Source organism: Bufo gargarizans, chromosome 11, assembly GCF_014858855.1.
Source record: "Bufo gargarizans isolate SCDJY-AF-19 chromosome 11, ASM1485885v1, whole genome shotgun sequence".
Classification (NCBI taxonomy): domain Eukaryota; kingdom Metazoa; phylum Chordata; class Amphibia; order Anura; family Bufonidae; genus Bufo; species Bufo gargarizans.
This window is the reverse complement of record NC_058090.1, coordinates 82,922,319-83,066,497: the sequence shown is the minus strand read 5'-3', so window position 1 is coordinate 83,066,497 and position 144,179 is coordinate 82,922,319. Positions and strand designations below refer to the sequence as shown.

At 44.5% G+C, this 144,179-nt stretch overlaps 3 protein-coding genes and 1 long non-coding RNA gene across 6 annotated transcripts; all 4 read right to left on the bottom strand.

Moving 5' to 3' along the window:
• Positions 1–19,471: 19,471 nt before the first annotated feature.
• LOC122921964 (jeltraxin-like) lies at positions 19,472–22,316 on the bottom strand. The gene is made up of 3 exons (XM_044272322.1): positions 22,282–22,316; positions 21,730–21,788; positions 19,472–20,256 (listed from the first exon to the last, which is right to left on the bottom strand). The coding sequence occupies exons 2-3, from the start codon at positions 21,782–21,784 to the stop codon at positions 19,655–19,657; spliced, it is 657 nt and encodes a 218-aa protein (XP_044128257.1). The 5' UTR covers positions 21,785–21,788; positions 22,282–22,316; the 3' UTR covers positions 19,472–19,654.
• Positions 22,317–23,572: 1,256 nt separating this feature from the next.
• On the bottom strand, positions 23,573–28,120 carry LOC122921965. Its single transcript, XR_006387077.1, has 3 exons — positions 28,035–28,120; positions 25,049–25,085; positions 23,573–23,952 (listed from the first exon to the last, which is right to left on the bottom strand). It is a non-coding gene; the product is annotated as an uncharacterized LOC122921965 (long non-coding RNA).
• A 12,536-nt stretch (positions 28,121–40,656) lies between these two features.
• LOC122922014 (jeltraxin-like) lies at positions 40,657–50,665 on the bottom strand. Its single transcript, XM_044272408.1, has 3 exons — positions 50,581–50,665; positions 49,833–49,891; positions 40,657–41,430 (listed from the first exon to the last, which is right to left on the bottom strand). Exons 2-3 carry the CDS (start codon positions 49,885–49,887, stop codon positions 40,829–40,831), a joined length of 657 nt encoding a protein of 218 aa, XP_044128343.1. The 5' UTR covers positions 49,888–49,891; positions 50,581–50,665; the 3' UTR covers positions 40,657–40,828.
• A 21,424-nt stretch (positions 50,666–72,089) lies between these two features.
• Positions 72,090–106,210, bottom strand: LOC122921787 (jeltraxin-like). 3 transcript variants are annotated; one of them, XM_044272023.1, is made up of 3 exons: positions 106,190–106,210; positions 88,906–88,964; positions 72,090–72,877 (listed from the first exon to the last, which is right to left on the bottom strand). In XM_044272023.1, the coding sequence occupies exons 2-3, from the start codon at positions 88,958–88,960 to the stop codon at positions 72,276–72,278; spliced, it is 657 nt and encodes a 218-aa protein (XP_044127958.1). In that variant the 5' UTR covers positions 88,961–88,964; positions 106,190–106,210; the 3' UTR covers positions 72,090–72,275. The 3 variants fall into 3 exon arrangements, with proteins under 3 accessions (XP_044127958.1, XP_044127957.1, XP_044127956.1); XM_044272022.1 differs by lacking the exon at positions 106,190–106,210 and adding an exon at positions 97,230–97,294; XM_044272021.1 differs by lacking the exon at positions 106,190–106,210 and adding an exon at positions 89,649–89,737.
• Between the last annotated feature and the right edge of the window lie 37,969 nt (positions 106,211–144,179).

Genomic DNA, 144,179 nt, shown 5'->3' with positions numbered 1-144,179 from the left:
ACCTAGAAACAGAGGTGTACATGGAAAATTCTGGTGGGAGGTTTTACTACCTTGGACAGGTGGGCTTTGTGCTTGTTACTCCTAGGTCCTTTCTGTGAGACTATTCCTTACCTCAATTTAATTGGAAAGTATATTTTTAATTTGAAAAATACCAATTGGCTGAGTGTGAGAATGCCAGCTGGACACTACACATCAATACTGAACTTTATCTTTAGCAGTCACCTTTAACTGGTGTTTCCCATTGTCTTCCAGTGGTCAGAAATCCCCAGGACTTACAGTTTGGCCAAATTGTTTAACAACTGAACAGTGACATGACCAATAATGTGAAGCACATATCAACACTAACAGGTAACAGGAATTTAAGAAAATTGGAACTCTCCAATAAAAACAGAAAACTGACCTTAACTATCTCTGAATCACCCTCAATCTTTCCATGAACTCCAAACTAGGGATCGACCGATATTGATTTTTTAGGGCCGATACCGCTAATTTGTGAACTTTTAGGCCGATAGCCGATAATTTATACCGATATTACGGTATGTGAATTTTCATTTTTGAAAAAAATAAAAAAAATCCTGCTGAAAATGAATATGTTTATTGTTAATGTGTAGTTTTTTTTTTGTAAATCTTTCTTTTTCATTTATACTTAATATTTTGGTGGGGTTTTTTTTTTACATATTTTTTTTTTTTACTAACTTTTAGCCCCCTTAGGGACTAGAACCCTTGTCCTATTCACCCTGATAGATCTCTATCAGGGTAAATAGGAGCTCACACTGTCCCTGCTGCTCTGTGCTTTGTGCACACAGCAGCATGGAGCTTACCATGGCAGCCAGGGCTTCAATAGCATCCTGGCTGCAATGGTAACCGATCGGAGCCCCAGGCTTACACTGCTAGGGCTCCGATCGGAGGGGAGAGGGGACCCTGTGGCCACTGCCACCAATGATTAATACTGGGGGGGTGCACTGTGCCACCAATGTTGTTAATACTGGGGGGGGGGGTGGGGGGGGAAACTGCGCAATCAATGATTAATACTGGGGGACTTGGGGGTGCGCACTGCGCCCCCAATGAAGATGAATCTCTCATTTATTCATATACAGGAGGCGGGAGCTGGCTACAGAATCACATAGCCGGCTCCCGACCTCCATGAGCGGTAGCTGCGATCCGCGGCACCTGAGGGGTTAGCTACCACGGATCGCAGCTACCGCTCATAGAGGTCGGGAGCCGGCTATGTGATTCTGCAGCTCCCGCCTCCTGTATATGAATGAATGAGAGAGGTATCTTCATTGGTGGCGCAGTGGCCATAACCCCTCCCCCTCTTCTTCTCCTCCTTCCTCTCATTGGTGGCAGCAGCACAGGGGGGAGGAGACACTGCTTCCTTTTCCCCTGTGCTGCTGAGGGAACACGGAGAGCGCTGTCTGCAGCGCGATCTGTGTTCCCAATAAGTTATCGGAACATTGCCAAAATAAATGCAGATACCGATAACAGTCAAAATCCTCAATATCGTCCGATAATATCGGTAAAACCGATAATCGGTCGATCACTGATCATCACTGTTCTATTGGTATTCCTATTGAAAACTCTACTCTGCAATATGGGCCCTAACACAATCAACTAGAACCCTCAGATAGGAAGCCTGAGCAGAGCTGAAATGGAAGCGGAGTTGGACTGGAAACCTAAAGCCCTGGAAAGAAAAACTAAAAGTATCCCCATGTTGTAGATGGGTCCAAATTGACATAAGGCAGGGGCAACACAAGTTGGCGGGTCCAGCAATACAATATTGTGGCACAAAATACCACAAGATAATGCAAAAGCAGGACAAAATAACTCCCCAGAAGCTGCCCCTCTGTAGTGGCCAGTCCCAGATGTCTCATTCTATCCTCCTGCTCCAATTGCCATAGGATGGCAATACAGTCAAATTTGAAAGTCAGGAAGGGAGGAGCACCGGTGGCCGTGAGGAGGGCCCATATGGTCACCTGGACACTGGCCCACCGAGAAGTTTCCCTATAGGTCTATGGTCAGTCCAGCAGAGTAGAAGCAGGGCAAGACAGAGTCAGGCAGGGAGAAAACAAGTAACCAATTACTTGACTTAGAAGAAAGGGCTAGACCGGAATGGCCACAAGCACAACTGCACTGCAACTGCAAGAAGCAATCTAGGCAAGGAACAAAATAATAAAAATATACAAAGATTGCTGGATTTAAACACATACAGCGCAACCCACTGCAGATACCAGAAATATTTAAAGAGAGGCTAATCAATCAGGGACTCCTTCTCCAAACACTTCAAAGCTGAAGCAGGGAGATCGTCCAAGCCACAATAAGATGTCAGACAGTTACATGGCAAGTGCCCCACACAATCTAATAGACAGGAGAAGACGAAACAGCAGGAAAGTTCCTGCTGATCACAATACCCAGGGTTTGCTTCAGGTTTTTTGGAACTTTGAAAGACAGAGTCACCTTTTAGGTCCATATGCATAGCACAAAAATGTAATAACATGATCAAAAATCCATGGTGAATCATTGGTGATTCAATATCAAAATCTGCACATGTTACATATGAACGTTGTTGTGGATTGCGCTGTAGACTCCCTACAGATTTCACCATATACTTTGAAGGGGTAAAATCTATGCCATTGTCATCTTTTACCTCCCCACATGTAACATGTCAATTTTATGTTTTTATGTTAACATTGTAGGTCTTGTAGTTGTGTGTCAACCTATGATTTTGTAGCCACCATTTTGCCATACACAGAAGGATGCATTACATTTTTATTAACTTTTACTGTAATTTTAATTATGGCCCAAAAATATGCAAGCACACTTTTTTACGTTTACTGGTCACCTTAAATAATATAATCTCTATTGTATGGGTTGTTATGGTGAGGATACCAAATATCACTATGTTATTTACTCTTTTGTGATGTTCATTTAATAAAGTTCATTAGAAATGTGTTTATTGCAATTTGTACAGTTTTAATCACATGAGATTTAACATAAAATAGTGTAACCTAAATTTTTTAGCATTTTTCTTACCTATAATAGTCTAGCATATAGAGAGCTATATTTATATACTAATGCATTATGGCTATGAATTCTTTAGTCAGAGAAAATCCTCGAATAGTCAACAGTGCATCCTATGGCTCTGTCACGCCGCCCCGGAAGGAGAGAGGGAGAGCGTGCACCCACTAGTCTGCCTACTTGCACTTACCCGTCCTAGGCGACGGAGCGCAACTGGGCGGCGATCCCTAACTTGAGTAAGTGCGGGAGGGACAGAGAAAAGCAGAGACAGGCAAAGGGCGGCGTGCAGCGACAGGAGCGTACAGCAGTCGAGAAGGGTTAACAAGGGAGATGCAAAGACAATACCAATAACAAGCAAAAGAGTTTGCGTCAGAGTACAAGGGAGAAGCAGGAGCGTGGTCAAATAACTAGTATCAAGAGCCTATATAAACAATATCACAGGCAACCTGTTGCCAGCAGGTTGCCTGCTTATATACTGAAGAGCTAAGGTCATGTGACATGGCCAGCGTCACATGACCTGTCCCAGGATTGATAGCTGAGTGCCGAGTGTCCGGCTTGGCGCTCAGCCCACACAGATATCCTGGCAACAGAGGACGCCGGCCGCACATAGAAGAAGCGTGCGGCCGGGCAAGGGGAAGGACGCGCGTCGCCGGCGTCCTGTGACAGGCTCACTGTTAGTGTTTCTGACTCCCCTAAAGTAGATCCAGGCACAAAAAGAGACTTAATGATAGATAAATATGAAGAGGTCAGGGATACTCTGTAAGGTTCAAGTGGAAGTTGGGAAATAATTATTCCTTTGTTGTAGATTGCGACGGTCACTGACGGTCATATATGTGGTTCATCTGAGAATTTAAGGAGTCTCTAAGTGCTGGCAACCATAGAAACTATAGTAACAGTCTTATGAACAGTCCATTTACATAACTGAAGTCATTGGCATTGGGTTTAAAATGTTCCATACACCAAGTACCCCTGTCCTTCTGGCTGGCTGCATGGCTGCCTCTGGAAGTCTGAGAAGCACTGAGGCCATTTTGGATGACAGAAGAATTAGAGGAAAATCGGAAGATCTGCAGCTAAAAAGATGGTAAAGAGGACAACAGGTTCGTTTTCATTTCATGAGGTTTTTTTTATCCAGATGGTTGCTTTAACCCATAAAGCCATGTATAGTATTAATGGGGTTATCTGGGAAAAGGTATCAGGCTTGATCATCAATGTCAGATCTTCTGGAGTCCGACACCCGGGACCCTTGCCGATCAGCTGTTAGAAGAGAATGGGAGCTCTCTGAGAGCCATGGCCTCTTCCTAGGCCAGTGACGTCACTGTACATTGGTCACATAGCCTAATTGCAACTCAGCCCCATTTAAGTTAACAAAGATGAGCTTCAATACAAAGCACAACCGCTATACGATGTGCTTGGAAAGCTGGTGGGAGCTGGCCGCAGCTGCCTTAAACATCTCAGGTTTTTAAACTTTGTTGTATCCTTCATCGGGTTGTGGTTATGCGCCTTACGAACGTCTATTGGCTGGATCACTCCACAGTGACAAGCTGAGATACGTTTTGAAACAATTCATTTGCAGTGGTGTTGGAACTTGGAGCCCAAGTGATGTGATTATGATGATCTGTCCTGGGGATAGGTCTTCATTATGTTTTCCTGGAGAACTCCTTTAACGTGGTCTTCACCTTAGACCACAATAAATAAAATGTCCTAACCGCTATAACACATTAGATCATCTGTTTATTACATAAATATTACAATTGGCTCCAATACCACCCTACTACAAAGGGTTATGACGTCATTTTGCAATACCCCATGATAGCGTACATGCAAATTATTTTTGTTGCATAATGTTATGTAATGTTCTAATGTCGTGTAATGTACCAGTGGACTCTCATTGCAGTCCTTGGTGACCATGTGGCGCCGGGGGTGGTGTGGAGTGGGCCCGGCGTGCATGCTGGTGACTGCTTTCCCTGGATATAGTGGAGGCCATTTTGGCACCGAAAATGACGGAAATTCAGGCGGATCCAGCATGTAAGTGGAACCTGCACTTTCTGAATTGTATGATAGCTGCTATGGCACATAACAGATATATTTAGTGTTAGGAACCCGTCTAACTAGAGATTGCCTTGACGGTCGGCAGACGGGCTCAAATAATTTTGTACAAAACGATTTGCCAAATATCTCTAACTTATTAGTTCAGCATTTGATATTATGATGCAATTTTGTACTTTATTTGGTTTGCAGTGAGCTGTTGCATTCCTTGTTTTGTTTAACAGTCTTGTTCTCAGCCATAGCAACGTGCCCCTGCGCTTTGGGATGTGCTGACTGACCCCCTTTTTTCTCACCAGTATATCTCTGTATGGATTAGTCGTGGTTAATGATCCTGACTCTGTTCCCGTAAGAGATGGACCTAGATCCTCCCCTAGCTTAATGAGTAGTGAGTAATCTGGGGAAGTAAAAGGAGCTACTTTTGCTCACTCCTCAGAGGACTAGACCTATATTCCAGAGAATCAATAATGGTCCATTCACACGTCCGTGGTGAATTGGGGATCCGCAATACACCCGGCGGGCACCCCCCATAGAACTGCCTATTCTTGTCCGCAATTGTGGACAAAAATAGGACATGTTCTATTTTTTTCCGGAGCTGCGGCCTGGAAGTTCGGGGCTGCGCTCCGGAAATGCGGATGCGGAGAGCACATAGTGTGCTCTCCGCATCTCTTCCGGCCCCATAGAGAATGAATGGGTCCGCACCCGTTCCCGATATTGCGGACCCGTGAATGGACCCTAAATCAGAGATCTCAGTAGCCATCTCTACTTCACAGTATTTGAGGGGATGAGAAAGGAAAGAACTAGAAGGTCCAGAATCTGCATGGCGGATCACTGGAGTCAACCAGTAAGGTATTTGTTGTTGAACCCCTTGAGTGTAGGAGGTTTTTTGTTTGTTTTTGTATTTCTGTTTTTTACTCATGGCCTTGACTTAGGGAGGAAAGACCTTTTTCAGACCCTTCACACCACCCACCATCCCCATTAACACACGTAGACCGTAATTGTTGGTGTAAAGGCCATAGCAGCCGTTTATTAAACAGCCAAAATACTCCACCATCATTTTTAAATTATACATTAATAAATACCAACCAATAAATACAAACATGTAAATACACTGTAATAATAACATTCACTTATTGGAAGGATCCTAGAAGGCAACCCTAGCAAGCTGCGATCTTCACTCCACACATCTCCATCCTTACCCTCGGCCGCACTCGCCGACCCAAGGGCACCAAATCCTCCAGAACCATATATTCCTCCACCCCTGCAGGCCTTCCAGCCCAACAGGAGCCCCCAGCTTTCAGCTTACCGAACCACATAGATGCACGTTCCAACGTGTCATGCACCTACTAAACATAGTATTGCCTTCCAGGACCCCCCTGTTAACCAGCCCCTCTGCTATGACATAAGAAACAAACATACAAATAAAGGGCGGGAGGGTGGGCAACTTCTCCGGAACTATGATGGCCTCTGGTGCCGCCCCCTTCACCACCCTGCATATAAACGGCCCGCGAAAATGCAGCACCGCCCCCCCCTGTACGTCCCCAGCATCACTCCACCCACCTACTAGATTAACCCCATCCTGGTCTTCAGCTTCCCCCCTCAGTCAGTTTTCACTGCGCTACGTCTGCGCCCCGCTCCGTTGTCCCTATGACTTAGGGAGGAAAGACCTTTATTTAGACCCTTCACACCACCCACCATCCCCATTAACACACGTAGACCGTAATTGTTGGTGTAAAGGCCATAGCAGCCGTTTATTAAACAGCCAAAATACTCCACCATCATTTTTTAATTATACATTAATAAATATCAACCAATAAATACAAACATGTAAATACACTGTAATAATAACATTCACTTATTGGAAGGATCCTAGAAGGCAACCCTAGCAAGCTGCGATCTTCACTCCACACATCTCCATCCTTACCCTCGGCCGCACTCGCCGACCCAAGGGCACCAAATCCTCCAGAACCATATATTCCTCCACCCCTGCAGGCCTTCCAGCCCAACAGGAGCCCCCAGCTTTCAGCTTACCGAACCACATAGATGCACGTTCCAACGTGTCATGCACCTACTAAACATAGTATTGCCTTCCAGGACCCCCCCTGTTAACCAGCCACAGACGCACATCGGGGACACCTCACCTATGGGCGTCCCGCCACACCCTGAATGCTGTCTCCAAACCATCCTGCAGCCCTAGAGCCCACAAATCAATGCCAATCTCATTCAAATGCACCCCGTCCGACCGAAGGAACTGAGGCGACGCCACCTCCAACTCCCTATGTCGGACCACAAAACCACCTTGCCTGCGCACAAAACGCCCCACCTCCTTATTCAACTTCGCCCTAGCCTTGTTGATCCGATCCACTGACCTCGCAAAACGCCACGAACTCCTGGCTACCACCTCCGACCACACTACCAACAAATCCGGGAATTCCGCCATCAGACGTAACAAATCCAGCTTGATGTCCCTGATCACATCCCTCGAGCGGCGAACGCCCAAGTCGTTCCCGCCCACGTGCAAAACCACAATATCCGGGCACCTATCCAATGAGACAAAAGCATGAAATTCAGGCAACACGCGGCCCCACAACATACCCCGGACCCCAATCCACCGGACCTGCAACTCATCCGGCTGGAACCCCAACTGCCGGCCACTTCTCCTCACATCCGCTCTCAACGCTCCCCAGTACACATAAGAATGGCCAAAAATCCACGCCAAACAAGAACGCGAACCTGCAAAACATGAAGGAAACGATTACCCCACATGAAGAAAACAAACATAACAACCCCAGCTCACTCCCCCCACCAACCTTACAACAAATGAGGCCGAATATATGACCGAAAACACGCAGACTCCCACCGGCCAATCCGCATGATCGCATCCTCACCCAAACCCCATCTGGCAGCCTCCGTCGCCGCACCAATGCGAAAAGAATGAGACGCAAACTCACTCGCCACCAAACCCGCCGCCGTCAAACATTTACGAAAAACCGCCACAAACTGATAACGGGACAAGGCCGAGCCATCCTGATGCACCAGCAATCCCGCCCCTCCAAGCGGTCGACGGGCCACATACTCTTCCACACAGCGAACCGGGCACACCACTGATCCAGACAAAGGTCGCAACAAAATACACACCCCCTTACCCACCTGATCCGTCTTGGACCTGCGTAACACACACCGCAAACCCTCCGCACCAAAGCTCACATCCTCCCGTAATAAACCACCTCCACGCACCCGACTGACCGCTACCAGCTCTGAAACCCGGAACGCCCCAAAGAAAGCCAAGGAAATAAACACACCTCATACCCCGACTCGCACACACACCCCACCTTATCCCATAACAACTGCAGAACCTGAAAAGACACCGGACGCCGGGATTCCTTCCTCACCACACTGCGACGATACCCTTTTAAGGCTTGCCTCACCAAAAAACTCCGAGACACATCCGCCAACCCCCGCATTCGTAACCAAAAAGCCACCGCCGCAACCCTCTTAGTAGCAACAGAAAAAGACAAACCATCGCTAAACGACTGACCTACGAAATAAACCAGCAAAGAATGGAAATCTCCAACCCCCTTACAGCCCCCTACCTGCTCAATCAAACGCTCCCAGTGCGACCACACAGCAGAATAAGCCAACCACGTACCGCTACTCACGGACCGCCGAACCAGGTCTACCGAGACCCCAAGGCCACGCTCCAGAGCCACTGAGGACACAGCAGACCGACACCTCTGCTCCCGGCACCAAACTGCGAAAACGATCCCACTGGAAATGAGAAAGAGCATCAGCAATAGAATTATCAACCCCAGGTACATGAACCGCCACAAAACACGCATTTAACTTTAAACCGTTCAAAACCAAGTGACGAAGCAACCGCACCACCGGGGGCAAATTCGCTGACTGACTATTCACCGCCTGCACCACCCCCAAATTGTCACAACAAAACCGCACCCTCTTATTTCGCAACAAATCCCCCCACAACTCAGTCGCCAAAACAATAGGGAACAACTCCAATAAGGCCAAATTCCCCAACAAACCGGCCACCCTCCATTCCACCGGCCACGCACCCGCGCTCCATTGACCCTGACAAAAAGCCCCGTAACCACAGGAACCAGACGCATCCGTAAACAACTCCAAATCCACATTACAAACGAGCGCCTCCATCCATACCGACCGACCGTTAAAGTCCCTCAAAAAACGCTCCCACACTTCCAGATCCGCACGCACCTCCGCAGACAACCGCACAAAATGAAACGGGGCCTTCACACCCGCTGTGGCCATAGCCAAACGTCTACAGAAAACCCTACCCATAGGCAAAATCCTACAGGCAAAATTTAACTTCCCCAAAACAGACTGCACCCGTCTAAGCTGCACCTTCTTCGCCATCCGCAACCAACCCACCTCACCACGCAAATCCTCCACCTTATCCAAAGGCAACCGACACTCCATGGCTACGCTATCGATCTCAATCCCCAAAAACCGCATTGTTGTAGACGGGCCCTCAGTCTTCTCCCGTGCCAAAGGCACCCCAAAACTAGCGGACACTCGCTCCATGGTGTGCAACAACACAGAACACACCCTGGACCCAGCCGGCCCTAAAAACAAAAAATCATCTAGGTAATGCAAAACAGAACTCCAACCCGCCTCCTGCCGCACAACCCATTCCAGAAAAGAACTAAACGTCTCAAACAGTGAACACGAGATAGCACATCCCATAGGCAAACAACAATCCACAAAAAACTGCCCTTCCCATTTAAAACCCAACAAACGAAAACTAGCCGGATGAATCGGCAACAAGCGAAAAGCAGCCTCAATGTCCGTCTTAGCTAACAACGCACCCCGCCCAAAAAGACGGACCCACTTCACCGCCTCATCAAAGGACGTGTACGAAACCGAGCATAACTCATCATCAATGCCGTCGTTGACCGAACACCCCGCCGGGTATGACAAATTATGAATTAACCGAAATTTGTTAGGCTCCTTCTTCGGGACCAACCCCAAAGGAGAAACCCGCAAATCCGGCAACGGACACTCGCCAAATGGGCCTGCCACCCTCCCAGCTGCCACCTCCTTCGCAATCTTTTCCGAAACCACCTCCGGCCGCATCAACGCTGACGACAAATTACGCCCAGCTATACCCGCTCCAACCGCCGAACACGGAATCCTAAAACCGTCCCTAAACCCAGCCAGCAATAAAGCCGCCGCCTCCCTATTTGGATATCTCTCTAGAAACGGCTCCATCACGTCCACCCTCACCGGGGTCACCCCTCTTCTGCGCAACCTCAAAACCCCTTCCCCGTCCCCACTTAAAACACCGCGTAAAGCTATGGGCACCTCCGCAGCCCGAGCACTCATGCTTGAAGCGACAATCGGACAGGTATTTACAGTGACCCTCGTTGAACTGCCAACAACAACCCTTTCGGACCCCCCCAGCTGACTCTGACGCCGAGGGACCCCTGGCCGCCCCACGAAAGGGCTGACTCACACCCTTTGGGGCCGTCATCAAACGCATCCACAGACCTATATCCTTATGGTCCCAACGAATACTAGGCCTGACCGCCTTCCTCTGGCGAAACTGCTCATCATACCTGAGCCACCCCACCATACGTCCGGTACGCCTCCCCAATGGCATCCATGTAGCAAAACAGAGCCGAACAGTGTTCCGGCGCCTTTTCGCCCACCACACTGGCTAGAATAGCAAACGCCTGCAGCCAATTTTGGAAAGTACGCGGGATCAACCTGTACCTCCGCTTCTCCTCCTCCTCCTTCTTACTCTCGTCCGGTTTCACCCTGTCCAATTGAAACTTATCCAACGGAAGCAGCGAGAAAATCTCCACATACTCATCCTTCCAAATTTTTTCCCTGACCTCCACCTTCAAATGGGCCCCCAACGGCCCTTCAAAGCACACATAGACTTCACCCTTGGCCGCGTCCGCTAACCTGACCTCATCTCCAGCACCCTGACCCCCACTACCTCCAGCGACTGCAACCGCCGCCGCACCCCCCCCGACTGCTGAAGGGCCCCCCACAGCAGCCGCACCACACCGCTCCGCGTCCCCAACCGCAGGCGCAGCTGCCCAAACTGCGGCCGGGGACGACTCCGCCCCGGACTTCCATTGCGATAACAAAGTCCACATACCCGCCAATAAATCTCGCGCTAAACTGTCACCCCCCGCCTGACCCCCCCCCACCCCCCCAACTGGGCCCGGACCCGACATCCTCTCACCTGGCCGTCCCTGGGACGTTCCCCCAGCAGCCGCCGCCCGCACCGTTGCACCTCTCTGCGAAGACTCCATCGCCGACAGCATCGTCCCTCCGGTCCCCGACCTCCCAAGCCTCCTGGCTGAGTTCACCATCCTCCAGCGCTTGACCCTCGACGAAACCCCCACCAACATCCCATTGGCGAGGTTGCACCGTAGCATCATCCCTGTCGACAGACCCACCTCCTGGCGGCCGTGGACCATAGGCATCATCCGCTGCAGTCCCACCAAAAACCAGCTCCACAGAAGTCCCTCCATGAGCCGCATCTGACCTCCGCACATGCCTGCAGTCCACCAGCTGCACTGACGGCGGAGCCAAGCCCGTTCCCCCAGCAAGCGCACTCCGCTGAACCTCTCTGCCCGGCACCTCAAAGGCACCAGCAGGTGGCGACATCCCAGATCCACTACGCAGCTGCGCACCTGACCCCCGCCGCTGGCCAGCAGACCGAGACCGCAGGGCCGCCCTCCTACCCCCAGTCGAGTCTCCCGCCGCCGCACCAACGCCCGCTGACCGAGCCGCCTCCAACTCCGGACTCTGCGCTGCCTCAGCACACCTCCTGCGCTCAGCCGCCGCCGCCCGATCCTCACCCAGGGTAAGTGAGACCGCACTGCAGATGCCACCGAAACCGCCAGCCACTCGAGACCCAAGGCCCTGTCCGCCCGCCCGCGCCTCACCCCGCTCCACCGCATCGCGCCGCGCACTCCTGGCCCGACCGCGCAGCCTCCCTACCTCGCCCCCTCTGCACTTCCGACGCATCTGCGCAACGCCGCGCCGAACTCCGACCGCTGCGCCGGCACACCGGACCATCAGCCGCGCCACCCGGGGCAAAGGAAGGGTTAACCGTGGGGCTCCCAAGCCGGCGCCTCGACCGGGGAGTCACCTCCGGACTCAAGCGCTCCGGAGGGACGGATCTCCTAGCCCTCACTCTGCCAGCCACCGCCACCGGAGGAACAACCGGGGCCCCCACCGCCGCTTGCAGACTACTCACGAGCCAGTCGGAGCCATGCTGCTCCGCCGCTGCACGCACCGCCGCCAACAATTCCTCAAGCGCCGACATGCCTTAACACTACGCCTACAGCTACCAACACAACCGCAACTGCTCCCAACTTCTCCGGAACTATGATGGCCTCTGGTGCCGCCCCCTTCACCACCCTGCATATAAACGGCCCGCGAAAATGCAGCACCGCCCCCCCTGTACGTCCCCAGCATCACTCCACCCACCTACTAGATTAACCCCATCCTGGTCTTCAGCTTCCCCCCTCAGTCAGTTTTCACTGCGCTACGTCTGCGCCCCGCTCCGTTGTCCCTATTCTGGAGCCATAGCTTTTTAATGTTTTCATTCATATAGCTGTATGAGGGCTTGTTTTTGGTGGGACGCATACTTTCTAATGGAACCATTGAATATTGCATATAAATTTATTCTGCTATATACACAATTCTGCTAGTTTTATGGACTTTGTTTTTATAGCGTTTCTTGTGCATTAAGAATTACCTGTTGCCTTCATTCTCTAGGACAGGGAGATTACAGCAATTCCACATTGTTTTTCTTGTGTTTTAAAGGGAACCTGTCACCTCCCAAAAACTTTTTTTCCCCCCACTTGGCTTCAAGCATGACTAGAAAATCACCCGGGCAGGGGATAAAAGAACTTTTTCTGAGCTTTTGCTTCATCTGCCTTCAGGAAGTAAACGATTGTCGGAAAAACACGGTGCTGGCTACTCTCAGGTTCTGCTGGCGGATTGGGATGGTTTTTGGAGGTGACAGGTTCCCTTTAATGTTTTTTTGCCAGGCAATCTGTAGTTTTTATTGATTCTATTTTGGGCTGTGTATGACCTTTTGATCACTTTTTATTTACATTTTTGGGGGAGGTAAAGCAATGAAAAAATGGTGAATTAGACATTTCGATTTTTTTTCCAATTCCGCTGTTCGGCCAATGGTATAAATATTTTTAGATTTGTATAGTACAGGCGTTTTTGGACACAGCGATGCCTATCATGTTTATTATTATTTTTCTTTTTTTGGGGTAAGGTGATGATTTGAATGGTTTTTTTTTTGTTTTTTTTCGTATTTAAAAACTTTTTTCTTTGTTTTAAAACTTTTTAAAAGTTCCCATAAGGAACTTGTACGTGTGATCATCAGATTATTTCTGTCATAGATGCCAATGCATTGGCATAGGAGTTTATTAGAATTTCACAATGTTCCTATGAAACCTTGCCACAGAACGTGGCTGCAGCAGCCTCAGATCATTGGGAAGGGCCAGGGCTGCCGCAGAGAATGAACTACTCCCCCAATGACTGCTGGGGGAGCCATTTCTGCACTTCCAGGTTTTCAGGCTTCAGACACTGTGGTCAAATATGACCATGGCATATGAAAAGTTAAATGTCTATGGTTGGCGTTATCTCTGATCACAGAAATTAGCTCTAAGCCTCTGCTGTTTGAAATAGCAAAAACCCGACAGACACCATATTTAAATGCACGACTTCCACTTTACATGTAGGACGGCAGTTGTCTAAGGGTTAAAGATGATGAAGACTTTACTGCAGTGAGAAGGACATTGCTAAAACAACTTTTACTCTTGGACACGGAAGAAGGGGAGGAGTACTACAATCCCAATCCTGGCCTATATCCACACATTGCTGTCTCGGAAGATTTGTACTGAGAATTGTTTGGAGCTCTTTTTAATACCATTGAATGTACTACAACTCCCATTTTGCACGTAGTAAAGACAGACATTTATCTTATACAACTTACCTGGTTACGGACTCCAGCACCACTCGTCAGCCACAGCACCCACATATGGTGCCATGCACCTGCACCAAGGGCACCCCAACTACCATCAGACAGGAGTCACAACATTAGGATTTGCCCTGAGGGCAGACAGGTTGCACCCTTCTATCACTACCCTACAATGCAGCCAGAGCCTCTACCACTCCCATTCTCCACTTCACTCTTCTGCAGCTTGTGGCAATTGTGCCCCAGAGTGGCATTACCACCTTTGCACCTCACTACTGTCTCCTATGGTTAACCTAATGTCATCTGTGTATTTATTGCATGTCAATCACAATGTGCATTTCCTATTTTGTAACTGTTCAAGTTTAATTTTCCTGGTTTACCATCAGGTGGCAGCGAAAATGGCAGAGCTATTTTACCTAGGATGGAACCCTTCTTTCCATTCTAGTTCTCTCCAAGAGAGGGAGGGACTGGTTAGTGAGGAGTCAGTCCCTGCTGGACAAGCCCTACCTGGGCCCGCTTGAGCACCTTCAGCTCAGCTGGACCTGGAGGCCAAAGCAAAGAGCCTCAAAAGCCAGGAAGAAACTTTCCCCTGGATAAAGTTAAAGACAGACCAGACTACAGAAAGTAAAGTGCAGCATAAAGAAGAAGCTGAGTTCCATAGCCAGCCTGATAGTACAGCAGAGCCAGAGAGCAACAGACATTGCAGAGAGGAGTTTGCATGCCAACGTTAATGCCAAGCCTGTAAACTGTTTGGAGGAAAGTTTGTTCAAGTAAAGCTAATATCAACTTCATCACAAGGTCTGCACTGAATTTATTCTTCATCCCCTACTATTACCCCTTTTTCCGTGGTCCTGGGAGGCCACACCTGGGGTTCCAGCATATCCAGATAGGAGCAACATGACACGTGGAACACCATTAAGGGACCTTAGGACACCCTACACCACTCTGGCATTCCTACACCTGGGTACCACTATCCACAACATCACTAAAAAGGGGCCCAGTGCCTTTGTTGCTTCACTGCAACTGTCATCACAACAAATATGTACTTTCAGAGAAACCCCCAGTAATGCGCACATAGTTTTTATCCTCCCAGGCGTTGCACATAGTCCTAGGAAATGTAGGAAAACTGCACTTGGAACTGGAGGTCAGTAGATTGTTGCACTGTGTAGCCATTAGAGTGTCAGGGTAAAGAACAAAGGGGACATGGGGCTCCTTTGTTAAGCTAATTAGTGGCAATACTGGAGATTACAACTTTTGCTAAGGAGATGCCATCAGTCTAAAAGTCCTGGAGAACATTTGCCAAAGTTCTCATACATTTCAAAACTAACATTCAAATGCATCAGACACGACTAGAGATATTCTGCTGAGTTATTTGCAAAACACGCAAATCTACATACATCTATTTCTATCTAGGTATAAATTCCACCAGACTAAGCGTGGTAATTTCCATACACTGGTGCTAGGTGTTACTTGGCACAGTTGATGTTCGGATTATAAACCAGGTGTTCTTCTCATTTTATCACTGTACTAGACCTTAGAACAGCATCACTTTCATAATGCTATGTCTTGGGTTCATTGGTGTGATGGTGGCAGCTGTGGCTTCTCTTTTTGTTGTCCCAGGACACTTAGGTATCTTAATGGTCTATATTCATGACTTCAAGAGGAACAAGGGCCTTGGCATTAAAGATCAACTTTTCTGTGGCCTCAGTATTTTGACCCCACTACATGGACTTTTTCAAGTCATGTTTTATTCTGTTATGTTTCTGGATGTGACTCTTTTTGGAAAGTTTTATGACACAATTATAATTTTTTTCAGTCAGCTCACTGCAATGTCCTGCACCCTCTGCTTCTCATCTTGGCTTAGTGTTCACTTCTGTCTGAAGATAGTGAACCTCAACGAAAGGTGGTACATCTACTTACAGAGAAGATTTCCTGAGGTATTCCCTTGGCTCCTGGTCTTTTCGGTGTTGTTATCTAGTCTATCTAGCTTTCCATTGGCATTTTACTGGTCTAAATTTTATGTTTTGGGATACATAACTACATTGTCATTCAATGTCAATGAAACAATGAGTTATTCTATCTATCCCGATCCATTGCACTTAAGTTATTGTTATGTTATGGTGTCTGTATTGTGGTTTACTCTGTTTTTCTGCTCATCATGTCCTATCATTGTTTCTCTTTACCAACATATGAAAAGGATACAAGTCTCTGCTGTAGGATCTCAAATCCATTCCCTAGAGCCTCATATTTATGTTATCAAAACCTTAACTTTGTTGATGACCTGGAATGCTTTATATTTCATTTCCTTGATAATTGTCATATTCACTGGATGCACACTAATATGGAATTTTGTTAGTCTAACAACATTTAATATTTGCTTTATATTTTCATTAGTAATATCTATAAGAGGGAACCAGAAGGTCAGAAACAAGCTGAAAGTGATCCTACTATACTGTATGCCTCAGCCTGAGGGTGTGACTTTGTGCTCTCAAATGGGAGGGATGTCAGATCCACACCTGAAAGAGCCACCTATGAAAAACATTTAATCAGATGAAACTCATTACATAACCATTGGGCAACAACCAGCCAAACAATAGTTTATCGGGTTGTTTATATAGATGATCATCCCAACACACAAATGTCAAAATTTTCACTTAGAGAATTCCTCCCAAATGCCCAACTTGGAGATGAAAGTGGTGTAAAGGAAATGATATCAATATAACCATGGATTTTGTGGGTTTGGAAATGGTCCATCTTATCTGACAATCTGCTGGTGAAGGAACGTCTTGATAGCTCTCAAGATGACTTCAAAAATTATGCGGCACATGTTTCTAGAAACTTCAAACATCATATTTCCCAAGAAGCTTGCTGTGTCTTCTTCTTCATAAACTCTGGAAGGGTCCAGCTCAGATGCAGATACAGGAAAACAATGGATGTTCTACATCTACACTTGCATTGAATGCCTTCAGCACTGGCACAATAGAAGACACCGCTCTAATCTTGAGAAAGCTATGGACCCTTGTTTATGGCACCCTTGGTCATTGTGGTGGGATCCTTCTACATACCATGAAAGGCAAATTACATCTTTATGATGTATTGCATATTTATAAAGGTACATGTGAGAGGCCAACCTAAAATGCAAAAAATTGGTATGGACACACAATCCTTAAGCCAAAAATAGTAAGAGACTCAAAAAATTAATTGTAAACGAGAAAACAGTTTTAACTACATTTTCAAATGTTAATATTAATACCTAATTACTGTTTTTATCACATTTCTTGTAATAAATTTATGTTTTCATCACATTTCTTGTAATAAATAAAATTTGGTTCACCATACTTTGTGCTCCGTTGTTTCTTTCTATTGGTATATATACCGTACACACACTGTAAAATATGTATGAACGTTCCCAGAATAATGTCTCCCGGTATGAACGTTTGTTGTAGCCGCCCACTCAAATCTTTTTTTCCATACATGTGCACCTACATGAGTCGGCCAGGTAGTCCCACAGGTCTGGGTTACAATTGGTCCGAAAAATCTAACAATATGGATCCCATTTGCTAAAGATTTTAATTGGCATTCATATGCAATGGTCATTCATAGTCTTTTCCATGAATGGTTACTGGAGAAACATGAGAAATCAGCCATTCTGACAGATTTTAATGTCACATGTGTACAGTATGGGCAGCTTTTTACTGGTGGGTGAACAAAGTATCTATACCAGGAATGCCTAACCTGCGGCCCTCCATCTGTTGTAAAACTACAACTCCCAGTATGCCTGGACAGCCTACAGATATTTGGGCATGCTGGGAGTTGTAGTTTTGCAACAGCTTGAAGGCCATAGGTTGAGCATCCCTGATCCATACTATTATAGCTGCATTAAACACATCTGAGCCATTATAGCCATATTTGCCTCTAGGCACTTGAGGTCCACTGCCTAAACTCCTCACCTGCTGCCTGCTGGACTTGACAGCAAAGACAGCATTTTTCAGTGGAGGGTAAGGGGGACAAGACAAAGTAAGTGGGAAATAGGTACACAGCTGCTCCTTTATGTTTCAGCATGTACACTGACAGAAAGTAGAACCACCCTGCAGTAGCTTTCAGCACCAAGAATGATCCAAGAATGCCTATTCCCCTGACAGGGAGGCGATGCCCTGGGGGTGTACATGTAACCTGGGTCATTCCATGTGTCTCCACGTTTTCTACAGTGGTCCTGATGTCTGTTGACATCATTACCAAACAGCTTGTTGAATAGTGCCACCATCATGAGCAGGACCATGACCAACAGGCAGAGGCATAGACCAGCAGTGGCCAGCAGCTTCCTAATGTTACTGGGTGTGGATCATATCACTGCACTGGTCCAAATATTTGACCTCACTGCTTCTGTGTCTATGGAAGAAGAGAAATTATGAGAGGAGAACCCTGATAACCGCTAACATGGGCATATCAGTCACATTATGGTGGTGGCATCTAGTCATAGTATGTTGGTGATATCCAGTCTCGGTATGGTAGTGTAATGCAGTCATACTATAGTGTTGATATCCAGTCATAGTACGTTGACCTTATCCATTCAAGGCACAGTATGGTGAAGTTATTCATTTGCAGAATTGTTCAGTTATCCAGTCATGGCATGATGTTGTTATCCATTTATGGTATAGATGGGGTATATGGACATGGTATGGTAGTCTTATCTAGTCACAGTAAGTTGGTGTTATGGTGATTTCATCTAGTAATGGTACGTTGGTTTTATAGAGTTATTGTATGGAGGTGTTATGCAGTCTTGGTATGGTGGTATTACTCATTTATGGTATGCTATTGTTATACAGTCATGGTATAGTAGTATTATCCAGTTTTGGTATGGTGGTATTACTCATTTATGGTATGCTGTTATCCAGTCAAGGTATAATAGTATTATCCGGTTTTGGTATGGTGGTATTACTCTTTTATGGTATGATGATGTTTTCCAGTCAAGGTATAGTAGTGGTATCCAGTCATGGTATGGTGGTATTACTCTGTTAGGATATGCTGATGTTATCAACTCCTTACTTTATTGCACTTTAAATGGTTAACTTGCACTGACTTATGCTGTTTAATACAGTGTAACTGCATTCTATATGTTTGTTGTGACATATATCCTGTTCATTTGCACTGTATTTGCATGGCACTGTGGAAAAGGCTAATGAATACTGAGAAACTTTTGGGACTTTCTATCTAACAATGAGAATCTAGAAATTATTACAATTCAGCGGCAACACGTGGTGGCACCTCAACGCTGTCCGGGGGACCCAGCATAGCATTGGGGGCATCTTAAACGCGGCCATGACACACATCATTGAGTGTTACTGGATTTTGCTTATGACACCCTTAGGTTTCTAGGTATCATACATAGGTTTCTTCTCAGGACAAACTTCACAGAGGTTCTGCCATTGGAAAGATATTTATTAATTTGGGAACTCATATAAAGTAATCACAGATGGAGTATACATATTAGCACTATACTAGTAGGGGGCCCATCACCTACACCTGGTAATAGAGGCAAATATTGTAGGTACACCATAGTAAATAGCATAGGATGACATTGACTTTAGTTAATCATGTGAATTAATCTTCCAAGACAAGGGCTCCCCCTTTGATCACATGAGTTCCCGTTGTCCAATTAAAAATATTTCCATGCATAGCACAATAATCATTACAAAAAGCTTTCATAGTTTTGGCGGGCAGAACATAATCCCACATATGGACATCACGCATTTCACCTACAAATGATTGCTCTGCCTGAAAACCACCTCCATAAGAGTCCTGTTCCTGCCCGAGGATGACACTTATCTCAGGTCCTATGGGAGATCCTTTCTTTGTGCTTTTTCTAGGATAACGCTTACCATTGATCCAAAGTTCAACAAGTCCTGTTTCGAAATTCCAAGCGACACAAGTGTGTTTCCAATCTAGAACCTCAGGATCCACCTTAAAATTTATTTCTTCTTGATTTATGTAAACAGAGCATGAGTTTGGAGGCTTTGGAAAAATAAGAAAAGTATTGTCCTTTCCTGAACCAGGAGCGGCAATGGAAAAAAGAGAATGGTCTCGAGTGAGGTCAGTATAGGAGCGTAGACATATGGTAAGTTGGTTTAAAGGTTGGTTGACTGTCGGCTTCAGAATCACATGGTCAGTAGCTGTTTGCTTAGGAAAACTAAGAATATTTTTACCTAGACCACAAGACAGAGAAAAAGTTGAAGTAACAACAATAATAGTTTAATGATTATTATTAGAGATGAGCGACGCTTTACCAAAATACAGAGAGAAGGTTTAAGTAACAACAATAATGGTATAATTATAATTATCCGGTATATCACAATAATAATCATATTTTTTTTAAATCATACTGCAAATTATCTTATTGATATTAGGACAGGGTGAGTCCCAGGGGTCAGTGCACCCTTTCCATATAGTGTATGGGAGAGCCACCCGACACTATACAGTATAAATTATTTTATATAATAACCCACTCGGAATCTAGTCATTTAAAGGGGTCAGTCACTTTCTGGCTACTGTTGGCCAATGTGTTTGCAAGATGTCTATATGGCACTTACTACACAAGGTATGCCCCATGGTTTGCCTAATATTTTGTGCTGTCCACATGGAGGTCTTGTCCATAAAACGGCTGCTGGTGGAGGGTTGTGTGTTCAGACAGGAAATTATCACCACTTACATAGTTTCAAGTTTAGTGCAGGTGCAAAGATTGAAAGGTAGACAATGGTTGGCAGAAAGAAACCCAAACAACCTGTTCCTCAACACTTAGTAGGAGTGGGCTGGTCCTACTTCCTACCAGAAGGGAGAGTTCCAGAGTAGACAGCAAAGGGAGAGGAAGCACATGCTAGAGCTCCTACTCCTATAGACCGCACCCAGTTCTCCTGTGAGGCCATCATTCTAAATTTATCATCAGAATCTAGAACACTGCTTCCAGAAAGCATCATTCTGCCAAGATAGCAGTGTGATCAGTGAAATTTTAGATTTACAGACACTAGTGCAAGTAAGGGACTACGGCTCAGGCACCCATCACCTAGCTAACAACCAGGCCATACAAGCAAATATAGGACACAGAACTCACTGAACAAAGTCATAATGTAGAGTACAGTGAAAAGTACAGTCCTCCACAAATCATAGAGGATTGGGCAGTACCCTGCAGGACACCTGAAGCAAGCATTAAACATAGGGGTGGATCAAAGGTGACTAGACAGGAGATGATCCAATGGATTATCCAGAACTGATTATAATTGCACCAGGAAAATGACCCTCAGTCTAGAATTTTGTATCCTTTGGTTGAGCTTGATGGACATATCCATTTTCAATTGTAATTATATAATTCATTAGTAAAACGATACTACTCATCTTTACAGAAGATGCCACCACTGTCCCATGGTGGGAAGTTCTTTATCCACATCCCCTGCCATTCCTTCATTGAGCTTGATGGATATATCTGTTTTCTATCGTAACTATGTCATTCAGGAGAGGAACTGTCCTACCCATCTTTAACGAATGACGGCACCACTATCCCATGGTGGAGTGGTTTTCAATAGGTTGAGGTGGGAATTATAGAGTGGACTAAATCGGTCTGCTCCTCTAGGCTTTCTGGACATTTCTGGGACAGGATGCTTAATTTGTATTACACATTTATTCACCTTGCAGAGCAAAACATCCGGAGAACAGCAGAAACAGAATGGAAACGTTTTTCATTTTGCTGTAGAAAAAAAACTCAGTATGAATGTTTTTGTTTTTAACATATTATTCAACTTATTGATAGGGGTATGACACATGGCACCCCCTGATGATCAACTGTTCAAGCGTAGCTCCAGTGAATGAACTATACAGCTCCATCCAGAGCTGGTCACTACAGCACTGCTCCCGTTCAAGTGATCGGTGGGGGTGCTGGGTATTGGAACCTTGTCTATGTGATATCCTGAGGATGGGCCATCGATATCTTATTGATGGGGGTCCAACACCCCTTACTTCTGCTGATCAGCTGCTCAGGTGAAAGAACTATAATGCTACACTGCTGCCACTGTTCAAGTGATCGGTGAGGGTGCTGGGTATCGGAACCTCTGTTGATGTGATATCCCAAGGATACGCCATCAATATAAAAAAAACTGGATAATCTCTTTAGGTTAATTAAACTGCAGAGTGTGAATATAACTTTATATTAAAAATATAGTTAAGACAATATCAGCAGTTACCTTGTCTCCAGTCCAGAAATTACTTTTCACAATATCTAATAACAAATTTAAAAAGAAGTAAAATTCAAAAACATTAATAGAATGGCATCATACTCTACATAATACTACTACACTATAATAATCCTCATAATTTGAGATGATCGAATCCCACGAAGTGGAATTCGATCTGAATTTCCAGATAAATTCGATTCGCCTAGAAGCAGAATTTCCTTGTACTTTGTGTTAGCGAATTGATTTAACCTGAAATAGTGTAAAAGACAAAAAAATTCATACGCCAGCCGCCATCTTGATTGAAGATCTCAGCCGAAATCCCGTACATGGTGACGTATGACGTCACCGAGCCTGCCAGCGTGATGACGCCATCTCGCAACGTGCAAGATTTCACACCAGATCTTCAAGCAAGATGGCGGCGACTGGCCCGTCGCAAGCAAATGTAAGTTTAATTTAATTTTAAATTTTTTTTATGTTAATTTTACACTGTTTTTACACAATCATGTATGAAAGCGGCATCTGAGGGGTACAATGACGGGGGCGGCGCCGTGCAGCTTCCTGTCATTGCACCCGCTACTTACAAAAAAATGTGTTTTTTTACAAAGTAATTAGTCACAAAGCTAATTTTTTTTTAAAATTCGGCAAAGCAGCCTAATCAAACTTTTCAATAATTCGCTCATCTCTACTCATAATACTCCAATATAATATTCTACATAATACTAAACAATAATAATCTGCATAATATGTCACATAATACTCTACATAATACTACACTATAATATTTCTCATAATACTCCAATATAATACACTACATGATACAACACTATAATTCTGCACTGATGGTAAGTGTGTCTTCACCTAGAAGTTATTATCAGGACAAATGTTTTACCTTCTGCTCGGTGCCACGGCTGATTCTGTGTGTTAGGCATTTGCTGTGGGTTTATATAGAGGATTGCAAATCTTCTTGAACCAGAGAACCAGGAAGTCCAGTGTTGTCATTTTATGGCATTAGTTATGAAATGCTATTCTTTTACAATGTTTATAAAAAGTATTAACCAGTCTCTTGACCTTTTTTATGTTGTATTGTGTAATAACATATACAGTATCTCACATAGTCTTGTATGTCTTATGAACAAACAAATTAGATCAAATGATTAAATGGTAAATGTACAGTTCTATGTGCCACGTATCCACTATGTGAGTGGTATATGTGTGACATGTATCCACTGTGTGAGTGGTTTCTATTTTTCATATTAAGGCATTTGACTACCTATGAAATCCTTCAAATTCCTTCTTGTAGATGGATGCAAATTATCTCTCCTCCAGGAGGTCTTTCTAAAGCCACCCATAGGTAACTACCATGTAAGACTAGCTTCACACTGGTATTTCTCAGATCTGTTGGATCTCTATTTATCTGGCATTGCCAACAAATGGCCAGTTAAATACCGCTGACGGAACAGCCTGCCCGGATCTAAGAAACTAGAAGGTCAAACACAGCAGAGCCACGTGTGTAGGACCGGAGGGCCAGGGAGGGGGGGGACGGTCTTTGAATTAACAAGGAAGAAAGAGCCTCTCGCCTAGTGGGGTTGTGCTAGATGCACAACAATTAACCGTGTGTAATTTAATAGATCCTCGCTGCTACATGTCCTCCCGTCAGTTCTGGAGGTCGCAGTATTCCAGCTGAGAAAGAAGAAGAGAAGAAGAAGAAGGGAGATACTGAGAATCATTTTCTTGAAGGAAACTTGACTTTATTGATGGGAGTACAACACGTTTCGAGGTTGGGCAGACCCCCTTCCTGTCACAACCAGACAGCTGAGAAGCTCTGACAGAAGCCTTTCAGAACCTCCTCCTTGAGCTTTCTTTGTTGTGATGTTCAGTTCCTCATCTCGTTAGCCTCTCTCAGCTGTCATGTAGTTGGACTGATTGCTTCCCTTTAAATTCCTCCCCATAATGCATTACTGGGCGGCTTATACTACTTCCTGGAGTGTGTGTGCATGCTGATCTTGTTTTCCAGTCTGCTACTAAGTTAAGTGCTGAACATTTATCTGTTATTTTCTGTTTGCTGGATCCCAGGTGACCCTGACTCCCTCCGTGTCTGGTGTAGGGAGCCGGTGGTCCTGTCCTCTCACTATTGTAGGGTGTTCAGGGGTTATATAGTCGAGGTACGTGGATATGCAACCATCCACCTCTGGGATCTTTGCATAGGCTGAGCAGCCAGGGAAAGTCTCAGGTCTTGTGCAGGGGTCCCCCTTTTGGTTCCTTAGCTTTGGATCCAGTGAGTCATATATGCATGTTGCTTTGTCTTGTTTCCTGTACACCGTCCGTGACACTTCCTCAGGTAAGTACATCAAGAAGTACTTTAGTTATTCCCTACCCTGTGGATAGTGTGCTGCTTTCGCAAGTTGAGTATATTCACTCGTAAGCCCCAAGCTCCTAAAGGCCCATCCAGCACCTACTCACATAACATAAGCTGCCACTGTCCGTCACGTTACGGCTGGGCTGACGGAAGGCCCTGTTTACGACCATGCAACCAACACAAGAAAGCACTGCGACCTGGCATATACCCATCAAACTTCTAGCACACTGAAAGCAGAGTGGCACTTCAAGGATGTGGGCATGGTTAGAGCAACACGGAGCGACTTATTAAATTTTAAGATTTAATATACACTAAAAAGTGCAGTGCTAAGTAATTTTTTTTTACAAAAGAAGATAAAACAAAGGACATACAAGCAAACTGTTACATACAATAAACGGGACAAAATAAGGAATTTCCTACCAATTTGATTGTAGAAGAGTCCTTGGTGGGAGCACACCTGGAAAAATAATCAGTTCTACATTTAGATGTATCTTTAGATGTATCTAGCTCGCAGTCCTCAGCCCCCACCTCCTAGTTATGTGACGGGGCTGTCTGATTGTATGCCCCAGGGAGAAGTTTTGTGGCATAACTCTACATTGAGCTCCAACTTCTAGTAGGTACCTCTGGGATGGATAATATGAGCAGACAGTTATCCAGCACATTATTACTATCGCTGGTATATCAAACATGGATATGACATTTTAATCCATTCTACCCATTTGGGATCTGCCCTGTTTCTTAAGGCTGGAGCTCCTGGCGCTCGTGATCTATCATTTATCCGTCTATCTGTATATTAGCTCATTTCCTTACACCTCCCTCTTTTTAGAGATGGTAAGGGAAATTGATTCACAGATAATATGCTCCCATCTTCTTGGTCTCCTCTCGATGAGCAAGCCATATTCACTCCTCTTCTTATGCTGGATGGTCATACTGCTGTAAAGGGGTTGTGATTAGTCACTATGGTGAAGCTGTGCCCATACAGGTATCGTTGCAGTTTGTGCAGAGCCAACACAATAACCAGGCACCCCTACTCTACGGTGGCATAGGCTGCCGCCCTGGGCAGTTTTCTGCTCAAATACATGACCCACTTGGGTTTACAAATCTAAGGACTTTACCCAGGCCGTAGGCACTGGTGTCAGTTTGGACCACAAACCTTCGGGTAAAATCTGAAGCTTGCAAGCCTGGCAAATTGGCTAGGGCAGTCTTCAGCTCTGAGAAGGAGCACTCACAATCTGCTGTCCAATTGAACATCTGAGGTAGCTTTTTTTTGGTTAGGTCGCTAAAAGGTTTTGCTACGGATTTATAGTTGGGTATCAATTTCCTATAGTACCAAGCAGTGCCTAAGAAAGACACCCACCTGGTGCCCTAAGTACTGCACCTCTGTCATGCCTATCTGACACTTTCCAGTCTTGATTGTCAGGGCTGCTGTTTGGAACCTCCTGAGCACCTGTGACAGAAGATGGGAATGTCATCTGGGTAAGCTACAGCAAATTCTTCAAGTCCCTCAAGCATCTAATTAACCAAGTGCTGGAAAGTGGCGGGGGCTGTACAGTCCAAAAGAGATGAGGAATGCAGATTGTTCCTGCGCCTCCTTTGATATGGGAATCTGCCAGTACCCTGACTAAAATCCATGATGGTCAGGGATTGAGCGCTAGCTATCTGATCTAGTAGCTCATCTACACGGGGCATCGGATATGCATCAGAGACAGTGATGGCATTGAGCCGCGTATAGTTCTAACAGAACTGGGTCTTCCGATCCTTCTTGGGGATCAGGACAACAGGGGAGGTCCACGCTCTCTGAGACTTCTGGATAACCCCCAGAGCTAGCATTTAATCTATTTCCCACTTGATATCCACCCGCACCTCTAAGGACACAGAGTAGGCAGATTTCCAGATAGGTGGATGATCCCTAGTGTCCACATGATGGATGGCTAGCTGGTTCCTCCTGGGCTTTTCAGTAAAGATGGCTAGGAAGGGGAGGATTAACTCATGCAGCTGGGCCCTCTGACCTTCTGAAAGGCGGGAGTTGACCTAGGCATCCTCAATAGAACCCCTCTCAAGCGCTTCAGCTACTAAATCTACAAGTTTGTCACTCTCCCCCTCCTCAGGCACACTACACATGAGCAGGGCACATGCTCCCCTATCATGATGAGTCTTCATCTTGTTGCTATGGAAGACCTTTTGCTTCACCCTCACCTGATCTATGGTGACCATGTAATTACCATAATTAAGGCGCAGGTGGACCAGATACGGACCTTCCCAAGCAGCCTGCAGCTTATTTTGTGTCATAGGGACTAGTACCCACACCTTCTGGCATACTTTATATACTTTTTCTCTGGCATTATGGTCATACCATTGCTTCTGGGTGGCTTGGGCCCATACCATGTTCCCATGTACTAGCCCAGTCAGGCCTCCTTGCATTCCTTGCATCTGTCTCTGAATCTCAGGACATAGTCCATGACAGATACACCAGATCTCACCAAATCTAGGTGCCCCTGTACACCTCCTCCCTAAAGAAGCTCAAAAGGGGAGAACCCTGTTGAGGCCTGAAGTGTTCACACAGGTCATTGGCTTTAGGGTGATAGGGAGTGGCTACCATATGTTACACCTGCATTTCCTTACAGAAGCACTGCCTCAAGGCAGACATGAATTGGGGCCCCTGATCAGTAAGCATCTTCCTGGGAAAGCCTACCCGAGAGAATATACTCAACAGGGCATCCACCACTTTATCATCCTGGAGACACTTCTTGTATGCAATCCACATCTGTCCAGGACAACGCGCCTCTTGCCCTTTACCATGCTATATGCTATATATATATATATATTTTTTTTTTATCAGTGTAATAGCTCATTTCATTACACCCTTCAGTGGGTCAGATCATGGTCTAATTAGGTGTCCTCTATGACACAGGCCCAACTCTTTTCAAACAATGTGATATCTCTGGTCTCAGAATGACATGTCTGTACATACAATCAAGATGTTATCCATTACTTTTACTAGCTTCCGCCTGTAGATAGAATCAAGATAATTACCTCTGCTAACTTCCTTCCTGATATTAGTCATACCAATGTACAATTAAAAATATGTGCCTTCCTCCCAGATGAACTTTTAACTACACATCATCTGGTCAAATTTCAAAAACAGAAAGACAAATATTTGGTTAGTTGCATTTACGAGGCTGTTCTCTTGCTTAAACGTCCTCTACTATACGTGTCTATTTGTGTTCTCTTTCATCTATTCAATTCTTCTTCCCTTCCCAGCACAGAGCAGAGTGGAGGATTGAGGAACAAGGGATCACACCTGCAAATCCCATGGGGGCAATTCCCAATGAAGGAGGGTTTGGGACCTGCCATTACAAAACAGGATAGCACTATGGCAGCACTCATGGCAACTCCCCCTACTGACCTTTGAGTAACAGTACAGCTGTGTTTAGGGCTGACCTTCCCAGGCGCTTCTCTGTCATAGTGCTGTCTTCTTCACCCATGGTCACTAAGGGACATAATTACTTAGTACCGATAATTGGGGAGTGGTACGGTATATATTAAACTAAACTTTTATTAATACATATTAAGTTAGCCAAATGTGGAATAAAAATGTAAAGAGGTTCTTAATTGGCTTGTCAATTTCAAAATTGAGGCACAGTCCCCTTCCCCCCGACATGTTTTGCATATACTGGGACAGTGATAAAGAGAAGACAGCATGATCTTTTGTAAACTTCTGTCATATCAAAGGTGGATTTCCTCAGGAGACTCATTTATGTAACATGGTGGATATATACCCAATCACATTAGGAGCTGGACCATCAGCACCAATGAGAATATGCAAGATATAGTATATATGAGGATAGCGAATGAGTGGAAACTTAGATATGCCTTTAAGTATTTCTTGGACGTATAATGCTGTGGTCAACATAGATCTTTGATCTTTTCTATTGAACCTTTGTAGAGGCTTTGGGAAGGAGGAAAGGGCTAAAACATAGCTTCGAATAACCTCATCCTGTCCTGTTTAGTTGAGTTCACTTAGAGATGAGTCTGTGAGAAGACATTACAGGCCTTACAGATTAGACTAGACCGTAAGCGTCTGGCCTGGCTCAGAAGCTTTCATTTCAGCTTGGGATCTGAAGATCTGCATCTCACTGCTAGGAGCTGCAGAAAATGTAAGATATTTATGCACTCCTGGGCTGGGAACTGCATTGTAGGGAAATTGCTATTTGAGGAATTGCATTGAGAGGAACTGATTCTAGCCTCTAGAGGACATTGGGTTTTGGGAAATATTGCTCCAGCCCAGCTGGAACATTATTGGAGAAACAGCCTTGTAAGACTTGCTGTAAAGAAACTTTGAATTAAAGAAAACATATCAGCATGAAATGCACTGGAATTTGCAGGCATCATATTATAGAGCAGGAGGAGCCGAGGACATGGATATATAGTTTTGTGGGAAAATATTCAGTAATAATTGTAAGCTATACATTTAACCCTTTCTCTGCAAAGGGCTGATCTCATACTTCTTTGCAGGGTGGCACTTCAGAGGCCAAGAAAATATCTCATACCTTCTTGCTACTGATGGCTGTATCTTAGGCTGCGTAGCACCTAGTTCCCAGCAAAGGCTTGTTTTAAAGCTCCAAGTGCAATATAGGGATTAAAATAGCTTAAAATATAGGGAGTAACATGCAATATAGGGAGTAACATAGCTTAAAATATAGGGAGTAACATGCAATATAGGGAGTAACATAGCTTAAAAAACAGTCCCAGCCAGGACTGCGTATACTGTAAAATCTTCTCTGACCCCTGATCTGATTTATAAAGGCTATACCTGCCTACATAGTGAAGCTAGTGGTGCAATCTTGGTCTACTTTTATAGCACAGACTGTCAGCTCACATTTGTGGCTGCTAGACAGCTGGAGATATGCCCTGATAAATCCCCCCTCTTCTCCTTCAGCCAGCTGAGATGTCAGCCAGCCTGAATGAGGAGAGGTGGGGCCAGTGAAGGATGTGCCATGAAGCCGCGGGAGGAGAGAATACACAGAGTCTTTCCTGTGTAACTGTACATGGCCCCAGGGGGAGGCTAACATGGATTTCTGTGCATGTTATCAATCCCCCTTTCCTTATCAGTAAGAGAGTTTGTTAAGAATTGCAAGTATTAAGACTAGAGGTGGGACGACGAATTTTGCTGGATTCGCGGACTCGAATCCTGATGTAATTTCCGAAATTTAAATCCGACGAATACTGCCGCGATGTCACGTCAGGGACGTTTCTAGGGCCGGGCGAGGGGTGCCACCTCACGGGGCGCAAGTCAAAGGGGGGCGCTGGTCACACTGGCAATGCAGGGGGGAGGCAACGGGTCAATTGCCGCCCCCCCCCCCAAGAATATAATTAGAGTCAGGGTGGAGAGCGGATCGGGGGATGAGCGCTATAGTCATCTGTATCACCGTCCTCAGGACAGCGATACAAATGGCTGTGCTGCGGCAGGGGAGGGAGAGGCGTGTACCTTCCCTGTTCCTCCGATAGGCCGGCAGCCTATTAGAGGCTGGTGCAGGCAGTGCAATGACGTCATCGCGCCGCTTGAGCCGTAAATTGCGGGACACAGGCCGGAAGAGGCCTGCATCGCATCGCCGACATGGAGGTAAGTATAAGTGTTTATACGGGACAATACTTGTGGTACATGATTGGGGGGGGGGGGGGCATGGAGAGACACATGATTGGGGGTCTGTCACGGTCATATTGGTGTTTGACCGTGACTCGGTTGCCATGCAGACTAGTTGCCAGGGGCAACGTGTAGGTTGTGGTTTGCACGTGCACTTCCCCTTTAAGGTGTGCCTCCCTGCTGTTTGGTCAGCAAGGGGTTAATCTTCTGGCTAGTGAGGATTAAGGTGTTTCCCTGGTTGGGGCAGTGGTTCTACTGCCTTTGTTGGACTAGGTACAGGGATGTCAAACTCGTGGCCCTCCAGCCGTTGCAAAACTACAACTCCCATCATGCCTGGGCATACTACAGATATCAGGGAATGGTGGGAGTTGTAGTTTTGCAACATCTGGAGGGCCATGAGTTTGACATCCATGGACTAGGACCTTGCTCCTAGCTCTATGTCATCTGAGGGCCATCCTAGTTGTCATCAATGTCATCCCGGTGTCTCCTTCCCTTCCTATCCTTATTTGTTTGGAGTGGGTTATGTTCAGGGTGTTTGTATGTCTAGTTTGGTGTTACATGTCTGGTGGTGTTTGGTGTCCAGCATGTTTGCTAGATATTCCCCTGTCTTACGTTGTATCCTCGGAAAGGGGGTTTCTGGTTCCCCGGAGGGGGGACCAATTGTCCATATGCAGCTATGTGTGTCCTGGATTCCTGTGTGGTTGTTGTATGTGCTGTGTCCTTAAATGTTGGTGTGGACAGCAGCACTTGTGCATTGTTCCAGTCAGTGTGTTATGGGTTTCGCTTACCTGCCAACTCCATATGCTGTATACGGTCTCCTTTCTTTGCAGCTTGGCCGGTGGAGACTCCTGTTCGTCCGTGTTTTGGAGGAACAGGTCGTCTTTACCCTGCTCCTAGTCAGGACCGTCTTTAATATAGATTGGACCCTGGGCAAAAATTTACTTGGGCCCCCTGGATCCCGCCTTCCCACACCTTAGCAGGCAATCACGCCTCCACCACAACACATACACAAAAAATCCACACATCTGGTAGAGTACAATGAATGACTGTAAATACTTCCAGTTCTGAAGACTCCAGCGGCTCAGGATCAGTGCTCTGGGCAGCTGGGCTCAGGCTGGAAGTGGGCACCGCTCTGCAAGAAGGAGACCAGGGCTCGGCTCACTCTAGTGTTACAGTGCACCCCAGCACCCCACAGTATGCAGTATAGCACCCTATAGTATACAGCACCACACAGTATGCAGTATAGCACCCCACACTATACAGTACCCCACAGTATATAGTAGAGCAGTATAGCAGCCCACAGTATACAACACCTCACAGTGTAGCACCTCACCGTATACAGCACCCCAAACTATACACGATACAGCCCCCCACACTATACAGTACAGCAGTATAGCACTCCACACTATGCAGCACCCACAGTAAACAGTATACAGACCCCGACAGTATACAGTACAGGGTATAGCACTCCACAATATACAGCCCCCCACACTATACAGGCCCCCACAATATACAGCCCCCCCACACAGTATACAGCCCACCACAGTATACAGCCCCCCACACTATACAGCCCCCCCACAGTATACAGCCCCCCCACAGTATACAGGCCCCCACAGTATACAGGCCCCCACACAGTATACAGCCCCCCACACAGTATACAGGCCCCCACACAGTATACAGCACCCCACTATACAGTAGTTTACAGTATATTCACATAACAGCCCCTGTCACCTTTTTCTGATGTAATCTTCACACAAAAAAGCTCCACAGTTAACTTCTGCAACACTCCTGCTAGGACCTGTGATGACCTCATAGCCATGTGACCAGTAATATTGCTAGGTTACTGGTCACATGGTGATGATGTCATTAAGGTCCTAGATCACATTCACAGCTCTAACACAGTATGATGGCTGGACTCAGTGCAGGCATGGCATGGCAGCACCCCTTGTGTAGCTGACAGCCTGACACCCGGGGCAGTGGCTGGCAGGGCTCAAGAGGCAGCTGCCTTGGGCCCCCCAGGAGCAACTGGGCCCGGGGCAGCTGCCCCTTTTGCCCCTTGGTAAAGACGGCCCTGCTCCTAGTCCAGGGATTTCCTGAGGGTTAATAGGGTTGGCTCATACGGTTAGGAGTCAGGGCCAGAATTAGGGACGCTGTAGGAGGTGACCTGCTCCCTTATTCCTCCTCCTGGCCTTGTTGCTTCCAAGTTGCCTCCTCATTGTACAGTGGAAAGTTTCCCCCACTCCCTATTGTGACAGGGGCATCTATGGGGGCACTTACTGGCACATTATTAGGGGGCATCTATTGAGGCACTTACTGGCACATTATTGGGGGGGCATCTATGGGGGCACTTACTGGCACATTATTGGGGGCATCTATGGGGCACTTACTGGCACATTATTGGGGGGCATCTATGGGGGCACTTTCTACTGGCACATTATTGGGGGGTTTCTATGGTGGCACTTACTTTCTACTGGCACATTATTGGGGGGCATCTATGGGGGCACTTTCTACTGGCACATTATTGGGGGCTTCTATGGTGGCACTTACTGGCACATTATTGGGAGGCTTCTATGGTGGCACTTACTGGCACATTATTGGGAGGCATCTATGGGGGCACCTACTGGCACATTATTGGGGGGCATCTATGGGGCACTTACTGGCACATTATTGGGGGGCATCTATGGATGGGGGCACTTACTTGCACATTATTGGGGGCATCTATGGGGGCACTTTTCACTGGCACATTATTGGGGGGCATTATGGGGGCTTCTACTGAGGCCACAAAGAAGGGGTATTTTATATGGGGGGGCTCTGCATGGTACTACTTTTTAGGGCTTTTTTTCTCAGAGAAAAGGTGGTGGAACTCACCCCCCCTCCCCTGGCCACGCCCCTACCCACCCCTAGGACCGCCCCCTAAAACCGCCCCTTTAGAGAACAGGGATGCAAGTAAAATTTGGGGGGTCACGCGCTACAGGACGGCATTGCACACCGAAGTCACTGAACTCATGCCCGCGCAGCCCACAAGTAGCGGAACAATTACAAGAGGGGTGGGGAATAGCCAAATAAAAAAAAAAATTGAACCAAAAGGTGTGCTTTTGGTGGGTTTTGAACTAATGGTGGTCTGTGGATGGCACTGTTATGGGGGCTCTGTGGATGGCACTGTTATGGGGGCTCTGTGGATGACACTGTTGTGGGGGGGGGATCTGTGGGTGACACATATATAGCACCTTATGCTATATATGTGTCATCCACAGATCCCCCCATAACAGTGTCCCTGTGAGATAATGATCCCCAATACAGGGTCTGGGGGGCGGCATCTGGTGTTGTAATGGCAGCAGGGCCCGGTGCAGTCACTGTATTCTATTACACCGGGCCCCGCTCACTGTAATATTGAGGCATTAATGTAGGCAATAGGCATTTTAAACAAGAGAAATCCTCTGCGATCCTCTCTCTCTCTGTATTCACAAACTCCCGTAGCAGGCAGGCCGGGCGGGCGGCAGCGCAACTCACTGACGTCACGCGCCTGCTCCTCCCACTTTCTGAATGAAGCAGGCGGAGCAGGCGCGTGACGTCCGTGAGTTACGCTGCCGCCCGGCCTGCCTGCTACTGAGTTTGTGAGTACGGAGAGGATCGCAGACGATTTCTCTTATTCACATATCTTAACTTAGTACTGGGTTAGTTTGCGGCGGCTGGCGGACGCCCTTGAGGGGAATGGGGCGAGTCGGAGAAAATAGGTGGCGGAACGCCGTTCCGGGGCGTTCCGCCAGAAAAAAAGGCCTGCTATTATTATCAGGGGGTATATCTGTTTCTGCAGTATAGTATTGGGGAGCACAGCGGCACAGTATTGGGGGTAGTAGGATTATTTGTCCAGAAGATGGGAGGATGATGGAAAAGTAGTAAACTAAGATTTTTTTGTCAAACTGCAGAGGCGAAAAATGGCTGAAAAATAATGGTTTGGTCTGAAGGGAGAAGATGAGGAAGAGGGAAGGAACATCTACATCAAAGAAGACGTCACTGGATGTAAGAGGTTTGTGTAAACGAACTGAAAAGAAAAGTGACCAAACTGAGATCTGTAGAGACTTTAAGGAGGACCTTTCATGGGTCCGAACATTTTAAGATAACTATCTGGCCATGGAGAGCGGCGCCCAGGGATCTCACTGCACTAAATATTATCCCTGGGTGCCGATCCGTTCGCTCGCTGTGGCCCTGTTACCTTCTCCCGCGCTCTATGGTAATTGCTACTATCGGTTCACCAGGGAGGAGTCTGCCCTGTTTTTCCCTGGACGTTCCTTCTCCCAGGCTGTAGGCTGTCCAATCGCAGTGCAGAGATCACAGCCTGGGAGAAGGAACGCCCAGTAGAGAAGCTGATGTCTCCTCCCTGTTGCGAAGTTAGCAGCAATTTCCATACAGCGCGTGGAATATACCGAGGGCCAGAGCGGGCGAACGGAGCGGCGCCCAGGGATCATAGTAAGTGCAGTGAGATCCCTGGGCGCCGCTCTACACAGCCTGATGGTTATCTTGCAATATTCGGACCCATAAAAGGTCCTCTTTAAACGTGAATTGGGGGGGGGGGGCGCTTTTGTATTGTTCCCCCTGTTGGCAAAATTCCCTAGAAACTGCCCTGCGACACGTCCCCGCGCCTCCCGAGACGCCTGCTATTTCCCTACCCGTGAACTTTCCCTAGTGAAAGCACCGCATAACAGCAGCCTGAGGAGCGCACTCACCTCGGGTCCCGGGCGGCCGTCTCTGCCGTGCCTGGGCAGCGGGTGACACTCTCTGGACTTGTTTGCACAGCTCTCCTGCCAAGTTTTCTGTGTTGACGAATACTTTGTTAAAAAAGTAAGAACTTTTTTCATATTAAATATTGAGTTTGGACCTTTACATATACATCATCTCCAAGATAAGTGGGCAAATAGTGAGTGAACTTCACTATATCTCAATAAATTTTAAAAAGTTCCTCTGATTCTCTGCCTAGGACATTGATGTGACTTTTCAAAGAAAGTTGTGTTCGAGCTTCACACAGCGCACCTGATGTTTTCAAAGCAGTGAATGGTATGCAAGTAGCGGTCTACTTGAAAGGGGTAGTACGGGGTAAAAGACAGAATATTCTTGCTTATAGTGTAGTTGGAGGTTAAACCACTACAATCAGTAGGGATATGTCATTACTAACATCGGTATACCCCTTTAACCGCCTCCGGACCGCCTAACGCAGGATCGCGGTCCGGAGGCGGCAGCTGCCGGCAGAGTCACGCGCGGATGCGCATCGTGGGCCGGCATTTGTTCGAGGGGGGTCACGTCATCAGCTTGCCAGCCAATGATCGTGGCTGGCAAGCTGATGATTTTTAAAAAATCCAATCAGAAGCCATCTAACACATCATATTAGTAAATATGTGTTAAATGGCTTCCCTGCTCCTCTGCTGGTCCTTTTGGTCGGTTGGTTCCAGCAGAGGAGCAGGCTTCACAGTGAGTAGCACCAAACACTACACTTTAGCCCCAGATCACCCCCCTGCACCCCAATTAACCCTTTGATCACCCCTGTCAATCACTAGTGAAAGGAAAAAAGTGATCAGTGTAAACTGTCACTTTTTTTTTCACTGGTATTGACCGTTAGGTTTTAGGATAGTTTAGGCCCCTTGGTTAGGTAGTTTAGCGATCGGTTAGTGCCCAGCCCACCGCACCGCAGTCCGTTATTCGCTGATCAGCTTTTGTACTTTTATAGTATCTGTAAGTGATCAAAACTGATCACGGTCAGATCTATAATTGTATTAGTGTCACTTTAGTTCGCCCTCCACCCAAAACGCAGTGTTTGCCCGATCAGGACTGATCGGTCGCCCACACGTGCGTTCACCCACGCCCGCCCCGCCGCAGTGACAAAAAATTTTTTTTTTGTTGATCACTGCACATTCACTTTACACGCGCTGCGGCAATAAAAAAATCAGTTTTGATATTTTTTATCAACCGCAGCGGCCTCCGGTACTTCGCTAGCCTCCCATTTGTAAGACAGGCTTGCTTTTTTTCTTGGGTAGTCTCAGGGAATACCCCTAAATTTAGTTGCCCAAATGTCAAACAAGGGGTATTCTTCTGAAGAGGCCTACAGGCTTCTGACCCAGTCGGATGAGGAATGGGAACCCTCATCTGATGAATCTAGCAGGTCAGAATATAAACCTGTAGAAAGCAGTGGCAGTCTGACCCAAAGTTCGGACGAGGAGGTTGAGGTCCCTGATAGCACCAGGCGTACCCGGCCCCGTGTCGCTAGACCACAGGTTGCGCAGGATCCGCTTCAAGGGCAGCAGAGTGGGGCCGGATTACGTGGTGAGGCATACACCAGCAGCCCAGCCCTCCCTGGACCTAGTACCAGCACTGCCGTACAACATGGTGAAGTGGAGAGCACCAGAAGGGCAGTTGAAGCTGGTACGGTGGCACGTGCAGTAGTTACCCCGTCGCAGCCACCGCACAGACAGGCCCGTAGACCCCCTAGAATCCCTGAGGTGCTGGCAAATCCTGATTGGCAGTCCCCAACTTCAGCCGCACCATTAGTTCCCCCTTTCACCGCCCAGTCTGGAGTTCGGGTTGAGACAGCTCAGATCGGTTTGGCCCTGGGATTTTTTGAGCTGTTCTTGACTGCGGAGCTCTTGGACATAGTAGTGGCAGAAACAAACCGGTATCCCACACAATTTATATCCGCCAACCCGGGAAGCTATTATGCCCAGCCTTTCCGGTGGAAACCAGTCCAAGTTTCCGAAATTAAAACTTTTCTGGGCCTTCTCCTCAACATGGGTCTAACCAAAAAGCATGAATTGCGGTCATATTGGTCCACGAACCCAATTCATCACATGCCCATGTTCTCTGCTACCATGTCCAGGGCACAATTTGAGGCCATCCTGCGTTTCCTGCACTTTAGCGACAACATCACCTCCCGTCCCAGAGGCCACCCAGCTTTTGACCGGCTCCACAAAATTCGGCCCCTCATAGACCACTTCAACCTGAAATTTGCAGATTTGTATACCCCAGAGCAAAACATCTGCGTAGACGAGTCCCTAATACATTTTACCGGGCGCCTTGGCTTCAAACAATACATCCCAAGCAAGCGCGCCCGGTATGGGGTCAAATTGTATAAGCTCTGTGAAAGGGCCACAGGCTAAACCCACAAATTTTGGATCTATGAGGAAAAAGATCAGACCCTGGAGCCAGTCGGTTGCCCTGACTACCTGGGGAGCAGTGGGAAGACAGTCTGGGACTTGGTGTCACCCTTATTTGGCAAGGGGTACCATCTTTATGTGGACAATTTCTACACAAGTGTGGCCCTCTTCAGGCATTTGTTTCTAGAACAGAATGGCTGCTGTGGCACCGCGCGAACTAGTTGCGCAGGCTTTCCCCAACGGCTCGTTACCACCCGTAAGGGGGGAGAGGGCTGCCTTGTGTAACGAAGAACTGCTCGCGGTGAAATGGAGAGACAAGCGTGACGTTTACATGCTCTCCTCCATTCACGCAGACACGACAATCCAAATTGAGCGAGCAACCCGTGTCATTGAAAAGCCCCTCTCAGTCCACGACTATAACCTTAACATGGGAGGGGTGGACTTCAATGACCAGATGTTGTCTCCGTATTTAGTTTCCCGCAGAACCAGACGCTGGTATAAGAAGGTGTCTGTATATTTAATTCAATTGGCTCTGTATAATAGTTTTGTTCTCTACAGTAAGGCTGGGAGAACAGGATCCTTCCTCAAATTTCAGGAAGAGATCATCGAGAACCTCCTGTACCCAGGAGGTTCCGTGGCCCCATCCACCAGTGTAGTTAGCCGTCTACACGAGCGACATTTCCCCAATGTCGTTGCCGGTACCTCAACCCAACCGTCACCCCAAAAAAGATGTCATGTCTGTAGCAGGAGTGGAATCAGGCGTGACACCCGCTATTTCTGTCCTGACTGCCCTGACCACCCTGCCCTATGCTTAGGGGAGTGTTTCCAGAAGTACCACACACAGGTACACCTAGCATAGGGATCACATCTCACCAGGACAGGCACACAGGGCTATTAGGGCCCATTCACACAGAGCTGCTGCAAAACTCTCCTTTCACCTGGAACAAAGTGCATAGCGGCCAGTTTTTTCCCTTTTTTTTTTTTTTTTTTTTACCTTCCAGGTTGACCAACCGATCGACTAGCTGCAGCACTGATGTGCATTCTGACAGAAGCATTGCGCTGCTGTCAGATTACACACAAGTCGGTGTATGCGGCGCTGCAAGACAAGATTTCTCCTCTGCAGTAAAAGATACGTTTGCCGAGGCATATGAGCTGAGGAGGTAGCGGTGTTCATATGCTTTGGCAAACACTTTGTATATAAAAAATAAATAAAAAAATCCCGGCAATGATTTATTCAGCCACATCGATTGATGTGAATGGAGAAATCTGGTTTGCCAGGGCATACGAGCTAAGTGGGTATGGATGTTGGGCGGAGCTCCTATGTCCTGGCAGACGCCTTTCCCCTCCTTTATTTTTTTTGGCAGAGATTTTTTCATCCACATTGATCGATGCGAATGAAGAAATCTGTGCCGTTCATTTTTTTCTTTCAGCCCAGAGGCTGAACGGAAAAAAAAAAATCTCATTACCTGTATGCTCAATATAAGGAGAATAGCAGAAACTCCTAATGCTGGTCATACATGTAATGATTGCGGAGACCCTCAAATGCCAGGGCAGTACAAACACCCCACAAATGACCCCATTTTGGAAAGAAGACACCCCAAGGTATTCGCTGAGGGGCATATTGAGTCCATGAAAGATTGAAATTTTTGTCCCAAGTTAGCGGAAAGTGAGACTTTGTGAGAAAAATAAAAATAAATTAATTTCTGCTAACTTATGCCCAAAAAAAAAAAATTTGATGAACTCGCCAGGCCCCTCATTGAATACCTTGGGGTGTCTTCTTTCCAAAGTGGGGTCACATGTGGGGTATTTATACTGCCCTGGCTTTTTAGGGGCCCTAAAGCCTGAGAAGAAGTCTGGGATCCAAATGTCTAAAAATGCCCTCCTAAAAGGAATTTGGGCACCTTTGCGCATCTAGGCTGCAAAAAAGTGTCACACATCTGGTATTGCCGTACTCAGGAGAAGTTGGGGAATGTGTTTTGAGGTGTCATTTTACATATACCCATGCTGGGTGAGATAAATATATTGGTCAAATGCTAACTTTGTATAAAAAAAATTGAAAATGTTGTCTTTTGCCAAGATATTTCTCTCACACAGCATGAGTATATGTAAAATGACACCCCAAAACACATTCCCCAACTTCTCCTGAGTATGGCGATACCAGATGTGTGACACTTTTTTGCAGCCTAGGTGGGCAAAGGCGCCCACATTCCAAAGAGGACCTTTCGGATTTCACCGGTCATTTTTTACAGATTTTGATTTCAAACTTCTCACGCATCTGGGCCCCTAAAATGCCAGGGCAGTATAACTACCCCACAAGTGACCCCATTTTGGAAAGAAGACACCCCAAGGTATTTTGTGATGGGCATAGTGAGTTCATGGAATTTTTTTATTTTTTGTCACAAGTTAGTGGAATATGAGACTTTGTAAGAAAAAAATAAATAAATAATTCATCATTTTCCGCTAACTTGTGACAAAAATTAAAAAGTTCTATGAACTCACTATGCCTATCAGCGAATACCTTAGGGTGTCTACTTTCCGAAATGGGGTCATTTGTGGGGTGTTTGTACTGTCTGGGCATTGTAGATCCTCAGGAATCATGACAGGTGCTCAGAAAGTCAGAGCTGCTTCAAAAAGCGGAAATTCACATTTTTGTACCATAGTTTGTAAACGCTATAACTTTTACCCAAACCATTTTTCTTTTGCCCAAACATTTTTTTTTATCAAAGACATGTAGAACAATAAATTTAGCGAAAAATTTATATATGGATGTCGTTTTTTTTTGCAAAATTTTACAACTGAAAGTGAAAAATGTCATTTTTTTGCAAAAAAATCGTTAAATTTCGATTAATAACATAAAAAGGAAAAATGTCAGCAGCAATGAAATACCACCAAATGAAAGCTCTATTAGTGAGAAGAAAAGGAGGTAAAATTCATTTGGGTGGTAAGTTGCATGACCGAGCGATAAACGGTGAAAGTAGTGTAGTGCAGAAGTGTAAAAAGTGGCCTGGTCATTAAGGGTGTTTCAGCTAGGGGGGTTGAAGTGGTTAAAGTACACTGCCACTTGCATACCATTCACGGTTTTTAGACTATAACACCAGATTGGTTTTTCAAAAGCTTCATCTTTTTTGAAAGTCACAAAGGTTCATCAATGAGCGTGGATGGATTTTGTGTATGACACCTTTAGGTTTCTAATTATCATACATAGGTTTCTTCTCAGGACAAACTTCATAGAGGTTGTGTCATTGGTAAGATATTTATTAATTTGGGAACTCATATAAAGCAATCACAAATGGAGTATACACACTATACTAGTAGGCGAAATATCACCTACACCTGGCAATAAAGGCAAATATTTCAGATACACAATAGTTATTAGCAGAGGATGACATTATCTATGGTTCATCATGAAGAAGTGAATTAATCTTCCAAGACGACGGCGCCCCCTTTGATCACATGAGTTCCATTTGTCCAATTAAAAATATTTCCATGCATAGTATAATAATCGTTACAAAAATCTTTCACAATTTTGGCGGGCAGAACATAGTCCCACATATGGACATCACGCATTTCACCTACAAATGATTGCTCTGACTGAAAACCACCTCCATAAGTGTCCTGTTCCTGCCCGAGCATGACACTTATCTCAGGTCCTAGGGGAGATCCTTTCTTCGTGCCTTTTCTAGGATAACGCTTGCCATTGATCCAAAGTTCAACCAGTCCTGTTTCGAAATTCCAAGCGACACAAGTGTGTTTCCAATCTAGAACATCTGGATCCACCTTAAAATATATTTCTTCTTGATTTATGTAAACAGAGCATGAGTTTGGAGGGTTTGGAAAAATAAGGAAAGTATTGTCCTTTCCTGAACCAGGAGCGGCTATAGAAAAAAGAGAATGTTCTCGAGTGAGGTCAGTATAGGAGCGTAGACATACGGTAAGTTGGTTTAAAGGTTGGTTGACTGTCGGCCTCAAAATCACATGGTCAGTAGCTGTTTGCTTAGGAAAAGTAAGGATATTTTTACCTAGACCACAAGACAGAGAAAAAGTTTTATTGTGAATAGAGAAAAGTTTAATAATGATTATCAGGCATGTCACCTTAAATAATCATATTTATTAAAATACTACAAATGATTTATATAAAAACGCACTATCCTACTAGAGAACTAGTCATTTAAAGGAGTTGGCTACCTTCTGACTACTGTTGACCAATTTGTGTGTAAGATGTCTATATGGCACTTACTAATACAGCCTTTGTTGAAATTCTGCACCATTTTCTATATTTCACAAGGTATGCCCCCTTGTTTGCCAAGTCTTTTGTGCTGTCCACAAGGAGGTCTTGTCCATAAAATGGTTGCTGATGGAAGGTCATGTGTCCAGGCACCAGACACATAACCTCCATGTGATGTTTACTCCGTTGAAGAACCCTGCACCTACCATTTAGACTTGTAGGGAGTCATGACTTCTGAAGTTGAGCGAATAGCACAGAACATCAAAAACAGCTATATTAGTAAGTGCTATATAATAGTCTTACCTACATATTGGTCACAAGTAGTCAGAAAGTGTCCATTCCCTTTAACCACTAGACATAACCTACAGTTGTAAGGAGAAGTGGTTGAAGGACCTGTGGTTACAGGAGTAGGTTGTGCTGGTCCTCCGGTCAGAGATGTTATTATATTATTGTTATTGTTTTAGATGATGTTGTAGAGCTGTTCCTGTCCTGGTGTATGTGAGAAGAATAGTTCCTGGGGATACTTGTGAGTGTAGTGCAACAGTCCAGCCTGAGGTACCAGCCGTTTCTGAAGCCCACTTCGGATTCCTGTTTTAAAATGTTTTTATAGTTCAAGAATCGAAGGCTGAAGTTATTCTCCGAAGTCTTGCATGACTTCGAACTTAACAAAGTTGCCTCACCGAAGCACATACATTTTAATGCTGTACGGAGACAGGTCTCTGTATAGCATTAAAACAAAATTTTTGAACGAATTGACTTCGGATTGTGGATCCGAAGCTCGATTCGCTCAACACTATTGGCAATGGTCGGCAGGAACAGGGCTAACAATTCTGTTCTTCCCCTCTTGGTAGGAATGGACTGTTCCTACTTCCCGCCAGGAGGAAGCGTTTCAGAGTAGACAGCAAAGCGAGAGGAAGCACATGCTAGAACCCCTACTCATAGGGACCATATACAGTTCTCCTGTAAGACCATCACTTCAGACAGATCATCAAAATACAGAACGCTGTTTCCAGAAAGCATCAGTGTGATAAGTCAGTGAAGTGATCAGTGAACTTTCTTCTTTTAGACACTGCTGCAGGTGATGGACTACTGTCAGACACCCATCAACTCGTTAACAAACAGGCCATACAAACATCAAGCATGAATCACACAGTGGACACCTATATCCACAAGTGCCTGCAAATGCTATTAAATTGCCACCCAACCAGCCTCCATACCTCCTCATCTGGAGCCAAAACGACACTTTGTACTTAATATTGCTGGATGTGCCACAAGTTATATTTTGCACTAAGTAAAGAGAAAATACTATACTTTTACTTACCACCAAGGTATTTTACAACATAATTTACCTGGAAAAAACAGGGGGCACCAAAAGGTGATGCTGGAATCTAAAGGAATTTATTTCTCAGAAGATTAGAAAAGTATTACAAAGGATCAGAAAACCATTGAATCAAGGAAGGACACAAAGCACAGAAAAATATACAATATACAATATTAGCAACTAAAAACAGGACATGACAGCCAAGGGTCACTGGAGTTTTGAATATTGGGTTACTTAGACTTTGAACACATGGTAACCAAAGATAGGACATAGAACTGACTGAACAAGGTGATCAGGGAGAGTTCAGTGAAAATTAGGACACCAGGGAAAGGACACTCTGAAGATGTTGTAAATTGAGAAAATGACTGGTTCTCGAGAAGTACTGTAGATGATCATGCAATGGGCAGGCGGGGCGCCACAATAAAATTCTAGCTTTCAAGGGACCAGATATTAACCTAGGATCCTGGATTGTTCCACTGGGTCACCTGAGACACGACATTTGACAATAGCTTTGATGGTCTTAGGTCATGACTACAACTATGTAGAAGCTAAAAACCGTAGAGGACTGGGTATTATACCACAGGGCACCAGAAGCAATGCATGGAACATAGGGGTAGATTAAAAGTAACTGGACATATGATCCAAGGATTATTCAGGAAATTAACCTTGAGTCTAGCTTTTTGTATCTTTACATTTAAAGTGCCTCTGAATAACCCAAAATAAAGTTCAGCTGCTCTAGTTGGTCTTTCCTGAAATTTTCTTAGTCACATCCCACAGCAAAAGCCATGGTCCACAGAGAGCTTCCAAAACATCAGCGGGATCTCATTGTTAAAAGGTATCAGTCAGGAGAGGGGTACAAAAGAATTTCCAAGGCATTAGATATACCATGGAACACAGTGAAGACAGTGGAGAAAATATGGCACATAGAAACATAGAATGTGTCGGCAGATAAGAACCATTTGGCCCATCTAGTCTGCCCAATATATCTGAATCCTATGAATAGTCCCTGGCCCTATCTTATATGAAGGATAGCCTTATGCCTATCCCATGCATGCTTAAACTCCTTCACTGTATTTGCAGCTACCACTTCTGCAGGCAGTGACATTACCAAGAACTCGATGTCCCTCTAAAATTGATGAAAAGACGAGAAGAAAACTGGCCTGGGAGGCTACCAAGAGGCCTACAGCAACATTAAAGGAGCTGCAGGAATATCTGGCAAGTACTGGCTGTGTGGTACATGTGACAACAATCTCCTGTATTCTTCATATGTCTGGGCTATGGGGTAGAGTGGCAAGATGAAAGCCTTTTCTTAAGACGGAAAACATCCAAGCCAGGCTACATTTTGCAAAAACACATCTGAAGTCTCCTAAAAGCATGTGGGAATAGCTGCTATGGTCTTATGAAACCAAGGTTGAACTTTTTGGCCATAACTCCAAAAGACATGTTTGGTGCAAAAACAGCATTGCACATCACCAAAAGAACCCCATACCCACAGTGAAGCATGGTGGTGGCAGCATTATGCTTTGGGGCTGTTTTTCTTCAGCTGGAACTGGGGCCTTAGTTAAGCTAGAGGGAATTATGAACAGTTCCAAATACCAGTCAATATTGGCACAAAATCTTCAGGCTTCTGCTAGAAAGCTGAACATGAAGAGGAGCTTGATCTTTCAGCATGACAACGACCCAAAGCATACATCCAAATCAGCAAAGGAATGGCTTCACCAGAAGAAGATTAAAGTTTTAGAATGGCCCAGCCAGAGCCCAGACCTGAATCTGATAGAAAATCTGTTGGGTGATATGAAGAGGGCTGTGCCCAGGAGATGCCCTCGCAATCTGACAGATTTGGAGTGTTTTTGCAAAGAAGAGTGGGCAAATCTTGCCAAGTCAAAATGTGCCATGCTGATAGACTCATACCCAAAAGACTGAGCGCTGTAATGAAATCAAAAGGTGCTTCAACAAAGTATTAGTTTAAGGGTGTGCACACTTATGCAACCATATTATATTATTTTTATATTTTTTCTTCCCTCCACCTAAAAGATTTCAGTTTGTTTTTCAATTGAGTTGTACAGTTTGTAGGTCACATTAAAGATGGAAAAAGTTCTGAAATGATTTATCTTTGTCTCATTTTTTTACATCACAGGAACCTGACATTTTAACAGGGGTGTGTAGAATTTTTTTTATCCAATGTACAGAGCTAAAAAAAACATTTAGTAACTCTGCCGTTTCCTTATCTTCAGTGACTAACCCCCCCCCCCTTTACATTATTTAGGGAACCTACCTGCTCGGACCTTGGTTTTTTTAGCATTTATATACTTAAAGAATTTTTGGGGATTTGTTTTGCTCTCTTTTGCCACCTGCTGTTCATTTGGAATTTTATCTCCTTTTTTACAGATTTTATTAAGACCTTTGTAATCTTCAAATGCTACAGCTGACCGCTAATATTTGTATTTTTTAAATCCCTTTTTTGGGTCTTTTATTGCCCTTTCTACAGTAGCTGTAAGCCATGGGGGGTTTCATTTTAGCTGTTTATACTTACTGTTACCTGAAGGAATACATTTTTTTGTGTAATTACTCAATGTGGATTTACAGCTCTTACATTTATCCTCAGTATTATTATGTGACAGTAGCTGCACCCGGTCTATGCCCTGAAATGCTGCCCTCAACCCAGGGAAATTAGCCTTTTTTAAATTCAGTGTCTTTGCTCTGCCTGACAGAGTTTGCTTCTTATAGTTTAAAGGTATACTGTCACCAGGATTAACGATATAGCGATATTTATATGTGCCCATTAGTCTATATGCAGTGTTTAAAATGATCCCACTGTTTATGCTCTGTGTGTGTTAGATTCTTATAAAAACTGATCTTATTGATATGTAAATCACCTCTGTCAGGAGCCCAAGGGGTTGACCCACGATATGTTGGAGCCCAGCCTCGCCCATCGACCTGGAGCCCAGCACTGCCTACCACTTAATTTATTCATACCACTATCCCGGACGTCAGTTCTTCTCAGTGCCGTAATCTCGCGCAGAGGGAGCCGGCGCATGCGCAGTTGACTCATCGAAGCTGGTACCAGTAGTCCGCACGGGCGCAGACTACAGTGTCCACTGCGCTTGCGCGAGATTACGGCACTGAGAAGAACTGACAGGGATAGTGGAGTGAATAAATTAAGTAGTAAGCGGTGCTGGGCTCCGGATCGATGGGCGCGGCTGGTCTCCAACATATCGCGGGACAACCCCTTGGGCTCCTGACAGAGGTGATTTACATATCAATAAGATACATTTTTAAAAGAATCTAACACACACAGAGCATAAACAGTGGGATCATTTTAAACACTGCATGGAGACTAATGGGCACATATAAATATCGATATATCGTTAATCCTGGTGACAGAATCCCTCGAAGGAGAATATAATTATATCGTGGTCACTATTACCTAGTGTTTCTCGAACAGTAACATTACCAACAAGCTCTGCATCATTAGAAATTACCAGATCCAACAGAGCATCGCCCCTAGTGGGAGCTTCTACAAACTGGACCATGAAGTGGTCCTGCAGCAAGTTGAGGAATTTTCTCCCCTTTGCGGTTGAGGCAGAACCATGACCCAAGTCAATGTCTGGAAAGTTAAAATCTCCCATTATGACCACGGTACCAGCCTGTGCAGCCGCTCTATTTCGTTATATAGTTGCGTTTCTATCTCCTCTGTGATGTTAGGGGGTCTATAGATTAAACCAAGTATTATTTTTTCAGTGTTTATATCCATTTGAACCGTTACCCATAAGGTTTCCACATCCTCACCATCCGCACCCACAATTGCCTCTTTCACACTTGTCTTCAGATCACTCCTCACATACAGGCACACGCCGCCACCTTTTCTATTGACCCGGTCTTTCCTAAATAGTGTAAAACCCTCAATATTAACATCCCAGTCATGTGAAGAGTCCAACCATGTCTCAGCCGCACCAACTACATCTATGTGTATGCTAGTACCATAGCCTCCAGCTCCCCCATTTTTCTAGCTAGACTTCTGGCATTTGTGAAAATACATTTTAAATTACTTTTACCTGTAAAATGAATATCTGGGATTTTTGGGTTACCTTGGTTGATGTTTGTATGTAACAGGTTCTTGTTACCAGCAGTTCTATTTTTCATCGGTGTATAGTTCTGCCCAGTCTTCTCCCTACTTTCCTCGCTAACTCCAACCCCCACTAAATCCCCACTGTCCCCTCCTATATCCCATTCTATATCTACACTATCTACCCCCTTAGTAGTATAAACCCCCACCCTCCCCCCAGATCCTAGTTTTATAGCTCCTCCAGCCGTCTAACCATTTTTCCCTCCAGGGCAGTTGCACCCTCCCCATTTCTGCACCCACATTAATTTAGTTTTTTTGTTTTCTTCCCTCCACCTAAAAGATTTCAGTTTGTTTTTCAATTGAGTTGTACAGTTTATAGGTCACATTAAAGGTTGAAAAAATTCTGAAATGATTTATCTTTGTCTCATTTTTTTTTTACAGCACAGAAACCTGACATTTTAACAGGGGTGTGTAGACTTTTTATATCCACTGTATATCTTTTTTTTACAATTGTAATTATGTCAGTCAGGTCACAAACTGTCCTACCTATCTTCAATGAATGACTGCACCACCGTCCCATGGAGGAGTGGTTTTTTATTAGGTTCAGGTTGAAATTATAAAGTGGACTGTATTTGTCTGCTCCTCTAGTCTTTCTGGACATTTTTGGTACAGGATGCTTAATTTCCATTAACCACCTCCCGTCCGCCCATAGACTATAAACGTCCGGGAGGTGATTCTCTATTTCTGAATGGACGTTGCTGAACCCGATAAACAGCTGAACGCTAATCGTGCAGCTGTTTATCGGGTTGCCTGCTGTCAGTGATAGCAGGGCAACCCTTAGGCCTCTTTCACATGAGCGTGTCCGGATAAGGTCCGGATGTGTTGTGGCAAACCCGCGCGAATAGGTACCCAATTGCAGTCAGTTTTTACTGCGATTGCGTTCCGTTGTTCAGTTTTTATCGCGCGTGATAAAAAACTGAATGTGGTACCCAGACCCGAACTTCTTCACAGAAGTTCAGGTTTGGGTTCAAGGTTGTGTAGATTGTATTATTTCCCCTTATAACATGGTCATAAGGGAAAATAATAGCATTCTGAATACAGAATGCATAGTACAATAGGGCTGGAGGGGTTAAAAAAACAATAATTTAACTCACCGTAATCCACTTGTTCACACAGCCGGCATCTCTTCTGTCTTCATCTGTGAGGAAAAGGACCTTTGATGACGTCACTGCGCTCATCACATGGTCCATCACATGATCTTTTACCATGGTGATGGATCATGTAATGGACCATGTGAACGTCCTTTTCCTGTACACAGCAAAGAAGAAGACAGAAGAGATGCTGGGCTGCGCGATCAAGTGGATTAAGGTGAGTTAAATTATTATTATTTTTTTTTAACCCCTCCAGCCCTATTGTACTATGCATTCTGTATTTAGAATGCTATTATTTTCCCTTATAACCATGTTATAAGGGGAAATAATAATGATCGGGTCTCCATCCCGATCATCTCCTAGCAACCATGCGTGAAAATCACACCGTATCCGCACTTGCTTGCGGATGCTTGCGATTTTCATGCAGCCCCTCATCCCGCAAAAAATGAGCCCCTACATAAGAAAATTTCTCAAAAAAAAAAGCAAAACTATAGCTCTCAGAACATAGAGACACTAAAACATAATTTTTGGGGTTTCAAAAATGCTATTATTGTGTAAAACTTAAATAAATTAGAAAAGGTATACATTAGGTATCGCCACATCCGTAACGATCTGCTCTATAAAAATGTCACTTGACCAAACCCCTCAGGTAAACACTGTAAAAATAAATAAATAAAAACTGTGCTAAAACAACCAATTTTTGGGTCACCTTGCCCCATAAAGTGTTATAATGAATGATCAAAAAATCATATGTACCCAAAAATAGTACAATAAAACTGGCACCTTTTCCCCTAGTTTCCAAAATAGGATCACATCTTGGGAGTTTCTACTTTTAGGGTGCATCAGGGGGGCTTTAAATGGGACATGGTATCTAAAAACCATGTGGAGTTCCTTTTCTTTTGCGCCCTGCCGTGTGCCCATACAGCAGTTTATGACCACATATGGGGTGTTTCTGTAAACCGCGGAATCTGGGTAATAAATATTGAGTTTTGTTTGGCTTCTAACCATCGATGTGTTAAAGAAAAAATTGGATTAAAATGGAAAATCTGCCAAAAAAGTGAAATTTTAAAATGTGATCTCTATTTTCCTTTAATTCTTGTGGAACGCCTAAAGGGTTAAAAAAAGATTGTAAAATTGGTTTTAAGTAACTTGAGGGGTGTAGTTTCTACAATGGGGTCATTTATGGGGGTATCCACTATGTAGGTCCCACAAAGTGACTTCAGACCTGAACTGGTCCTTAAAAAGTGGATTTTGGCAATTTTCTTAAAAATTTGAAGAATTGCTTCTAAACTTCTAAGCCTTCTAACGTCCTAAAAAAAGTAAAATTAAATTTCCAAAGTGATACCAACATATATTTTATGAGGTATCACTTTCTGTTTTAAAAGCAGAGAAATTGAAATTTAGAAAATTGTGAATTTTTCAAACTTTTTGGTAAATTTGGGATTTTTTCATAAATAAAGGTGAAATATTGTGACTCAAATGTATGACTATCGTGAAGTACAATGTGTCACGAGAAAACAATCTCTGAATTACTTGGATAAGTAAAGGAGTTACAAAGTTATTACCACATAAAGTGAGATATGTCAGATTTGCAAAATTAGGCCTGGTAAGGAAGGGGGCAAATGGCCCAGATGGGAAGTGGTTAAACATTTACTTACCTTGCAGAGCAAAACATCCAGAAAACAGCAGAAAAATAATGGAAACCTTTTTCATTTTGCTGTAGAAAAAACCCCAGTATGAATTAATATTCAGCAACTTTATATAAGTCAATCCAAGCATCAATGACTCCTTTTCAATGAACAAAATAGGTCATGTCCTTGAAGGGGTTGCCTGCATTTTTTATATTGATGGCCTATCTGTAGGATAGGTCATCAGTATCTGATTGATAGGGGTCTGACACCCCCGTTTAATCAGCTCTTTGTGAGTAGCTTCAGTGAAAGAACCACACAGCCCCATCCAGAGCTGGTTACTACAGCTATGTTCCCCTTCAAGTGATTAGTAAGGGTTCTGGTTATCGGAACCCTGTCCATGTGATATCCTGAGGATAGGCCATCAATATCAAAATAGTGGACAATCTCTTTAAGTTATTCAATTGCCGAATGTGAATATAACCTTGTATTAAAACAATGAAAACATACAGTAGGTAAGCCGATATCAACAGCAACCCTCGTAGTGTAAGTGACTAAAGGAATGAACTTGGTTAGACATTTCACAATATCTAATTAAAAACATTTAAAAAGAGGTAAAATTCAAAAACATTAACAAAATGGCCTGCTCTACATAGTACTACACTATAATAATCCTCATAATACTCCAACATATAACTATAACTATACACTATAATTCTGCACTGAGGGGGCGGGTAAATATGTCTCCACCTAGAAGTTATCAGGACAGATGTCTTACCTTCTCCTCAATGCCACATCTGATTCTGTGTGTTAAGCAGTCACTATGGTTTTATATAGAGGAATGCAAATTTTGAACCACAGCATTGGTACATGGGGAAGTTCAGTGTTGTAACTTTTTAGCAGTAGTTATGAAATGGTACTCTTTTGCAATGTTTAAAAAAAAGTATTAACCAGTCCCTTGACCTTTTTAATGTTGTATTGTGTAATAATGTATATCATATAGCCTTGTATGTCATATATCAGATTTTTATAGAGGCTGATGAACAAAAACAAAAATTACGATCAAATTTCCCCCCCTCCCCCATGTTGAATGTACAGTTCTATTTGCCATGTGTCCACTGTGAGTAGTACATGTGTAGCAAGTACAGTGGTGCTTGAATGTTGACGAATCCTTCAGCATTTTCAAAATTTCGGCATAAATTTGACTTACAAGTTAATCTACAACTGCATCTAAACATTTCCGAAGTATCCTGGTTAGTCCTGTACATCAGCTTGGATAAATTTTAGCCCATTTCTCCATTCCAAGCAGCTTGAGCTCTGTTATGTTGGTGGGTTTTCCATTCCAAGCAGCTTGAGCTCTTTTATGTTGGTGGGTTTCCTTCCATGAACTGCTCCCTTCAGGTCCTTCCACAACATTTCTACTGGATTAAAGTCAGAGCTTTTACTTGGCCAATCCTAAACTTTAATTTTCTTCTTTTTTGGCCATTGCTTGGTAGAACAACTCGTTTGATTAAGGTTGTTGTCTTCCTGCATGACTCACGATCTCTTGAGATTCAGCTCAGATGTCCTGACATTTTTCTTTATATTCTGCTGGTGTAATTCAGAATTCATTGTCCCATCAACGATGGCAAGCTTTCCAGCCCAGATGCACCAAAACAGGCCGAAACCATAATACTGCCACCACTTTGTTTCACAGTTGGGCTGAGGATTTTATGCTGGAATGCAGTGTTTTCCATTCTCATAACATAACGCTTCTCACTTAAACCAAAAAGTTATATTTTGGTCTCCTCCGTCCAGAAAACGCTGCTCCAATAGCGTTCTGGCTTGCAGTGTTGTTTTTGGATAGCAGCAGCTTTCTCCTTTCAATCCTTCCAAGCACACCATTGTTGTTCAGTGCCCTCTGATAGTGGACTCTTGAACATTAACATTGGCTGATTTAAAAAAGTCTTTTAGTTGCTTCGAGGTTACCTTTGTTTTTCTTTGTGATCTTGTGGACTATTACATACCTTGGCGTGATCTTTGCTGGTTGATCAATCCTGGGGTGGGTAATAATGGTTTTGAGTTTCTTTCATTTGTACACAATCTGTGGATTGGTGGACTGGAGTCAAGACTCTTTGGAGGACTTTTTGGAGTCTTTGGTAGCCTCTTTGGAGTCCAAACTGTTTAGATATGGTTTTGTAACCTATTCCCGCCTGATGAGCATCAACAACTCTTTTTCTGAGGTCCTCAATCTGTCCTTTGTTTGTGGCATGATTAGCTTCCACAAACATGTGTTGTAAAGACCAGACATTGATGGAGCCCTGTACTTTAAATAAAAACAGTCACCCACTCACACATGATTGTCATCTCACTTATTGAAAACACCCGACTCAGAGACGTGATATTTGATCAGTTTCCTCAATAATTAAATAACCAAGTCTAATATGTTTGATTCATTTATTTGATTTGGCAAACTTTAGAATTTCGGTGAGAATCGGATGCAGTTTTAGGTCAAATGTATGCAGAAATACAGAAAAGTCTGAAGAGTCCACAAACTTTCAAGCACCACTATATAAATGTGTTTTTGTTTTTACTTTATTCATGGGATAACCTCTTAAAATCTAATTTTTCATGTTAAGAAATTGGACTACCTATGACCTCTTCAAGTATACTGATGTATTTAAACTGATCCATGATCCCTGGTCTGCGATAAATAGACCTAACACCGTAGTATGAGAAACATCCCCACATCATGATGCTTGAGCCATCATGCTTCACTGTCTTCCCAGTGTACTGTGGCTTGAATTCAGTGTTTGGGGTTCGTCTGACAAACTGTCCCTGGCCTCTAGACCCAAAAAGAACAATCTTACTTTAATCAGTCCACAAAATGTCTCTTTAGGCCAGTCAATGTGCTCTTTGGCAAAATGTAACCTCTTTAGCACATGTATTTTTTGTCAACAGTGGGACTTTGCGGACGCTTCTGTCACGGATGGTGTTGCAGAAAACAAGAAGTAACAAATAAAGATCCGACTGACTTGATCCCAAACTAAGGAACAAAAGGGTGAGCCCTATTAAAGCCCTATAGCTCTCCCTGACTGTTCAGCCCATACAAAGATCTCTGTGATAGAACGTCGCATGTCCACGTACCTAGACTGAGTGACACCTGAAAACCCTATAATAGTTAGGGGACACGACCACCGGCTCTCTGCACTTAATACGGAGGGAGTCAGGGTCACCTAGAATCAAGCCAACAGGAAAACACAAATAAAGGGAAAAACTTATCTGAGAAACCAGCAGTAGCAAACTTCTAGCAGTGAGCACAATCCAGGAAATAGTATAAACCGCAAAGTGAGGCAGTATGGGAGGGGATATAAAGGGAGGCAATCACTGCTAATATATGACAGCTGGAAGAGGGAGAAGAGATGTCAAAGCGAAACCAAAACAAAAGAACATCATGCAGGAGGTACTGAAGAACGTCTATCAGAACTTCTCAGAGATCTGGCGGTGACAGCTTCTTGCAGATAGCTTGGCTTCACATAGGCGTCTTCTAATTGTAACAGTACTCATAGGTAACTTTAGACCTTCTTTGATCTTCCTGTAGCTGATTGTTGGCTAAGTCCTTGCCATTTTGGCTATTATTCTATCCATTCGAATGGTAGTTTTTCACTTTCTTCCACGTCTTTCAGGTTTTGGTTGCCATTTTAAAGCATTTGCAATCATTTTAGCTGAGCAGTCTATCATTTTCTGCACCTCTTTATATGTTTTCCCCTCTCCAATCAACTTTTTAATCAAGGTACTCTGTACGCGGTACGCTGTTCTTCTGAACAATGTCTGAAACAACCCATTGTCCTCAGAATTTCAGAGAGAAATGCACTGTAACCAGCATGTACAACATTTGCTGCCTTCCTTCCTTAACCGCCTCCGGACTGCATAACGCACAGATGCGTCCGGGAGGCGGTCGATTGATTCCTCCTGGACGCATCCGTGCGTCATCTCGCGAGACGCGAGATTTTGGACTGAGCCGGCCCGCGCATGTGCATCGCGGGCCAGCAAAAGAACAAGCACAATTTCGTCACCAGCCTGCCAGCCAATGATCGTGGCTGGCAGGCTGGCGATTTTTTAAATGACAAATCAGAAGCCATGTTAACACATTATATTAGTAAATATGATGTGTTAAATGGCTTCCCTGCTCCTCTGCTGGTCCTTTTGGTCGGTTGGTTCCAGCAGAGGAGCAGGCTTCACAGTGAGTAGCACCAAACACCACACATAGCCCCAGATCACCCCCCTGCACCCCAATTAACCCCTTGATCACCCCTTTTTGCCCCTGTCAATCACTAGTGAAAGGGAAAAAAGTGATCAGTGTAAACTGTCACATTTTTTTTCACTGGTATTGACCGTTAGGTTTTAGTATAGTTTAGGCCCCTTGGTTAGGTAGTTTAGCGATCGTTTAGCGCCCAGCCCACCGCACCACAGTCACTTATTCGCTGATTAGCGTATCGCTAATCAGCATTTGTACTTTTATAGTATCTGGAAGTGATCAAAACTGATCACGGTCAGATCTATAATAGTACTAGTGTCACCTCAGCTCGCCCTCCACCCAAAACGCAGTGTTTGCCCGATCAGGCCTGATCGGTCGCCCACACGTGCGTTCACCCACACCCGCCCCGCTGCAGTGACGAAAAATATATATTTTTTTATCACTGCACAATCACTTCACAAGCGCTGCGGCGATAAAAAAATCAATTTTGATATTTTTTTTCAACCGAAGCGGGCTCCGGTACTTCGCTAGCCTCCCATTTGTAAGACAGGCTTGCTTTTCTTCTTGGGTAGTCTCAGGGAATACCCCTAAATTTAGTAGCCCAAATGTCAAACAAGGGGTATTCTTCTGAAGAGGCCTACAGGCTTCTGACCCAGTCGGATGAGGAATGGGAACCCTCATCTGATGAATCTAGTGGGTCAGAATATGAACCTGTAGAAAGCAGTGGCAGTCTGACTCAAAGTTCGGACGAGGAGGTTGAGGTCCCTGATAGCACAAGGCGTACCCGGCCCCGTGTCGCTAGACCACAGGTTGCGCAGGATCCGCTTCAAGGGCAGCAGAGTGGGGCTTGCGCTGTCGGATTACGTGGTGAGGCATACACCAGCAGCGCAGCCCATCCTGCACCTAGTACCAGCACTGCAGTACAACCTGGTGAAGTGGCGAGCACCTGAAGGGCAGTTGAAGCTGGTACGGTGGCATGTGCAGTAGTTACCCCGTACAGACAGGCCCGTAGAGCCCCTAGAATCCCTGAGGTGCTGGCAAACCCTGATTGGCAGTTCCCAACTTCAGCCACACCTGTAGTTCCCCCTTTCACCGCCCAGTCTGGAGTTCGGGTTGAGACAGCTCAGATCGGTTCGGCCCTGGGATTTTTTGAGCTGTTCTTGACTGCGGAGCTCTTGGACTTAGTTGTGGCAGAAACAAATCGGTATGCCACTCAATTTATATCCGCCAACCCGGGAAGCTTTTATGCCCAGCCTTTCCGGTGGAAACCAGTCCAAGTTTCCGAAATTAAAATGACACCCCAAGGTATTCCGTGAGGGGCATATTGAGTCCATGAAAGATTGAAATTTTTATCTCAAGTTAGCGGAAAGTGAGAGTTTGTGAGAAAAAACAAAAAAATAAATCTATTTCCGCTAACTTATGCCCAAAAAAAATATTGTATGAACTCGCCAGGCCCCTCATTGAATACCTTGGGGTGTCTTTGTTACAAAATGGGGTCACATGTGGGGTATTTATACTGCCCTGGCTTTTTAGGGGCCCTAAAGCGAGAGAAGAAGTCTGGGATCCAAATGTCTAAAAATGCCCTCCTAAAAGGAATTTGGGCACCTTTGCGCATCTAGGCTGCAAAAAAGTGTCACACATGTGGTATCGCCGTACTCAGGAGAAGTTGGGGAATGTGTTTTGAGGTGTCATTTTACATATACCCATGCTGGGTGAGATAAATATCTTGGTCAAATGCCACCTTTGTATAAAAAAAATGGGAAAAGTTGTCTTTTGCCAAGATATTTATCTCACCCAGCATGGGTATATGTAAAATGACACCCCAAAAACATTCCCCAACTTCTCCTGAGTACGACGATACCAGATGTGTGACACTTTTTTGCCGCCTAGGTGGGCAAAGGGGCCCACATTCCAAAGAGCACCTTTCGGATTTCACCGGCCATTTTTTACAGATTTTGATTTCAAACTACTTCACACGCATTTGGGTCCCTAAAATGTCAGGGCAGTATTTGGAAAGAAGACACCCCAAGGTATTCCGTGAGGGTCATGGTGAGTTCCTAGAATTTTTTATTTTTTGTCACAAGTTAGCGGAAAATGATGAGGACGTCAATGAGGGCGGAGCGGCGGTCCGGCGAAACAGCGGAAGGACGGATCCGACAGGGAGACCAGCCTGCCGGATCCGCCCTGTCGCAAGTGTGAAACTAGCCTAAGCCATCTTGGATTCTGCCATTTTCCAGTGTATTTAGTGCAGGGAGAGATGTCAGCAGGCGCTAGTGACAGTGATAGGAAAGACTTAATTGTGCTAAAAAACGTTTTACAAGTTAAGAGAAAGATTATTCAAACTGTATGGAAAGGATAGTGCGGAATCATTCCACAGCATTTCTGTTGAACAGGGTTCAGTAGGAGAGGTTACAGCCTGGGTAATAGGAACAATCCTATTACACCTTGCTGCACTGACTGCGGATCTAAATTGCCATTATACAGCTCTGTAATTCCAGCAAACCGTTCTTGTTATTGGGGTGCAAGTGCTGTTTGATACAGCAATTAACAGGGTTTATTACAAGGAAATATTTCTAAAGAAAATAAAAATATATTTGGCGTTCAGCGGTGCAGTTATATGTTCTAAAGCCTTTTGTGGCGTGTATAAGTGGAAAAAATAAGGGCCTATTTGCCATTAAGGGGTATAGTTATATGTTTTAAAACCCTTTTTGTCGTGTATTAGTGGCAAAAGAAAAATATATTTGCCATTCAGCGGTGCAGTTATATGTTCTACAGCCCTTTTTGATGTGTATTAGTGGCACAAAAAAAGTATTTGCCGTTGTGTGGGGAAGTGAGAAAATTACAGCCCTTTTTGGCGTGTATTAGTGGAAAAAAAGGGCTTATTAGCCGTTGTGTGGGGAAGTGAGAAAATTACAGACTTTTTTGGGGTGTTTTAATTTCCTTTTTATTTATTTATTTTAACTAACAGTATGTCAGACAGAGAAGTGCCAGGCCCTGCACAGGAGAGTGGCAGAGGCCTAAATGTTTCAGGCACAGGTCGCAGCAGGAGTCGCAGCGAGAGGCTTGAGCTTCCGGTCTCATCTAGCGGTCGTGTCTTGACCAGCAACCCAGCGGTTCTTGAATGGTTGACTCGGTTATCCACTTCGTTCCAAGTGACATCAGACACCCCCAGCCAAGAGTCGGTCGGTTCGTGAGACACAACCCTTAGTTGGCATGGCCTGGGAGCAGGCCCTGGGCCCTCACCTGTCCTCAACCTGCCTCTGTTCTTTTCTGTTCCCTCAGCCAGAGAAGTATTATATGCTGTGGGTTCAGCCCCACTATACAGCGAGGACGAGCTACAGTTAGCAGCTACTGCCCAGCCAAGATGTGGAGACATCCGCTGTTTCCTCTGCTAGGCGGGCAAGTAGTGATAAGGAGAATGGCCTGGGAGCTGGTGTTGCGAGCAGTGAGGCTCCTGACCCAGAGACCGCTGAGGAGGACATCAGTGACGTGCAGACAGTACTCGATGATGATGTAGCTGATCGCACTTGGGAGCTGGGTGAATTAGGGGCTTCATCATCATCACTCCGATGTGGTGGTCCAGCCTGCCACAACATCCGCTGCATCACCCAGTGGCACGCACCCAGTTTCAGGCAGTCAAGGCTCCACCACCTCAGCTGAAGGGAGCTGTCTGTCCTTCCCATTATCTGCTGGTCCTGATGCTCCTTCTCCTCCTCCTCCTCGTTAGTCATTCCATCAGCAATTGATCACCGAAGCGATTGCCAAGAGACAACAGTATGCGTGCACTCATCCAATGGTGCAGAAGCTGAATGGGCTCCTGTTTAAGTTGCTGGAGCTTCAGTCCCTCCCTTTACAAGTGGTGGACTCTGCACCTTTCAGAGAACTGATGGCTTGTGCCGAGCCGAGGTGGAGAGTCCCAAGCAGTCATTTCTTTGCCAAAAAGGAAGTACCAGCCCTGCACACACATGTAGAACAGATGGTGGGCCAGTCCTTGAGCCTGTCAGTGTCTGCCAAAGTGCACGGCAGTGCCGATGTGTGGAGCTGTAACTGCGGTCAGGGACAATACATGTCCTTTACGGACCACTGGGTGAATGTGGTTCCTGCACCACCACACCAGCAACTTGGCCAGGTGATGCCGCTTCCGCCTCCACGTTGTCGGTCCTGAGACAATGTACAATGCCCGCACCGTAGGGGTGTAATGTAAGTGTAACGGTGATGGTGTGCTGAGTTAGGGTAGTAGTACTCCCAGTTCAGTTGTCCCCTGGGCTGTCCTGCAGTGGAGGTGAAGACAGCACTAAATCCTCCGAGGCACTCTCTATTGCAGGGAACACCATCCAGATGGTGGTTGAGGTACCCTTGATGGTAATGGGTATTTAAGGTGCTTTGGTGGCTGGGCTCCTGTGTTGTTCGTGAATGATGCCAGAACCGTTAGGTGCAATTAGGAGATGGAGTAGAATGATAAAAGAGGCAAATGTTGAACCAAACAGGAACTTTACTTGTAAATTTTAGTCTTGCAATAAGTATCATTCAATAGCAGCACTTTGTCATAAATCAAGATGGTAATGCTGTAAATCCCAATACCAGGCTCAGTGAGGTGGTGTATGTAGTTCCCAATGAAGGAGGGTTCGGGACCTGCCATTACAAAACAGGATAGCACTATGGCAGCACTCATGGCAACTCCCCCTACTGACCTTTGAGTAACAGTACAGCTGTGTTTAGGGCTGACCTTCCCAGGCGCTTCTCTGTCATAGTGCTGTCTTCTTCACCCATGGTCACTAAGGGACATAATTACTTAGTACCGATAATTGGGGAGTGGTACGGTATATATTAAACTAAACTTTTATTAATACATATTAAGTTAGCCAAATGTGGAATAAAAATGTAAAGAGGTTCTTAATTGGCTTGTCAATTTCAAAATTGAGGCACAGTCCCCTTCCCCCCGACATGTTTTGCATATACTGGGACAGTGATAAAGAGAAGACAGCATGATCTTTTGAAAACTTCTGTGATATCAAAGGTGGATTTCCTCAGGATACTCACTTATGTAACATGGTGGATATATACCCAATCACATTAGGAGCTGGACCATCAGCACCAATGAGAATATGCAAGATATAGTATATATGAGGATAGCGAATGAGTGGAAACTTAGATATGCCTTTAAGTATTTCTTGGACGTATAATGCTGTGGTCAACATAGATCTTTGATCTTTTCTATTGAACCTTTGTAGAGGCTTTGGGAAGGAGGAAAGGGCTAAAAAATAGCTTTGAATAACCTCATCCTGTCCTGTTTAGTTGAGTTCACTTAGACATGAGTCTGTGAGAAGACATTACAGGCCTTACAGATTAGACTAGACCGTAAGCGTCTGGCCTGGCTTAGAAGCTTTCATTTCAGCTTGGGATCTGAAGATCTGCATCTCACTGCTAGGAGCTGCAGAAAATGTAATATATTTATGCACTCCTGGGCTGGGAACTGCATTGTAGGGAAATTGCTATTTGAGGAATTGCATTGAGAGGAACTGATTCCAGCCTCTAGAGGTCATTGGGTTTTGGGAAATATTGCTCCAGCCCAGCTGGACCATTATTGGGGAAACAGCCTTGTAAGACTTGCTGTAAGAAGAGCAATGGAGCGTGGCGTAGCCGTAGTGAATTGCGGCTTGACTTGGGGGGAAGACAGAGGGCATTTAAAGGGTTAAGGAATTTAGTGTGTCTGAGGAGGTCAGGTTCAGGTCAGGGGGGTGTGGTGTTGATGTACATTTTCCCAGGCAGTATAAAGTGCAGGGTTTTAGGGGGGAGGTCCATCTGACCAGTTTGCAGTCTGAGGGAAGTTGGAGTGAAGGGTCATGGCCTCCTTGGATGATATGCTGGCTGCGGTTCGTGCTGCTGCCGAGCAGCGGGGTATGGAGTGGCTGCAGCAGAACCTGATGGGTACGCTGGGTGTTCCTGCTGTTTCCCCTATGGATTTTCCTGTGTGGCCTCGGGCTCATAGATCTGCCCCCCCTGAGCGTTGGAGCCCCGATGCAACCCCCAGGGCTCGTCGACGCTTAAGGAGCCCCTCCGGGGACCCTCAGCTGCGGTCGGCGGTGCGGGCGCTGCCTGCCTCACCCCGCCACAGCAGGAGGAATCCTGCCCGGCGCGGCGGGCCTGCGGGAGAAGGCGGTCCCCCTGCCTGGCCTGTTTCCCCTAATCTACGTGGGGGTCCTTCTGCTGATACGGCGTCCTCCCCCCGAGATATCCAGCGGGGGGAGCGAGCCTGGCACGTCTTACCTGCCCGGGATGTGGAGCCAGGTGAACCGGCGGTGCGTCCGGCTGCAAGCGGGAGCGGTGCGGGCCTTCCCCTGGTGGATGTGGGAGCTGCTGCGGCCTAGTAGCCCAGATCGGCAGCTCAGGGATTGCGATGGCCGGCTTGTGGAGGAGCGGCGATGAGCACGCCGGGTTACCTCTACCTCGGCGAGAAGATCTGGGCGGCGGGCAGCTGTGGCGGTGCAGAGCAGTGTCTGTGCTGGCTCCAGGCCTAGAGTGTCTTCCTGCGCCCCTGCTGGTGAGAGACGAACCTGCGCTCTTGCTGGAGCTGGGAGTTCTACATTGCCTTATGGCCTGGTGGTACAGGAGCAGTACCACCAGGTGGCGCACTCTTCCTCTGTTCTCTTCGGGACTGGTGATGAGGTGCCTGCAGTGCTAGCCCTGGAAGAGGGTGAAGTGGATCCGGGCTATGGACCTGAGGATGACTGGCGCGGGGGCCTGTGGCCTGCGGTGGAGCCGGCTTTGTCTTCTGCTGGATCATCATGGGCGACTTCGGGAGGTTCTGCGGCCGCTGGGCTGACCACCCAGGGATGGCCAGGTAAGGAGACGAATGGGGCTTTATGTGTTCCTGGGGTTGGGGGTGTTTTTTTTTTTGCCTAGTGTGGGTTCCGAGAATTTTGCTAGGGAGATGTTGGCGAGTATCTTGTCCTTAGTGGTGGGGGTGGGTTCTGGGATGGGGGCGTCCCCGGCGGCGGTCTGGGCGCCCTCGGCTTCTGCACCTTTTTTGCCACAGGCGGCAGGGGGGGTCGGTTTGCCAGGCCCGGCGGTAGCTGCGCCCGCAGGGGCGGTTGGTGGTGGTGCTGTGGGTGTTGACAAGGGGGCTGTCATTGAGGATGTGAGGCTGGCGGATTCGGCAAAAGGGGAAATTTATGTATGTTTTGAGGGGCCGTTGGGGGCCCATTTGAAAATGGAGGTGACTTAAACACTATTGCCTACTCGGCTAACTAACCACTCTTGTCCCAAACTAATAAAACATAACTTTTACTTGTTCATGTTAAAAAAGAAAAAAATCTAAAATTTTTGATTTTTTTCTTTTTTAACATGAACAAGTAAAAGTTATGTTTTATTAGTCTGGGACAAGAGTGGTTAGTTAGCCGAGTAGGCAATAGTGTTTAAGTGATAAATAAACCCTTCCCAGATAGGATCCTTTATAGTAAAATGGAGGTGAGGGAGAAAATCTGGAGGGGCAAGTATGTTGAGATTTTTTCTTTATTGCCTTTGGAGAAGTTTAATTTGGACAGGGGTAGGGTTGATGAGAGCAAGAAGGAGGATGAGGAGAAACGGCGATACAGGTTGATTCCTTGTACTTTTATGAACTGGTTGCAGGTGTTTGCGATTCTGGCGAGTGTTGTTGGGGAGAAGGCGCCGGAGCATTGTTCGGCCCTGTTTTGTTACATGGACGCGATTGGGGAAGCATACAGGGTCTATGGCGGGTCTGCGTGGCTCCGCTATGATGAGCAATTTCGGCAGAGGAAGGCTGTTCGGCCTAGCATTCGTTGGGACCACAAGGACATTATTTTGTGGATGCGGCTGATGTCGGCGCCAAAGGTGGGGCAGCAGCCCTTTCAGGGAGCTGCCGGGGGCTCCTCGGCCTTGGACTCCCAAGGTGGCGGTAGGAGGGGTTGTTGCTGGCAATATAACGAGGGGTATTGCAAGTTCCTTGCAGATTGCCGGTATAAGCACGAGTGCTCGGGCTGCGGCGGGGCCCACAGTTTGTCGCGATGTTTTAAACGGGGTAGAGGAAAGGGTTTTGAGATTGGCCAGAAGAGGGGTGACGCCGGTGAAGGTGGGCGAGATGGCCCCCTTTCTAAATAATTACCCAGATAGGGAGGCGGCGGACTTGTTGTCCATCGGTTTTACGGAGGGTTTTAGGATCCCCTGCACTGCGGAGGGGCCGGTGGTGGCATCCCGTAATTTGCGGTCGGCCTTGCAATGCCCGGCTGTGGTTAGCGAGAAGATTGCTAAGGAGGTGGCTGCGGGCCGGGTTGTTGGTCCTTTTGCTGAGTGCCCTTTGCCGGGTTTATGGGTGTCTCCTTTGGGTTTGGTTCCCAAAATGGAACCCAATAAATTCAGGCTTATTCATCACCTCTCTTATCCGCATGGGGGGTCGTGTAATTATGGTATTGATGAGGGCTTCTGTTCGGTTTCTTACACTTCTTTTGATGCGGCAGTTCGATGAGTGCGTTTGTTGGGGCAGGGAGCTTTGATGGCCAAGACGGATATAGAAGTGGCTTTCCGTTTGCTTCCCATTCACCTGGACAGTTTTCACTTGCTGGGTTTTAAGTGGGAGGACCAGTTTTATGTTGATTGTTGTTTGCCAATGGGTTGCTCCATTTCTTGTTCGTTGTTTGAGGCATTTAGTTCCTTTTTGGAATGGGTGGTGAAACAGGAGGCGGGGTGGAATTCGGTGTTGCACTACCTGGACGATTTTAAGTTTTTGGGTCCGGGGGGGTCACGTGTTTGTTCGATTTTGTTGCGGACTATGGAGCGGGTTGTGGCTCGGTTCAGGGTTCCCTTGGCCCCCGAAAAGACTGAGGGCCCTTCCACGTTGATTCGGTTTTTGGGCATTGAGATTGACAGCATGGCGATGGAGTGTCGGCTTCCTGCTGACAAGGTGGAGGATTTGCGTAATGAGGTGGCTTTGTTGGGGCGGTTGAAGAAGGTGCAGCTTCATCGTGTTCAATCTTTTTTGGGTAAGTTGAATTTCGTCTGCCGCATATTACCCATGGGGCGGGTTTTTTGTCGGCGTCTTGCAATGGCGACGGCGGGTGTGACGGTTCAGTTGTCGGCTGAAGTCTGTGCGGACTTGGCTGTGTGGGGGGGTTTTCTTGCTGGTTTTAATGGCAAATCTGGATGGAGGAGTCGGTAACTAGTGTGGACTTGGAGCTTTGGTCGGATGCGTCGGGCTCTTGCGGCTACAGTGTTTTTTGTCAAGGGCAGTGGAGTGCTGGGTCATGGCCAGAGGAATGGAGATCGGCCGGTTGGTTGGGTAACCTTGTGTTGTTCCCTATTGTTTTGGCGACTGAGTTGTGGGGTGCAGTGTTGCGGAATAGACGGGTGAGGTTTTATTGTGATCATTTGGGTGTGGTTCAAGTGATCAACAAACATACGGCTAGTTCTCCCCCGGTTTTGCGGCTGCTGCTGCATTTTGTTCTTAGGGGTTTGGAGTTGAATGCTTGTTTTGTAGCGGTTCATGTGCCGGGGGTGGATAATTCAATTGCGGACTCCCTTTCTCGTTTCCAGTGGGATCGTTTTCAGCAGCTGGTTCCAGAAGCGGAGGTCCAGGGGTTGCCTTGTCCCCAGTGGCTCTGGCGCGTGGCCTTGGGTTGTCCTCGGGGGTGATCCGGCGGTCCGTGAGTACCAGCACGTGGGTGATTTTCAGACGTTGCTGGTCTATTGGTTAGGTGAATCTTTTTCTTGCTAGGTTTCTTTTTCGGTGGTGTCTAAACGCGTTGCGGCTGTGGGTTTTTGGTTGCGTCTCCGGGGGTTGCCGGATGTGTCCAGGAGTTTTTTGGTGCGGCAGGCTTTGAAGGGTTATCGCCGCGGGGCTGTGCGTCGTGACACGCGGTGCCCGGTTTCCTTTCAGGTATTGAGGAAATTATGGGATGGGGCCGCGTTGGTGTGTTTTTCTAGTTTTGAGGTGTGCTTGTTCCGGGCTGCCTTTTCGCTGGCCTTTTGGATCTCCGAATTGTTGGCTCGCAGCAAAACTTGTGGGGGGGGGGGCTTGCTGCAGGAGGATGTGTGTTTGAGTGAGGATGGTTTGTGTTGTTTGATACGCCGGTCTAAGACTGATCAACTGAGTAAGGGTGTTCGTGTGTGGTTGCGTCCATTGGTGGGGTCGGTGCTTTGCCCGGTGCGTTGTTTGGAGGATTTTTTGCGGTTGCGGCCTGATGTCATTGGATCTTTGTTGGTTCATCAGGATGGGTCTGTGCTGTCGAGATTTCAGTTTGTTGCAGTGTTTCGGAAGTGCTTGGCGGCTGTGGGTTTACCAGCTCTGGATTACGCGGCCCATTCATTTCGCATCGGTGCTGCGACTGAAGCGGCCCGGTGGGGTTTGGGGGGGGGGATGTTATAAAGCAAATAGGTCGCTGGGAGTCATCTTGCTTCCGGTCCTATATTCGTCCTCATCTCGTGTAAGTTGGTGTTGTGGCATTGTGTTCTTAAGGAGGTCTGTTAATGTGGTTTTGTTCTGTTTTTTCTTATAGGGTCCGACGGTTGTATGGCTTGGATATTCGGTCATTCGTACGTGTATTGGGGGGCTTGTCGGGCAGATGTGCGGCGGAATGGAAGACAGTTGGGTTTTGATCCGGACGTGTTGCAGGTTAGGTGGATTGGCTTGCGGGGTATTATGTGGGGGCGGGTCTTGCCCGAGTTGCAGGCTAATGTGGCGTTGGATAGACCGCCGGACATATTGGTGTTGCATGTTGGTGGCAACGACTTAGGTGTTCGGAGTTCACGAGATGTAATTCGTGATATTAAATTGGACCTGTTGTGGTTATTGTCTGATTTTCCGGGTTTGTTGCTTGTGTGGTCCGATGTGGTTGCCAGACGGACTTGGCGGTTTGCGAGATCTGTGGATAGGGTTAATAAGGCCCGTGCTAAGCTGAATAAGGAGGTGGGACGTTTTGTGAAGAGTCTGGGAGGTTTTGTGGTGCGTCATCGAGATCTGGAGGCAGCGTCGCCTCAATTCCTACGGTCTGATGGTGTTCACCTCAATGATGTGGGATCTGATTTATGGGCGTTAGGTGTTCAGGAGGGTTTGGAGACAGCCCTGAGGGTTTGATGAGACGCCCATAGGTGAGGTGTCACCTCTGGTCATCTGTGGCAGGCAGGGGGAAGGATCCTAGAAGGTAATTCAAGGGTGAAAATGGTGCACTGCATGTGAAAATGTGCAACTCATGTGTTTTCGAAGCTGTACGCTGGGTGCCCCTGTTTGGGAAACTGGGCCTACAGGGGTATTTACTGGTATTAAGAAATATTGGTGCCCTTGGGTCGGTGAGTGCGGCCAGGGGTAAGGTGGCGATACCAGTGAAAGTGATGAGTAAGAGTACAGCTTGATTGGTTGCCTTCCGGGGTCCTTCTACAATGCAAGGGGTTGCAGTGTCGGGTTGGTTGGCAGTGGTCATGTTATGTTGGGTATATATATATATATATATAGAAACGAAGAAATCCAGCGGGAGCATCAACCTGAGTGTGGGTGCACTGTCCAGTACAAGGTAGCGGCAATACCTCAAGTATTATAGAAACAGAAAGAATCCGGAATGCACTCCAAGATAGACGTGAAACAAGTGATTTATTCACCCATAAAAGGCGCAACCCAAGGTAAATTGGTTTAATCTTGAAATGGATTTGAATGACTTTTTTCGTTCTATTAAGTTGAAAATGTTTTTTAAGGGTCGTATTACCAGTGCGCAGGTTTGCTCTAGCGAATTCTCACTTAAAAAAGTGGGTCTAACTAATAAAAGTGCGTTCTACCCTAATGTGAATGAGCCTGCGATAGAGGCCTACATCTCTGCAGTAAAAAGAGATATCAGAGAACTCAAATCCCGTCTTGGGGACATGGATAGATTCAATCACCCGAATCTGACAACTGCAGAGATTGAGGCACTATCCCAACTCCGAAGCAATCCTCATTTAACGATTAAACCGGCCGATAATGGCGGAGGTATTGTAGTACTTGATACATCCAAATATATCAATGAAATTGTACGCCAACTGAGTGATACTAGTGTATATGACATACTACATGGTGACCCTAAATTCAGTATTATGAATAGTATTTGTCAGACCCTATCCGATGCGGTGGCCGGGGGCATTATAGATGAGGGGTTGAAGGAGTACTTGACGGTCTCCTTTCCCATCACTCCGGTTATATACATACTGCCGAAAGTCCACAAAAGTCTTGTGGATCCCCCCGGCTGCCCCATCGTATCTGGATCTGATTCTGTGTTCAGTAGAATAGCCATCTTTCTGGATAAATTGCTAAGAGAGTTTTCGACTGCTGGTCGATCATATATTAAAGACACAGGTGAATTTTTACAACAGTTGAGAAGTATTGATATTAATAATATGCAAAATTTAACTCTTGTATCGTTTGATGTTGTATCATTATACACATCAATAGGACATGAAAAGGGTATTGCTGCGGTCAATAAATTCTTAGACAAATCGCCTGTCACACCAAATGCCAAGTATTTTATTAACAATATGTTGAGATTGATCTTGGAGAATTTTTTTTTCTTATTTCAAGATACTTTCTATAATCAGAAGCGTGGCGTTGCGATGGGGTCAAACGTGGCCCCAACGTACGCCAATATATACATGCGCCACATGGAGGAGGACTTTATCTATGTATCCCACCACTTTCGGCATGTTCTGAGGTGGTGGAGGTACATAGATGACGTCTTCCTCCTGTGGACCGGTACAGAATCTCAATTGATCGATTTTCATGCTTATTTAAACAGCATTGATGTGGATTTGCAATACACTATATCCTTTTCCAAAACAGAATTGTCCTTTTTGGATACTAATGTGCGATTGATTGATGGTTCTATCCATACGGGCCTGTATGTCAAGACGACCGATAGAAATACCCTCTTACGGTTTGAAAGCAATCATCCGCGTAGTTTAGTTGAGCACTTACCTTACTCACAATTTTTACGCACAAAGCGTATTGTATCGGACCCGATTGAATTTGCTGCCACTTTGGAGAAGATGGCAGATAAATTCAAGGAACGAGGCTATCCTCGCCGACTGTTGAATAAACATAAAAATAAAATTCTACACACCGATACTGAGGTTGCTCCCACTGCCACTCCTAAAATACGTAGGATACCTTTCATGTCCACATTCTGCGATCACAGTGTGGCGATAGGACGTATTTTGAGGGACAATTGGAGCATTTTGAGTAGATCCATACAGGATATACCTGAGTTTGGAGTACCCCCACTTATGTCTTATCGTAAAAATAAAAACATTAAAGACCATTTAGTGAGGGCAGATGTTGGCCCCAAGAAGGTCAGCATACAGCGGACATTGGCACCTTTGGGTCTTGGATGTTTTCCTTGCCTCAACTGTGTAAATTGCTGTTACATTTGCAAATCTAGATCCTTTATACATCCAGTTACACACCAAGAATTCCCCATTAAATTTCATCTAACGTGTTCATCATCATATGTCATTTACATATTGTCTTGTCCATGTAATTTAATCTACGTAGGGGAAACAACAACAGAATTAAAACTGAGACTAAACAATCATAGAAATTCCATCAGAAAAAAACGCACTGATTTACCTGTAGCCAGACATTTCGGATCCCTCCAACATAGTGAGCGTGATCTGAGATGCTGGATAGTTGACCAGATCACGCTCCCTAGGAGAGGAGGTGATCGCTCAACAATACTTAAAACAAGAGAATTGCGGTGGATCTATGATCTAGACAGCTTACACCCTAGAGGTCTCAATGTAGAGTTCAGGTGAGAGTCTTGGGATCCATGGTTCGCCCCCCGTCCTCCCCGTGTGCAATCTGTCCCTCTCTGGAATGTATAAACGTGCAAGAGAACTGTGAAAGGCTAATATATAATTCTAATACAGTTTATATGAATAACAACATGTAATTTTTCTCTTTGCCTTTTAGAACATTTTAGTGCACCTGATGTTGGATGCGGATCCATGAATTATGCTCGTTGGAGACAATGGATATCAGAACGCACGTCTTGTGTCTCTTCTATATGCACTAATACAGATTCATAATTTCTACCATTATATGTAGTATCTCCATTATTATCCGATTGTGATGCTGTCCCTTATTTAGGGATGATCTCCCTGTAGCTGGTCTTTTTGTCAGTGGTTTGGCCGTTGATGTCGATATGGTCCATGGAAGTGTCTCCTGTCGATACCTTTGGCCCTCTGGTTCGGTGTCCCTCTCGGCAGGGTGGGATCTCCGTCCATCCACTGACATTAAAAATAGGTAGGAGATCCCTACTACAGCTACTTACCTAATGTTGATGATATCAGGTACAGCTCACACTAGTAATATGTAGGGCAACTTGCCCTTAATCAAGATGGCGATTTTTTTGGGTGATACTACAGAACGCATGCGTCAGCAACTTGACTCACAAGATGACGCCCTGCTGGACTTGCGCATTGAAGAGATGGAGACGCCAAATCAGCATTACGGTCTATGTGGACGCTATTGCTCCTTCCGGCATTATTTCTGTGATCCGCATCCCTCCTCATATCACTGCTTTATTATGGTTTTCACTGGCATTATATTTTTTATAAAAAGATTCTTATTCTGAGAATATAGATCACATGACACATGTCATTCGACGCACGTGCACTTTAGATGTCTGTAACAGATGTATGTAATTGGATGTTAATTGTAACTTCTACTTGATTGGTTTCACATTAATGAAATGTCTTTTATAATACCCACACTTTCACTGTTTCCATGCTTGAGAAAGGCTCTGTGAGCCGAAACGTCGCGAGTTGCGCCTTTTATGGGTGAATAAATCACTTGTTTCACGTCTATCTTGGAGTGCATTCCGGATTCTTTCTGTTTCTATATATATATATGTTATATATATGTTATTATGGAAATGCATAATTGTTTGACGTAATTTCCGAAATTCAAATCCGACGAATACTGCCGCGATGTCACGTCAGGGCCGTTTCTAGGGCCAGGCGAGGGGTGCCACCGCACGGGGCGCAAGTCAAAGGGGGGCACTGGTCACACTGGCAATGCAGGGAGGAGGCAATTGCCGCCCCCCTCCTCCCAAGAATATAATTAGAGTCAGGGCGGAGAGCGGATCGGGGGATGAGCTCTTCCCTTGTGGAAGCGCTCATCTCCATAGTCATCTGTATCGCCGTCCTCAGGACAGCGATACAGATGGCTGTGCTGTGGCAGGGGAGGGAGAGGCGTGTCCCTTCCCTGTTCCTTATGATAGGCTGCTAGCATTAGGCCGGTGCAGGCGGCGCAATGATGTCATTGCGCCGAATTAGCTGTACAGCGCGGGACACAGGCCGGAAGAGACCTGCATCGCATAGCTGACATGGAGGTAAGTATAAGTGTTTATTTTTTTTATACGGGACAATACTTGTGGCACATGATTGGGGGGGCATGGAGAGGCACTTCTAACTGGCACATGATTGGGGGGCATCTATGGGGGAACTTACTGGCACATTATTGGGGGGCATCTATGGGGCACTTACTGGCACATTATTGGGGGGCATCTATGGGGGCACTTACTGGCACATTTTTGGGGGGCATCTATGGGGGCACTTACTGGCACATTATTTGGGGGACATCTATGGGGGCACTTACTGGCACATTATTGGTGGGGCATCTATGAGGGCACTTTCTACTGACACATTATTGGGGGGCATCTATGAGGGCACTTTCTACTGACACATTATTGGGGGGCATCTATGGGGGCACTTTCTACTGACACATTATTAGGGGGCATCTATGGGGGCACTTACTGGCACATTATTGGGGGGCATCTATGGGGGCACTTACTGGCACATTATTGGGGGCATATATGGGGGCACTTACTGGCACATTATTGGGGGCATCTATGGGGGCACTTCTCATTGGCACATTATTGGGGGGCACTATGGGGGCTTCTACTGAGGCAACAAAGAAGGGGTATTTTATATAGGGGGCTCTGCATGGTACTACTATTATAAGGGGGTTTATCTGTTTCTGCAGTATAGTATTGGGGAGCACAGCGGCACAGTATTGGGGGTAGAAGGATGATTTGTCCAGAAGATGGGAGGATGATGGAAAAGTAAACTAAGATTTTTTTGTCAAACTGTAGAGATGAAAAATGGGTGGAAAATAATGGTTTGGTCTGAAGGTCTGAAAGGAGAAGATGAGGAAGAGGGAAGGAACATCTACATCAAAGGAGACGTCACTGGATGTAAGAGGTTTGTGTAAACAAACAGAAAAAAAAGGAAAGTGACCAAACTGAGATCTGTGGAGACTTTAAAGAGGACCTTTCATGGATCTGAACATTGTAAGATAACTATCTGGCCATGTAGAGCGGCGCCCAGGGATCTCACTGCACTTACTATTATCCCTGGGCGCCGCTCTGTTCTCCTGCTGTGGCCCCGTTACCTTCTCCCGCGCCCTATGGTAATTGCTACTAATGGTTGACTAGGGAGGAGTCTGTCCTGTTTCTCCCTGGGTGTTCCTTCTTCCAGGCTGTGGCACTGTCCAATTGCAGTGCAGAGCTCGCAGCCTGGGAGAAGGAACGCCCAGGAGAGAAGCTGATGTCTCCTCCCTGTTGCGAAGTTAGCAGCAATTACAATACAGCGCGTGGAATATACCGGGGGCCAGAGCGGGCGAACGGAGTGGCGCCCAGGGATCATAGTAAGTGCAGTGAGGTCCCTGGGCACCGCTCTACACAGCCTGATGGTTATCTTGCAATGTTGGGAACCATGAAAGGTCCTCTTTAAACGTGAATGGGGGGGGCGCTTTTGTATTGTTCGCCCTGTTGGCAAAATTCCCTAGAAACTGCCCTGCGTCACGTCCCCGCGCCTCCCAAGACACCTGCTATTTCCCTACCCGTGAACTTTCCCTAGTAAAAGCACCGCATAACAGCAGCCTGAGGAGCGCACTTACCTCGGGTCCTGGGCGGCCGCCTCTGCCGTGCCTGGCCAGCGGGTGACACTCTCTGGACTTGTTTGCACAGCTCTCCTGCCAAGTTTTCTGTGTTGACGAATACTTTGTTAAAAAAGCAAGAACTCTTTATTTTTTCATATTAAAAGAATATTGAGTTTGGATCACTTTGTTTCCTACACCATTCACACAATTCTTATGTACAGGATTTGAAAGATTCAATATATTCGAGAACCTTTTAGGATTCGGATTCGAAAAAAATTGGATTCATCCCATCTCTAATACTAAAGATAGTATACTATTTTTAATGTAAATTAAAAAAAATTATGGTTAATTCTGGGGCATAAGGAAACCATTAGTGTCCTTCTTTTTGTTGTCTTGATGGCTACTGATCACAGCATCCTAAGGGTCAATCATAGCCGTCCCTCTAAAGTGATCATGGGAACAAAACCGCTGAGTACCAGTGACCTCTGGGTGGGAAGAAATGGTGCTCAGGATTGTATATTTATGTCAGGTGGTTCCATAGAATAGAAATATCTACACATAGAGTCTAAGAGATCCTGTATGATAATGCCCTTACAGATTTGTACTAAGGAGCTGTACAGGCTGCCTACACAGGGCCTTTCCATATACATCATCTCCAAGATAAGTGGGCAAATAGTGAGTGAACTTCACTATATCTCGAGAAATTTAAAAAAGTTCCTCTGATTCTCTGCCTAGGACATTGATGTGACTTTTCAAAGAAAGTTGTGTTCGAGCTTCACACAGCGCACCTGATGTTTTCAAAGCAGTGAATGGTATGCAAGTAGCGGTCTACTTGAAAGGGGTAGTACGGGGTAAAGGACAGAATATTCTTGCTTATAGTGTAGTTGGAGGTTAAACCACTACAATCAATAGGGATATGTCATTACTAACATTGGTATGCCCCTTTAAAGTGCACTGCCACTTGCATACCATTCACTGTTATTAGACTATAACACCACGTTGGTTTTGTAAAGCTTCATCTGTTTTGAAAGTCACAAAGGTTCATCAATGAACGTGGATGGATTTTGTGTATGACACCTTTAGGTTTCTAGTTATCATACATAGGTTTCTTCTCAGGACAAACTTCACAGAGGTTCTGTCATTGGTAAGATATTTATTAATTTGGGAACTCATATAAAGCAATCACAGATGGAGTATATATATATTAGCACTATACTAGTAGGGGGGCCATCACCTACACCTGGCAATAAAGACAAATATTTCAGATACACAATAGTTATTAGCAGAGGATGACATTATCTATGGTTCATCATGAAGAAGTGAACTAATCTTCCAAGACGACGGCGCCCCCGTTGATCACATGAGTTCCATTTGTCCAATTGAAAATATTTCCATGCACAGTATAATAATCGCTACAAAAATCTTTCACAATTTTGGCGGGCAGAACATAATCCCACATATGGACATCACGCATTTCACCTACAAATGATTGACCTGCCTGAAAACCACCTCCATAAGAGTCCTGTTCCTGCCCGAGGATGACACTTATCTCGGGTCCTATGGGAGATCCTTTATTCGTGCCTTTTCTAGGATAACGCTTGCCATTGATCCAAAGTTCAACCAGTCCTGTTTCGAAATTCCAAGCGACACAAGTGTGTTTCCAATCTAGAACCTCTGGATCCACCTTAAAATTAATTGCTTCTTGATTTATGTGAACAGAGCATGAGTTTGGAGGTTTTGGAAAAATAAGAAAAGTATTGTCCTTTTTTGAACCAGGAGCGGCAATGGAAAAAAGAGAATGTTCTCGAGTGAGGTCAGTATAGGAGCGTAGACATACGGTAAGTTGGTTTAAAGGTTGGTTGACTGTCGGCCTCAAAATCACATGGTCAGTAGCTGTTTGCTTAGGAAAAGTAAGGATATTTTTACCTAGACCACAAGACAGAGAAAAAGTTTAATTGTGAATAGAGAAAAGTTTAATAATGATTATTATTAGGTATGACACATTAAATAATCATATTTATTAAAATACTGCAAATGATTTATATAAAAACGCACTATCCTACTAGAGAACTAGTCATTTAAAGGAGTTGGCTACCTTCTGACTACTGTTGACCAATTTGTGTGTAAGATGTCTATATGGCACTTACTAATACAGCCTTTGTTGAAATTCTGCACCATTTTCTATATTTCACAAGGTATGCCCCCTTGTTTGTCAAGTCTTTTGTGCTGTCCACAAGGAGGTCTTGTCCATAAAATGGCTGCTGATGGAAGGTCATGTGTCCAGGCACCAGACACATAACCTCCATGTGATGTCTACTCCGTTGAAGAACCCTGCACCTACCATTTAGACTTTTGAATGGAGGCAGCTGAGTAGTGTGTCTGGTACTATACACCCAAAAATTGGTTAATTTCACCCGAAAAAGTAAATGAATTTTTTTTGTTTTGTTTAACCTGTCTACTAGGTATAGCGGTGGTACTATACACCCAAAAAGTTGTTAATTTCACCATAAAATGTAACTGACAATTTATTATTTTTTTTTTTACCGGTCTACTAGGTATAGCAGTGGTACTATACACACCAAAATTGGTGAATTTCACTTTAAAATGTAAATTACAATTTATTTATTTTTTTAACCGGCCTACTAGGTATAGCCGTGGTACTATACACCCAAAAATTGGTTAATTTCACCCGAAAAAGTAAATGACAATTATTATTTTTTTTGTTTAACATGTCTACTAGGTATAGCAGTGGTACTATACACCCCAAAATTTGTTAAATTCACTATAAAATGTAAGTGACAATTTTTTTATTTTTTATTTACCGGTCTACTAGGTATAGCAGTGGTACTATACACCCAAAAATTGGTGAATTTCACCCAAAAATGTAAATGAGAATTTTTTATTTTTTTTAACTGGCCTACTAGGTATAGCAGTGGTACTATACACCCAAAAATTGGTTAATTTCACCAGAAAATGTAAATGACAAAGTAGTGAAATGATATAAAATAAAACACGTACAAAAATAAAAAATTGGATTTATGAGGTGGAGTTCCATATGGAGTAGGAGTTTGAGGAGTAGGTGGAAGCGGCGGTGGAGGAGGACGAGGTAGCCAACACAGGTTTTTGGTTTTAATTTAATTTAGTAAAATTAAGGTACACTCCAAAAGAGTGTGAAATATCCAAAATACAAACATGAGCTATTGCTCTGCAGTATAACAATAGCTAGTTAAGGGCGGTATACATGTCTATTCTGCACAAGTTACGGACAAGTCCTGAGGGATCCATGCCTGATTCATTGTAATAAACGTGAGCTTGTCAACATTGGCTGTGGACAGGCGGCTGCGCTTGTCTTTGATGACGCCCCCTGCCATGCTAAACACACGTTCAAATAATACACTGGCTGCAGGGCAGGCCAACACCTCCAAGGCGTAAAGGGCAAGCTCAGGCCATGTGCCCAATTTGGAGACCCAGAAGTTGAAGAGGGCAGACCCGTCATTCAGTACGTGTAGGCGTGTGCACACATACTGTTCCACCATGTTGCTGAAATGCTGCTTCCTGCTAAGACGTTCCATATCAGCTGGTGGTGCTGGTTGTTGTGGCGTGCTGACAAAGCTTTTCCACATTTCGGCCATGCTAACCCTGCCTTCTGAGGTGCTGGCGGTGCGTTGGCGACCTCTTCCTCGGAATGCCACCAGCAGCGCGTCTACCAGCGTGCGCTTGTACTCGCGCATCTTACGATCACGCTCCAGTGACGGAATTAAGGACGGTACGTTGTCCTTGTAATGGGGATCCAGCAGCATGGCCACCCAGTAATCAGCACAAGTTAGAATGTGGGCAACTCGGCGGTCGTTGCGGAGACACTGCAGCATGTAATCGCTCATGTGTGCCAGGCTCCCCAGAGGCAACGAAAAGCTGTCCTCTGTGGGAGGTGTATCGTCTGTGTCCTCTGTATTCCCCCATCCACGCACTAGTGATGGCCATGAGCTGGTCTGGGTGCCACCCTGCTGTGAACATGGTTCCTCCTCCTGCATCTCCTCCTCCTCATCCTCCAGAACTGTGCCCTGGCTAGACAATTGTGTACCTTGGGTTTGTGGGTGCAGGAACCCACCCTCGGAGCCACTTGGGAATGACTGGCCGGAAACCCTACGAAATGATCCCTCTTCCTCCTCCTCCTGTGCCACATCCTCTTCCATCATCGCCAGGAGCATTTTTTCAAAGAGGCATAGAAGTGGGATAGTAACGCTGAGAACGGCGTTATCGGCACTGGCCATGTTGGTGGAGTACTCGAAACAGCGCAACAAGGAACACAGGTCTTACACAGGCCCAGTCATTGGTGGTGAAGTGGTGCTGTTCTGCCGAGCGACTCATCCGTGCGTGCTGCAGCTGAAACTCCACTATCGCCTGCTGCTGCTCGCACAGTCTGGCCAGTATGTGCAAGGTGGAGTTCCACCTTGTGGGCATGTCGCATATGTTGCGATGAGCGGGAAGGTCGAAGTTACGCTGCAGCGCTGACAGGCGAGCAGCAGCAGGGTGAGAACGCCGAAAGTGCGCACAGACGGCCTGCACTTTATGCAGCAGCTCTGACATATCGGGGTAATTTTTAGGTAATCTCTTCACCACCAAATTCAGCACATGCGCCAGGCAAGGGATGTGCGTCAAACCGGCTAGTCCCAGAGCTGCTACGAGATTTCGACCATTATCGCACACCACCAGGCTGGGCTTGAGGCTGACTAGCACAAACCACTCATCGGTCTGTTGTTCAAGGCCCGCCCACAACTCCTGTTTGTCCCCCAAACAGAAAAGTTTTAAAACTGCCTGCTGTCGTTTACCCCTGGCTGTGCTGAAGTTGGTGGTGAAGATGTTACGTTGACTGGATGAGGAGGCGGTAGAGGATGAGGAAGCAGAGTAGGAGGAGGAAGCAACAGGAGAAACTGAAGCGCCCTGCAATCCTCGGTGGTGGAAGGACATGCGCTAAACTGCTATCCGCCTCAGGACCAGCTGCCACTGCATTTACCCAGTGTGCTGTTATGGAGATTACACAAAAGTGGGCCCTAGTAAGACCCTCGGGATAATGACCCTGAAATACACCACTGGTCAAAAGACCAAAGAAAGTCCCTATAGGAGTCTACTAATTTGGAAAATAAAAGCCAAATACTTTAATTCATTCACTTAAAAAGGGGAGTTATTTACCCCACAAAAACCACACATTTTAAAACTATCAGGCGGCAATGCAAATTAGTGTGAGAATTTACTTCTCTCTCATTTGTTTGAGAACATATGTGTGTGTACAGGTGGGTGGTTGGTGACAGTATAGCGTAGATGGGATATGCCCTGTTATTTTGTGTCATGGAAGCCTGGGCCCAGGCTCCGGACACCACTACGTTAATTTTCTCTACAATGGCACCAGATAAACCACTACACTAAGTTCATGACACACACAACTGATAGCCCTACTAAGGTCTCCACATTTGCTGCCAGCTGAATCTAAAACAAGCGCCCAGGGTGGGGACTAGTGTTAGGCGCTTGTTTTAGATTCAGCTGGCAGCAAATGTGGAGACCTTAGTAGGGCTATCAGTTGTGTGTGTCATGAACTTAGTGTAGTGGTTTATCTGGTGCCATTGTAGAGAAAATTAACGTAGTGGTGTCCGGAGCCTGGGCCCAGGCTTCCATGACACAAAATAACAGGGCATATCCCATCTACGCTATACTGTCACCAACCACCCACCTGTACACACACATATGTTCTCAAACAAATGAGAGAGAAGTAAATTCTCACACTAATTTGCATTGCCGCCTGATAGTTTTAAAATGTGTGGTTTTTGTGGGGTAAATAACTCCCCTTTTTAAGTGAATGAATTAAAGTATTTGGCTTTTATTTTCCAAATTAGTAGACTCCTGTTATGGAGATATAACGGCCCTGACCGTGCTTACTGGTCCACGTAGCCGTATTCAGGGGCACCTTGCCACAGATGGCGTTGCACAGTGCACACCTTGGTTGTGAAGGGAAGGGAAGGCCTCGCCTTGAAAAGTAGTGGCGGCTGGGCACGGCGTACTGTGGGACAGCCACTGCCATAAGGCCTTTAAAACTATCCGTCTCTACCAGACGGAATGACAGCATTTCAAAGGCCAGTAATTTAGAAATGCTGGCATTCAGGGCTAGGAATCGCGGGTGGGTAAGGGGGTACTTCCTCTCCCTCTCCCTCTCCAGCGTTTGGCATATGGAGAGCTGAACGCTTCCGTGGGACATTGTGGAGATGCTTGGTGACGCAGGTGTTGGTGTTGCTGGCAGATCCTCTGTTTGCGTGGTGGCAGGTGGCACTGTCACTCCAGAGGTGGATGAAGAGGCCGCGACTGCAGCAGAAGAGGAAGCAGGAGGAGCCAGAGACCTTTCTTGGTATTTGAGGTGTCTACTCCACTGCAGCTCGTGCTTTGCACTTAAATGCCTGGTCATGCAGGTTGTGCTCAGGTTGAGAACGTTTATGCCTCGCTTCAGGCTCTGATTGCACAGCGTGCAAACTACTTGTGTCTTGTTGTCAACACATTGTCTAAAGAACTGCCATGCCAGGGAACTCCTTGGAGCTGGCTTTGGTGTGCTCGGTCCCTTGCTGCGGTGGGCAGTAGGAGGCGTACTGTCTAAAGGACAGCTGCTCCACTTTTGCACCCTGCTCCCTCTTCTGCTGTGCAGGTGGCTCTGTGCGACCACCACCTCTTACTCCAAAGTACATAGGTCACTCGCATGACCTTGATTCCATGTGGGTTCAAGGACCTCATCGTCCTCCACATCATCTTCCACACAGTATTCACCCCTGCCTTCCTTGTCGGTCTGCACACTTTCGAAAGCCACAGCAGTTGGCATCTGTGTTTCGTTATCATCCGAGACATGCTGCGATGGTCCTCCCATGTACTCATCTTGAAAGATAAGTGGTTGGGCATCTTCTGGGGCAGGGATAGGTGGGTGGCCCTGGGAAACCCTGCTAACAGAGTCATCAAAAAGAGACTGCTGCATGACTTGGGCCTCAGACTGCTTGGCTGATTTACAAGGGGGTGAGGTGAAAGACTGATGGACATCGGCTGCAGGTGCCAACTGTGGTCTTTCAGCAGGAGACTGGGTTGGAGACAATGTGAAGGAACTAGATCCACTGTCAGCAACCCAATCTACTATCGCCTGTAATTGTTCAGGCCTCACCATTCGTAGAGCAGCATTAGGCACAACCAAATACCGCTGCAGGTTTTGTCGCCTACTCGCACCTGGGGAAGGGGTTTCACTTGTGCGTGTAGCTGGCACAGATCGACCACGTCCTCTCCCTGCAACAGGAGCTCCACCAGCAGCACCACGACCTGGGCCACGTCCCTTATTTGACGCTCTCCTCGTATTTTTCAAATTTAGGATCTTGCCCTAATTGGGTGTTTAATTAATAGTAGAATAGAACGACAGCATGTAAAGGGTGTATCTCACACGGTCTGAACCAGTGTAGGCCTGAAGTAAATATTTCTTTGCCCAAAATGGCTGTATTTCAAATGGCTGTATTTCAAATCCCTGAATCAAACCCCTGTATGTAGAGGGGGGATCTCACACGGTCTGAACCAGTGTAGGCCTAAAGTAAATATTTATTTGCCCAAAATGGCTGTATTTCAAATCCCTGTATCAAACCCCTGTATGTAGAGGGGGTATCTCACACGATATGAACCAGTGTAGGCCTGAACTAAATATTTCTTTGCCCAAAATGGGTGTATTTCAAATGGCTATATTTCAAATGCCTGATTCAAACCCCTGTATGTAGAGGGGGTATCTCCTACGGTCTGAACCAGTGTAGGCCTGAAGTAAATATTTCTTGGCCCAAAATGGCTGTATTTCAAATGCCTGATTCAAACCCCTGTATGTAGAGGGGGTATCTCACACAGTCTGAACCAGTGTAGGCCTGAACTAAATATTTATTTGCCCTAAATGGCTGTATTTCAAATGCCTGATTCAAACCCCCTGTTTGTAGAGGGAGTATCTCACACGATCTGAACCAGTGTAGGCCTGAACTAAATATTTCTTTGCCCAAAATGGGTGTATTTCAAATGGCTATATTTCAAATGCCTGATTCAAACCCCTGTATGTAGAGGGGGTATCTCACACGGTCTGAACCAGTGTAGGCCTGAAGTAAATATTTCTTTGCCCAAAATGGCTGTATTTCAAATCCCTGAATTAAACCCCTGTATGTAGAGGGAGTATCTCACAGGGCCTGAACCAATGTCGGCCTGAAGTAAATATTTCTTGGCCCAAAATGGCTGTATTTCAAATGGCTGTATTTCAAATGCCTGATTCAAACCCCTGTATGTAGAGGGGGTATCTCACACAGTCTGAACCAGTGTAGGCCTGAACTAAATATTTATTTGCCCTAAATGGCTGTATTTCAAATGCCTGATTCAAACCCCTGTATGTAGAGGGGGTATCTCCCACGGTCTGAACCAGTGTAGGCCTGAAGTAAATATTTCTTGGCCCAAAATGGCTGTATTTCAAATGCCTGATTCAAACCCCTGTATGTAGAGGGGGTATCTCACACAGTCTGAACCAGTGTAGGCCTAAACTAAATATTTATTTGCCCTAAATGGCTGTATTTCAAATGCCTGATTCAAACCCCTGTTTGTAGAGGGAGTATCTCACACGGTCTGAACCAGTGTAGGCCTGAAGTAAATATTTCTTTGCCCAAAATAGCTGTATTTCAAATGGCTGTATTTCAAATCCCTGAATCAAACCCCTGTAAGTAGAGGGGGTATCTCACAGGGCCTGAACCAGTGTAGGCCTGAACTAAATATTTATTTGCCCTAAATGGCTGTATTTCAAATGGCTGTATTTCAAATGCCTGATTCAAACCCCTGTATGTAGAGGGGGTATCTCACAGGGCCTGAACCCGTGTAGGCCTGAATTCAATATTGGTGCACCAAATGGCAATATTAAAAATCTCTGAATGTAACCCAAATGTATTAAGGGTGTATCTCACAATGACATCTGCATCAAAGGCTGCCAACTAAATTTTTGGTGTCCAAACAAGTGTTTGTTTAACAACTGAATTTGACAGCAGTATATAAGCCTGTAATTTCACATGTGCTGATGCTGCAAGGCCTGAAAATAGTGTTTTTGTCAAAAAAGTGTGTTTTTCAAACCCCAGAAAATGATGGGTGCATTTCTAGCTTAAATTGCACACTGACTAATACAGATGTTGTAGATTGCCAAAAAAGTCTTTTTTTTGGTAACAGAATATGAAAGCTGTATATATTAAACTTGAATTTAACACTTGCAGATCTGGAAATACAGTTTTTTGAAAAAAAAAGTGCGTTTTTCAAACCCCAGAAAATGATAGGTGCATTTCTACCTTAAATTGCACACTGCCTAGTCCAGATGTTCCAGTTTGCCAAAAATCCCAAAAGCTCAGATGCAGTGCTGGTGCACTGAGCTTGCATAAAATGGCCGCCGCCACCACCTACCTAACTAACAGAATTATAAAAGTTATTATTTTTTTGGGTCAATGAGCTTAGGGCAGGGTAAAACGATTGTGTCCTGCACCCACACAACTATTTATCTGTAGATCGCTAAGTTAGATTCTCTCCTATTCTCCCTACACTTGTAACAGCAGAGTGACGTGCAGCGCTACGTGACTCCAGCTTAGTAGGCATGGCTGTGATGGCTTCTAAGGTCAGACAGTTAACCGCTTGTTGATTGGCTGCTCTGCAGCCTTTCAAAAAGCACCAAGAAAGCGCCGAACAACGAACCCGAACTTTTACGGAATAGGGTCCAAAAATCCTAAAGTTCGGTATGAACCCGAACTTTACAGTTCGGGTTCGCTCAACCCTAGTCACAAGTAGTCAGAAAGTGGCCATTCCCTTTAACCACTAGACATAACCTACAGTTGTAAGGAGAAGTGGTTGAAGGACCTGTGGTTACAGGAGTAGGTTGTGCTGGTCCTCCGGTCAGAGATGTTATTATATTATTGTTATTGTTGTAGATGTTGTTGTAGAGCTGTTCCTGTCCTGGTGTATGTGAGAAGAATAGTTCCTGGGGATACTTGTGAGAGTGGTGCAACAGTCCAGCCTGAGGTACCAGCTGTTTCTGAAGCCCACTTCGGATTCCTGTTTTAAAATGTTTTTATAGTTGAATAATCAAAGGCCGAAGTTATTCTCTGAAGTCTTGCATGACTTCGAACATACATTTTAATGCTGTACGGAGACAGGTCTCCGTATCTCATTAAAAAAAGTTATTGAACGAATTGACTTCGGATTGTGGATCCAAAGCTCGATTTGCTCAACACTATTGGCAATGGTTGGCAGGAACAGGGCTAACTGTTATGTTCTTCCCCTCTTGGTAGGAATGGACTGTTCCTACTTCCTGCCAGGAGGAAGAGTTTTAGAGTAGACAGCAAAGCGAGCCAAAACTACACTTTGTACTTAATACTGCTGGATGTGCCACAAGTTATATTGCACTAAATAAATAGAGACTACTATACTTTTACTTTTGGCCTGATCCTTCAAACTACATTTCCACTGCACCGATCTTACAAGAACTTACCACCAAGGTATTTTACAACGTATTTTACAACGTATTTTACATGGAAAAACAGGGGGCACCAAAAGGTGATGCTGGAATCTAAAGGAATTTATTTCTCAGAAGATTAGAAAAGTATTACAAAGGGTCAGAAAACCATTGAATCAAGGAAGGACACAAAGCACTGAAAAATATACAATATTAGCAACTGAAGACAGGACATGACATCCAAGGGTCACTGGAGTTTTGAATATTGGGTTACTTAGACTTTGAACACAGGTAACCAAAGATAGGACATAGAACTGACTGAACGAGGTGATCAGGGAGAGTTCAGTGAAAATTAGGACACCAGGGAAAAGACACTCTGAAGATGTTGTAAATTGAGAAAATTACTGGTTCTCGAGAAGTTCTGTAGATGATCATGCAATGGGCAGCCGGGGCGCCACAATAAAACTCAAGCTTTCAAGGGCCCAGATATTGACCAAGGATCCTGGATTGTTCCACTGGGTCATCTGAGACAAGACACTTTAACAATAGCTTTTTATGGTCTTAGGTCATGACTACAACTATGTAGAAGCTAAAAACCGTACAGGACTGGGTACCACAGGGCACCAGAAGCAATGCATGGAACATAGGGGTAGATTAAAAGTAACTGGACATATGATCCAAGGATTATCAAGGAAATTAACCTTTAGTCTAGCTTTTTGTATCTTTAGGTTGAGCTTCATAGACATATCTCTGTTTTCAGTCGTAACTATATAAGTCTGGAGCGGAACTGTACTACTCATCTTCACAAAAGATGGTACCACTGTCCCATGGTGGGTTGGTCCTTATGCACATCCCCGCCCATCCCTTTATTGAGCTTGATGAACATACAGTGGATATAAAAAGTCTACACACCCCTGTTAAAATGTCAGGTTTCTGTGCTGTAAAAAATGAGACAAAAATAAAACATTTTCCACCTTTAATGTGACCTATAAACTGTACAACTCAATTAAAAAACAAACTGAAATCTTTTAGATGGCTTTGTGCGCCGTGACATGGTTGCAATGCATGCTGTTGCCGGTGGCAACGTGGTGGCTGGTGTGTGCACTTCCCCTTTAAGTTGTAGCCTTCCCCTGTCTGGTGCCGTAAGGGTTAACCCCCTGATTGGGTGTGGTCAATAGGTGCTTCTTATACCTGTGGCCTTTGGCCAAGAGTCAGTTGTACTCCAGCCTTGATGTGTGCTGGCGTTATGCTCCTTGTCTGGATGTTCCATCTTCCAGTGTGAGGGCCACCTAGTGGGACATCGATGTCTTCCTTATGTCTCCTCCATTTTCCCTACATTACCTGTGGTTATGTTTGGTGTGGGTATATGTTCTAGGGTGGTTGTTCGTCTAGTTGTTGTTCTGTGTCTGGTCAGTGTTTGGTGTATTATTCTGTCCGGCATGGATGCTAGATGTTCCCCTGTTTGTCTGTCGTGGCCTCCAGAAGGGGTCTCATGGTTTCCCGGAGGGGTGAACCAAATGTCAAGTCTGTGAGCTGTTGCTGGAGTGCTGGTTCCTGTTTGTCAGTACATACTGCATCTGTAACATCCCAGAGTTATGTTACGAAACTCTTTTACCCCGCTACAACCTGTTAAGTGTATTTGCATTGTCACCCTGTGTAATTTAACATCACATTCTCACAAATGTGCATTTTCAAAGCCTTGTTTAAATGTAATTTGCTGTAATTTCCATGTACACCAGCAGGTGGCAGCAATGTGTTTAGCAGGGCCTTAGTTATAGTTTAGCATATCTAGACTGGAATTGTTCATTCCAGTTTCTCCCCCCTCTTTGAGCAGAGTGGGCTCGCCCATGTCCTGCCTCATGGGGTGGGGAAGGAAGTTCAGTTAGTGTGCCAGCCACCCCGGCTAGGGGAAGGCTGTGCTGGTAGGAGCTCCCAGAAATAGGGATCCCAAACCAGGATCTTGTCTCCATAGAGCCCTTCAGCCTCAACTGGTGACAAGCAAGCAGCCATCTACAGAACTCCAGGACGAACCATTCCCTGTGAGCATAACTGTGAGTACAATCCAGAGACCAGGAGAAGCCAAATTCCTCCTCAGCTAGTCAGTCCTATATACAGCAGAAGATAGACAAAGCAGAAGATAGATTCCTGCCACAAATTACAGAGCCATAAGCAGACGACTATTCCTGCAAGAGAGCTCCAGGCACATGATAGAAGAAGAAGAGATATTGATCCCTGCCATACATTGCCAAGACTATTGCTGTACCTCATATGGATTAATGCTGCCTCCAGTTAAGACAAGTTGAATTATATTTCAAGTCTGGATCTCATTCATTGCTACCAAGTTCCTCAATTACTCCTACTAGCAACACACTCATTTATTGCAAGTGAGCCAGGATCCAGGAGTCCAGCCGTACCCAGGTAGGAGACACTGTTGACACTATACCTACTGCTACACAGAGACATTACACCACTCTGGCATTCCTAACCTGGTACGTGAGTTGCAACACCTTAAAGGGCCCTGAGACTGTACCTGCGCACGCTGCAATTGGCGTCACAAACAAAAACTATAGACTTATATACCCATATCCGGACCCAGTGCATAATTTGGCGTCCGTGTAACCGTACCACGGTCCTGCTCATTGCACATCTGTTTGGTGTTTGGATTGCAGTATGTTTTTATGGGTGCCAGTTTACCTTGGTGTGGTCTTCTGTTGTGCTGTCCAGCAGCTGCCAGGGGTAAGTTACCATGCCTTCCTGGGTTCTAGGTTCAGTGGTTATCCCCGCCACTGGAAATTTACCTGCTGTTCCACTTGGCATTTCTCTGCAAATAGGCCGGTTGAGACTCCTGTTCATCCGAGTCATGGAAGAACAGGTCATCTCTCCCCCTGCTCCTATGTGGGGACTTATGAGGGCGACTATGCTGGCATAGAACTTTTGTGAACTGGGTCTGAGGTGGACTCTCGTTCTGTGCGGTCTCTCTGAGCTGTATGGTGGCTGGCTGCCTGGTTTCTAGGTGGTTCCAGGGGCTGGCAGCAGTCTTTTAGAGACTTTCTTGCACTGACGCTGATCCTGTTACTTTCCCCTACCCCCCCGCCCTGTTGATTTTTGGGTGTTCTGTTGAATTCCCCTTTTTCTGTTGGGGGGGGCTTTGAGGGGTGGGAGTGTCACGGCCTTTGCTGTGTGCGCTGTGACACTTCTGCCATGCTTGCAGTTGCCGGTGGCAACGTGGTGGTGTTATGTCATGTGGTGGCAGTCTTGGCTTTGGCTGTGTGCACCATGAAATGGTTGCCACGCATGCTGTTACCGGTGGCAACGTGGTGGCTGGTGTGTGCACTTCCCCTTTTAAGTTGTAGCCTTCCCCTGTCTGGTGCTGTAAGGGTTAACCCCCTGATTGGGTGTGGTCACTAGGTGCTTCTTATACCTGTGGCCTTTGGCCAGGAGTCAGTTGTACTCCAGCCTTGGTGTGTGCTGGAGTTATGCTCCTTGTCTGGATGTTCCATCTTCCAGTGTGAGGGCCACCTAGTGGGACATCGATGTCTCCAGCAATGTCTTCCTTATGTCTCCTCAATTTTCCCTACCTTACCTGTGGTTATGTTTGGTGTGGGTATTTCTTCTGGGGTGGTTGTTCGTCTAGTTGTTGTTCTGTGTCTGGTCAGTGTTTGGTGTATTATTCTGTCCGGCGTGGATGCTAGTTGTTCCCCTTTTTGTCTGTTGTGGCCTCCGGAAGGGGGTCTCATGGTTTCCCGGAGGCGTGAACCAAATGTCAAGTCTGTGAGCTGTTGTTGGAGTGCTGGTTTCTGTGTGTCAGTACATACCACATCTGTATGGTGTTTGGATTGCAGTATGTTTTTATGGGTTCCAGTTTACCTTGGTGTGGTCTTCTGTTGTGCCGTCCAGCAGCTGCCAGGGGTAAGTTACCATGCCTTCCTGGGTTCTAGGTTCAGTGGTTATCCCCGCCACTGGAAACTTACCTGCTGTTCCACTTGGCATTTCTCTGCAACTAGGCTGGTTGACACTCCTGTTCATCCGAGTCGTGAAAGAACAGGTCGTCTCTCCCCTGCTCCTATGTGAGGGATTATCAGGGCGACGCAGGGTCCTAGGTATCCTGGGTATGAGCTGTCCTACCATCCAGGTCCGCTCATACGATGAGGAGTTAGGGCGAGGATTAGGGACTCTTTAGGAGGAGACCTGCTCCCTGATTCCGGTATCCTGGCCAAGCTGCTTCCCCATTATACCTGACATTGTAAGGTGGGGGGTTTCCCCCACTCCCCATCATGACAGTGCCTCTGATTAACCCCAAATAAAGTTCAGCTGCTCTAGTTGGTCTTTCCTGAAATTTTCTTAGTCGCATCCCACAGCAAAACCCATGGTCCACAGAGAGCTTCCAAAGCATCAGAGTGATCTCATTGTTAAAAGGTATCAGTCAGAAGGATACAAAAGAATTTCCAAGGCATTAGATATACCATGGAACACAGTGAAAACAGTTATCATCAAGTGGAGAAAATATTGCACAACAGTGACATTACCAAGAACTGGACGTCCCTCCGAGAAGAATACTGGTCTGGGAGGCTACCAAGAGGCCTACAGCAACACTAAGGAACTGCAGGAATATCTGGCCAGTACTGGCTGTGTGGTACATGTGACAACAATCTCCTGTATTCTTCATATGTCTGGTCTATAGGGTAGAGTAGCAAGACAAAAGCCTTTTCTTACGAAGAAAAACATCCAAGCCAGGCTACATTTTGCAAAAAACACATCTGAAGTCTCTCAAAAGCATGTGGGAAAAGGTGTTATGGTCTGATAAAACAAAGGTTGAACTTTTTGGCCATAATTCCAAAAGATATGTTTGGCGCAAAAACAACACTGCACATCACCAAAAGAACACCATCCCCACAGTGAAGCATGGTGGTGGCAGCATCATGCCAAGGGGCTGTTTTTTTTCAGCTGGAACTGGGGCCTTAGTTAAGCTAGAGGGAATTGTGAACAGTTCCAAATACCGGTCAATATTGGCACAAAATCTTCAGGCTTCTGCTAGAAAGCTGAACATGAAGAGGAGCTTGATCTTTCAGCATGACAACGACCCAAAGCATACATCCAAATCAACAAAGGAATGGCTTCACCAGAAGAAGATTAAAGTTTTGGAATGGCCCAGCCAGAGCCCAGACCTGAATCCGAATGAAAATCTGTGGGGTGATCTGAAGAGGGCTGTGCCCAGGAGATGCCCTCGCAATCTGACAGATTTGGAGTGTTTTTGCAAAGAACAGTGGGCAAAACTTGCCAAGTCAAAATGTGCCATGCTGATAGACTCATACCCAAAAAGACTGAGTGATGTAATACAATAAAAAGGTGCTTCAACAAAGTATTAGTTTAAGTGTTTGCACACTTATGCAACCATATTATTTTATTTTTATATTTTTTCTTTCCTCTACCTAAAAGATTTCAGTTTGTTTTTCAATTGAGTGGTACAGTTTATAGGTCACATTAAAGGTGGAAACAGTTCTGAAATGATTTATCTTTGTCTCATTTTTTTTACTTAACAGAAACCTGACATTTTAACAGGGGTGTGTAGACTTTTTATATCCACTGTAACTCTGCCTTTTCCTTATCTTCAGTGACTAGTTATTTAGGAGACCTACCTGCTCGGACCTTGGTTTTTTAGCATTTATATATTTAAATAATTTTTGGGGATTTGTTTTGCTCTCTTTTGCCACCTGCTGTTCATTTGGAATTTTGCTAATTTTATCTTCTTTTTACAGATTTTATTAAGCCCTTTGTAATCTTCAAACGCTACAGCTGACCGCTCAGATTTGTATTTTTTAAATGCCCTTTTTTTGTCTTTTATTACCCTTTCTATAGTAGCTATCAGCCATGGGGGGTTTCATTTTAGCTGTTTATACTTGTTACTTGAAGGAATAACATTTTTTTGTGCAATTACTCAATGTGGATTTAAAGCTCTCCCATTTATCCTCTGTATTATTATGTGACAGTAGCTGCACCCAGTCTATGACCTGAAATGCTGCCCCTCAACCCAGGGAAATTAGCCTTTTTGAAATCAGTGTCTTTGCTCTGCCTGACAGAGTTTGCTTCTTATAGTTTAAGGAGAATATAATTATATCTTGGTCACTATTACCTAGTGTTTCTCAAACAGTAACATTACCAACAAGCTCTGCATTATTAGAAATTACCAGATCCAACAGAGCATCGCCCCTAGTGGGAGCTTCTACAAACTGGACCATAAAGTGGTCCTGCAGCAAGATGAGGAATTTTCTCCCCTTTACGGTTGAGGCAGAACCATGACCCAAGTCAATGTCTGGGAAGTTCAAATCTCTCATTATGACCACTGTACCAGCCTGTTCAGCCCGCTCTATTTTGTTATACAGTTGCGTTTCTATCTCCTCTGTGATGTTAGGGGGTCTATAGATTAAACCAAGTATTATTTTCTCAGTGTTTATATCCGTTTGAACCTCCACCCATAAGGTTTCCCCTACTCACCATCCGCACCCACAATTGCCTCTTTCACACTTGTCTTCAGATCACTCCTCACATACAGGCACACGCCACCGCCTTTTCTATTGACCATATCTTTCCTAAATAGTGTAAAACCCTCAATATTAACAGCCCAGTCATGTGAAGAGTCCAACCATGTCTCAGCCACACCAACTACATCTATGTGTTCTTCTAGTACCATAGCCTCCAGCTCCCCCATTTTGCTAGCTAGACTTCTGGCATTTGTGAAAATACATTTTTAAATACTTTTACCTGTAAAATGAATATCTGGGATTTTTGGGTTACCTCAGTTGATGTTTGTATGTAACAGGTTCTTGTTACCAGCAGTTCTATTTTTCATTGGTGTATAGTTCTGCCCAGTCTTCTCCCTACTTTCCTCACTAACTCCAACCCTCCCCTCCTATATCCCACTCCGTATCTACACTATCTACCCCCTTACTAGTATAAACCCCCAACCTCCCCCCAGATCCTAGTTTAAAAGCTCCTCCAGCCGTCTAACCATTTTTTCCCCCAGGGCAGTTGCACCCTCCCCATTTCTGCAACCACATTATTTTAGTTTTCTTCCCTCTACCTAAAAGATTTCGGTTTGTTTTTCAATTGAGTTGTACAGTTTATAGGTCACATTAAAGGTGGAAAAAGTTCTGAAATGATTTATCTTTGTCTAATTTTTTTTACAGCACAGAATCCTAACATTTTAACAGGGGTGTGTAGACTTTTTATATCCACGGTATCTCTGTTTCCAATTGTAATTATGTCAGTCAGGTGACAAACTGTTCTACCTATCTTCAAGAATGACGGCACCACCGTCCCATGGAGGAGTGGTTTTCATTAGGATCAGGTGGAAATTATAGAGTGGACTGTATTTGTCTGCTCCTCCAGGCTTTCTGGACATTTTTGGTACAGGATGCCTAATTTCCATTAAACATTTATTTACCTTGCAGAGCAAAACATCCGGAGACCAGCAGAAACAGAATGGAAATGTTTTTCATTTTGCTGTAGAAAAAAAACCCAGTATGAATTAATATTCTGCAACTTTATATAAGTCAATCCAAGCACCAATGACTCCGTTTCAATGACCAAAATAGGTAATGTCCTTGAAGGGGTTACCAGGATTTTTTTATATTGGTGGCCTATCTGTAGGATACGTCATCAGTATCTGATTGATGGAGGTCTGGCACCCCCGTTGATCAGCTCTTTGTGAGTAGCTTTAGTGAAAGAACTTCACAGCTCCATCCAGAGCTGGTTACTACAGCCATGTTCCCCTTCAAGTGATTAGTAAGGGTTCTGGGTATCGAAACCCTGTCCATGGGATATCCTGAGGATAGGCCATTAATATCAAAATAGTGGACAATCTCTTTAAGTTATTCAATGGCCAAATGTGAATATAACCTGTTCACAAACAATGAAAACATAAAGTAGGTAAGCCGATATCAACAGCAACCCTCATAGTGTAAGTGACTAAAGGAATGAACTTGGTTAGACATTTCACAATATCTAATTAAAAACATTTAAAAAGAAGTAAAATTCAAGAACATTAACAAAATGGCCTACTCTACATAATACTACACTATAATAATCCTCATAATACTCCAACATAATAGCCCACTATAATTCTGCACTGATGGAGCGGGTAATTATATCTCCACCTAGAAGTTATTATCAGGACAGATGTCTTACCTTCTCCTCAATGCCACATCTGATTCTGTGTGTTAAGCAGTCACTGTGGTTTTATATAGAGGAATGCAAATTTTGAACCACAGCATTGGTACATGGGGAAGTTCAGTGTTGTAACTTTTTAGCAGTAGTTATGAAATGGTACTCTTTTGCAATGTTTAAAAAAGTATTAACCAGTCCCTTGACCTTTTTATTGTTGTATTGTGTAATAATGTATATCATATAGCCTTGTATGTCATATATCAGATTTTTTATAGAGGCTGATGAACAAAAACAAAAAATACAATCAAATATCCCTCCTCCCCCCATGGTGAATGTACAGTTCTATTTGCCATGTGTCCACTGTGAGTAGTGCATGTGTAGCATGTACAGTGGTGCTTGCATGTTGACGAATCCTTCAGTATTTTCTATATTTCTACAAAAATTTGACTTATAAGTACATCTACAACTGCATCTCCAAAGTATCTTGGTTAGTCCTGTACATCAGCTTGGAGGAATTTTAGGCCATTTCTTCATTCCAAGCAGCTGGAGCTCTGTTATGTTGGTGGGTTTCCTTCCATGAACTGCTCGCTTCAGGTCCTTCCACAACATTTCTACTGGATTAAAGTCAGGACTTTTACTTGGCCAATCCAAAACTTACATTTTCTTCTTTTTTGGCCATTCCTTGGTAGAACAAGTCGTTTGCTTAAGGTTGTTGTCTTCCTGCATGACTCACGATCTCTTGAGATTCAGCTCAGATGTCCTGACATTTTACTTTATATTCTGCTGGTGTAATTCAGAATTCATTGTCCCATCAATAATGGCAAGCTTTCCAGCCCAGATGCACCAAAACAGGTCGAAACCATAATACTGCCACCACTTTGTTTCACAGTTTTCCTTTCTCCAAACATAACGCTTCTCACTTAAACCAAAAAGTTATATTTAGGTCTCTTCCATCCACAAAATGCTGCTCCAATAGCCTTCTGGCTTGCAGTGTTGTTTTTGGAGAGCAGCAGCTTTCTCCTTTCAATCCTTCCAAGCACACCATTGTTGTTCAGTGCCCTTCTGATGGTGGACTCATGAACATTAACATTGGCTGATTTAAAAAAGTATTTTAGTTGCTTAGAGGTTACCTTTGTTTTTCTTTGGAATCTCGTGGACTATTACATACCTTGGCGTGATCTTTGCTGGTTGATCAGTCCTGGGGAGGGTAATAATGGTTTTGAGTTTCTTCCATTTGTACACAATCTGTGGATTGGTGGACTGGAGTCAAAACTCTTTGGAGGACTTTTGGAGTCTTTGGTAGCCTCTTTTGAGTCCAAACTGTTTAGATATGGTTTTGTAACCTTTTCCTGCCTGATGAGCATCAACAACTCTTTTTCTGAGGTCCTCAAAATGTCCTTTGTTTGTGGCATGATTAGCTTCCACAAACATGTGTTGTAAAGACCAGACTTTAATGGATTGTCATCTCACTTATCGAAAACCCCCGACTCAGAGATGTGATATTTGATCAGTTTCCTCAATAATTTAATAACCAAGTCTAATATGTTTGATTCATTTATTTGATTTGGCTAACTTTATCTAATTTTAGAATTTCGGTGAGAATCGGATGCAGTTTTAGGTCAAATGTATGCAGAAATACAGAAAATTCTGAAGAGTCCACAAACTTTCAAGGACCACTATATAAATGTGTTTTTGTTTTTACTTTATTCATGGGATAACCTCTTAAAATCTAATTTTTTGTGTTAAGAAATTGGACTACCTATGAGATCCTATGCGTTCCTTCTAGTGGATGTATGCAAATCAGCTCCCTCCATACCATCTGGTCAAATTCCGTTACATTTTTTGTTAACTTTGGTTTACATTTTACACTGTCCCTATTCTGTTCATACCTGATCTATAGTGCAGACCGCTTCTCTAGTGATAGCTGTTAGATGCTTTAGTAATAGCTATAATGATTTATCACTAGATATACATTTATAATATATCTCTGACAGATGGGAAAGTTTCAAAAGTCAGAAAAGACTCATTGACTCTCACCATAAACAATTATTTATAAGCACAGTAGATTTATTTTATTTTTTTAAGTATTTAACTGCTTTTAAGACAGGTGTAATACAGGGACTTTTTTGTGTCCATATTGAGAAGGAACTCCTGCAGTTCATCAGAACCAGAGGTAACTCAATTTCTGGGGCCAGGAGCAGAATTGGTATTCAGTTAAGGTATAGTACACGGGTAGTTAGACAAGGGATCACACATTTGCTGGTTAGACACTAAAAAACTTCAAAGCTCAGGCAAAAGATGGAACTACAGCCCAGCTATATACCGTTGTGTTCAAAATAATAACAGTGTGTTTAAAAAAGTAAATAAAAGCTCAAAAGCCTTCTAACAGCTTCTATTTCCATACACACAAATGCATTGGAGACACTACACATTCTATTCCAAATCAAAACATGAAGAAAAATATATAAAATTTGTCTTGTTCCTCTAAACAAATTGAAGAAAATTTAATATTAGACTGTTCAAAAAAATAGCAGTGTTTTGTATTCTTCTTTACAAACTCAAATATTCACAATATAAACTGAAAAATGTTTGAAGATTTTGCTTTCCTTTGAATCACCTAACTAACTAACTGCTGTACATATGTGTTGCATGAGTCAACCAACTTCTGGCACCTGTGAACAGGTATTCCAGCCCAAGATGATTGGACTAGATTCCACAGTTCTTCTCTATTTCTTGGTTTTGCCTCAGAAACTGCATTTTTGATGTCACCCACAAGTTTTCTATTGGATTAAGATCCAGGGATTGGGCTGGCCACTCCATAACGTCAATCTTGTCGGTCTGGAATCAAGATGTTGCTCGTTTACTGGTATGTTTGGGGTTGTTGTCTTGTTGGAACACCCATTTCAAGGGCATTTCCTCTTCAGCATAAGGCAGCATGACCTCTTCAAGTATACTGATGTATTTAAACTGATCCATGATCCCTGGTCTGCGATAAATAGACCCAACACCGTAGTATGAGAAACATCCCCACATCATGATGCTTGCGCCACCATGCTTCACTGTCTTCCCAGTGTACTGTGGCTTGAATTCAGTGTTTGGGGTTCGTCTGACAAACTGTCTCTGGCCTTTAGACCCAAAAAGAACAATCTTACTTTCATCAGTCCACAAAATGTCTCTTTAGGCCAGTCAATGTGCTCTTTGGCAAAATGTAACCTCTTTAGCACATGTATTTTTGGTCAACAGTGGGACTTTGCGGGGGCTTCTGTCACGGATGGTGTTGCAGAAAACAAGAAGTAACAAATAAACATCCGACTGACTTGATCCCAAACTAAGGAACAAAAGGGTGAGCCCTATTAAAGCCCTATGGCTCTCCCTGACTGCTCAGCCCATGCAAAGATCTCTGTGATAGAACGTTGCATGTCCACGTACCTAGACTGAGTGACACCTGAAAACCCTATAATAGTGAGGGGACACGACCACCGGCTCCCTGCACTTAATATGGAGGGAGTCAGGGTCACCTAGAATCAAGCCAACAGGAAAACACAAATAAAGGGAAAAACTTATCTGAGAAACCAGCAGTAGCAAACTTCTAGCACTGAGCACAATCCAGGAAGTTGTATAAACGGCAAAGTGAGGCAGTATGGGAGGGGATATAAAGGGAGGCAATCACTGCTAATATATGACAGCTGGGAGAGGGAGAAGAGATGTCAAAGCAAAACCAAAACAAAAGAACATCATGCAGGAGGTACTGAAGAACGTCTATCAGAACTTCTCAGAGATCTGGCGATGACAGCTTCTTGCAGATAGCTTGGCGTCACATAGGCGTCTTCTAATTGTAACAGTACTCACAGGTAACTTTAGACCTTCTTTGATCTTCCTGTAGCTGATTGTTGGCTTGCCATTTTGGCTATTCTTCTATCCAGTCGAATGGTAGTTTTTCACTTTCTTCCACGTCTTTTCAGGTTTTGGTTGCCATTTTAAAGCATTTGCAATCATTTTAGCTGAGCAGCCTATCATTTTCTGCACCTCTTTATATGTTTTCCCCTCTCCAATCAACTTTTTAATCAATGTACGCTGTTCTTCTAAACAATGTCTGAAACAACCCATTGTCCTCAGAATTTCATAGATAAATGCACTGTAACCATTATGTACAACATTTGCTGCCTTCCTTCCTTAACCACTTTAACCCCGCTAGCTGAAACCCCCTTAATGACCAGAGCACTTTTTACACTTCTGCACTACACTACTTTCACCGTTTATTGCTCGGTCATGCAACTTACCACCCAAATGAATTTTATCTCCTTTTCTTCTCACTAATAGAGCTTTCATTTGGTGGTATTTCATTGCTGCTGACATTTTTACTTTTTTTGTTATTAATCGAAATTTAACGATTTTTTTGCAAAAAAATGAAATTTTTCACTTTCAGCTGTAAAATTTTGCAAAAAAAACGACATCCATTTATAAATTTTTCGCAAAATTTATTGTTCTACATGTTTTTGATAAAAAAAAAATGTTTGGGCAAAAAAAATGGTTTGGGTAAAAGTTATAGCGTTTACAAACTATGGTACAAAAATGTGAATTTCCGCTTTTTGAAGTAGCTCTGACTTTCTGAGCACCTGTCATGTTTCCTGAGGTTCTACAATGCCCAAACAGTAGAAAAACCCCACAAATGACCCCATTTCAGAAAGTAGACACCCTAAGGTATTCGCTGATAGGCATAGTGAGTTCATAGAACTTTTTATTTTTTGTCACAAGTTAGCGGAAAATGATGATTTTTTTTTTTTTATTTTTTTCTTACAAAGTCTCATATTCCACTAACTTGCGACAAAAAATAAAAAATTCTAGGAACTCGCCATGCCCCTCACGGAATACCTTGGGGTGTCTTCTTTCCAAAATGGGGTCACTTGTGGCGTAGTTATACTGCCCTGGCATTCTAGGGGCCCAAATGTGTAAAAAATGGCCTGCGAAATCCGAAAGGTGCACTTTGGAATATGTGCCCCTTTGCCCACCTTGGCTGCAAAAAAGTGTCACACATCTGGTATCGCCGTACTCAGGAGAAGTTGGGGAATGTGTTTTGGGGTGTCATTTTACATATACCCATGCTGGGTGAGAAAAGTATCTTGGTCAAATGCCAACTTTGTATAAAAAAATGGGAAAAGTTGTCTTTTGCCAAGATATTTCTCTCACCCAGCATGGGTATATGTAAAATGACACCCCAAAACACATTCCCCAACTTCTCCTGAGTACGGCGATACCAGATGTGTCACACTTTTTTGCAGCCTAGATGCGCAAAGCGGGCCAAATTCCTTTTAGGAGGGCATTTTTTGACATTTGGATCCCAGACTTCTTCTCACGCTTTCGGGCCCCTAACATGCCAGGGCAGTATAAATACCCCACATGTGACCCCATTTTGGAAAGAAGTCACCCCAAGGTATTCCGTGAGGGGCATGGCGAGTTCCTAGAATTTTTATTTTTTTTGGCACAAGTTAGCGGAAATTGATTTTTTTTGTATTTTCTCACAGTCTCCCTTTCCGCTAACTTGGGACAAAAATTTCAATCTTTTATGGACTCAATATGCCCCTCACGGAATACCTTGGGGTGTCTTCTTTCCGAAATGGGGTCACATGTGGGGTATTTATACTGCCCTGGCATTTTAGGGCCCTAAAGCGTGAGAAGAAGTCTGGAATATAAATGTCTAAAAAATGTTACGCATTTGGATTCCGTGAGGGGTATGGTGAGTTCATGTGAGATTTTTTTTTTTTACACAAGTTAGTGGAATATGAGACTTAGTAAGAAAAAACAAAAACAAACAAAAAATTTCCACTAACTTGGGCCCAAAAAAATGTCTGAATGGAGCCTTACAGGGGGGGTGATCAATGACAGGGGGGTGATCAGGGAGTCTATATGGGGTGATCACCCCCCTGTAAGGCTCCATTCAGACGTCCGCATGTGTTTTGCGGATCCGATCCATGTATCAGTGGATCCGTAAAAATCATACGGACGTCTGAATGGAGCCTTACAGGGGGGTGATCAATGACAGGGGGGTGATCAATGACAGGGAACTGATCAGGAAGTCTATATGCGTGATCACCCCCTTGTCATTGATCACCCCCCTGTAAGGCTCCATTCAGACGTCCGCATGTGTTTTGCGGATCCGATCCATGTATCAGTGGATCCGTAAAAATCATACGGACGTCTGAATGGAGCCTTACAGGGGGGTGATCAATGACAGGGAAGTGATCAGGAAGTCTATATGGGTGATCACCCCCTTGTCATTGATCACCCCCCTGTAAGGCTCCATTCAGAGGTCTGCATGTGTTTTGCGGATCCGATCCATGTATCAGTGGATCCGTAAAAATCATACGGACGTCTGAATGGAGCCTTACAGGGGGGTGATCAATGACAGGGGGGTGATCAATGACAGGGGGGTGATCAGGGAGTCTATATGGGGTGATCAGGGGTTCATAAAGGGTTAATAAGTGACGGGGGGGTGTAGTGTAGTGTAGTGTTTTGTGGTACTTTACAGAGCTGCCTGTCTCCTCTGGTGGTCGATCCAAACAAAAGGGACCACCAGAGGACCAGGTAGCAGGTATATTAGACGCTGTTATCAAAACAGCGTCTAATATACCTGTTAGGGGTTAAAAAAATCACATCTCCAGCCTGCCAGCGAGCGATCACCGCTGGCAGGCTGGAGATCCACTCGCTTACCTTCCGATCCTGTGAACGCGCGCGCCTGTGTGCGTGCGTTCACAGGAAATCTCGCGTCTCGCGAGATGACGCGTATATGCGTGACTGTGCGCAGCGCTGTCACCTCCGGACCGCACATCTGCGTTAGGCGGTCCGGAGGTGGTTAAATAAGGGCAATAATTGCCACCCGTTTTTCAAAGAATGAATGACCTCACTTATTGAACTCCACACTGCTATTACGTCTGCCTGGGAAAGCAGGACAGTGGTGGACATGGGTTGCCAGCCTAGTTTTTAAGTCCACCGCCATTTGCATGCCAGTTATTGTTATTAACACCTTTGTAAAGCTTCACCTTTTTTTTTAAAGCCACAAAGATACATAATTTGATTTTGTGTATGACACCTTTAGGTTTCCAGGTATCTCACATAGGTTTCATCTCAGGACAAACTTCACAGAGGTTCTGCAATTGAGAAGATATTTATTGATTTGTGAACTCATATGAAGCAATCACAGATGGAGTGTACACACTATACTAGTAGAGGGCCCATCACCTGCATTTGGTAAAAAGGCAAATATTTAAATACACCATAGTTAATAGCAAAGGATGACATTATCTATGGTTCATCATGTAGAAGTTAATTAATCTTCCAAGACGATGGCACCCCCATTGACCACATGAGTTCCATTTACCCAACTGAAAATATTTCCATGCACAGTATAAAAATTACTACCAAAATATTTCATAGTTTTGGAGGGCAGAACATAATCCCACATATGGACATCACGCATTTCACCTACAAATGATTGATCTGCATCAAAACCACCTCCATAAGTGTCCTGTTCCTGCCCAAGGATGACACTTATCTCAGGTCCTAGGGGAGATCCTTTCTTCGTGCCTTTTCTAGGGTAACGCTTACCATTGATCCAAAGTTCAACAAGTCCTGTTTGAGAATTCCAAGCGACACAAGTGTGTTTCCAATCTAGAACCTCTGGATCCACATTAAAATTAATTTCTTCTTGATTTATGTGAACAGAGCATACGTTTGGAGGTCTTGAAAAAATAAGGAAAGTGTTGTCCTTTCCTGAACCAGGAGCGGCAATGGAAAAAAGAGAATGGCCTCGAGTGAGGTCAGTATAGGAGCGTAGACATATGGTAAGTTGGTTTGAAGGTTGGTTCACTGTCGGCTTCAGAATCACATGGTCAGTAGCTGTTTTCTTAGGAAAAATTAGGGTATTTTTACCTAGACCAAAAGACAGAGAAAAAGTTTAAGTAACAACAATAGTTTAATGATTATTATTAGAGATGAGCGATGCTTCGCCAATTTTTTCCCAAAAATTACGGTAGCTTTTTTCCGAATTAATTCATCATAAAGCGTGTTAAATCAGCTATATCCCAGCCTGCAGGTGGAGTGTATGTCGGTGTACATCACTGTGCATTGCAGCAACATGCATAGCTAGTCCTTTCTGGTAGGGAAACAGTTACTGTTCGTCAGTATGAGTGGCAGGTCTCATACAGTATATAGATGTGCGTCACAATTAGGCTCCATTCACATGTCTCTTATTTGGTCAGTTACGGGTCCACAACACAGACTCGGGGAAGTTCTTTTTAAGATACCTTATCTGAGAACAGGATTGGCTCCTGATTTTGGCTCACCATGCAGTAATTACTGGAATTAACTGACCAAATAACCGAAGCGTGAACTCAGCCTTACAGGTCAAGGTTTGTGTCAGGTGTAAAGTACTTAACCGTGCAGTGGCCAAAGATTCTACTATAGAGAGGTCTCTTTTTACACCATCTCCTGTTTCGACATAGATTGCTAGAGAACCTGGTGTGTTATACTAAACTAGAAAAAAACGGTCTCATCTCACTGTTTTGGGGGTGTCCACTAGAAAAGAGTGAATCGAATTTGACAAAGTGGAATTTGCACCGAATCTGAATTTCCTCGCGCTTCGTGGTAACAAATTGTATTTTTTCTTAGAATGGCTGCTGCACGTGTGAGAACAAGGAACTCTGCCATGCATGCAGCCAATCAGCAGCCAGCCAGCCCTGTGATGTCACAGCGCTATAAATAGCCTAAGGGTACTTTCACACTTGCGGCAGGACGGATCCGGCAGGCTGGTCTCCCTGTCGGATCCGTCCTTCCGCTGTTTTGCCGTATTGCCGCTCCATCCCCATTGACTATAATGGGGACGGGGGCGGAACTCCGGCGCAGCACGGCGAAAGCCGCCGGACTAAAAAGTCCTGCATGTCCGACTTTTTAGTCCGGCGGCTTTTGCCGTGCACCGCCATGCTGCGCCGGACCATCCGTCCTGCCGCAAGTGTGAAACTAGCCTAAGCCATCTTGGATTCTGCCATTTTCCAGTGTACTTAGTGCAGGGAGGCGTCAGCAGGCACTAGGGACAGTGATAGGAAAGACTTCATTGTGCTAAAAAACTATTTACAAGTTAAGGCCTCATGCACACGACCGTTTTTTTTTAAGGTCCGCAAAAACGGGGTCCGTAGGTCCGTGATCTGTGACCGTTTTTTCGTCCGTGGGTCTTCCTTGTTTTTTGGAGGATCCACGGACATGTAAAATGAAAAAAAAATCAAGTCAAGTTTGCCATTGAAATGATAGGAAAAAACGGACACGGATCACGGACACGGATGCCAATCTTGTGTGCATCAGTGTTTTTTCACGGACCCATTGACTTGAATGGGTCCGTGAACCGTTGGCCGTGAAAAAAATAGGACAGGTCATATTTTTTTCACGGCCAGGAAACACGGATCACGGATGCGGCTGCCAAACGGTGCATTTTACGATTTTTCCACGGACCCATTGAAAGTCAATGGGTCCGTGAAAAAAAACGGAAAACGGCACAACGGCCACGGATGCACACAACGGTCGTGTGCATGAGGCCTAAGGGAAAGATTATTCAAACTGTATGGAAAGGATAGGGAGGAATCATTCCACAGCATTTCTGTTGAACAGGGTTCAGTAGGGGAGGTTACAGCCTGGGTAATAGGAACAATCCTATTACACCTTGCTGCACTGACTGGGGACCCAAATTGCCATTATACAGCTCTGTAATTCCAGCAAACCGTTCTTGTTATTGGGGTGCAAGTGCTGTGTGATACAGCCATTAACAGGGTTTATTACAAGGAAATATTTCTAAAGAAAATAAAAATATATTTGCCATTCAGCGGTGCAGTTATATGTTCTACAGCCCTTTTTGCCGTGTATTAGTGGCACAAAAAAAGTATTTGCCGTTGTGTGGTGAAGTGAGAAAATTACAGCCCTTTTTGGAGTGTATTAGTGGGAAAAAAGGGCTTATTAGCCGTTGTGTGGGGAAGTGAGAAAATTGCAGACTTTTTTGGGTGTTTTAATTTCCTTTTTATTTATTTATTTTAACTAACAGTATGTCAGACAGAGAAGTGCCAGGCCCTGCACCGAAGAGTGGCAGAGGCCTCAATGTTTCTGGCGCTGGCACAGGTCACAGCAGAGTAAAGGAACGTGGCAGCAGGAGTCGCAGCGAGAGGCTTGAGCTCCTGGTGTCATCTAGCGGTCGTGTCTTGACCAGCAACCCAGCGGTTCTTGAATGGTTGACTCGGTTATCCACTTCGTTCCAAGTGACATCAGACACCCCTAGCCAAGAGTCAGTGGGTTCGTGAGACACAACCCTTAGTTGGCATGGCCTGGGAGCAGGCCCTGGGCCCTCACCTGTCCTCAACCTGCCTCTGTCCTTTTCTGTTCCCTCAGCCAGAGAAGTATTATATGCTGTGGGTTCAGCCCCACTATACAGTGAGGACGAGCTACTAGAGGACAGTTAGCAGCTACTGCCCAGCCAAGATGTGGAGACATACTCGATGATGATGTAGCTGATCGCACTTGGGAGCTGGGTGAATTAGGGGCTTCATCATCATCACTCCGATGTGGTGGTCCAGCCTGCCACAACATCCGCTGCATCACCCAGTGGCACGCACCCAGTTTCAGGCAGTCAAGGCTCCACCACCTCAGCTGAAGGGAGCTGTCTGTCCTTCCCATCATCTGCTGGTCCTGATGCTCCTTCTCCTCCTCCTCATCGTTAGTTATTCCGTCAGCAATTGATCACCAAAGCGATTGCCAAGAGACAACAGTATGCGTGCACTCATCCAATGGTGCAGAAGCTGAATGGGCTCCTGTTCAAGTTGCTGGAGCTTCAGTCCCTCCCTTTACCAGTGGTGGACTCTGCACCTTTCAGAGAACTGATGGCTTGTGCCGAGCCGAGGTGGAGAGTCCCAAGCAGTCATTTATTTGCCAAAAAGGTGTCTGCCAAAGTGCACGGCAGTGCCGATGTGTGGAGCTGTAACTGCGGTCAGGGACAATACATGTCCTTTACGAACCACTGGGTGAATGTGGTTCCTGCACCACCACACCAGCAACTTGGCCAGGTGATGCCGCTTCCGCCTCCACGTTGTCACGCCGTTGGTCCTGTTGCAATGTACAATGCCCGCGCCATAGGGGTGTAATGTAAGTGTAACGGTGATTGTGTGCTGAGTGAGGGTAGTAGTACTCCCAGTTCAGTTGTCGTGCCTGACGAAGGCACGCCGAAACGCGCGTTGGGGTAGCGCCACCCTGGTTCCTGTTCACATCTGGTCCTTTCCTGGTGAGTCTTAGATCATAGTCTCCCCGCCATGGTTTTATGCTGCCGATGTTGAGACACCTCACTTGGCTTTCCATCATCCTTTCATTGACATATTTGCATTGTCAATGCTTTTTGTACTCTGTGCATTATAGCCATGTCGGTTGAGATTCTCTGATCTTCACTCACCCCTTTTATATCCATTCATCCATTTTTCTTTATACTGTGTTCATGAGGTGGTCACTGCACCACACACTGTTGTATGTTCCTCATGCTCATAACATCATAACAATTTTTTGTATATATTCCCTTGTGACCAGTGTGCTTTCCAGGGTGGCGCTCTTTCTTTTTTCCTCCCTGTTCCCTTACTCTGTCTGTGGCATGTATCATATGTGTACTTTTTTATCATGTATTTCATAATAAAAACATTTTGTACTTTTCTAACTACTAGTTTGGTACTTTAAGCTTCTCTTCTCTTTTTCTGCTATTATACTCAGAGTTTGTACCGAGTTACCCTCTGTCGGGTACCCCCTAGTATCTATATGATATACATGTAGGCACTGTCCTTGTATTCACGTCGGGGGTTACCTGGGGTCATTCTTCTTTGTTCTGATCCAGCTCAACTGTGTAGGGGTGATGATCTTACTTGTACTTGGATCCTGATCTTGCTCTGGTTACTCAGCCTTTCAATAATAGTTTGGATCTTTTGTAAAGTCTATTCTACAGTTCAGCAATTTTCAGTGATTCCGTAATCCAGCAACCCAAGGGCGGTCTCCCTTATGGCAGGCAAACTCTCTGCTCCATTCTTTGAAAAGGTTGAACAAGATAAAGCAATTATTCTCTTAAAGGGGTTGTCTGGGTTCAGAGCTGAACCCGGACATACCCCCTCCATTTTCACCCCGGCAGCCCCCCTGACATGAGCATCGGAGCAGTTTATGCTCCGATGCTCTCCTTTGCCCTGCGCTAAATTGCGCAGGGCAAAGGCATTTTTTGGAGATCCGGTGACGTATCGGGCTCTCCATGGGGCTGCCAGGAACCCCGGTGACGTCACCGGCACTGATGGGTGGGATTTAGTGCTACCCTAGCCAGTAAAACGGCTAGGGCAGAGCTAAAGCCCGCCCCTCACACACTGCCGGGCGGAAGTTACCGCCCGGCAGTGTGTTAGCCTCAGTGCTAGCCTCAGGAGGGCTGTCTGGGTGAAAATAAGGGTATGTCCGGGTTCAGCTCTGAACCCGGACAACCCCTTTTATCCCTGGAAGGGATATTACAGTAAAGGATCAATAAGTCCTAGTCTTGGACTACAAAGGTTGCAGTAGTATGATCCCCTGGGCAAGGCCCAGGAGGACAGAGCCAAGTCTGGCTCCTCTCCTCTCCTAACTCCTCACTCCAACTTCCTGTGTGCTGACCTATATAAATGGTGTGAAAGTGACACCTAGAGGCGAATATGTGTAGTGCATTGAACCAGCCTGAAATGGGGATTTAACAGCTGTGACAAAGGAAAATACAATAGATAGTGCAAAATTACATAGGATGGCACAGACAATTTTGGAGTGGGACACTACAAATGTCCAGCAGCAGCAGCTAGATCTGGAGTAGGACCTGAACCAGTAGATGGTGGCATACTTGGACAGTACCCTGCCACCCCACATTGAAGATCCGCTGGACTACTGGGCAGCCAAACTGGATTTGTGGCCGCAACTAGCAGAGTTTGCCCTGGAAAAGCTGTCCTGCCTGGCCAGTAGTGTGGCATCAGAGAGGGTGTTTAGTGCGGCGGGGGCCATAGTTACCCCAAGAAGAACTCGCCTGTGGAGAGACTGTCTTTTGTCAAGATTAGTGTTGATCGAGCAGCAAAGTGCTTAGGTGCTTGAGTAGAACACCTCGGGATGCTCGGGTGCTCTACTGAGCACCAGAGCACAACAGAAGTAAATGGGAGAACCCGAGCATTACAGTAAACCAGGTGCCCCCTGCTCTGAAGAGGGGAGGGTGTCTGGTTCACATGAAAAGGTCAGAAATTGATGGAAACACCACTGAAATGGTTCGGGAACAGCATGGGGAGGATGTCTGGATGCATCTTGGACTCCCAGGTCGCTGCTGGGAATGTTGTTGTCCGAGTAGTGCGCCACTTTTACAGACTGACAATAATACGCACCAAACCGAAGATAAAATTGTTTTTTGAGGAAAGATTGTTAGGAAACATTCTTTCCTGTATATTTACTTGTATATAAAGTGCAAGTGCTGCCAAAAATTACAAGGAAGGAGGCACTCCGATACAACCTGTATATCACATAAAGGAGGGCCTCATTCACATTGTGGTACAATAGTTCAGGTAGTGGGACTCCTACACTCATAAAGCCTATGCACTAAGTGAAAGGGCTGCTGAAAATTACAAGGAACCGGCACTCCAAGGCACCCTTTATTATGCATAAAGGAGGGCATCATACACACCCTTGAAAAATTATGATTGATGGCCTGCTGGTGACCCTCAAAAACATTAGGAGCAAGGACCTGCTGGTCTGATCATCTAAAACATTAGGGTTGAGGGTTTGCTGCTGAGTGTGGGATCACTTGTTTGCCAAGACTCTCCATAGTGGGAGGAAGGACGATCAGGGTGAGGATTCTGTTGACCACACTTTTGGCTACTGAGACTGGACTTTGGGGAAGACAGGGTGGTGCTTAACCAACTGGAAGCATTATCCGCTGCAATCCAACCGACCACCTGGTTGCACTGGTCTAACTTTGAGAGTGGTGTCCTGCACCGCCCTGCAAACTGTGACATGAAGCTAGGTATCGTGGATGAGCGTGTTTCTTGTGCTCCGGCAGCAGGCACAGTTTCACCGCACCCAGAGCCACGGCCTCTGCGTGCACCATCAACAGCACGGCCACTTCCCCGTCCCTTACTGCTCGCCTTCTTCATATTAAATGGTATATATGCTTGCAAGTATGTCACATGTACAGTAGCGCAGGTTTTGTAAGTGTATGCGCAAATAAATTACACTGAATGTCACTGATATTTATGATGCGCAAACGTTATACAGGAGATGTAGCGCAGATAATGTCGCTGCTGTAACCAGCGGCTAATAGAAAATTACAGGGAATGTCACAGATATTTGGGATACGGAAACGTTATACAGGAGATGTAGAGCAGGCAATGTCACTGTCCGGAAAAAGTACACTGGATGTCACAGATATTTTTATTATGCGCACACATTAAACAGTAGATGTAGTGCAGATAATGTCGCTGTCTGCAGCGTCTACGGAAAAAGTACACTGGATGTCGCAGATATTTTTATTATGCGCACACATTAAACAGGAGATGTAGCGCAGGTAATGTCACTGTCCGCAACGTCTATGGAAAAAGTACACTGGATATCACTGATATTTATGATGCACAATCGTTATAGAGAAGATGTAGCACAGATAATGTAACTGTCCGCAGCGGACACCATCTACGGAAAAAGTACACTGGATGTCACAGATATTTTTAGGATGCGCACACGCTAAACAGGAGATGTAGCGCAGATAATGTTTCTGTCTGCAGCGTCTACGGAAAAAGTACACTGGATGTCACAGATATATTTAGGCTGTGCACACGTTGCACAGAAGATGTAGCGCAGATAATGTCGCTGTCTGCAGCGGCCAAACAATTGCAAGCTATTTAGCGCAGGTTGCGCTAAAAGTATATCTTGCTGCCAGACACAACAATAGTCCTTAAAAGACACCAACACACCAACCCTGCCTAACAATAAAATAAAATTCTATTTCCTACACTATCTGTCCCTTCTACAGCACAGCTCTCGCTGACTAAGACTGAGCCGAACCATGTGTCATCGGGTGCTTTATAGCACCCGGTGACGTGTTCCGGCCAGCCAATCACTGTAATGCCAGTAATCAACATGTCTATGGCATTACAGTGAGTGTCAGTACTTATCTGCATGTTTATTGGCTGCGTAGCAGGCAACAAACGTGCGGGGAGGAGACTCGAGCATCGCACTCGAGCACACACAGGATTCGGCCGAACACCGTGATGTGCCGAGCATCGCGATTCTTGAGCCGAACTGGTGTTTGGCCGAGCATGCTCGCTCAACACTAGTCAAGATGAATCAGGCGTGGATCAGCCAGGATTTCCACCCACCAGTGCAAGATGCATCAGACTAGATCATCCATGGTGCCACACCAACACTTTGACAAAAGAGACTGGTTTCTTCTGACTACCTGCCTCAGCTACTATTCTGATGCTGCCACCCGCCTGATGCCACACATCTGATGCCAAGCGCTTCTTCTTTCACCCACCATCTTCAGCTGGTACTGGTATTGCCACCCACCTCCCCACTCTGTCACGGGGTCACTCTGTGGTCTCCTGATGCTGCTGCCACCTCCACATTATGTTACCTTGCCACTTTGTGGTCTCCTGATGCCACCTCCACACTATGTCACCTTGCCACTCTATGTTCTCCTGATGCTGCTGTCACCTCCACACTATGTCAGCTTGCCACTCTGTGGTCTCCTGATGCTGCTTCCACCTCCCCACTCTGTCACTGGTTTACTCTGTGGTCTCCTGATGCTGCTGCCACCTCCACACTATGTCACCTTGCCTCACTGTGGTCTCCTGATGCTGCTGTCTCCTCCACACGATGTCACCTTGCCCCACTGTCATTGTGCCACTCTGTATAACCCCAATTACAGAATCAAGGCGCTACAGAATTACTTTTCGATAAAACAATGTGGACACCCCAATAGCAGTAGTATTAGACCACTTTTTGACCCCAATTATGGAATCAAGGTGTAATAGAATTGCTTATCTATTAACCAAGAGTAACACTATTTAATTAGTCCCTACACTCTCCCTATGCTCCCCCTATACTGTGTAAAAAGTCTCCCTGCACTGTCCCTTAACTCTTCCCAACCAATATTTTACAATTAAAGGCTTTATTAACCACTATCCCTGTCACACCCCATCCTGGCCGGATGAGGGTTTTATAGGACTGTGACATCACAGGGGCTGGCTAGCTGCTGATTGGCTGTCTGCATGGCATTTGGGTGATCTCGCGTTCCTGAGCTTCTTTTCATTTTGTAACAAATGTAGCTGCCATTTGATGAAAATATCGATTCGTTGCCAGGAAATTTGCCTTCAGTACAAATTAAATTTTTCTAAAACTTTGGATCAAATTACACTTTGTCAACTTTGATTCACTCAGCACTTATTATTATTATTTTCATCAGGTATATCAAAATAATAATAATAATCACAATTATTAATTTCTATTAAATATTTATTCACCTTCCAGAGCAAAACTTCCGGAGCACAGCAGAAACAGAATGGAAATGTTTTTCATTTTGCTGTTGAAAAAAAATAAAAATCTGTATGAATGTTTTTAACATATTCATCAACTTCATATTAACCAATCCAAACAACAATGAACCTTATTCAATGCCCAAAATAGGACATGTCCTTAAAGGGGTTGCCCGGTATTTTTATTTTGATGGCCTAACTATCGTATTGATAGGGGTCGGACAGCCAGCACTTCCACTGATTCCACTGATCGGTGAAAGAAGTACACTACTCCATCCAGGGCTGGTTACTACAGTGATTGGTGAGGCTTCTGGGTATCGGAAACCTGATAGGCCATCATAATCTACATAATACTACACTATAATAATTCACGTAATACTCTGAATAATAATCCATTATAACACTCTACAAAATATAACAAAATACTCAAATAGTCCACATATTATGCCCCATAATACTCCATATCATGATCTACACGCTACTCTACAAAATACTCCACGTAATGCTTCACTAAAATACTCCACATCATAATGCACTATAATACTCCACATAATGTGCCACGTAATACTCTACATAATACTCCATTATAACACTCCGCAAAATATGACAAAATGCTCTACTACAATAATCTATGAAATATGCCACGTACTACTCTACATAATACTCCAGTATACGTAATGCCCTACATAACACACCGCTATAAATTCTACACTGGTGGAGCGGGTAATTGTGTCTTCATCAGGAAAGATGTCTTCACGCATCAGTGAAAAAAAATGGAGACACTCTCAGTTTTTCATGGCCATTTTGCATCAGTTTGTGCATCCATTTTCTGGCTATGTTTCCGTTTTTAATATCCGTTTTTCAGCAGTTTTTTTTTAAGGCTGTTAAAAACTGCCATTTAAAAACAGATGTTGTTCTTTGGCTTTTTTTACATGCCAAACCCTGCAGTGCTCTCAGTATATTTTATGCCCCCCACAGTGCCCCCTGGACATCGAATGACCCCCATAGTGCTCCCAGTATGATTAATGGTCCCTTAGTGTCTGATTAATAGCTCCATAGTTGCCTCCAGTATGAAAAAATGTCCACATAGCCCCTCAGTAAAAAGTAATGTCCCCTTAGGGCCTCTCATTATATATAGTTGTGCCACCACAAAAAAATAAAAAAATTAAAAAAAATTATATATATATATAACCTCCTGCACTCCTTTCTAAATGGCCGTTACTTTTTGATGGCTGTTATTTAAGTTGATTAAATAGCAGGTGGATAGCACCACAGACTACAATTGATTCTAAAAATGACTGTGTGACCACAGGGTGTGAATGTAGTCTTACCTTCTCTTCGGTGTCACAGGTGTTTCCGTGCTATAAGCAGTTCCTGTGGCTTTATATAGAAGAATGCAAATCTTAGAGAACAACAGCATCGGTTCATGGGGAAGTCCAGTCTTGTCATTTTTTTGGCAGTAGTTATGAAATGCTGTTCTTTTGCAATGTTTCAAAAGAGTAACAACCCGTTCTTTTTTATGTTTTTTTTTTTGTGTGTAATAACATATCCAGTATATCATATAGTCTTATATGTCATATCAGATTCTTATAGAGATCCAATCTCATCCCTCCCAATGGTGAATGTACAGTTCTATTTGGCATGTATCCAATGTGTGAGTGGTACATGTGTGGCATGTGTCCAGTGTGTGTGATTGGTGCCTGTGTCCGGTGTGAGTGGTATATGTGTGGTATATGTCCAGTGCATGATCGGTGCCCGTGTCCTATGTGTTAGGGGTGCTTATGTCCAGTGTATGATCAGTGCCTGTGTCCACTGTGTGAGTGGTACATGTGTGGCATGTGTCCAGTGTATGATCGGTGCCCGTGTCCTATGTGTGAGTGGTGCATGTGTGGTATATGTCCGTGTCCTATGTGAGAGTGGTACATGTTTGCCATGTGTCCAGTGTGTAATTGGTGCCTGTGTTTATGTGGTATGAGTGGTATATGTGTGGCATGTATCCATTGTGTGATCGGTGAGATTGGCCTTTTTTGTAAGCAAGTGGATGGGGTGAGTATAATTTTTTTTGTTTTCACCCCAAAAATGTATTTGTTACCATGAAGCACACCACCTTCCACCAGAAGCCAGGACTGCAACTTCTTCATCACTGCACCAGTGAGGTTTGGTGGACAGAAGATCAGTCACCATGAGCACCGTGATCGGATGAGATCCAGTCTGAGGACTGCCACTTAAGTCCTGTCTACTACAACACCCATCCTCTCCATACTCCCCCTGGGTTGTTGCATTGTAACACTTTTTTTTTTTTTGCAGCTTTACTGTGAATATATTTTTTTTGCTCGTGATGCTCAACAGTTTGGGCAGATGAAGATATCCTAAATAGACCATTGACCCCATTAGAGCCCCCTGCACTTAAGATGTATTCAAGACAATTAATTGGGTGCCTTTTTCCCAAAGAGTGCTTTTATTGTGCAAAAATAGTAAAGCATTTTTTTTTATTACATATTTGGTACTTTTATAACTGTAATGAGCTGTAGAATAAAAATATTGTTATGGAATAAATGTGGATCCCCTTTGTCTACTGAATAGATTTGACTTGGGGATACTCCTAAAGGTATTATCTGAGTAACTCCACTTGTCTTCATTATTCAACCTCTATGTTGGGATCTGGACTCTGCTGTAGGGTAACCACCAGGCTGCTACCTCCTAGATTCATTTTTGTTCAGTAGACCTCTGAACCACAGAACCTATTGCTCAGGCACCCTACCGCAGGGAAAAGGGGCCTTAAATACTCTATGGTGGAAAGCCATTGCCTGGGAAAGACTTAGGTGAATGGACACTGGCCCTTTCAGTCAGAGGAGACACGCATGTGCCCCACAGGTGGAGAGAGGCAGAGCAGGAGAAAATCAAGCCACAACCTCTACAGTAGGAACAGGAGGATGCTGACGGGGACAAACGACCATAGAAATAAGGTAAGCATGACGACAGCTGTGCCCGCTGGGAGGAGACAGGTTTCAGTGGATATAGATTGCTGGCATAACATAAATTGCTCCCCCTACATTTAGTCAAGTTGCATGCACCTCAAAATGGAAATTATAACTCATCTTTCAAAAAACAAGACTGTAATGATTTTGTTCCCTATATGTGGTGAACATAGATAACATATATGAATCATGTGATGAATCATGAGCATGTTCTGCTGCGGCTCTCTCTCCTTATCACAGTTCAGGAGGCAGCCAATGCATAGAACTGCGCATGTGCATTCTCTGTCCACCTCAGCGAGGTGGACAGAGGAATAAGAAAAAGAAAAAAACAGAAGGTGGCGCTATACAGGTACATTTTATTGAATAACTCAGTGACTATACAAAGTTTTTAAATAACCATGCCATTACTAAACTATTCAGATCTAGGTGCTCGTTTGAAAACTGCTGAATATTTTTGTGGAAAAACCTCTTTAATATGTTATTTAACCCCTTCCTGCCCTATACTTTACTATTACATTAATTCAAGTAGAGTTAACACAAAGGAATGTAATGGTGCAGCACAGTGATGGTACGGGCTCAGGATCTGTGCCTGCGCCAACACTTCCAGGTGTCAGCTGTATATAAACCTGGTGCCCTACTTTCACTATTGGGATCAGAGATCTTTAAATATGAAAAATTGTTATTTATCGCGCACAGTGAGCTGTGAAAAAAAGTTAAAAACAAACCCAATGCCAGTTTGGTCACTTTGCCTGCCCAAAAATAAAGTGAATAAAAAAAATGATCAAAAGATCGCATGTATCCCAAAATGATATAAAAAAATGCAGCGCACACAGCTCAGTTGGTAGAAAAATGTAAAAAAAAGTAGTGAGTGGCAGAAACACAATGCAATTTAAAATAATAATAATTTGTATAAAGTATGTGAACCCTTTGGAATGATATGGATTTCTACGGCCGGCGCGATGATGTAATCTCGCACCGAACAGGATTTCGGCCGAGATCTTCAAGCAAGATGGAGGCTGGCGCCCTGTCTCGAGCAAATGATTATTTAAGTTTTTTATGCTATTTCAGCATAAATCAATTTGCTGACACGAAGCACGAGGAAATTCGGATTCTAGGCGAATCGAAATTATCCTGGAATTCGTAGGATTCGATTCGCTCATCTCTAAATATATTGGTATAGGTTCCCCAAAAAACGATAAAATCTACAAGGGTTAAGTTAGAAGTGAAAAGATTTCAGCTTACCCGTCTGACCCAAAACTCCTGAGATCCATAACAGCAACCAGACCAGCATCTTCTCCCTGTCCATTGTATCTGATTAAGGAAGGTGAAGAATTTCAGGATATTAGGTCTTAAAGTCTTCACGATATACAGTTCTAAGGAAGCTTTCCACTGCACTTGGATATTTATCACTTAGGTTGAAGTTGATGGGTTCTGATGGAAGATCATTTCCTTCTGTTGTCATCACTTGTCTGTCTGGAGCTTTGAGATATGAGAGGAACAATGTCATGAGAAAAAGAAGGACAATTTACCTTTAATGTTCTGCTGCTAACTATAGTCAGGAACCAACAGGAACTTATCTAAAAGTGTAAAGCGAGCAAATATGAAATATGTTCTTGAGTTGAAAGCAAAACGTGGCCAGGGAGAGAAAGACACTCATAGGGTAAGACTGTACAAATGCAGAGACCCCCAGAGGGGTATATATTCTGCTTACCTGTTTTTGTTGTGCAGTACTAGGCACAAGTCCAGCGTGGGCTTTTATGGCATATCAGTAGAATATATCATCAAAGCTGATAGGTAGGCGCCACAACTTTGCAAACTCAACTGTTGGGAGAATGTGTGACTACCTCCTCATTCAGTCTCTTCTACCTGGCTGTCATGGATGGTAGCTGCTTCACATGACAGGATGGTCTGCAGGGAACACCATTTAAAGGGAAAACAGAAGACCCCTGACCCATGATTTGTCAGATGAGGTGGAAAAAGAGGGGAAAGGTGGCTGCACATGGGCATGGCCATCTCCATGCAAGTCATCCTCCTCATCAGTCTATATACTGTAGATGGTTACTCTTAAGCTATGTTGAGGAATGGCTTATGAATAAGAATATACCGTTTGGTATCAGAGGCTTGTAACCTCTGTGAACCAGGTATATCTTTCTCTCTTAGGGTACTGCATGTTGGTTGTATTTGAGCACTGTATGTTGGCATTATTTAAACACTTTTTGTGGTTTTATTTGGACTAACTTGTTCCCTTTGAGAAGTGGTGGCTCCTGATAAAAATGTTCTAGATGTCTTGGCCAATAGCTCCTGATAAGCATTCAACTGGAGGGTAACACTGTCGTTGTTTTGTTTTTTGTCAATAGGTTCTCTGTGATAGGTGAACCTATACTTACCCTAAACCTAGCAGACATGTAGTGAGTGCATTGCAGCCAAGATAAGATCATCTCAACTTCCTCTCCTGTAGTAGTAATCAGTGTGATGGCGACGAGAAAGCTCATTATCTGCACATATTATATACAGTAATAACCACAAGTGAACTGAGATCATTTCCTCAAACACATTATGAACAATTCAATAATAATTATTATATTTGTTTAGCTAGAAATTGTGTTAGTCCTCCATTTCTAAGACTGGCAAGTCCAGGTGTATGAAGTCCCTTGGGGGATACAGTGGACTACCTGCCTGCTCCTCCAGCATCCAGACAGATAAGCATGCTTACTTAGATAGTTTGTAAATTCTAGAGGAATAGTAAGGAATAGTAATTCCTAAACTGGAATAGTTCTCCCAGGCTTTACCTGCTCTTAGCCAGCCAAAAGTGCAAAACCAAGGTCGGGGAGGGGGCTAATCTATCACAAGAATTTAGGTAATGGTGCTCCAATATAACAATGTGGTCCTCTGAACTTGCTTGAATTATTAAATCTCAAGACCCATGTACAATCATTTGTCCTTACTCTCCTCTCCGTAACCTACAACTGACAACAAGGATTCCATGCAGTTACGAAGCATAGGACCTTCAGATTTTTGTAGTTCAGTACTTTTCACAATGTAATCTCTAGAACATCTTGAGCCACCACCTTTGAAGACTGTGTAGTTTTCTCAGGTTCTCCAACATCTCCCATGAGCTGCAGTTGCTTATATCTATATCTGAGCAACCATTCTGATGTTGGATGTTACCTTATAACTCCATGCCTGCCTCATAATGGCTTTTTGCAATTTATAGCCAACAGAAAATCTGAACATTTGTTGAGTGCAGTAAAGCTAGTTGTTTCCCTTTACGGTTATCTACTGGAATGGCTGTTAGCGGAAAAAAGGAACCTAAACTTCCTCTTGCATAAAGCACATGCAGAAGTTGCACTGACAGCAATCATAAATCTTAGAAATCATAAGACATGAGAACACAAAGTACAGTAGGAGGTTACATCACTTTTTGATACTCCATGATTCGGCTGTCCCTTTAGGATACCTCTGTTCCATATGTCTTATTAGAGCATATGGGTCTAATAGTGGGTAGTCTTCCTATTGGAACCCTGTCTATTACTGTAATGAATCGCTCAGATTCTGGAAGACTCAGCCTAACCATGAATTAGATGGTCATCCATTAATAGGGGTTCTCTGAGACCAGAAACCCCTTTTCAGATGGCCAAGCATTGTATGTAAGTTAAACGAAAAAAGACTAATCTGTTACCAGCAGTTTTGGTCCAGCTTGGCGCTTACCTCACCTCACTGGACATGCACTTTGTTGCTACCAGCATGTCACCTCTGAGGCCATTGATTGTCAAGCAGTGGTGACATGCGTGTTGACAGCACATCATACTTCTGGTCCAAAGGGGATGGAAAGCGGAGTAGAAGGAACCATCTATTAGTAAAACAGGGGAGCCCTGACCCCTGATGTACCAGTTGAGGTGAATATGAGGTCCTTTGGCAAATATATTTTGATCTAAATCATTTATCCCATCCACCACGCAAGGTGACCTCTTCTGGACTCTATATGATACCTCTGCTTGTGCCAGTAGGCTCCAGCTTAATTTAGGCAGAGCAGGTTCCACATTTATGTACGGAAACCATTCTGTATGCTACCTCTTCTGGTGACAGATGGCCTCCAATGAATACAGGAAGAGCAGGCTTCAGCTATATACTAGACTAATTAAAATCAGCCTGTGGGAAAGATGGGATTGTTAGAAGTGCACAACCAAAATGGGGACAACAACATGCATACAATGCATACTGCAAAAACAAAAGACAAGATAATCAGCACAACCTATAAAATTAAGAGAATGCACTGATGTTCATCGCCACGGATGAAATTACAGAAGTAAAAGCAAACACAAGGGAAAACTACTATGCAAAAAGAATATAGAACTAATTCTATTCTCAGTATATAAAATGAATATGAGGTACTCTAAAATATATTTTAATCAAAATCATTTGTGCCCATCCACCATGGCAAGGTGACCGCTTTGGAACCTACTCTATATGATATCTCTTCTTGTCCAACTGATCCTATGTTTGCAGAGTGCTCTTGCGCTGTGTTTGCTTATAACCACATATAGGGTATAGGTTCAGTCACCCTTAGTGAAGTGGGCACCACACGCATCAGAGGCATGCAACCACAGTATCTTATTTAGATACTGCATGATGCTGTTATTACATATTTGATCAGTTAATTGTGATTCTATTAAGCATTGTATGCTAGTATTTTGGGTATTCCACATTGGTATTATTTGATCACTGTATGGTGGCATTTTATGACCACTCTATGATGGTATTAATTCTATATTTCAATTATGAAAAGGCAAACAGAGGTACAAATACTCTCACAGGAAAGTATAAAAAGATTAAAATGAGTACATTCCTGAGAAGCATATATTAATCCAAAAGCCAAAATAGCAATATTTGAATTGAAAAAAAAAAACGGGGTGAGGGACAAAAACTAAATATTAAAGGGAGGAGGGGATGTCCTCCAATATGCTGTGATGGGCTGCAAGAAAAAGTGTACATTACATTAAAATAATGAAAGCAAGATCTAGAGACCTATGCAAAAACCCTAGAAGAATGGACTATAAAAGGGTTAGATGGATCACATGAGAGATTTGATTGAAATTTTGCCAATGAGGACCAAATCTTAAGGTATTGATCCCTCGTCTTACTAGACAGACTGGAAAGCTCTTCAAATAGACAAACTTGGTTCACCATTGAAACCCATTATTGAAAGCAGGGGGGAGATTGGCTAATCCAATTTAAGGGGAATTAAAGCCTTGGCTGTGGTCAATGGGTGAGAGATTAGATTTTAGAGGTTTTGTAAGTGGAGCTACGTCTGGATAGTACAAAATGTTCTATGGTACGGTTAAAAGAGGAAGAACACATCTGCTGGATAGTTTGTTTAATACGTTGCCAATAATAGTTAATTAGTGGGCATGACCCCCAGATTTGAGAGAGAACCAACGTGTGCACCACACCTCCAACAGTCCTTAGAACTAGAGAGGTTATATGTAAATAGAAACTGGGGTTTTGTTACATCTTGTGAGGAATTTATAATCATTCTCCTGAAGTCAGACAAAAGAGGAGAAGCGATGAGAAGATTGGAGAATGGTCTGAACTTCTGCCTCAGTTAGGGACAAGTCGAGTTCTCTCTTCCAAGAAGAAATATACAGGTCCTTCTCAAAAAATTAGCATATTGTGATAAAGTTCATTATTTTCTGTAATGTACTGATAAACATTAGACTTTCATATATTTTAGATTCATTACACACCAACTGAAGTAGTTCAAGCCTTTTATTGTTTTAATATTGATGATTTTGGCATACAGCTCATGAAAACCCAAAATTCCTATCTAAAAAAATTAGCATATCATGAAAAGGTTCTCTAAACGAGCTATTAACCTAATCATCTGAATCAACTAATTAACTCTAAACACCTGCAAAAGATTCCTGAGGCTTTTAAAAACTCCCAGCCTGGTTCATTACTGAAAACCGCAATCATGGGTAAGACTGCCGACCTGACTGCTGTCCAGAAGGCCATCATTGACCCCTCAAGCAGGAGGGTAAGACACAGAAAGACATTTCTGAACGAATAGGCTGTTCCCAGAGTGCTGTATCAAGGCACCTCAGTGGGAAGTCTGTGGGAAGGAAAAAGTGTGGCAGAAAACGCTGCACAACGAGAAGAGGTGACCGGACCCTGAGGAAGATTGTGGAGAAGGACCGATTCCAGACCTTGGGGGACCTGCGGAAGCAGTGGCCTGAGTCTGGAGTAGAAACATCCAGAGCCCCCGTGTACAGGCGTGTGCAGGAAATGGGCTACAGGTGCCGCATTCCCCAGGTCAAGCCACTTTTGAACCAGAAACAGCGGCAGAAGCGCCTGACCTGGGCTACAGGATGAAAGCAAATTTTGCATGTCATTCGGAAATCAAGGTGCCAGAGTCTGGAGGAAGACTGGGGAGAGGGAAATGCCAAAATGCCTGAAGTCCAGTGTCAAGTACCCACAGTCAGTGATGGTCTGGGGTGCCATGTCAGCTGCTGGTGTTGGCCCACTGTGTTTTATCAAGGACAGGGTCAATGCAGCCGCTATCAGGAGATTGTGGAGCAGTTCATGCTTCCATCTGCTGAAAAGCTTTATGGAGATGAAGATTTCATTTTTCAGCACGACCTGGCACCTGCTCACAGCGCCAAAACCACTGGTAAATGGTTTACTGACCATGGTATTACTGTGCTCAATTGGCCTGCCAACTCTCCTGACCTGAACCCCATAGAGAATCTGTGGGATATTGGGAAGAGAAAGTTGAGAGACGCAAGACCCAACACTCTGGATGAGCTTAAGGCCGCTATCGAAGCATCCTGGGCCTCCATAACACCTCAGCAGTGCCACAGGCTGATTGCCTCCATGCCACGCCGCATTGAAGCCTCCTGGGCCTCCATAACACCTCAGCAGTGCCACAGGCTGATTGCCTCCATGCCACGCCGCATTGAAGCCTCCTGGGCCTCCATAACACCTCAGCAGTGCCACAGGCTGATTGCCTCCATGCCACGCCGCATTGAAGCAGTCATTTCTGCAAAAGGATTCCTGACCAAGTATTGAGGGCATAACTGAACATAATTATTTGAAGGTTGACTTTTTTTGTATTAAAAACACTTTTCTTTTATTGGTCGGATGAAATATGCTAATTTTTTGAGATAGGAAATTTGGGTTTTCATGAGCTGTATGCCAAAATCATCAATATTAAAACAATAAAATGCTTGAACTACTTCAGTTGTGTGTAATGAATCTAAAATATATGAAAGTCTAATGTTTATCAGTACATTACAGAAAATAATGAACTTTATCACAATATGCTAATTTTTTGAGAAGGACCTGTATACAGGTCTAGAGGAATAAGAAGGAGTTTAGTAGTAAAGAAGATAACCTTCCCACCTTCCTAGGTTGTTGTAATATGTGGTGAGTTGTCTTTTAAAATAAAAGCTTGGAGAAATTTTCCAGCCAACTGAGCAAGAGTATCCTTGAGAGAGAACCAAGACCGAGCATGTGCCTCTTTGGAGAGGCTCATAGTCGAGACGTTTTGGGGTCAGGCAACCAAAGAGATCTATAAAATGAGGATCCCAAAGATTGCAAAGCCAAAACATCAAGATCCAGTTGTTTACTAGGATTTAGCAGCTGCAGCCAACTATTGAGACAAATCACTTTATAATACCGTATGTGGCAACATCTGATACTCCCATTCCTCCACTCTCTCTGCTTCATCAGTGGAGAATAGGGAAAGGGGAGTTTATGACCCATCCAAAGAAACTTAGTGGACATAGAGCGGATAGAGCCCAAAAGCATGATGTATTATGATGGTATTATCTGAGCAGTGTATAATGGTATTGTCGGATCACTGTATGTTGGTCTTATTTGATCACTGTATGTTGGTCTTATTTGATCACTGCAATGATTGTACATTGGTGTTTTAGCACTGTATTTTGGATTTTTTGAGCACTGTATGTTGCTATTAATTGGACACTATATGCGAGTATTATTTGAGCATAGTATGCTGGCTGGTGTGGCACCGCTGCTTAGCCACTAGACGGTATATAATTTGTGTAGGATATATGGTAGTGGCAGTATTGTAATATAGTCATTTAGATAACTTCATGGAAATGTAATTAGTAGTGTTGATCGAGCACCATAGTGCTCGGGGGCTCGGGCTGAACACATCGGGATGCTCGGGTGCTCTACACACACTTCACGGGGCCAAAACTGACCAAATAACTCAAGTATGAACTCAGCCTTACAGGTCCATGTTAGCGCCAAGAAGAAGTGCACTTCATTTACACCGTCGTCAGCTGATTCCACATAGATGTCTACAGAACCTGTTCTATTAAACGCGAATACAAGTAGAGCCCCCCACCCCTGACAGAGTGAAGAGGGTGTCAGCAGTAAGTTTGTGTTGACGTCACTGATTATTTTGCCCTTCCTCTGATCCGTCAGAACAATTACCCCTCAAAAAACGGATCCTGTCTCTGGTGCATCCGCCTTTACTCGGTCAGCATTTCGTCAGTAAACCACCAGTATTGCTAATGCCCAAAAAAAACTGATGACACGTGAATGAAATATTTGCATGTCTTCTGTATTTTCTACCCACTCCTGCTTTTGGCTGCCAAACCATAAGCCAATTCTGATGGGACCATATAGGCTATACAGCTGCTACACAGACAGGATCCGTTGTGCGTCTCATTTTTCCTTCCTTCTGACAGATCAGAAGAAGTGTCAAATAAATGATGATCTCACCCAGGCTGAAAGCCAAAATACTGGACCAGTCATAAAGTGGGGAGGGTGGGAACAGCATGAGAAGTCCACAGAGTTGACCTATGACATAGTGGAGAGGTGGAAGCAGCATGAGGAGACCACAGAGTGGCCCAATGACAGGGTCCGGAGGTGGCGGCAGCAGCATTAGGAGAAGGCCACCGAGTGGCACAATGACAAAGTCTGCAGGTGGCAACAGTATGAGGAGGCCACCGAGTGGCACAATGACCGAGTCTGCAGGTGGCGGCAGCATGAGGAGACCACAGAGCGGCACAATGCCAGAGTCTGGAGGTGGCAGCAGCATGAGTAGACCACAGAGTAGCACAATGACAGATTGTGTAGGTGTCGGCAGCATCAGGAGGAGGCCACAGAGCTGCACAATGACAGAGTCTGGAGGTGGCGGCAGAATCAGGAGGCCACAGAGTGGCACAATGACAGAGTCTGGAGGTGGCAGCAGCATGAGGAAGCCACAGAATGGCACAATGACAGAGTGTCGATCGACTAAGATAGCTTTGTGCCCGGAAGAGTCGCGAAGTTCATCAAGATACGTCACTAAAGATTTTACCGCATATAACCGCAGCGCTGACCACAGAATAAATTTTGTTTTTCGACCAAAATACTTCAATAAAAATTTTACCGCATATAACCGCAGCGCTGACCACAGAATAAATTTAGTTTTTCGACCGAAATGCTTCAATAAAAATTTTACCGCATATAACCGCAGCGCTGACCACTGAATTAATTTTGTTTTTCGACCGACATACATATTTTTTATCTTTTTGTACTGAAATAGGACACTGAACGCTTTCACCACATATAACTGCATTAGTGAAATGCGTATATATTTTTCCTTTTTGGACTGAAAATAGGCCACTAAACGCTTTCAAGACAAATAACCGCCTAAGTGAACTGAGAATGTATTTTTCTTTTTGTAATGAAATACAAAATAACACATATAATCGCCGCACTGACTGACTGCTACCGCCGCTACTTCCGTGAACCTCTGCACCACTACTTCCCGGGCAGGTAGGCTGCTGCGAAGCAGGTGGTTTACCCAAGGCACGTTTGGCTCCTGACCTCCCACTGCTGCCACCCTGCTGACTCCCAGCCATACTTTCAACACATAGAACCGCCGACGTGAACTGAGAATATATTTTGCTTTCTGTACGGAAATAGGCCAGTAAACGCTTTCAAGACATATAACCGCAGAAGTGAACTGAGAATATATTTTACTATTTGTACTGAAATAGGCCACTAAACGCTTTAGCCACAAATAAGTGCACCAGTGAAGTGCGTATATTTTTTTCTTTCTGTACTGAAATAGGCCACTAAATGTTTTTGCCACAAATAACTGCACCAGTGAAGAGAGTATATTTTTTTCTTATTGTAACCCTTTCAACACATATAACGACACCGACGTGAACTGAGAATATATTTTTCTTGTTTGAAGAGATATAAGCCACTAAAGGCTTTTCAACATAGCACTTGCACCCCAATAACAAATTTGCTGGAATGACAGAGCTGTATAATGGCTATTTGGATCCCCAAATTGTCTTTCCCTGCACTTGTAAATCACTTTTCTAGCACTGTCCCAAGCGCCTTCACCACGTCTCTCCCTGCACTGAGATGCTGTGAAATGATTCCTCCCTATCCTTTCCTTGCACAAATTGTTTTGTCTGTATTTTTTTTCACAATTAGGTTTTCCAATTGCTGTTCCTAGCACCTTATCACGTCTGTCCCTGCACTAAGAACGCTTAAAAATGTCTGACTCTAAGATGGCCGCTGTATTTATAGGGCTGTAACATCACAGGGCTGGCTGGCTGCTGATTGGCTGCATGCATGGCATTGTGGGTCATCCCGCCTTCCCAGAGTTCCTTGCCCCATGTCCTCACAAGTGTAGCCGCCATTTTAGGAAAAATTGTGATTCGTTACCACGAAGCGCGAGGAAATTTGCATTAGTTGAGAATCAAATTTTTCTTGAAATTTGGATCGAATTCCACTTTGTCAGCTTCGATTCGCTCATCTCTAACTGTGTTATCTTCTTTAAATTCCAAAGTTTTCACCGCAGCCCATAAAAAAATCGATTTGCTCTGGTTGAAAATACATTTTTGTACATGACCTATTTTTCAATGAAATGACCGACTGTGTCCCACATTGATCACGGGTATTAATTAGAGGTTGTGATTTCTGGGGATACTTTGAGAGGGACAATAGGTCTTGGATCTTCTAGAAATGCTTGTACAGTAATACTGTGACTGTAGCCAATTTATTCCCTCATAAAGCCAAAACATCTTTCTGTTTTTTAGGTTGTTGTTCCATTTTGTGAGCATCACTCCTTGAGACTTCAGGTTTGTATTTTTGGATCTTCTATCTTCCTTGTCACTGTAAAAGAAAAGACAAATAACTTCAGAATTAATTCAAATTTATACAATTTATAAGGGTTCCACCAATTAAAGTGGTTTTCAGCGACTTTGATATTGGAGATCTATCCTGGGGCATTGTCCCACCATAAAAATTACCCTCTATCCATAGCTTAAGGGATATCTGTCTGATTGGTGGGGGTCCAACCACTGAGACCCCAGTGATCACAAGAACGAGGTGTTGGAGTCCTTAGAGTGAAAGTAGTCATACGTGCACACTTCCAGTTCATTCAAATCTATGGGACTCCTGAAGATAGCTGAGGGCCATACTTGGCTTCTCTTTGGCAGGCCCATAGTGTTTAATGGAGCGGTAGCGCACATGATTGGCTACCACACCTTTCACTCCAGCGACTCTTGCACCTAATTTTTTAAGTCAGTAGAGGTTCCTATGGTTAGACTCCCACTGAGCAGATACGTATCTCCTATTCTGTAGATATGGATTAATTCTTGTGGTGGTACAACCACATTAATATCATATTATGGGGTTTGAATCTTGGTACGCCTACCAATCAGCTATTTGAAGGGGCCACAGTACTCAGGCAAGCACCATGGCCTCTTCATTATCACACACAGAGGTGTACATTCTATTGGCTGCTAAGTCGACAATCAATATGGCTACTTCCTTTTTTTAAATGGCTACCACCGTGGCACAGAAAAGAGAAAATCTCTGTCAGGAACAATAATGTAATTAACAAATTTTGGATGTTGCTTTAACTCCTGATTTATTAATACTTTGCAATGTTATGGTTGGAAACCTAACTCAACTGGCCCAGCCACAATATCTGCACAACACTGTCAGTGACCATACTGGCCAGCAGTCCAGATGTTTCTGGGACTTCCTCCAAGTTGGACTTTAAAGAGATGGATTTTGTCATAAAAGAGTCATTTTTGGACATTTTTAGAGGTGTTTCCAGACGGAATACTAATAAGGTACTGTACATAAAGCCTTATTATGCAGCTCTAAACTGCTAAGGAACCTTAGAAGACTAAGGGGAGTTTCCTATGAATATAAAAATTACCTGGTTGTCTTGGTGCAGATTGGGTTTTGGGCACAGAAGTAGTATCTTTGTTCTTCTCCTTTGAGGATGCATTACCCAAATGTTGCTTATGTCCTGTAGTTAAAATAAATATATGTTAATAGTTGAGTACATGCTACTTTATCAGCAATTCGGGATTAGGGTCAATGCGTGGCCTGATCTACTGTTATAGAGCACATAACTTCTAACACTGATATGAATAAAGGAGGCTCTTCTAATATCCTCATCTCAAGAGCAACACATTGAAAATAGGACCTGACTATAGGACTGATGCTACATAACCTTCAAAGGCCTCAAAGGGACCTTTTTGAAAAATAAGGAACAAGGAATCTAAACATATCTGAGGTCCAAAAAATGAACTATCCCATTGCATTAACCTTACTCAAAATAATTACCTCAAAATAAATCCCTATATACCCACTGGGCCTCTTCAGTGAGAACCAGTGCCCCACCTAAGCATCATCTAAGGCATCTCATACAGCCAACCAGTACTCTGATCTGTACTGATGAGATTTAAGAAACTCAAAACAGCTGTCAACAGATGGGTCACTCTTCTGTTTGGTTGACATGAGCTAATTTGATAATTCTTATTTTTTCCCCATGGATCATTACCAGAAAATAGGTCTACATATACCTGCTGGGTCTCTTCAACCAGTAAAGAACCAGTAAAGACTTTTCTTAGAGGGTAGAAGGGGATATCATGGAGCAACCCTGATAGAACACCTTTCCAAATATATCCTGAGATCCACAATCACCTATATGAAAGCCTGAGCCAAGTGATTTGTCACATCCTTGTAACAGACACTAGGTTCAAGGGGCAAGAGAGACAATGTGAGGATAATACTATTACCAGTATTCTTCTCTACAGCTTTGTCCTTGTGGTTGGTTTCTGCATAGGTCTTCTTGTATGGCTGGTACTTTTCTGAAATAAGAACATTCATTTCAGATAAATCTGGTGCAACTTTAGACAGTTTAGACCAACTTTAAACCGCCAATAGCTACTTGACATTGTGCCAACATTTAGGAGCATCTAAAGCCACACTCCTTTATCGTTAATTCACAGCTCCTCTCTGATAAGCCACGTCCCCTTGTCAAGAGAAGCTCAGAATGTGTCTAAAGCACAATAAATGTGGTGCAAACATCTATGCCAGCCTTTGGTACTAATTAAGTCACAATTCTGATGCATTTAGCTATGTAAATCTCTCCTACATTATACAGTCATAATAGATTATTACATTTTATAATTTATCTGAGGAAAGATTAGTGAAATTTTACTTTAGCTATGATTATCTACAAATTACTTAGAATCAGATCATTATATATACCATTATTCTTCTCACAGGTGATGTTGGTCTTTCTTCGGCTTCTGCCTGAGAGTTTCTTAGCCGAATAATAGTAATCTGAAGAAAAAATATTTACATTTTAAATTAAGTTGTGCCCTTCCTTACTCTTCCTCCTAGATGGACATGTCTTGATATGTGTGTCATGAGATGACCGGCTCTTCAAAACAACATGATTTCGCAATATTCTGTGACAAAATTTCTATCCCATACAGTATCTATCTGCTACAGCCCAGTAATTGTATTGGGAACGCCAGCAGTAAGCAAACCCAATGAGAGCATCCATGGGCATTCTTGCCACATTTTCTTGGCCATTCACACACTAGTCTAGTAATTTCTGGTCATACTCACAATGTTCAACTTGTCATTCTTATTCTCACACTCCTCTCCCGGTCATTCTCATAGTGTTCTCCTGGACATTCTCACACTATTTTACTAATCATAATCTTCTGGTCATACTCATGTTGCTCTCATGCTCATTTTAACACTGTTCACATGGACATTCTCACAATGTTTCCTGGTCATATTGTACTCATTCCAACTATCAGTCTATTCTTCTGATCATACTCATATTATTCTCCTGGTCATTCTCACACTAATTACATGGACATTCTCACACTATTCACCGGGTCATTCTCCAGTCTGTTCTACTAGTCATGCTCACATTGTTCTCATTTCTAATTATCAGACCACTCTCCAGGTCATTCTTATACTGTAGACCTAGTTGCTCATACTGTTCTCTGGGTCATTTCACATTCTTCTCATAGCAATTCGTACAATATTCTTCTTGGAGTTACATTATTTTAACACTATTATTCTCATACTATCCTCCTGTTTTTTTTTTTCCCATACGTTTAACCTAGTCATTTTCACACTCTTCCCCTGGTCATATTGACATTATTCTCCTGGTCATTCTCACACTATTATCCTAAAGCGGGGCAATCAGCAACATGTGGTACCTGATGACTGGTCTTGTTCATAATGTGGATTAAAGGCTTTTTTCTTCTCCCCTGATCTTCTCTTTTGGTTAAACTGGTTATAGCCTGAAAGGAACACGTACATGTGCTCATTAGTGCAAAAATATGATCATCAGCCAACCAGCAGAAACTCAGTGTATGAATGTATGAAAGCCAAAATGCCACACATTAGAATGGAGAAGAAACATGATTGGAGTGACTTTAACTATTAACACATCTGTCATCAATTAACAGAAAAGTGAGGCTACTGTGGGCAAATGTTGGTCTTTACTGCCTTATCACTTACCAATGTGGTAATGACAGAGGTCAAGGTCATCCAGTGAGGCCAAGTGGGGGAGAGGGGTTGACCACTCCTTGTGTATGCCCATGTATTGGTATAAATTATTGAGTTTTATTATTATTATTTGATTAAACTAATACCAATATTTTTGTCTTCGTTGGAATACGTTCTCCTCCACCCCTTTCCCGAGGGTTTCCTGGCAGGCCAGACGTTGTCTGAAAGAAAAACATATTTATCCTGAATGACACTATAGAATAATAGGAAGAACTTCCTTCTGTCTTTCTGGAGCATGGTTCCATTAAATCCTTGCTTTTTCTTTTCTTTCTGCTCTACCCCCAACATGTGGTCCTAAACATCTCTGAATCTCCCCATGGGACAATATTGGTAGGCCCAGCCTGAGCAGCCATTGGTATGAGAGGTATAAAACACTCCAATTAATCAGTGAGTACTTGGACTTCCTTCTGATTTAGAGTTCCTGAGGTCTTCAACCCTCTTCTTTGAGGTCCATGAGATGTTCAAAGCTATTATGTGTCTCGATTAGTCTTTTTAAACATCTAAAGGGTAGGTCCAGCCTGATCACCCACTTATTTGTGTGGTATTACCCTTTCCCATTAGTTAGTGAGTACTTACACTCCATTAGTTCCTGAGGTGTTCCCTCCTCTTCTGTGAAGTCCTAGAGATTACTTTTTAATTGGTTTTAAGTTGTTTATCTAGTCAAGAAACACCATACTCCAAACTTTGTGTTAAAGGGTATATCCAGTGTGAAATTGTATTCTATGTGGGGAAAAATGTGTATAATAATTTCAACTACTAACCCGGACGTCTATTGTCCACCTGCTGATGATCGTTGCTGTTCTGGGGTCTGTTGCTCCGTCCCTGATCCGCTGGTTTATAATCCCCTAAAAGTAAATTACATTGTATTTTTCTTTACTGTCACTGCCCCTATAGTCCATATATAAGGGACTGATGGACAGAAAGAATTGGTATACTATATTACAGTAGACAGTGAGAATTACAATAATACCACTATGCTTCTCTCCATGCTTCTCGTCAATTGTCTTCCTCCACCCTTTCTTATATGGCCTCCTGCATGGTTGGTAGTTGTCTGAAAAAAATAAACATTTTTAGAACCTATGTTGAAAATAATGGAACAGGTCTCACCTTCTGCATTATAGATTTCTAGAATACTTACATGCAAACAAACCTTCTGTTAATTTCCTTTAGGAAAAGGCTGTGACGAACTGAACCGTCACTGGGGCTGCTGGAGAAGCCTGAGGGCCAGCCTTCTTCCTAGCAACTACGGACCTAGGATTTTGGAGATCCCCCTTGTTTGGTTGAACCGGGTGTCCGGGGCACATGGACGGCTGTTGCAGTGGAGCCTATCCTTACAGCCGTTCACTTTCACAATCTAAGACCGGCCTGGGAAACACATGCTCATGGACTATCTCGCCAAACAGAACTGAAAGGGTGACTAACATGGACATCCCCAAGTGGACCCGTAGAGGGTCTCACCGGGTCTGACATCCTTTAACTTGGGGGAGCTATGTGACGAAGTTTGAGTTAAATGTGCATTGATGTTGGATATGTGTAATTATGCTATACTGTGTAACTTGTTATAAAAAAACTGTCAGCATCCCCTCCCATCGTTATCTTCCATTGTACTCTGAAAGAGCTCAGGACAATTACATTTTTGCCAGGCTCCTGCTAGGGCTGTCTGGAGCTATTTTAGCAGGTGGACCCCTGTGGTGTGGTGCAGACAGAATGTCTGGGGAGGGGGATGTGATGGGATTACAGTTTCATCTGATCTTTCGACTAGTGACTGGGGAAAACTGGGATTAAAGACCAGCGGTTTGCAATATCTCCTGAGTAATGAAGAATACAGAGGCAGACATACTCTTCCTGAGTACTGGGGGTCCATCACAAGGGCCTATTTAACTTCTTCCTGACCCTCCGATTTTCAATTTTTGCATTTTTGTTTTTTTACTCCCTGCCTTCCCGGAACCATACACTTTTTTCCAGCTTATTTTTTTTAGGTTTTGTTTTTACAATGTTGTAAAACTGACCTGATACCTTCATTGTCCGGGTCAGTAAAATTACAGCAATACCATATTTGTATAGTTTTTCTTGTGTTTTAAAACAAAAAAAAAGTTGTAGTTAAACTTTTTTTTCTTTGCATCACCATGTTCCAAACCCTATAACTTTTTTATAGTTATGTCCATAGAGCTGTCTGAGGTCTCATTTCTTGCAGTTTTGGATTGAACTATCCACAGGAACAGTAATTGTGGTAGCCTAAAAGTCTTTAAAAGGGATAAGGTGGGCCTTTTACAAGGAACCAACAGCTCCCTCGATCTTGGCACAGGTGAGCCGGTCCTGGGATAGCAGCACTCTCATGTAAAAGCCTCTCAGATGCCATGGTCACAACTGACCTTGGCATCTGAGTGGTAAATGTCTGCGATTGGTGTTATCGCTCATCATCGACATTAGCTCCAGGTGTCTCCTGTATAAAACAGTAGAAACCCTGTGGCTATGGCATTCGCTTTGCTCCAGAGACCTGACTTCCACTGTACATATAGAGGTTATGCAAATCCAATAAATTTATAATAAAATATGAAACAACTTTGAAAATTGTCTATATTATATTATCTCTGATTGTTTTGTGTATACAACTTCTATGCATATTTATTTGTCTCCATGGTTACAGACTACAAAAAAGTCACGTAGTCTGATCCTGCAGTCAAACTTCCATCCATCTTTTCTCTACTTCTTGTAACTTGCCAAATGTACAGCTTGTCAGCAAGGACATTTGACTAAGAGTATGACTGCGAGGACAGACTACACAGGGTTTGTTTGTAGTCTGTAGCTATGGAGACATAACTCTGCATAGGTGCTGTAGACACAAACGGTAAGACATTTTATTTTTTTTTTACATTTTTGCAAAATTGGAGGAGAATACAATCAAAAGGCTAGAAGAACCTTGAAGGGGTTGGAAACACATAAGCGTCCTTGCATATGGAAGCTATAACATTTGTTGGAGGTGGAGAGTGGCAGCCTCTTTGGTTACTATGGCCTCCTATGGTACGTATCAGGATATAGATGCAGGTGACCTGGAGTTTTAGGCTATATACCTATATAGTGTAAGTATTTACTACATTGGGTAGTAACAGGCTGCTTGGCTTGGGCTACAGATAGAAAAGGGCTGCTTTGCTGCCCCCTTGTGGCTCTTTTGGTGAAATACATTTTTGAATGTTTTTAGAAGGATTTAGTTGCATGCATTGTGTATATATGGCGCATCATGGCTTATATATAAGCATTACCATTTATCTCTTGTGTAAGGGATGCTGCCCCAGACCTTTGTATGTACTTTATGTGCCTTTTATTTGATTTGTGACCATGTACTGGTTTAATTTAATTTATTCCTGTTCTGTGTCTCATGTTAAAAATTCAGCTGTCTGTAGGCTTTTCTGGAGAACCTCCGGAAAAATGTACCTACATGCATCTGATATTAGCAGTTTCTTTTATACCGCTGCACTTTTATAAAATGCCCACTGAAGGCACAGCCACCCCTAGGTTCTGTGTGCCCCAAACATTCATGTCTGCTCTAACCCCAAGTGGTATGAATGCATTGTCCACCTTGTTCCCACCATAGCAATTATAGAAATAGTCCTTTCTCACTTCCCCCAGTAGTCACAGCAAGTCCTTCTTCATTACCAGTAGTCACATCAGGACCTCCTCCATTCATTTAGTAGAAATAATGTCCCCTTTCCCCTAGTAGTCATACCAGTGCCCCTCTCTTTACAGCAAGCAAAATAGCCCCACAATACTCACAGCAGGGCCTCTTCCCAGCAGTAGTCAAAGAAATGCCTGCCCCTTTTCCTCAGCCCTCAAACCAGTGCCTCCCTTCAGAGTATGATGCCACCTCCTTTTTCCAGTGGCCATAGAAGTCCCACTGTCCCCCAGTACTCATACCTGATTCTTCTGCTGCCTTCCCCCAGAAGATACAACATCCTCCCTTTATTTCCAGTAGTCACCTTCGTAGTTCCTCCATTCAGAGGCGGCTCTTCCAGTAGGCCACCACCTAAGGCCTCGCGCTGGTGGGTGCCTCGCTCTGGCTCCCACCCGACACCGCTGCAAGTACAATTATTAGGGTGGACTGAGCGGTCGGGCACTTCGGATGTGGTCCGAGGGCCTGGCCGGGAAGGGGGCCCGCGGCGGCTGCAGCAGATCACAGTGAGATGAACGCTTGTGGAAGCGTTCATCTCCAAAATCATCTGTATCGCCGTCCTTAGGACGCCCTGCCCAGTGCCCACTCCAGTATACCCTGTACTGTCATGTCACTCACTGTGTATGTTAACCCTGTACTGTTAGTCACAGTACAGGGTTTATATGCACAGTGATGTCACATACAGTACAGCCAGCCCAGGGTTAATATGCACTGTGACATCTCAGTATAGCTAGGGTTAATATGCACTGTGAATATAAGCCCTGTACTGTTTCGGCAACAAGCCCCCTCCGTGTATCTCTTTGAGGGAGTCGGAGAAACACGAACGCAGTATCTCTGTCTCTCCCCTAGAGATGAATGGAGGGGGCGTGCCGCTCTGAAGCCTAGCAGATCCGGCGTTCTGGGCGCTGGGCAGCAGATCGGGGCGCACCCCCCCCACGATCAGACATCTTATCTCCAATCCTGTGGATAGAGAATATCTTGTGTTCGTGGGGGCCCCATGTTCGAGTTTCGCCTAAGGCCTCACAAAGTCTAGAGCCGCCTCTGCCTCCATTCATTTAGTCGTCAGAACCGCCGTCCTCAATGTCCAGCAGTCAAAGTAGCTTCCCACAACTCACAGCAGGACTACTTCCCTTTCTACCCCCAGCCCTCAAACCAGTGCATATAATATGTCCCCAAGAGGTGTGGGAGTTTTTATTTTATCTGTATTTTATTATATTATTTACTTATTTTGTCAGTATATTTTTGCACATAATTGGGGTCATTTATCAAACTGGTGTAAAGTAGAACTGTTTTAGTTGCCCATAGCAACCAGATTCCATATTTTATTTTCCAAAGGAGTTGTCAAAAATAAAAGGTGCAATCTGATTGGTTGCTATGGGCAACTAAGCCAGTTTTACTTTACACCAGTTTGATAAATGACCCCAAATATGTCCCCTAAGAGATCGCTAAAAGATCTCTGGGGGACCCTGTCCCCATTTTTGTTTTGCATGTTGTTCTATTTCTACTGTAATTGGGTTCATCCAAAGGAGCTCCAGTTACAGTGGAAAACAGTCCTCTGTAGGGGCATTCTACACATGTAGAGCTGATCAGGGTCTGCTAAGACCCTGCAGCTCTATTATGCCCAAGGACTGACAGAAGGGCACCGGACCTGCTCCCTCTAGACCGGAGGAGCTTTAATCTGGCACCATACATGTCCGGCACCCCGGATTAAAGGCCAGCACCAAGCACCATACATGTCATCATGAGGTTAATTGCGACTAGCCGCACCTATCTTATCACTTCTCCGTCTTTTCCGGATCAGCGCTGTGCCTCTCTTGGACTGTTGCAACATTTGTAGCACTTGTTTGACACCTTTTTAGCAGTGATCGCAGTGTGGTCTAATTGTTTGCTAGCTGTTTACACCCATTCACGAAGGTCGTGTTTTCCTGTCCCGTTTCTTTTTACACTTTATCACGTTAATCCCTAGATATAAGCAACGTTTAAAAAAATCGGATTCGGCTGCTTCGCCGAACTTCGACAAGAAATTTGATTGGTTATGAATTACTTTGTCACTAATCGCTTTCCATTGTATGGAGCGGGCGTAATGACGGGGAACTGCGATTGTGCCCCCCCTCCGTCATTTAACCCCTCAAATGCCTCATTTAATGCTGACTCTCATTAAGCCTTTTAGGGGTTAATCAGGGGGTTAAAAAAAATACTACCACTCACCTCATCCACTCCCATCTTGATTGTGAATGAGGTGAGTATATGTTTTTTAATTTTCAGCCACCATTTTAGGAAAAAGTGATTAATTTCCACAAAATTAGTGACAAATCGAATTTTTCCTGAAATTCGGATTGAAGTCCACTTCCGATACTTCGATTTGCTCAACACTATTATGGCTCATGCACACAAGCGGTTTTTTTTCCCGCTTCCGTTCCAATTTATTTTGAGATATGCGGAACCATTCATTTCAATCGGTGCACAAAAAAACCCTGAAATCACTCCGTGTGCATTCCGTATCCATATGTCCGCATGTCCATTCAGCAAAAAAATTAAAACAAGGCCTCATGCACACGACAGTATGTATTTTGCGGTTTGCAAAAACGGATCCGCAAATAATACGGATGACGTCCGTGTGCATTCTGTGATTTGCAGAACAGCTGGTCCCTAATAGAACAGTACTAACCCTGTCCGTAATGCGGACAATAATAGGACACGCGGAATGGAAATGTGGACATACGGAAACTGAATGCACACGGGTAACTTCCGTTTTTCTGCGGACCCGTTGAAATGAACGGTTCAGTATATGGTCCGCAAATAAAAACGGAATGGAAACGGAAAGAAAATACGTTTGTGTGCATGAGGCCCAAGTCCTATTCTTGTCCGTTTTGCTGACAAAGACAAGCACTATTACAATGGACCACAAAAAAACGGATCCAACATGAAGGTCACATGGATGTCATCCGTTTTTTTTTGCAGATCCGTGTTTTGCAGACAGAAAAATACACATGGTCTTGTGCCTGAGCCCTTTATTACGTCAGTTCCTATTAGGGCCCCTTCACACGTCACAGATTATGTTGCAGGTAGTTTGCGTTATTGAAAATCAGTTTCGTTCACCTGAAAGGGGCTGTTCTAGTGGGATTTTTGAAAGGTGAATGAAACATTTTTTCGTTCGCAGAAACTTTTCACAACAAATTTCTGCCATGTGTGAAGGCAGCCTTACAATATGCACTTTATGTTTCCAAACAGGCAGCCCTAGCATATACTGCCTCCTCCTATTACAGGCTGACGCCTTCACACAGTGTCCTCCTGCACATGGAAGGCCGTAGTCACTAATATCTCACCCTATTAGGGATATGCTCTCTCTAGAACACTAACCCAACATACACTTCACTGTGTGACCAGCTTCTTCTGGGGGCGGGCGCGCCGGAAACCTAGCTTCCTTTATAGGCACATTTTGATGGACAGGATCTCCAGCCAATCAGCGGCCAAATGGTGACTGAAAGGTTGTATTTTATACTTCTATCTCTAGAGGTGAATAGTATTACACAGCTCTATAGAATCATAGGGGTGTATCAATTATTAGTCCACTTTTTTGGTTTTGCATTTTCATTTTTTTTTACCTTTCCAAAAGCCGTAACGTTTTTAATTTATTTTTGTTCATTTTTATTTTTTTTTCAAATTTTTTTTTGGGACGGACAAGTTGCTATTTTTTAACTGCAGCATTTAATTTACCAAAGGTTGTATTGGAAAACGGGAAAAAAAAGTTTTTGGGGGTTTTGTTACCACAACATTCACTGTGTGCTCAAAATGTTGTGCTTTTTTTCTATCCAGAGTATATAGGGCCATAAAAGATAGTCCCAACGTTTCGGTCGAGTAGCGACCTTTATCAAGGGGTCTTGGCCCATATGTGAATCGAATTCATCTGGATGCGGACCGGGTGCTTGACATATGCGCCAAGATCCCTTGATAAAGGTCGCTACTCGACCGAAACGTTGGGACTATCTTTTATGGCCCTATATACTCTGGATGGAAAGTAAACACAAAATGATGTAATTGCACAAATAAGTATTAACTGACTCATCTCAGGTTAAGGCCTCTTTCACGCTACCGTTTTTTTTTCCGTTTTGCGGTCCGTTTTTTGCGTTCCGTATACGGTCCGTATACGGAACCATTCATTTCAATGGTTCCGCAAAAAAACGGAATGTGTTCCGTATGCATTCCGTTTCCGTATTTCCGTTTTTCCGTTCCGTTGAAAAGATAGAACATGTCCTATAGTTGGCCGCAAATCACGGTCCGTGGCTCCATTCAAGTCAATGGGTCCGCAAAAAAAACAGAACACATACGGAAATGCATCCGTATGTCTTCCGTATCCGTTCCGTTTTTTGTGGAACCATCTATTGAAAATGTTATGCCCAGCCTAATTTTTTCTATGTAATTACTGTATACTGTATGTGCCATACGGAAAAACGGAACCACAACGGAAGCAAAAAACTGAACAACGGATCCGTGAAAAACGGAACGCAAAACACTGAATTCAACATACTGTAGTGTGAAAGAGGCCTAAGGCCTCGTGCACACGTCCGTTGTTGTGTTCCGTTCTGCAAAATGGGGTTCCGTTGGTCCGTGATCCGTTTACGTTTTTGTTTCCGCGTGTCTTCCTTTATTTTTGGAGGATCACCAGACATGAAGGAAAGTAAAAAAAAAAGCCTGTCAAGTTTGCCATGCAAATAATATGAAAAAAACGGACGCGGACGCGGATGACAATCTTGTGTGCCTTGACTTGAATGGGTCCGCAAACCGTTTTCCGTGAAAAAAATAGGACAGGTTATATTTTGGGGACGGACTGGAACCACGGATCACGGACGCGGGTGACAAACGGTGCATTAACCGAGTTTTCAACTGACCCATTGAAAGTCAATGGGTCCGCAGAAAATCACAAAAAACGGAACAATGGACACGGAATAAAACAACGAGGCCTAATTTGCATATGTATCAAATATTTTTTTTACATGATAAAAGCATACAGAGCTATGGGGACTGTGTATTGCGGATGTGCTAGCGGCTCCCTTTAAAGCATCACTTGAAAAAGAATCTTCTGGTGTGCGATAGATCTTCCTTTCTATAACGGATTGACTTTTGTTCTCTATGAGCACTCACCACTAGAGGGTGTGCAGATCTCATTCCTATGTGCTCAAAATGACATGACAGCCTTATTCTTTTTAGGCCTCATGCACACGACCGTTGTGTGCATCCGTGGCCGTTGTGCCGTTTTCCGTTTTTTTTCGCGGACCCATTGACTTTCAATGGGTCCGTGGAAAAATCGGAAAATGCACCGTTTGGCAGCCGCATCCGTGATCCGTTTTTCCTGGCCGTGAAAAAAATATGACCTGTCCTATTTTTTTCACGGCCAACGGTTCACGGACCCATTCAAGTCAATGGGTCCGTGAAAAAACACGGATGCACACAAGATTGTCATCCGCGTCCGTGATCCGTGTCCGTTTTTTCCTATCATTTCAATGGCAAACTTGACTTAGATTTTTTTTTCATTTTTCATGTCCGTGGATCCTCCAAAAATCAAGGAAGACCCACGGACGAAAAAACGGTCACGGATCACGGACCTACGGACCACGTTTTTGCGGACCTTAGAAAAAAACGGTCGTGTGCATGAGGCCTTATTCTGTAGGTCGGTAAAATTCCGGTAAATTTGGATAGTTTTATTATTATTCTTTAGAAAAACATTGAAAAAAAAGTCTTTTCAGGTCCTTTTTTCTGACAGCCATAATTTTTTTAGATTTTCTGTATATAAATATCAAATCTTGCATTTTATTTTTTGCTCCGTTACGATGTTCACCACGCAGGAAAAAAATAAAAAAAATTTAATAGTTAGAACATTTTTGGATTTTTAAACCCTTTCAGCCCCAGAGTGTTTTTCATTTTGCATTTTAGTTTTTCATTCCCTGCCTTTCCGGGGCCATAACTTTTTTTATTTTTCCATTCATATAGCTACATGAGGGCTTTTTTTTGTGGGACAAGTTGCACTTTCTAATTCCATCATTTAATATTGAATACGACATATTGAGGAGCTGGAAAAAAAATTCAAATGGGGTGAGAATGGAAAAAAAACACACAATTCCGCCACTGTTTTATGGGTTACTTTTTTATGCCGTTTCCTATGCGGTAAAACTGTCCTGTTATTTTCATTTTCCAGGTCAGTGCGATTACGGCGATACCATGTATGTATAGTTTTTCTTGCATTTTAAGGCTACTTGCAGACGACTATTATTTTGGTCCGCATCCGAGCCGCAGTTTTTGCGGCTTGGATGCGGATCCATTCACTTCAAAATAACTCTGTGTGCTGTCAGCATCGGTTGCTCCGTTCCATGGTCCGCCAAGAAAATATAACCTGTCCTGTTCTTGTCCGTTTTGCGGACAAGAACGTTTTTTTCTTTTCATAGCCATATTCCAACAGTTTGTCTTTTAGACAGCACATGCAGGGAGATGAGAGGCAGACTGAGAAGCACAGTGGTAAAATGAAAGCTGTGCTGTGATTGGAGGGTATGGTCAACAAGCAGTTTATCTTTTAGACAGCACATGCAGGGAGATGAGAGGCAGACTGAGAAGCACAGTGGTAAAATGAAAGCTGTGCTGTAATTGGAGGCTATGGTCAACAAGCAGTTTATCTTTTAGACAGCACATGCAGGGAGATGAGAGGCAGACTGAGAAGCACAGTGGTAAAATGAAAGCTGTGCTGTAATTGGAGGCTATGGTCAACAAGCAGTTTATCTTTTAGACAGCACATGCAGGGAGATGAGAGGCAGACTGAGAAGCACAGTGGTAAAATGAAAGCTGTGCTGTGATTGGAGGCTATGGATGGTCAACAAGCAGTTTGTATTTTAGACAGCACATGCAGGGAGATGAGAAGCAGACTGAGAAGCACAGTGGTAAAATGAAAGCTGTGCTGTGATTGGAGGGTATGGTTTACAAGCAGTTTGTCTTTTAGACAGCACATGCAGGGAGATGAGAGGCAGACTGAGAAGCACAGTGGTAAAATGAAAGCTGTGCTGTAATTGGAGGCTATGGTCAACAATCAGTTTATCTTTTAGACAGCACATGCAGGGAGATGAGAGGCAGACTGAGAAGCACAGTGGTAAAATGAAAGCTGTGCTGTGATTGGAGGCTATGGATGGTCAACAAGCAGTTTGTCTTTTAGACAGCACATGCAGGGAGATGAGAGGCAGACTGAGAAGCACAGTGGTAAAATGAAAGCTGTACTGTGATTGGAGGCTATGGTCAACAAGCAGTTTATCTTTTAGACAGCACATGCAGGGAGATGAGAGGCAGACTGAGAAGCACAGTGGTAAAATGAAAGCTGTGCTGTGATTGGAGGCTATGGATGGTCAACAAGCAGTTTGTATTTTAGACAGCACATGCAGGGAGATGAGAGGCAGACTGAGAAGCACAGTGGTAAAATGAAAGCTGTGCTGTGATTGGAGGGTATGGTTTACAAGCAGTTTGTCTTTTAGACAGCACATGCAGGGAGATGAGAGGCAGACTGAGAAGCACAGTGGTAAAATGAAAGCTGTGCTGTGATTGGAGGCTATGGATGGTCAACAAGCAGTTTGTATTTTAGACAGCACATGCAGGGAGATGAGAGGCAGACTGAGAAGCACAGTGGTAAAATGAAAGCTGTGCTGTGATTGGAGGGTATGGTTTACAAGCAGTTTGTCTTTTAGACAGCACATGCGGGGAGATGAGAGGCAGACTGAGAAGCACAGTGGTAAAATGAAAGCTGTACTGTGATTGGAGGCTATGGTCAACAAGCAGTTTATCTTTTAGACAGCACATGCAGGGAGATGAGAGGCAGACTGAGAAGCACAGTGGTAAAATGAAAGCTGTACTGTGATTGGAGGGTATGGTTTACAAGCAGTTTGTCTTTTAGACAGCACATGCAGGGAGATGAGAGGCAGACTGAAATGCAGCTACATTATTGTATATAATGCACACATTACTTTTAGTTTTGATGAGCGAATCGAAGTATCCGAAGTGGACTTCAATCCGAATTTCAGGAAAAATTCGATTTGCCGCAAAGCCGAATTTCCTCATGCTTCGTGGTAAAGAAGCGACTTTCCCTGAAAATGCGGTAAAAAAGAAAAAACATACTCACGTAATCCATTTGTGAACAAAGAGCCCGCTGTGGACATCTTGTTTGAAGATACTGCGCAAAATCTCACATTACATCGCCATGCGAGATTTCACACAGTGTCTTCACAGTGTCTTCAGTCAAGATGGGCACGATGGGATCTTGATGATCAAAGGTGAGTATATTTTTTTTTTAGCCCTAATTTTTTATCTCGATCGGCGATGAATGCAGCATCTGAGGGGTTCAATGATGGGGAGTGACATAATACAAAGAAATTCATCACAAATTTGACAGAGAGGCCTAGGATCTTCAAAGATCTTAGACATTCCTCTAGCACTAGTGTTCACTGAAGAAGTGACCGTGCCATGTCTCCCCTCTACACCACACAATCAAATCTATATAACAGAACATATAAAGATGCATATAAATATATTTGTATATGGTAGTACATACCATAATAACCCTTGTCTCCCTGGTAATGTGGGTCGTAGTCAGCATACCAGTATTTTTTTCTCCATCTTGGCCCATCTTTCCTGTAATCCCCTGGAATACATTGTCATCATAAATAGAATTATATTTACTAGTTGCATATAAAATATAAAAAAATCATATATAATAGATAGTTATCACATGCCTCTGTGATAATGCTGGGGTTCCTTCCAGAAGGAAGATCTCTCGTGTTTAGATGGAGGGTCATGGGGCCTCGGTGGATTATTACTGGCATCCCTTTCATTGAACTGTACAGAAGCCTTATTGTTGTTTTTGCCATTGGGTTTTTGCCCTTCATGTCCTGTAAAATATGTGCAACCAAAAAAAAATATATAACAATCCTATAGTATATATAATACATTACATATAATACTAGAGGAAGTGTAAAATACATTCCAAGTTATAAGGTAAATGACTCTCACCATGTAATGAGATCTAGTAACTGATGGAGCACATACCTTTCTCCTCTTGGCGTGCAGTTGTCTTCTGCACTTCATTGGTAGGGGTCTCCTGGGTAGTATTGCCGCCTCCTGCCAAAAACATTCATCCCTGTAAGTAATTCTGCTAATAACAAAATATCACATCTGGGCTGATTAAGTTTAGAATAGATCTTCACTAGTGCTCAGGTGCTCAAGTAAAACACCTCGGGATGCTCGGGTGCGCTACCGAGCACCCAAGCACAATGGAAATCAATGGGAGAACCCGAGCATTAAACCAGGCACCTCCTGCTCTGAAGAGGGGAGGGTGCCTGGTTCATAGGAAAAGGTCAGAAATTGATGGAAACCTCACTGAAATGGTTCGGGAACAGCATGGGGAGGATGTCTGGATGCATCTTGGACTCCCAGGTCGCTGCTGGGAACAATGTTGTCCGAGTAGTGCAGACTGACAATAATACGCACAAAACCGAAACGAATTTTAGGAAACATTCTTTCCTGTATATTTACTTGTGTATAAAGAGCAAGTGCTGACAAAAATTACAAAGAGGCACTCCGATACAACCTGTATATCACATATAGGAGGGCCTCATTCACATTGTGGTAGAATAGTTCAGGTAGTGGGACTCCTACACTAATAAAGCCTATGCACTAAGTGAAAGGGCTGCCAAAAATTACAAGGAACCGGCACTCCAATACACTCTTTATTACACATAAAGGAGGGCATCATACACACCCTTGAAAAATTATGATTGATGGCCTGCTGGTGACCCTCAAAATCATTAGGGGCGGGGGCCTGCTGCTGATCTGACCATCTAAAAAATTAGGTGTGAGGTTCTGCTGCTGAGCTGACTGTCTAAAAAATTAGGGGTGAGGGTCTTCTGCTGATCTGACCATCTAAAACATTAGGGGTGAGGGTCCAATGCTGATCTAACCATCTAAAACATTAGGGATGAGGGTTTGCTGCTGAGCTGACCATCTAAAACATTAGGGGCGAGGGCCTGATGCTGATCTGACTATCTAAAAAAATAGGGGTGAGGGTCTGCTGCTGATCTGACCATCTAAAAAATTTGGGGTGAGGGTCTGCTGCTGATCTGACCATCTAAAAAATTTGGGGTAAGGGTCGGCTGCGCAGCTGACCATCTGAAAAATTAGAGACGAGGGCCTGCTGCGGATCTGACTATCTAAAAAAAATAGGGGTGAGGGTCTGATGCTGATCTGAACATCTAAAACTTTAGGGGTGAGGGTATGATGCTGATCTGACCATCTAAAACAATAGGAGTGAGAGTCTGCTGCTGAGCTGACCATCTAAAACATTAAAGGCTAGGGCCTGCTGCTGATCCGACCATCTAAAAAATTAGGGGTGAGGGTCTGCTGCTGAGCTGACCATCTAAAACAATAGGGGCGAGGGCCTGCTGCTGATCTGACCATCTAATAAATTAGGGATGAGGGTCTGCTGCTGATCTGACCATCTAATAAATTAGGGGTGAGGGTCTGATGCTGATCTGACCATCTAAAACTTTAGGAGTGAGGGCAGCCTAATAAGCATGTTGCTATGATGGAGGAGGAGGAGGAGGACGAGAAAAGGAACCATATACCCTTGTTTAGTGGTGGAAGGGGTGCATGGGAATACAGTGTATTCAATACACCATAAAAGCCACAATTAAAAGTGCCTTTATGTTCAGCCGCTTTCCTCTGGTGGAGTAGAGAAGTCAGGGGCAATCCAGGCCTTGTTCATTTTGATAAGAGTCAACCTGTCAGCATTTTCAGTTGACAGTCGGATGCACTTATCAGTTATTATGCCCCCAGCAGCACTAAATACCCGCTCTGACAAAACGTTGGCGGCAGGGCAGTCCAGAACCTCCAAGGCATAGAGAGCCAGTTCGTGCCACGTGTCCAGCTTGGGCACCTAATAGTTGTAAGGCACACAGGGATCATTAATGATGCTGACACGGTCTGCTACGTACTCCTTCACCATCTTCCAAAACTTTTCTCTCCTTGTGATACTAGGCCGCGCATCAGGTTGAGGGTGCTGGCGGGGTGTCATGAAACGGTCCAAGACCTTGGAGAGTGTGCCCTGCCTGTGTTGGAACTGCTGTGTGTTCCCCTCATCTCCCCTCCTCGATTGCCCAAGGAACTACGTACTAGCGTTGTCAGCTGGAAATTTCTGGAGCAATTTTTCCACAAGGACCTTCTGGTATTGCACCACTTTACTAGTCCTTTCCACCACAGTAATGAGAGATGAGAAGTTCTCTTCTTAGCGCGGGTCGAGAAGGGAAAACAACCAGTAATCGGTGTTGGCCAAAATGTGTATAACGCGAGGGTCACGGGAACGGCAGCATAACATAAAGTCTGCCATGTGTGCCAGAGTCCCAACAGACAAGACTTCACTGTCCTCATCAGGAGGATGACTCTCAATCGCCTCATACTTTTCCTCCTCTTTGGCCCATCCACGCTGAACAAATGGAATAAACCTGCTATGGGTACTCCCCTCGGTAGTGGAGGCAACCGTCTCCTGCTCATCCTCCTCCTCATCATCATCCAATTTGCGCTGAGAAGAAGAACTGAGAGTGGTCAGGCTATCACCCTGTGTACAGTCTTCCCCCATTTCCACCTCTTCCACATGCAAAGCGTCCACCTTCATTGTGAGCAGTGAGCGTTTGAGTAGACACAGAAGTGGGATGGTTACGATAATTAAAGCGGCATTTCCGCTCACCATCTGTGTTAATTCCTCAAAGTTGCATAAAAACTCACAGAGGTCAGACATCCATGCCCACTTATCGCTTGTGAAGAGTGGAAGCTGACTGGAAAGGTGACTACCATGTTGCAGCTAGTATTAAACTATTGCCCTCCGCTGCTCACAAAGCCTGGCCAACATGTGGAATGTGGAGTTCCAGCGCGTGCTCATGTCGTACAACAGTCGGTGAGCTGGCAATTGCAAGCGCTGCTGCAGTGTTGCCAGACTGGCGGCAGCTGTACAAGACTTTCGGAAATGGGCACACACGCGTTGCACCTTCACCAGTAGCTCAGGCAATTTGGGGTAGGTTTTGAGAAACCGCTAAACCACTAAGTTGAACACGTGGGCTAGGCATGGTATGTGTGTGAGCTTGCCGAGCTCCAAAGCCGCCACCAAGTTACAGCCATTATCAGACACAACCATGCCTGGTTGTAGGTTGAGTGGCGAGAGCCACAGCTCAGTCTGCTCCCTTTTACCCTGCCACAGCTCTGCGGCGGTGTGCTGTTTGTTACCTAAGCAGATCAGTTTAAGCACGGCCTGTTGTCGATTCCCCACTGCAGTGCTGCACTGCTTGAAGCTACTGACTGATGGCTGACTGGTGCTGCAAGATGAGAATTCAGAGGTGGAAGTGGAGGAGGAGAAGGGGGGGTTGCAGCCACTAATGTAGGTGGTGATAGAAATCCTGATGGAAGTAGGGCCCGCAATCCTTGGCGTCAGTAGCACCTGTGCCATCCCAGGGTACGACTCGCTCCCAGCCTCCACAACGTTTACCCAGTGTGCCGTCAGGGAAATGTACCATCCCTGGCCAAAAGCACTTGTCCATGTGTCAGTCGTTAAGTGGACTTTCCCAATAACTGCGTTGGTTATGGCAGGGGTGATGTTCTGGGACACATGCTGTTGTAAGGCGGGAACGGCACACCAGGAAAAATAGTGGCAGCTGGGGACTGAGTAACGAGGGACCGCCGCCATCAGCGGAAAGCCTTAGTGTCCACACGCCTAAATGGCAACATTTCCAGGGGCCAGCAATTTGGAAAGGTGCGCATTTAGTGCTATGGCCTGTGGGTGGGTGGCTGGGTATTTGCGCTTTCATTCAAAGGCCTGCGCTGGGACACAGAAATGGATGTGCTAGCTGATGGGTCTTGCAAAGATACAAGTGCATGGCGGGAGGCATCCGGGCCTGCGTCTTGGACAGGGGATTGGCCAGCACATAACACAGGGGAAGAGGAGGTAGTGGTGGGACCCGCAGACACAGGTTGTGGACCCAGGCGTTCGGCCCACCTTTTAGGGTGCTTTGATGCCATGTGGCGGATCATGCTGGTGGTGGTGAGGTTGCTAGTGTTCACGCCCCTGCTCATTTTGGTAAGGCACAGGTTGCAAATGACAATTCTTTTGTTGTCCGCATTTTCCTCAAAAAGGGCCAGACTGCGGAACACCTACTCCTTGGCAAGGGAGGTTGCTGCAAGGGGGTGCTCCGGGGAACAGTTGCGGGCCTGTTTGGTGTGGCATGCCTTCTCCCTTTTGCCACCCCTCTGCCTCTTTCAGCCTGTTGCGGATCTCCCTCCCCCTCTGTAGTTCTGTCTTCATTCGGCTTGCCACCTTCCCAGGTTGGGTCAGTGATTTCATTGTCCACCACCTCCTCTTCCACTTCCTCACTCTGGTCATCCTTGTTGACCTACAACTGTGTGTCATCCTCATTATCAACCTCTAGAGACACTAATTGCCGTTGACTTATTGGCAAGTGTATCTCATCATCATCATCCACCTTGTGAAACACTAATTTCAGTTCCCCATCGTCATCTTCTTCTGACTGTGGATGCTCAAGAGTTTGGGAATCGGTGCACACGATCTCCTCATGTCCCTCTTCAAGCGGGCTTGGCGAGAGGCCCAAATCAAGGGATGGCGATGAAAAGAGCTCCTCGGAATATCCGAGTGTGGGATCACTTGTTTGCCAAGACTCTCCATGGTGGGAGGAAGGAGGATCAGGGTGAGGATTCTGCTGACCAGACTCTTGGCTACTGAGACTGGACTTTGTGAAAGACAGGGTGGTGCTTAACCGGCTGGAAGAATTATCTGCTGCAATCCAACCGACCACCTGGTCGCACTGGTGTGACGTCGAAAGTGCTGTCCTGCGCTGCAAACTGGGACATGAAGCTATGTATCGTAGATGAGTGTGTTTCTTGTGCTCTGGCAGCAGGCACAGTTTCACTGCGCCCAGGGCCACGGCCTCTGCGTGCCCCATCAGCAGCACGGCCACTTCCCCTTCCCTTACTGCTCACCTTCAGCATATTAAATGGTATATATGCTTTCAAGTATGTCACACGTACAGTAGTGCAGGTTTTGTAAGTGTATGCGCAAATAAATTAGACTGAATGTCACTGATATTTCGGATGCACACACATTACACAGGAGATGTCACACAGGTAATGTCGCTGCCACCAGCAGCGAAAAAATTACACTGAATGTCACTGATATTTAGGATGCGCAAACTTTATACAGGAGATGTAGCGCAGGTAATGTCGCTGTCACCAGTGGCCAAACAATACGCGATGCTCGAGTAAAAAAGTGTTTGGCCATGCTCGCCCAACACTAATCTTCACAAAGGATCAGTGTCCTATTTTATGATGCTGAGTTCAAACCCTTTGTCTTGTTTCACACATTGGATTCAATGGGAGATGTATGAATCTGTTTGCAGACTGCTCCCCCTAGTGGTGGTAACCATAGCCAGAGTTCAATCATTTGTATGAATTGTATGAATGTATTTTTGAATGGAAGCAGATTGTTTGAAATAGGAAAAGGGACTGTATTATGAAATCAGTGAGTTCAGAATTCGGGACCTATTTGTGTACCACTTTGTGCTGGGTATGTGCTGCTCTGGACAGTATACAGAGCAGCATTTCAACATGATGGGTTACCTTGGTCATGATGTTCCTAACTTCCTAACCATAAACAGGAATTAATTAAAAAGATTGGGAGCAGGACTGACTTATAGGAAGAACGAAGGGACAATTGCCAAGGGACCTCCACCATTTAGTGACCTTCAACAAGTCCCCTTCATCCCTTTTTAAAATTCTGCTTCAACTAGGCCATAAGAGTTTCACATGATACAGAGTCCCCTAGGAAGGATAACATCAGTTAACTGGAATAAGTATGGACGAGAAGTGAACCTCCACCAGATTCTTTGACCAGGGTCCTCCACCAAACTTTCTGTCCCTGATAAAAAGATCAGATATACAACCTTAATTTGCTATAGTTGCCCCAACAATCTGCTCCATCTGTATGAATGCAGGCAACCCTATGCTATATGTAATGTACTATTTCTACAAAACCAGCCTACCTTCTGGAGTCTCTTCTTGATGCTTTCCATTTTCTTCACAGGTGGAGATCTTAAATATGTCTCCTACAACAGAAACCATACCAGTTTCAGCCTAACACCCTTCCATTTTGTTAGCAGTTCAGCATTGACAGGCCTTGGCACACTTGGCCTGTTACCTGAATACAAAACTAGGATCACTAGACCCCAGGGATATTATTCATTAACCTCAAGACCACCATGGCTTCTATCATTAACACCTAGAGCACCTCAGGCATTTATCAATCCTTGATACACCAAAAATATACAAGACCACCATGGAGATCACCAGATACCAGGATTATTTTCTATAAACCTAATGATAAAGAGATTACTAACCACTACGGTACCAGGGATATTTTACTTTACTATGAATATGTTATGTTCCATGGTGTAGTATCTGAACCTGGAGTGCAGTGACACGAGGTCTTCTGATCTACTGACCCTTTAGGTAAATTTTCTGTGGATTACAAATGGCTGATGGTGCCTACAGTACAGCTTCTTCTTAATCCAGATATCTAAAGAAGTACCTGCTGAACGACAAACAGCTATGATGGCTTTCTCCTCTTCTTCTTCTTCTTGGGTCCTAACTCTCTCCTCCATTTTACCTGTAGCGTACAATAAAATCTAATAACCTGTAGTATATAAAGATATGTGATCACTGCAGTTAAAGGGTCATACACTTGGAAATAAAAGAATGGTGTCCGAAAGGCAACAAACTGGAACGGGTACAACTTTCCAAAAGACCTAACCCACACAGATCGTGTGGCTTACATACTGGACTTCTTCCATAAGGTGCCCTGATATGTCAAGGGTGACATTCTATAACATAGGTGCTCCTCAGGGGTGTAACTACTACAGTTGTAGGCATGTCAACTAATATATAGGGCCCAGCAACCAAGAGACCAATGGAAAATTGAATGCAGTTAACTAGGAGACCAAGCAATGTGAATTGGCTAAAGGGGTTGTACCATGAAAAACCTTTCACCTAGAATGGAGGTCCTGAGCCCTTATTCCAGAGAAGTTTGAATACTGTTGTGGTCATGCATGGGACTTATAATGATAAACTAAAGGCTACCTCAGGCAGATATTGAAGGGTGTGGAGCACTCCATTAAAACTCCTCCAGAATAGGGTCTGATGGGACATAATGATTGTGGGGTCTCAAATGTGCATCCCCTAGCAATCAAATACTTATCACCAATCTCCTTAATGCAGAGAACTCAATGGAGACCTAAAGAACCATAAACTTTTCATGGCAAGAAATCCCATGCTACTGAAAGTGTTTGTAATTGAGTTTTGCCCCATTCAGTGCTTTGCTATGGTT

What these genes read in the sequence shown, in the direction of transcription:
- LOC122922014 (XM_044272408.1), bottom strand. Translation starts at nt 49,887, where the DNA reads ATGAAAAAGGTTTCCATTATTTTTCTGCTGTTTTCTGGATGTTTTGCT. An exon ending in TGGATGTTTTGCTCTGCAAG is followed by an intron (nt 41,431 to 49,832) that starts GTAAGTAAATGT and finishes CTTGTGGTCTAG; the next exon opens with GTAAAAATATCCTTACTTTT.
- LOC122921787 (XM_044272023.1), bottom strand. Translation starts at nt 88,960, where the DNA reads ATGAAAAACATTTCCATTCTGTTTCTGCTGGTCTCCGGATGTTTTGCT. An exon ending in CGGATGTTTTGCTCTGCAAG is followed by an intron (nt 72,878 to 88,905) that starts GTAAATAAATGT and finishes CTTGTGGTCTAG; the next exon opens with GTAAAAATATCCTTACTTTT.
- LOC122921964 (XM_044272322.1), bottom strand. Translation starts at nt 21,784, where the DNA reads ATGAAAAACGTTTCCATTCTGTTTCTGCTGTTCTCCGGATGTTTTGCT. An exon ending in CGGATGTTTTGCTCTGCAAG is followed by an intron (nt 20,257 to 21,729) that starts GTGAATAAATGT and finishes CTTGTGGTCTAG; the next exon opens with GTAAAAATATTCTTAGTTTT.